Raw genomic sequence first — 140,322 nt, 5'->3', positions numbered from 1 at the left:
AGCAGAGCGAATCCTGGGGGCTGTGAGGCCTCACATGAAGGTCCAGAAGTCCCGGGCACCCACCACCGCCTGGGCATGGCGAGCCGGCCCCGTGAAGAGAGAAGCCTCCTGGTGGAACGTGGCCACTGTGAAGCTGCGGCCAGGGCCCCCCTGAGGATCCGGGGCCTTCGAGGCACAGCTGAAGCAGCAGAGGATGCAGGTGATGGCCACGGTGACCACAAACAGCACGGCCACCATGCCAATCACCGCCGTCTCCATGGCCCCGGTGGCAGCTGGCGCACTGAGCAACCGGGGTGCAGCTGGAAGCCTTAGCTCCCCATCCGAACCAGGGCTCCTGGTGGCTCTTCCAGCCGGGTGGGTCCCTGCGGTCTTCTAAGAAGATACTGGTGTGGGGTCCTGGGTCGTGCCCCCTCGAGACCGTAGGGCGCTCTGCATGACACTGCTCTGGCCTCTGTCACTGTTTCCTCAGCCTGTCCAGGCTTCTGAGAGCTGCGGTCAACTCCACTGGGCGTCTCTGGAAGAAACGCTGACCTGAAAGATGTGCGCTCAAGTCTCCCGAACTCGGAGGAGCTGGGAGGAGGGGGCAGAAGGCTGCTCACAGGGAGCCTTGCCAACCCGGCCCTCTGGCGACGCCTGCGGATTTGAGGAGAGTTTGTACACTCAGACAAAAGACAAAAAACTCCCCGTCCTGCGGATCCGGGATGAGCTTGGGCTCCTCCCCTGAGGAACCTTGGGCCAGTCCTTGAATCTGCTGCCTCCTGAGCCCCTGGCCTGTGCTGGGGGCAGGGACTCAGGGGGACAGAAGACAATGCCAACCCTGACACAGTGGGGGCATCTGTGAGTCCACAGGGGCCTGGGGCAGGGCGGTGGGGGAGGCCTGCTTCATGCGGCCTCCTTTCCCGCTTGGGGCCGGAGCGTGTGTTTAGATAAGGCCCGGACGGACGTGTGGCCTTTGTCCTACACAGGGAAGCCCTGGGCTGTGCCGGCCCCCAGCCCTCTGTGCCGCCCGCTCACGCCCCTGCTCACCCTCAGATGCTGTGAACACTTACCCTGGGCTTGTCTGGAACAACAGCTCTGACTGTATGTGGTTCCGTGGTCTCCTGACCTGGCAGCCACCCCGGGAGCCAGGTCACGGCATGCCCAACCCTGGTGCTGCCGCCTTGGTCCAGCCTGGGCCCAGGCTCCAAGATGTCTGAGTGGCTGAGAGCACTTCCCGAATGCCTTCCTCCCGTGGTGAGTGGGGGCCCAGGGCCTGCGCAGCTGCCTGTCGCCCTTGGTGACTGCGCTCACCCCACCACCCAAGCACACCCAGGCCATTCCAGCCCTGCCCCCCAGGTTCTCCACTTCCCTGGGTGGGGGCGAGCCAGGCCCAGGCCACTGAGTGGTCTGCCAGGCGGGGCTCCGTCCTGACACTCACTCGGTCACAGCCCTGTCACAGCCAGGACCTCCTGAGGCCACCACCACGTCTGAAAAGGAGACTGGGCTATTGGCCCCACCTGCCCAAAATCTGAGCAGTGGAGTAGTGAGAAACAAGAATTCGGGGTAGAGGACACAGCCAGGCATTCGCTCACATAATTGGTCCAGCAACTCTGTGAAGTGGTTTCGTCTCCCTTTACAGACTCAGGTGCTGGGAAGCAGCGGTTACAGCACACCTGTGGCCTGTGGCTACTTTGTAATGACAACAAGAGCACCAAATGGCCGAAGCGGGGCCTCCTGGCCTTCCCTCCTAGTTCAATGCTCTGTTAGGGGCAGAGTAGAACAGGGGGGACTAGCTACAATGATAAGAAATACGAATCATGCTCTGTTTACCATAATAGTTCTGTTCCGATTAGAGAAAGCACATTCCAACCTGGCTGAGAGCTGTTTGCCCTGGGACATGGGAGCTGGCACGGGAAGGCAGGCCATCCTCCTTTCCCGAGAACTTCGATCACTATGGAAAGATTTACAGCCTCCTGGCTGAAGCAACCTAGTCCCGGAGGCACCCGCTCTTGGCAGCCCCCAGCCCTCTTGCCTGTAACCATGAGACCTTGCCTGCTTCCCCAGGCCTGTAATTCTTACTTTCCCATGTAATCTTTGCCCTTCTGCCCAATATAAGCAGCTGGTTTATGGGGAAAGGTAGCAGATTTTTGTGGATGACCTGCTGCTCTCCCATCCTGCAATAAACACTCATATATGATTCAACCCTGTCTCTGCTTAATTGGTTCAAGTAGTGACAGGCAGCCCAGACCCTTTGATTGTCCGGTATATTTCCACAGAGCAGTCCCCTCGTTCTACAGTTTTACTGATCAGAGTATGGAGCCTCAGAGAGGGCTCAGGGCTAGCCCGCGGTCACACAGCCTGGGTCCTTTGCGATTTCTCCAAGGCCCCGGTAAACTTTCTTTAGTAGCAGCTAAAGCACTGCCTACACATAGAATGGGAGAGTGACTACTGGGAGTGGGATACCCTGTCAAATCCCCACTCTTCCCTTTTCTAAGATGATTGAACAAACCTGGGCTCAGGGCGCCTCCTCAGAGAGGGCAGAGGAGGCGCATGGAGCAAGCAGGGGCCATGCCTGGAAGCCGGACACCTGGAATTACTTGTATTAACTGGGACAACCAGAGAGAAGGAAATGTGAGGAGCCAATCTGGTGCTGGTGGTTTCAGGTCGAATTACCACGATCAACTAGTCAATTCAGGAGATAGAGGGTATCAGGCAGACCCGGTTTCAAGCTGGGTTATTTGTTCCTTTGACTTCTCACTTGCCTTTTCTTTGTGGGTGAATGGTGCTGGAGGCCAGCTGTGTAGGTGTGCATTGTTCAGCATTTTAAAAACTAGCCCAGCTGACGTGGATCAGTGATTGAGCGTCAACATAGGAACCAGGAGGCCATGGTTCAATTCCCGTTCAGAGCACATGCCTGGGTTGCAGGCTTGATCCCCAGTAGGGGGCATGCAGGAGGCAGCTGATCAATGATTCTCTCTCATCATTGATGTTTCTCTCTCTCTCTCCCCCTCCCTTCCTCTCTGAAATTAATAAAAATTAAAATAAAGTACAAGGGTTCAGGCCTCTTACCTTCGGCCTTGTATTGATTTCCTTTTCTGTTTCTGAGATTGGGGACCCTCCTTGGATTCACCTGTAAAACAGGCCTTCTGGTCCATCCTCATAATAGGCACTCAGTATTTGTGGCATAATGAGAGGGAGCCCAGTTATACAGTGAGGACTGCACAGTCTGCTTCGAGGGCTCTTAGCAGTCTTCATGGACCTCGCACGGGCAATCTGCACATGGGATGACCAATGTGGCATCTCAAGCCCAGGGCAAAACAACAACAAAAACCATCGACAAAAGTGGACCAAGTTCAGACACCTCCTGCAGGAGTGGGGCTTCTGCAGGTTCCGGAGTTTATCCCCCTGGAGATGGGCTGCAGGAGGTGGAGCCCAGGAGGCCAGCCAGGGCAGCCTCAACCTCCTCCCAGCTCAGTACCCTCGCTCCCAACCATCCTCGCCCCCAACCATCCTCAACAGTCTCTTTCCGTTTATCGGCATTATCAGGAGAGTTGAGAAGAGCAAGACAGCCATCAGCCTTTGCCCACAATTCAGAGATGTTTGTCCTAAGGGTACTGTCCACCCCTTCTCTTAGAGTTGTGTCTTTTGTAATCCTATGATATACAGCCCCTGCCCCCGAGCCCCAGATGCCAAAAGATGTCTATCACTTAGATACACATCCTCCAGCATCATCTTCATCGAATGACCAGAAAAAAGACCACCTTCCAAACATCCCACTTACATTAACAAGGGAAAAGGTGATGCAGGCATCCTGCCATAAAGAACTGCCGTGGGCTCTGCAGAGAGAGGAGGGGGAGATGGCCAGAGGGCTACAGGCTCCACCTGTTAAATGTTTCCTGCCTTTCAGACCCCACCCCCACCCCCAACACTAGGGAGATGGAGCGGGAGCCCCCTGGGAGGCCCCAGGAGCCCAAAGACCTAATCCCACAGGGCCCTGTGCTCTACTTGGTGTCCCTCAGGCCCCACTCCCAATCGTATTTACTTTTCCAGAGTCTCCAGGGGAGAATCCTTCCTGAGGATCTGCTGTGTGGGCCGGTTCTGTGCTGGGGGGCAGGGAGCCCTCAGAGATTTCTCAGCTCTGTGAGGGCAGGGCCCTTGAATCCTGCCGTAAATCTCTGGGGAGAGAGATAAAGTGTGGTCAGTGCTCCAAAAGGAATAATAATAATAATAATAATAATAAAGTTGGAAACCCATGGGAGGTCTTCTTCCTGGACAAAGACACAGAGAGGGTAAAGTGCAGGGTGTTTTGGGGGTTGAGACTGAAGCAGTGTGAATGGAACAAAAGAGCATGGGGATAGGCGCAAACCAGACCAGGGGCCTTGAATGGCCAACCAAGAGGCAGAGACTTCATCCCAAGGGCAGTGAGGAGTTTCAGCCATTCCCTCCCAGTCCCTCCGGCTGTCTCATGGAGTTGCTTCAGAAAGCCGCTGACCTGGACAGGGCCCCAGGCTGGGGGGATGAGCCAGGGTGGGCACTGGGGCGGGGGAGGGGAGGCGGATTGGAAGGACACTGCAGAGATAAAATCAACAACACAGGGAACACGGGGTCCACTTTCCCATCCCAGAAGTCTAGTGTGACTGTCCGTGTGAATTTGCCTCCCTCGCCCCCATGCCCCCAACCCAAGCACTCACAGAGAATCCACAGGGAAACAGAAAAGAAACAGGACGTTCTGCTCTGTTCTGTCCCCGTGAGTCAGCAGGCCCCTGACTTTCTGGCCTGCTCTCAGGCCCCTCCCCAGGCCCCCAGGCCTCTCCTCCCTCCACTTCCCACTCAGCTCACAGGCCCAGGCTGCAGGCCCGGAACAGGATTTCCTCCACCCCGTGGAATTCTGCCAGCTATTCCTGGGATGTTTGGGAACTCGCCTCCCAGCCGGCCTCCCGGCTTTGGCCGGAGTCTCTGTTATCTGTCCCACTTTAGGGAAGAGGAAACTGAGACCCCAGGAGGCAAGCACTCTCTAAGACCACCCAGCACCACATCTCCAGTTTAAAGAGCACCCCCCACCCCCCAACCCCATGGCCTCACACAGGCACCGGGAGGGCAGGCTGCTGGAGACTCAAGGTCTGGATAAGAAACCCTGACCCAGTTACCAAGGAAACACTGAATTCAATACGCCGGCGGAGAGGGGCTCTGCAGGTCCCAGAGCTCAGTCTGCCCTGAACATGGGCTGGAAAGAGCACAGTGGGTAGAACCCTGGCCCAGCCTGGGTGGCTCGACCCTCCTCTTTCTGAGGCCCCAGACTATATCACAGAGCCCCACCGGCACACAGAGAGCCCCCTCTGGTTGTTTTTTTTTTGGGGGGGGGTCTTGTTAATCCTCACCCAAGAATATTTTTCCTTGATTTTTAGAGAGAGTGGAAGGAGGGGAGAGACAGAGAGAGAGAAACATTGATGTGAGTGAGACACATTGATCGGTTGCCTCCTGCACAATCCCTGACCAAGGCCAGGGATCAAGCTGGCAGCAACTGAGGTACGTGCCCATGACCGGAATCGAACCTCCACCCTTCAGACAGTCCGAAGCTCTACCCACTAAGCAAACCAGCAAGGGTAAAAGCCCCCTTTGGACAGGGCTGCACCCAAGCCTTAAATCCTCCCTTAGAACTTGGGCCCCCTGCCTTTCTCACCTACTGTCCACCGGGCACTGCAGAGCCCACCCAGTTTCCCCCACTGCACAACCAGCCCTCAAACCCCAGCCAGAAGCCAACAACACCCCAGGCCCTCACTTCCCATCAGAGAGGGAGGTCCCAGGGCAATGCAGACTCAGGCCTGGCTGCTCCCTCCCCCCTCCCACTTGAGTTGTAATCAAGAGCCTCTTCACAAAGCTTCTTGGTGGTTTTAATTTTTATTTTTGTATTCAGACACCCGTGAATTAACTATGCAGCCTCCTACTGCCTTGTCCAAATGAAAGGGCATTGCCAGGGCCCCTCCCAGCTACCCCCACCCGCAAGCCAGAGGGGAGAATGTCCCAGGGGAGCACTTCAGAGAGAGCACAGCACATCTTCCACGCATCAGCGTGCACCGGGGCACTGCAGGTGCCCACTGGAAGTTACAGTCGCAAGGTGGCGTCCATCCCCCACAGATCACCCCTGCTCTCACCCTCCTCACCCTGCAGCATGAGCAGGGCCGCCCCAGGTGTTCCTCCATCCTGTCCTCTGCTCCACAGCTCACTGGGGCACCGTATGCAAATGAAGCCCAAACAGGACCGAGGTGCAGTCCCGTGTTCACACAGCGAGGTGCCCTCTGCACCGGAACATGGGGTCCACTCATTCTGGAGGCGGTAGGGCAGGCAGTGGCTGCCCTCCACGGGCATCAGCGGCGGCCTCGGTGGGTGTGGAGGTGGGTCTGGTGGGGGCGGTGGTGGTGCAGATGCTGGTGGTGCAGTCCCACATGGTGCATGTGAGGCCCATGGCCCGGATGGTGGGGATGGTGGGGATGGTGAAAGTGTCCCAGGCGGCCCCGGGCTGGGAAGAACCAAGGCCGGGTCTGCCGAACTCGGTTTCTCCTTACAGCTGGACGGTTCATCTCCACATCATGGTCCTGCTGTCCACCGTGCAGGCAGGTGGCCAGCACCAGCAGCAGCAGCAGAACGGCCAGAGCAGCGCCTGCGATCAAGCCCACGAGAGTCGTGCTCCCCAGGAGCCCGAGCATCTGGGAGCTGGAGAGTCCCCTCTGCTTAGTGGCTCCTGCTGCTTCCTCCCCGCCGGCGGCCTCTGCTCAGCCCTCACAGTCACTGGACTTTGTTGTCTCAGCTCCTGCAGGCTGGATAGCAGCCAGGGAATGTGGACACAGCCTCTTTGGGCTGGAGCTACAGGCCCAGGGCGAGGCCAGGCAACTGTTAACTCTGAGGGGAGGCTGGGTGAGGACGGCGGCAGAGGGCTGTGGAGGGAAGAGCCCTGAGCCTGCAGATAAGAAGGCTAGGCCCCCATCCCTGCTGCCTGGCCAAGTGCCCAGGCCTGCCCTTTCCCCTCCCTGGGCCTCAGCTCCTCCCTCTTTTAGAGACAATCAAGTACAGTGACTAAGAACATGGGTTCTGGAACCACACAACTCACTAGCTCTGTGACTGCACAAGTCACCTCCTCTCTCTCTGTGCCTCCGTTTCTTCATCTGTAAAATGGCTAATAAGAGTATCTTTCCTCTTGGGATTTTCTGAGGATTCAGGAGTTAAGATATATAAAGCACTTAAACCAGTTCCTAACACGTGTGCCATCAATATTATTGTGAAACCAGACAACAAATGCGTCAGGGTTTCCTGCCACTACTTGAGCCAATTAAGCAGAGACAGGGTTGAATCATACATGAGTGTTTATTCCAATAATGCCGCTGTTAACGTAAAAAAACCATTGAAACCTGTAAAGAATTTTTGTGAGTTTATTTGAGCCAAACTGTCGACATATGCCGGGAAGCAGAACCTCAACGAATTGAGATAGTGCTCCGGAGAATGGCAGGGTTACATCGTATTTATACATGAAATTCATTGGTGACACATTTAAGGAGGTGGGATTAAGCGAAGCAGGGAAACCTCTGTGATAGGATAAAAAGTAAAATGATGGACACATACTTAGGTGGGTGCAGGATCAATCAACATAATAATGAAGGAATTTGTAGTATCTGCCCTGGCGCCCAGAACATTTGGTTATGCCCCAGGGGTTCCAGAAAAAGGGAAGTTACAAGTTACCCAGACACTTCAAAGGAATGTTATCTTAGAGGCAAAAAGGCAAATGGGCTCAGTAAAGATCAAAGTTGATCTTGTCAGTGAAGAAACTGGTCTAGGACATAACTGCCCACCATAACTGCTTTTAGTCAAAGTTTAATTTCAGACCATCCTTTGTGGTTATTTTAGGTCTCTGAGTCTGCTAGGCTGCCACGCAGGCCTTCCCTGAGCTTGTCAGGTCAGCGTGTGGCCCCTTTCGTCCACACATCCCCCTTTCGGTCATAAATCAATCCAAAGGATGCATTGATGACCAACCTTTTGGTTGGATAATGGAGTCCCACGGTGCTAGGAAGGCTCATTCCTAGGATGTCTCAGTGTCAGCATGTCTTGCTGAACAGGTGGACCAATGGGGGTGGGGCAAGACCATAACCTTAGATGGCATTTAAGGTCGAATTATTATTATTAAAAAAAGGGCAGGTAAATGGGAGGCAGTCAGGTCCTATACGTCCTGGTTAAAAAGTATTCTGGATCATTTCTAATTTTTGAGCCATCATGATCTGAGCCTTTTTGCTGTCTGTCTTAAGTTTTGCTTTTCTGCATCTAGTATAACATTTACATACCATGAACACAAAAATCACAAAGGTATTGATTACATACCAGGGTTTGGAATGAGGAACCTGGTCCGCAAAAAAACAGTTTACAGAAGCAGAATTAAGCATGTTAATTATAGTTCTGGTCTCGGGGTCACTGAATTGACAGAGACACCTTATCCAGAGCCCTCGGGTCTTGAGACCACTGAGTTGCCAGGAATTTATTAAATTTAGAGTAATTGCGCTGCCCTGGCCTTGGGACCACTGAGTCAACTGGAATGCATTATCTGTGGTCACTAAAATGATCTAGGATAATTGCGCTGTCCTGTTTCCCAGGTACAGAAGAATGTGCTTTCCAAAACCAGTAAGATAACAATCAATGGGATAGTCATTCAATCCAATGGGATGATGTATACAATTCAGAAAATCAAAATAACTTTTCCACTGTTAAGCAAAGCAAATAGGTACCATACTTCATTCCCCACTGGTTTTATGTACATGAGTCAAATCATGGACTTATCTTTACTAGTTAGGGGATTATACTGCCCCCTAACTACAAGTAGTTAGGCCGAACTGATTTTTCTAAACTGCCAGTTTGGCACATTTTAATTTTCATTTACTCACCCCACTTATTTTAGGGGCATTCTCTATTCTGTTCCTGCTCTTCTGTCCCCTTGTGCATCTAGCCCCACTTGTCCCTGGACTTTCTCACTGGCTAGAAAAAAAATGTTCTTACAGTTACCAAGTGCCCTAGTGCCACGGTCCCCATTAGTACTGTCCTCACTGAAGTCCAGTTCCACTCTTGCGGACGTCGAGCCTCCTCCTGGCTCTCACGGGGGAGGCCGCTGGCTGCCGGGATCAAGGCCGTTTCCTGGTGCAGGAGCGGGGAGTGGTGTAGCCAGGTCCGGATGCGTCAGCGGGGCGACAGTGTATAGTCCTTTCCAGTTGGGGCGAGTCCTTGGGTAGTGAGCTTCTTTGTCCACACCGAGTCCCCAGGCCGGAGAGGATGTACAGAGTCCGAGGTGGCACTCGCAGGGCGTCTCGAACAAGCTTATGGGCGGCTTGTAATTTCCGTAAGAGATCACGTCCAAGAAAGGGGTACAGGCATTCTGGCAAATACAGGACTTCATGAACCACCTGGTGGCCGCCTAACTGACATCAGCGGGGGCGGCAGAACAGTCTGCAGCTGTGGTCCCGGTAGCTCCAATAATGGTGAGGGGAGCTACCTTCTGAGTAACTACCGAGTGCTCTGCTCCTGTATCAACCATAAAGTTCACAGTCTGGCCTCCGATTTTCATTTCAACCATCGGCTCATGGGGGCCCATTTGGAAAGAGCCCAGTCTGTCCTAGTCAGAGTCAGCTGTTGCCAGTCCGAGGCGGCTCTGGCCAATAGCGACTGGGTGGTTTGGATGGCTTTGCCAGCTTCTTCTGGCCTGCTCCTGCCCTGCCTGCCTCTTTACTCCTGCTGCTAAACCTTACTCTGTCCCTTCTTACACACGCAGAACCGGACCCAAGGCAGCAAGGTCTGAGCAATTTTAAAATTCCTTAACATACATTCTAAAAGAACTAATCAAAATAAGGCTTATTTTCTAACTTCATTTGTTCTTGGGTGTGGACGGCAAATGACACTAATCAGATTGACATAAATGATTTAACCTTTGTTTAGGGAGGCAAATGCAAATTATTTACTCCCAAGTGTCCTTGGTTTAAGGAAGATAGGATTTCTGCTCAGTTTCCCTATTTTACTTATCCCAGCTTACTGGCCTATCATGCATTCAACTTTCTTTTAACATTTCTCTTTTCCTTCTCATTACATGCAAAACCTTCATAAATTTCACACTTTCAAATTAGCCTTCAAACCTTCTTTCTATGTCCTTCAAAAATGCATAACCATGCCTCAGACCTTCTATTAAGTATTTCTCTTTACCTTCCTCCATCACACCTAAGCCATACTTTCCAGCTAGTTAGAACTCTTAGCCTTAATTTTTAGGTGACATGTAAATAGTTAACATTCCTCAGATTAGCAATACATTCATTTTTTTTTTAAGAGACACAAACAGAAATTTTACTAGCTAAATAATTTTAAACAAAGACACATACTTAAACAATACAGACAGATAACATTCCCCATTAAAAACTTTGAATCACCACAGCTAGCAATATCAGTTTGTGAGTATACAGGCCTTTTTTGACGTCATCTTGGGATAGCTGTCTGCCTTCGTGGTCAGCAACTTCTCATCCTTGAAAGACCTCTGCTGTTTCTCGTCCTTGAAAAGTCTTTGTTCTCCGCTGGTAAGGTCCTCTCCAGTGAGGTTGGAGAGAGTCTTTTATTTGGTGTCTTTTCCAACACACCAAATCTCCTGGTTGTAAGCCATGATCTTTGAAATCTTCGTCGCCTGGGAGTGCACTGTGAAATGAATCTGTTACCAATTTTGTTAGTTCCTATAATGCAGAATATCTGCTCTTTACTTTTCCTTATATTTGGGAAACAAAAGATTTAAAAGTCAACAATATTTTAAACAGTCATAAGAATAATTATCCTCAATTCATTTAGTCCCACAGTTACTTTTGTTTATCCCAATTATTTGCCAGTAGGTTTTGAATTCAGTTATTCCTTGAAGTTCTATAAATCTTCATCCAGTTCAAAGATATGACCTGCTTACAAACCTGCAATTTAGATTAAGTCAGAGTCCTTTTCATGGGTTTTTCTAAACATATAATATACCTTACAAATGCATCAGAATAAAGCTGTCCACGAATGACAAAATTTAAAAGTGGCATGGTCATAGATTTGATAAAAACTTTGCTTTTAACATTCCAAGACAACAATTTTGGTAAGTAATAATCTCTGTAAAATGACATAGAGAATATAAAATTTGTATACCTTTAGACTCCACTATAATTAATAAATAATATGTAGGATTTTAAAGTGAGGCACATGGCTTATTGCAAGCAGCGTATTCAGCATTGAAAATAATTCATAAACTCCCAATCTGTGAAAAGCAAACACCAGAGCATCACTGGCAGACTTCCCCACAGGGATCCTGACTCTTGGCTGTCCAGTCCCTGACGGACAGATGCTACCCTACCCCATTGAGAGCCTCCTGTCTGAACCTGGCTCTGAGTTCTTTCTGATGCAGATGCCTTAACAACCCAGTGACCATCCCTTACTCCTGACTAGAACTCAGGCGCATGGTCTCTCCCGATTGGCTAATTCAAAGGGATGGGTTGGCCTTGCTATTTCAAGATGGCAGCCCCCAGGGGAGGGGCAAGCCATGTGGCCATCATGGCGGCTGTCAAATCACGCAGCCCAAAGTGATGGCTGTCTGCACTGTTCTTTGCAATTAAATTTAAACTGGTTTTTGTATTAAGAATTTCAGTTGAGATCATAGAGTTAATCCTCTTTCTTTCTTTTTTTTTTTTCAGACCAATAAGCAGCATATTTTTAATTCCTAATTATTTCAGAGAAAGCAAAAATTATTTTCTCAAAAATTTCTACATTTCAGGCATCTAGCTACCACAACTACACATTTCTCCCAATTCAATCAGTAACATTTTTAAGAATAAACTTCAAAATTATAAGACACAATCAACCAACAGATTCAATTCTACCCTCTAAATTTCGTACGAGGCACACTCAGATCAATATTATGTATTATGTCACTTCAAAATACCTAGACATAAGTTTTTATCGTTTGATTCAGTAAACTTTAAGGTCTCAAGTTCCCAGCAGCTCTGGAAAACCATACCTGAGGCTGGCAAACAGGCCTGGCCCAGCCCTTGACTTTAAAACGACCATTTATCTCTGGGGAAAGTCAAGAAGCAAATTTGTAGCTACATAATTTCTTGAGATTCAAATCCAATTATTATTACTAAGGCATTTACTTTGGCAAATTTTTGTAACAGAGACAATTTTACTGAATTTTCTTTTGGAGGCTTGTTGCTAGAACAAGCCTGCATTTCTTCCCTGGGTAAAATTCGCCATTTTCTTTAGGAAATAATCAGTCTTGGGTTTTATTCTGTACATTGTGAAGAGAGTCCAGTTCAAAACTCTATCTAAATGTCCAAAAACAGGACAATTGCGCGCATTAGTTTTAAACCAGCTTTTCTCTTTACATGTGAACAGAAGTACCAGACGCATTTTAAATTTTGTAAAACTTTTCAAAGGAGACTTTAAATTAGAATACTTGGGGAGGAGGCATCTATATTGGATCGCCATGTGTTCCCTTCTCCCCTTCCCCACATCCCGCTTTGGGGAAGTTAAAGCAAATGACTCAAATGGCGTAATTTTCCCAAAGTCATGATTAATAGAAAGATATTTTAAATTTTTTCCTATTTCACTACAACAAAGACACAAAAACATCAACACTCTCATATAGGTGCACAGAACACACTAAAAGTTTACACCAGAGAATGTCCAGCATTAAAAATTACCAAAGCAGTGTCTTTTGTCCCTGGTTCAGGAACTTCCCCTTTCTAGAATTTCAGTATATTCCCAATGGACTATTCAAAAAACAAACAATGGGCTAAAGGAAAAACAAGGTGTACACATTAATTAACTTCAGAATAGTTCTGAGACAGTCTCTAAAATTTTATTAATTTCCATCTTATTAGAATAAATTTTTCCTGTGCTTTTCTCTAGAAGCTTCTAATTTCCAAATTAAGATATGCTTCCCATGTACTCATTCAGTTTAATTTCAGAGCCGGCATTTTCTAATTTCTGCATGCAAAATATTAACATAGGTACCCAAACAAACTGCATTTTAGCCATTTCTCAGTTAATATTTTAAAGTACTTGCAAGTAAAGGCTTCCTGTCAGGAGTATTAAATGAGGGCTGGTGTCTCGGGAGTTTCTGGCCTTGGAGGCACAATTTCCCATGTTAATTTTTTTACTATTATTGAATATCTGTAGTCTGAGCAAACTTTCTAGACATGTTATGAAGTGGGTCAAATGTGGCCTCAGTTTGTCTCCGGCTGTCTAAAACCACAGGAAAGGTTTAGGGCCCGGGCAGACCAAGCCTTAAGGTGGCCCCCTAGTAAAGCCATTTATACAGCGAAGGTTTTCTTTTTTTTGCTCAGACTCTCAGAAAGCCGTTTTAATTAAAAAAGCCGAAACCAAACCCAGCCTCCCATTTTTTCCTCCAATCCTGCCTTACCCTGAGTTCTGCTCTGAACCCTTAACCTGGGTCTTATCAACCCTGGTTCCACCTCGAGGATTTAAAACAGCTCAAATAAAGTCCGACCTTCGACCAAAGGAAGGGAAGGTTCTGGATCCAAGAGAAACTCACCCATGTTCACCCAATGGGCGGAGAACCGGCGGGCTCAATGGGCCCTTTGCTGGATCCTAGCACCGAGTCAAAGTCCAAGGGATGGTCCTGGGTGAGCTGCTTTGGAATCCTGCCGCGACTACGCCAATTAATGTTAACGTAAAAAAACCATTGACACCTGTAAAGAATTTTTGTGAGTTTATTTGAGCCAAACTGTCGACATATGCCGGGAAGCAGAACCTCAACGAATTGAGATAGTGCTCCGGAGAATGGCAGGGTTACATCCATATTTATACATGAAATTCATTGGTGACAGATTTAAGGAGGTGGGATTAAGCGAAGCAGGGAAACCTCTGTGATAGGATAAAAAGTAAAATGATGGACACATACTTAGGTGGGTGCAGGATCAATCAACATGATAATGAAGGAATTTGTAGTATCTGCCCTGGCGCCCAGAACATTTGGTTATGCCCCAGGGGTTCCAGAAAAAGGGAAGTTACAAGTTACCCAGACACTTCAAAGGAATGTTATCTTAGAAGCAAAAAGACAAATGGGCTCAGTAAGGATCAAAGTTGATCTTGTCAGTGAAGATACCGGCCTAGGACATAACTGCCCACCATAACTGCTTTTAGTCAAAGTTTAATTTCAGACCATCCTTTGTGGTTATTTTAGGTCTCTGAGTCTGCTAGGCTGCCATGCAGGCCTTCCCTGAGCTTGTCAGGTCAGCGTGTGGCCCCTTTCGTCCACAGAGAGACACATTGATTGGTTGCCTCCTGCACAATCCCTGACCAAGGCCAGGGATCAAGCAACTGAGGTACATGCCCATGACCGGAATCGAACCTCCACCCTTCAGACAGTCCGAAGCTCTACCCACTAAGCAAACCAGCAAGGGTAAAAGCCCCCTTTGGACAGGGCTGCACCCAAGCCTTAAATCCTCCCTTAGAACTTGGGCCCCCTGCCTTTCTCACCTACTGTCCACCGGGCACTGCAGAGCCCACCCAGTTTCCCCCACTGCACAACCAGCCCTCAAACCCCAGCCAGAAGCCAACAACACCCCAGGCCCTCACTTCCCATCAGAGAGGGAGGTCCCAGGGCAATGCAGACTCAGGCCTGGCTGCTCCCTCCCCCCTCCCACTTGAGTTGTAATCAAGAGCCTCTTCACAAAGCTTCTTGGTGGTTTTAATTTTTATTTTTGTATTCAGACACCCGTGAATTAACTGTGCAGCCTCCTACTGCCTTGTCCAAATGAAAGGGCATTGCCAGGGCCCCTCCCAGCTACCCCCACCCGCAAGCCAGAGGGGAGAATGTCAGAGGGGAGCACTTCAGAGAGAGCACAGCACATCTTCCACGCATCAGCGTGCACCGGGGCACTGCAGGTGCCCACTGGAAGTTACAGTTGCAAGGTGGCGTCCATCCCCCACAGATCACCCCTGCTCTCACCCTCCTCGCCCTGCAGCATGAGCAGGGCCGCCCCAGGTGTTCCTCCATCCTGTCCTCTGCTCCACAGCTCACTGGGGCACCGTATGCAAATGCAGCCCAAACAGGACCGAGGTGCAGTCCCGTGTTCACACAGCGAGGTGCCCTCTGCACCGGAACATGGGGTCCACTCATTCTGGAGGCGGTAGGGCAGGCAGTGGCTGCCCTCCACGGGCATCAGCGGCGGCCTAGGTGGGTGTGGAGGTGGGTCTGGTGGGGGCGGTGGTGGTGCAGATGCTGGTGGTGCAGTCCCGCATGGTGCATGTGAGGCCCATGGCCCGGATGGTGGGGATGGTGGGGATGGTGGGGATGGTGGGGATGGTGGGGATGGTGAAAGTGTCCCAGGCGGCCCCGGGCTGGGAAGAACCAAGGCCGGGTCTGCCGAACTCGGTTTCTCCTTACAGCTGGACGGTTCATCTCCACATCATGGTCCTGCTGTCCACCGTGCAGGCAGGTGGCCAGCACCAGCAGCAGCAGCAGAACGGCCAGAGCAGCGCCTGCGATCAAGCCCACGAGAGTCGTGCTCCCCAGGAGCCCGAGCATCTGGGAGCTGGAGAGTCCCCTCTGCTTAGTGGCTCCTGCTGCTTCCTCCCCGCCGGCGGCCTCTGCTCAGCCCTCACAGTCACTGGACTTTGTTGTCTCAGCTCCTGCAGGCTGGATAGCAGCCAGGGAATGTGGACACAGCCTCTTTGGGCTGGAGCTACAGGCCCAGGGCGAGGCCAGGCAACTGTTAACTCTGAGGGGAGGCTGGGTGAGGACGGCGGCAGAGGGCTGTGGAGGGAAGAGCCCTGAGCCTGCAGATAAGAAGGCTAGGCCCCCATCCCTGCTGCCTGGCCAAGTGCCCAGGCCTGCCCTTTCCCCTCCCTGGGCCTCAGCTCCTCCCTCTTTTAGAGACAATCAAGTACAGTGACTAAGAACATGGGTTCTGGAACCACACAACTCACTAGCTCTGTGACTGCACAAGTCACCTCCTCTCTCTCTGTGCCTCCGTTTCTTCATCTGTAAAATGGCTAATAAGAGTATCTTTCCTCTTGGGATTTTCTGAGGATTCAGGAGTTAAGATATATAAAGCACTTAAACCAGTTCCTAACACGTGTGCCATCAATATTATTGTGAAACCAGACAACAAATGCATCAGGGTTTCCTGCCACTACTTGAGCCAATTAAGCAGAGACAGGGTTGAATCATACATGAGTGTTTATTCCAATAATGCCGCCGATATGGGAGGGCAGCAGGTCATCCACAAAAATCTGCTTGAGCACCTCCTACCAGCTGGCTTAAGCAGGGACCAAGAAGAAAGGCTGCATGCAAGGGGAACAGAGGGGTGGCTATAGGGTCTGTGGTCCTGTGTCTCTTTCCAGGATCTTGAAGTTTCAATGGTGTTAAAACCCAGCTTGGCCAGTTCCTGGAACCTGAGAATGGTCAGCATTCCTGCGGCAAACTCCCAGAGGGGGTCAGGGGTCTAGGCACAGCGACCAAATCAAAGCGAGTCCTGTCCTCTGTCTGTTCTCAAAATGCATTTTCTTTTCTGAGCAATGAACTCATCCAGATGTCTCTTACCTTTTTACAGCTGTTTTTCTTCTAGCACAGTGGTTCTCAACCTTTTCTTCTAGCACATTAGAGTCACCCAGAGGCCCAGAAATCAGGATTTTAAAAAGATTCCCAGGTGATTCTAACGTGCAGCCAAGGTTGAGAACCACTGTACATCCTCCAGTTTTCCAGGGTCTGTAAGAAAACTTATCTATAGTTAGTAAGGTCAATAATCATTAAACAACTGTGGCCCTATTCTTATTGCGTGCCCTTCCCTCTACGACTCCCCCGCCCCCGCCATCAATATTATCATCTTATATCTATGAGATTAGTTTTATATGGAAAGTGTCTTGCTGCTGAATTGTATTATTCCTGGCCTATTATAATTTCTCCTTATGGATTTCTGGCTCTGAACCCTTTCAGGAAACAGGGGCGTTGGTCTCTTCTATAACTGCTTCTTGCTGATGCGGGGCGGAGTCCTGAATCCTCCCTGTCTGACAAAAGAAAGAGGGAGCCAAAAAGGGGAAAGTAGTTTTAACTGAAGCCAATAGTAAACGTCTATGTTTCATTGACTCAATAAGTCTAAACCATTTTGAGTCTTACTTTTAGGACACAGTGATGCAAATGGCTTCTACAGTGAGACCTATACTGTGTGAGCAAGGAATCAGGTAAATTTAGGCATACATTCTATGAAAACAGAAGCAAACAAAACACAAAGGTCAGTGCGTACAGTAAATCATACATCAGCAAGATTTCCAGATATAAGGCTTCCACTGAAATGAAATCATACCGTGACAATCTGATAGACTGTCTGTAGTTAGAACATTTCTGGTGATGTCATCAGGGCTGAGGCCTGTATGACATACACAGACACAGCCTTAAAAATAAAATTTTGAAGACAGTTAATTGTACTGGAACCTAATACCCACAATTGGACATCATGGTTTCAAATGAAGCACATTTTTTTCTCCCTAAGATTACCTTTTTTTCAGAGATTACATCAAGTCTAGTTTTTTGTTTGGCCTGACTATTTGCATAAACACAACAAGAGTAGCAATTGGATAGGGGTGAGAGAACCAAGATGGCGGCATAGGTTAACGCCGGAGTTTGCTGCTTTGAACAACTACTTCAAAAGTGAAACCAAAAAACGGAAGGGACATCACCCAGAACCACAGGAACGCTGGCTGAGTGGAAGTCCTACAACTAGGAGGAAAGAGAAACGCACACGGACACTCAGAGGAGGCGCAGTGCTGAAGTCAAATTCTGAGGTGCGGAGTGCGCGGAGCGGGCTGGCGGCGGAGGGCGAGGTTGTTGTTTTCAATCGGGAGGGAGTCGCAGACTCTGAGCTCCAGATCCGGGTGAGTCTTTAGGGACCCAGACTCAAACGGGAGAAGCGGGACTGTCTGGCTTTGGTCAGAGCGAGTGCAGCTTTCTCTCCGAGCTTTGCAGCGGGTGCTGGGACTCAGAGAGGCAGAGCCCCTGGGGACAGGACTGAGAGCTGCCATAACTGCTCTCTCCAGCCCACCCTGTTGATCCTGTGGGACCCGCCCCGCCCAAGCCCTGCACAGAGGCATTTGCCGGATAGCCTCAGGCAAAGGCTAGATTAGCACCTCCCTAGAGGACAGAAGTTCTCTCACTGCTGACACAGCTGATTCTCATAGCCACTTGGCCTGGAGGTCAAACCCTCCCTGGAATTAGCCACAACAATCAAGATTTAACTATAAGACTTCAAACAAAGACCACTAGGGGGTGCACCAAGGAAGCATAACAAAATGCGGAGACAAAGAAACAGGACAAAATTGTCAATGGAAGATATAGAGTTCAGAACCACACTTTTAAGGTCTCTCAAGAACTGTTTAGAAGCCGCCGATAAACTTAATGAGATCTACACGAAAACTAATAAGACCCTCGATCTTATATTGGGGAACCAACTAGAAATTAAGCATACACAGACTGAAATAACGAATATTATACAGACGCCCGACAGCAGACCAGAGGAGCGCAAGAATCAAGTCAATGATTTGAAATGCGAGGAAGCAAAAAACATCCAACTGGAAAAGCAAAATGAAAAAAGAATCCAAAAATGCGAGGATAGTGTAAGGAGCCTCTGGGACAGCTTCAAGCGTACCAACATCAGAATTATAGGGGTGCCAGAAGATGAGAGAGAGCAAGATATTGAAAACCTATTTGAAGAAATAATGACAGAAAACTTCCCCCACCTGGTGAAAGAAATGGACTTACAGGTCCAAGAAGCGCGGAGAACCCCAAACAAAAGGAATCCAAAGAGGACCACACCAAGACACATCATAATTAAAATGCCAAGAGCAAAAGATAAAGAGAGAATCTTAAAAACAGCAAGAGAAAGAAACTCGGTTACCTACAAGGGAATACCCATACGACTGTCAGCTGATTTCTCAACAGAAACTTTGCAGGCCAGAAGGGAGTGGCAAGAAATATTCAAAGTGATGAATACCAAGAACCTACAACCAAGATTACTTTATCCAGCAAAGCTATCATTCAGAATTGAAGGTCAGATAAAGAGCTTCACAGATAAGGAAAAGCTAAAGGAGTTCATCACCACCAAACCAGGATTATATGAAATGCTGAAAGGTTTCCTTTAAGAAGAGGAAGAGGAAGAAAAAGGTAAAGATACAAATTATGAACAACAAATATGCATCTATCAACAAGTGAATCTAAGAATCAAGTGAATAAATAATCTGATGAACAGAATGAACTGTTGATTATAATAGAATCAGGGACATAGAAAGGGAATGGACTGACTATTCTTGGGGGGGAACGGGGTGTGGGAGATGTGGGAAGAGACTGGACAAAAATCGTGCACCTATGGATGAGGACAGTGGGTGGGGAGTGAGGGCGGAGGGTGGGGCGGGAACTGGGAGGAGGGGAGTTATGGGGGGGGAAAAAAAGAGGAACAAATGTAATAATCTGAACAATAAAGATTTAATTAAAAAAAAAAGAGTAGCAATTGATCAAATTGATCACACAGGCTTCCTCGAATTTGCTTTGCTGGAATTTCATTCATTTATAAGGAATCTTAGATTGAGCTCTAGTGAGCTGTAGGCCCCTCAGGGCAGAGAAGCCAAAGCCACGGTTGCCTGGAATAACTGTATGTTTTGGTCGTGTCCTCAAGTCCTTGAGGACCCAAAGATGTCTTGAGGTTCCTCCTTGCCATCTTTCAGGAAAGCACTTACTTGGAAAGACTGCCATGAACCATGTGACCAAGGAACGTACCAGGCTATTTCTCCAAGGGCTTATCCCTTCAAAATCAATCTTCATTCCTCAAAACTTTCTGGTGACATCCAGAGTCCTGGAATGTCTCTCTCATACTGACATTCCAGTCAAAGTCTTGGTTAATAAAACCACACTTGGAAACTGGCTTTATGTCCTGTTATGAAGGAATTATATTCTTATTGGATTTATCTAAATAAATATGTTGCTAAGAGAACAATAATACTCACTCATTAAGAGTTTCCAAATCCCAGATGGATCAAGTAGGGAGAAAAATGTAAATGCCTCAATATTGGTTATGAAAGTATAATTTACCAAATTGCTTTAAGAAAAGAAACAAGTTTCCTTATGTCTAAAAAACAAAAAGATTAAAAATCAGCAATACTTTCAACAAAAATTACAAAAACTATAATTATTTTCAGTTCATTCAGTTCCATATTAAATTTTTGTTTCTACTGATTATTCTTGCCAGTACTTCTATAAATCCAGATACTCTATAGAGTTCTATTAATTTTCATCCAGTTAGAAGGGGATGATCTGAAAAATCTATTCTCAGAGTTATGTAATTTAAAATGTCAGAGTCCTTTCCATGGATCTCTCAGAGGATGTAACATTTTTGCAAATGCATTATAACAAAACAGTGACTGTCTCTAAATGACAAGAAGAAATTTAAAATGACACAGATTGTGTGTGTGTGTGTGTGTGTGTGTGTGTGTGTGTGTGTGTGCAGGCAGACTTGTTGTAAAGGATAAAGCTAGCCTTGTAAAAGGGGCTTAGAAACTCTTTTTACTATGCTCTGTACAGCCTGAGAATAATCTGTTTGCTGAAAGCTCAGTACAATTTCCCTTACATACTATCTTAAAATAGACTTTTCTTAGGGTAGATGATTGATTATTTTTTTGTACCTTCTATGGGTATCAGTCTATAAATGTCTTTTATATGTTCTTGAGTCAGCTTTGTAATTATATTTTACTACAAAAACATACCATTCCTTATTTACTTTAAAAAATTAAGTTAAATTAAATTAATAAAATAAAATGACACATTTATGGATTTTATTGTAATGTAATTGACATGGAACTCTGTCCTTTCTGCAAAACACAATATTCCAGAGTAACAATTAGAGTTACAAATGAAAGTATATCAGAATTTATAGACTCCTAGAGATTTTATGTAATCTCCAGAACATTTATTTTAACAATATGCACATATAAATAGAATATAGTTGTTATTTCTTTATTTGACAAAGCTTCCCATGTACCTTAGGCATAAAATTTCCTTCATAAGGAGAGAAAACAAATCTGTGAGGCATTCCACAACCTACTGAAATGACCTAAAGCCAATTCTAGGTCAAGAAAAAGTTTTTTAAAATTCAAACCCTGGGAAGGTTGTCAAACATATTTGATAAAAAAATTATATTATTATTATTATTATTATAAAACAGTATTAAATTATTTATTCATTCAAAGTGACAACAGAAGGGTATTAAACACAAACATAGGCTAGCAAAACTTCAATTCCCATGATTAAGAAGATGGCTTTTTAAAAAGTAAGCAAGTACCTGATTAATATAACATAGTATATAATCATTTCAATAATTTATAGAACTTTTGCTTTCTAAGCAAATACAGAAAAAAACTTTTTCCCTTTTAACAGACTGGAAAGGGACCAAAAGAGTTTCGTATTAGTTTACTTTAGATTCATTTATCTAATTAAATGTATTATTCAATTTACCTATATGTTTCTTTTTTCGTCTTCCCTCCATACAATTTCTTTTCAACTTGCACAGGTTCTCTGCAATTTTCCTAGTCCCTTTCAGTGTTCTTTTTCTTAGCTCATTCAGAAATAATCAACTTTAGAACCATCTAGTTTCAATTCTATATTACCAAAATCATATAATTTCTTTCCAATTTAATTAGAATTCTTAATTCTTAGAAACCTTGACCATTTGGTGACAAGTAAGTAATTAACATTCCTCTGATTAGCAATACATCCACATTTTAAAGAGATCTCTCTCTATATATATCTATATCTCTATATCTCTCTATCTCTATCTATCTATCTATCTATCTATCTATCTATCTATCTATCTATCTACATAAAAGCCAGCCTAAGCAACCATTAAGTCAGAATGACCAGAACGATAGGAACAACCAGTCGACCAGTCGCTGTGATGCACACTGAACACCAGGGGGCAGACGCTCAACACAGGAGCTTCCCCCTGGTGGTCAATGCACTCCCACAGTGGGAGCACCGCTCAGCCAGAAGCCGGGCTCACAGCTGGCAAGAGCAGCTGTGGCAGTAAGAGCCTCTCCCAATTCGGCGGCAGCACTACTGAGTGGTGGCAGCAGGCACAGCAGGCACAGCAGGCGCAGCAGGCTGGGATGAGCATGAGCAGCACAGTGCCTGGCCCCAGTTCTGGCTTCTCCCTGGCTGCCTGCCACTTGGCACACTGCTATATCCCTTGGGGGATGTCCGACTGCAGTTTAGGCCCAATTCCCCATGGGGTTCCAGATTGAGAGAGGGCACAGGCCAGACTGAAGGACACCCCCCTCCAGTGCACGAATTTTGTGCACCAAACCTCTAATATTTTAAATCAAATACAAGACATATTCATTAACAGATTCAAACCCATCCTCTAGAATAGATTCTCTATAGTAAGAAGCCAAAAGTAGGCAAACTCAGATTAATTAATATTTCACTATCCTGTTATTTCAGAATACCTAGATATTTAATAATTTTTACCATTAAACCCAGCAAATTCCAAAGTTTCAAGTTACCAAGGACTTTAGAAAACTATGTTTAGGTGTGTGTGTGTGTATATATATATATATTTATTACTGAAAAGCTTTATCCAAACCCCTTCATTATAGTTATATTTATTTATTATGTCTTAACAATTTTATGAGATTTTTAAAGCCAATTATTATTACCCAAGGCATTTTCTTGGCAGATTTTGTAACAGGAATAACATGATCTTGACCACTTTTAGGGGGCTGGAGAAAGAACAGGGGGGAGAAGTTTTATTTCCCATATTTTTCTTTCTGAATAGAATCCTTATGATGTAACAACATGAAATCTTGCATATAAGAAGAGATCTTATCCTATTTCAAAACAGAAATAAAAACAACCCCTAAAATAAATAAATGAGTACTTTCAAAAGGGGGTACTGGGACATTAGCCTTAGAATCTTATCTCACACTAACCCAGCACAGCAAATGACATTTGGGCTGAGTGGCACAAAGCCCAAACAGCAGAGACAGAGGACTCCCTGTGTTCATAAAACGGTGAAGAGCAAACTAAGTCCCCAAAAGATAAGAAAGCAAGCAAAGAACATCAGCAACCATACATTATTGACAGACAGACAACAACTCTCACTAGCTAAGTGTTCCAGGCGGCTTATGCCTTGAGAGGGAGAGAAGGCAGGATCCCGAGATTAAGAACTCTCAGCAGCTGCTGGGAAGTTCCTGCGATCCCTGCCAGGGGTTCAGCCTGCCCCATGCAGCTGGGGCCCCAACCAATGGGACATGCCCCCATCTTCAAAACAAATTAAACCGGACAACAATCAACAGAGACCCATGGACAATGTTTACAGGCACACACAGCCCACAGACAAGAGCTGTACACCATGCTGCTTATCTGTCCCGCCATAGAAACCTCAGAATACCTCGCATTTAAAAAACGAACAAACACGGAAACAGAGCAATGTCTCTCGTCCCAGATGGATCAGGCTAAGGCTCGGAGACTAGGCAAGGACCACTGGAGGTCTGCTACCCAGAGCTGACCAGGCTGGCCCACGTGAAAGGCGGTAAATGCCTCCCGTGCCATACACAGTAAATGCTTCCAGAGCCTTACGAAGAAGCCCAGACGAGAGGCAGCAAATGTGTATCAGACAAAAACACTTCATCCAACTTAAGTGACAGGGCTGAGAGAGGGACTCCATAGGAAAATTCCTGGCAGTGCTGCAAATAAAAAAAGTCCAGATTTCAGCCCCGAGAATCTCCAGTCAAGGCAGCAAGAGGGATCCCTGGTTCTCACCCCAGAGGAGTTCCCTGCCGGTGATCCCACCAGAGTCGCCGGAAAATAAAGCCGGACAACAAATGGGTCCAGGTTGCCTGTCACTATTTGAGCCAATAAGGCAGAGACAGGGTTGAATCATATATGAGTGTTTATTTTAATAATGCTAGCAGTACCGGACAGCAGCAGGTCATCCATGAAAAATCTGCTCTAATACCTCCTACTAGCTGGTTGATTATATAGGGACTAGAGGCCTGGTACATGGATTCGTGCACCAGTGGGGTCCCTCAGCCTAGCCTGCGCCCTCTCGCAATCCGGAACCCTCGGGGGATGTTGGACTGCAGGTTTCAGCCCGATCCCCACAGGCCTGTGGCAGTCCAACACCGCCTGCCGCTCCTGCCTGCCCCTCCCGCTCATCCCGGCCCTGCTACGCTTGCCGTGGGCGCAGTCAGTCCCAATTGGGAGAGGCTGGCGCCAATGCAGCGGGACTCACCAGCCGTTGGTCAGCTGAGCGGCGCTCACGTTGTGGGAGCACACTGACCACCAGGGGGCAGCTCCTACATTGAGCATCTGCCCCCTGGTGGTCAGTGCATGTCATAGTGACCGGTCATTCGGTTGTTCGGTTGTTTGGTCGCTTAGGCTTTTATATACTAGTATATAGACAAGAGGCCCAGTGCATGAATTCGTGCACCAGTGGGGTCCCTCAGCCTGGCTTGTGGGATCAGGCCGAAAACAGCTCTCTGACATCCCCTGAGGGGTCCCGGATTGCGAGAGGGCACAGGCCAGGCTGAGAGACCCCACTAGTGCACAATCGGGGCCAGAGAGGGACACGGGAGGTTGGCCAGCCAGGGAGGGACTGCAGGAGGGCTCCAGGGCGTGTCCAGCCCATCTTGATCAGTCCTGATCGCCGGAGTCCAGCAGCAAGCAAACCTACGGGTCGCAGAGTCTGTCCCCTGGTGGTCTGTGCACATCATAGCGAGCAGTTGAGCGGCCTTAGCATATCATTAGCCTATTACGCTTTGATTGGTTGAACAGCCGGCCAGGCAGCCGAACACTTAGCACGTTAGGCTTTTATTATATAGGATAAGGAAGATTACAGCTCTGTTTTCCTTCTTGCAGCACATCCTCCAGTTTTCAGGGTCTGTAAGAAAACCTCTTATCTGTAGCTAGTAAGCTGAGTAATCATTACACAACTGTGGTCCTATTCTTATTGTGTGCCCTTTCCCCCTACCAATTGCAGTGGCGTTTGAACTAGATGAGTTGGGAGACCTTGTCATGTGAGAGTCTGTGGCCCCCTGTCCTGCAGGCCAGAGTCCTCTGGGTCAGGTGATGTCAAATGGTCCCACACTTCAGGACCTCTGTGAGGCACAGCGGGCGGGTTCTCATCTTCAGGGAGGCTAACAACTGTCTCTAAGTCGTCCGTCCTACGGGTCTGGGAGCCAAGAGGATCTGGGTGTTGGCCCTTGACTGCAGGAGGCAGGAAAGAGTCTGCTGAGCTCAGAGAGGCCAGGCCCGAGGCCCAGCTTCCTGGTTTCCAGTTCAACAGTCTCGACCTGCCTTAAACGGCAGGATGCCGGTTCCCCATCTCAGCCCCCTACCCAGCAGCCCGGACGTGCTATTCCTGCTGGCAGAGAACTGACAGAGCAGGCAGGACCTGCGCAGCGGCAGACTCCTCTCCCCTCTTCGCCCCGCATCCCCTCCATCCATCCTAGATAAGCACCTGTCTATTTGACTCTCACACCTCAGGGCTGCGTGCCCACTATCTCCCTGGGCAGCCCTATGTGCGGTGAGCTCCTCCTCACACAGGGCCTCCCCAAAACTGCAGTTCTGTGCCTGCACCCCCAGATTACTGGTCCCCAGGGCCTTCCCTGCTGCGTTCCCTGCCCTTTCCTCTCTGCTCCTTCCTGGGAGTGCGCTCATCTCCCTGCCACCTGAGGAATGTGCCAGCAGCTGGCAAGGCTGACTTCATGTGGCCTTGGGCAAGCGCTTTCCCTGAGCCAGCCTGCCTCCTCCTCCGGAAAAGTGCTAAGGCAAGAGGTGACCCCGAGGGACCTTTCCTCTCTGACCCCCATGGGGGATGAGCTCTCGCAGGGAGGCCTCCAGCCCTTAGTGAAAACCTCCTCTGGAAGAAAATGCCAAACATTCCTTCAACCAAATTGGACTCAGGGGACAGCAGGTCTAATGAACCCTGGGACTGTCACCTCCCCAGCGGAAGCCACTTGAACTTTTAATGATGCCGAGTGACAACTTTCTCCTGCCGTTTCTGGGGTCCTGGGAGCCCAGCTGCTTTCCCTGGGGGCCTGTTAAGGAGGCAAGTCTGCTAGAAGGAGGGGGAGGAACTTTCTCCTTCTGAGCTTTTCCAAGAAGACTCCCACGCCACCGCCACCGCAGCCCTGGAGGGGCAGAGCCCTGCAGCCGGCAGACTTGCAGGACTTCGGTCAGCACAAAGGGCCTCTCAGAATCACCCAGACCCCGCCCTCAATGGGAGTTGGGGAAACTGAGGCCAGAGAAGGGAAGGGACGTATCTAAGGTCCCCAGCTTTGTGGGCCACCCTCTCTAGCAGGCAATCAAGACAGCACGACTCCTGGAGGGAGAGGGTATCCAGAGAGAGTCTGAGATCAGCTGGGGACCTTCCCAGAGATAAGAGGGAGGAGGATGTGTGGATGTGGATGACCTGAGGGAGCAGGGGTTAGGGGGAGCCCCCCACCCCCTCACACACATGTACACAGGACATTTATTTTCTCAGGTGCAGGTCACTCCCCACCTGGACAGAAGAGAGGACCCTAAGGGAACATGTTATTAGACGCTCTGGGCACTCCCGGAAAGGTGTTGAGACTTCAGAAGTGACTGAGACCTGCTTGGAGGCCTGGCTGGACACAGGGCTTGTAGGACTGATGGCTTTGAAGGAACCCGTGGCTGTGTCTAGGATCCCCTTCCTCAGGAAAGCTGCCCCGTGGTGCTGTCGCTGTTTCTCCGTAGGATGGGGTCTCCTGCATACTCCACAAGCAACCTTCCTAGCTGTTCAGGACCATGGTTCCAGACCACATGGCTGACGGGTCAGCCGTTTGGAGTTCACATCGCTTACCTTTACACCCATAGCTTTCCAGGGTCTGCAGATTATACGTGTTTTTGCGTGTGTGTGTGTGCACTTGTACACCAACATTGCTTGTGGGCAAACTCATGCATCATGAAATACGTGCACACACACTCATGCACGCATCACAAGTGCATGCAAGTTCCAAACAATCTCACAAACTTGTGCTGTACTAGCTGCAAGTGGTTCTGGTTGTCCAGGGTCAGCAGCCATTGTTTTCACTAATTGGTGGCACCACCTAGTGGTCACACCATGAATAAATCAGTTTCATATTCTGACCTGTCGAAAGTATAGTACCCTGATTTTTGTTAGTAGATCATAACTTAAACCCACGCAGTTAACTTCTCTCTGTTCCCAGTTCTGGTCCATAACTAGAATTTATGCAATATCTAGTGCAGATCAAGGAAGGTCAGCCCTGGGAGGTGATGGAGGACCAGCCTGCCTACGCCCTATGACAGATGGCCAGGACTAGGAATAAGAGTCAGATAGGCACAGGCAGGTAACAGGTTGAGTGGCTTGGGGACTGCACAAGTGTCTTCTCACTGAGCAGGTGGCCAAGGCTCAGACCATCTTTTTTTTTGCACAGAAAAGCAGGGACACTGGCCAGCAGGTTCCTAATCTGGGCTTTCATGTCAGTCGGAGAAGGGAGATGCTCCCCCAGCTAACCTTGGGCTGCCTCAGCAAATGCTAAAAAGCAAACTGCCCAGCACAGTGACAAACTTCTCTCCTCTTCTCAGGGCTCTCCGTCCCCAAGCATGGCCAACTGGATCTCCCGATCTAGAAAACTAAACCTAAACAACCGGGTTAGTGTGGGTTCTTTTTCTTTTCCTTTCTCCATTGCCTGGTGCCAACATGAGAGAAAATTACCTATGTAACCTTGTCTAGGACCATTTCAAATTCCAATCCCAAACACACATAAATCTAGGCCCCTCTGTAAAGTCAGCAAATAGAGAAAAATTACTAGCCATAGGAAAAATATGTAAGATATTCTATCCTTTTTACCAAGGTCACTAGAATCTAAAAATCCGAGAAATAGTCAATCCCCAAATTTATATTCTAAATAATATTCAATCATGAATTTTCATTCATACGTAAATTTGGGAAAATATACAAAACAGGAAATTTACTTCAGATTAAAAACCAAATCAGGAAAGACTGCTTTGAGAATCCTCCCCAGAACTCTGAAAAAAAATAATAAAGATATTGAGAAAGGGAGAGTGAGAGGAGATGCCCAGGAAAACAAACACAGTTGTGTCATAGTCATTCCAGAAGTAGAGAACAGAGCCCATGGAGAAGCAATCATCAAAGAAGTTTAGAAAACTTCCTGACCAAAGATTTAAGTCTTTAGATCAAAGGTGCACTGAGTACTAGGCAAACTGTTTGAAGAGGCCAGGCCAGACCCTCTGGGTATATCCAGGTGAAATTTTAACATAAAAAAAAATGTTACATGAAAAAACGTTTAGAGATCAACTAAAGGACTTGTATGCATGCATATAAGCATAACCAATGGACATAAGACACTGGGGGATAGGGGAGGCTAGGGGACTGTCTAGGGCGGGGGGATAAAATGGATACATATGTAATATCCTTTGTAATACTTTAAGCAATAAAAAAAAAAAAAACATGAAGAAAAAAAAAAAAAAAAAAGAAAAAACGTTTAGAAGAAAGTGCTTTACTTTATACATTTGAATTCATAATTGCCAAAACTTGGAAGCAACTATGATGTTCTTTGGTAGGTGAGTGAATAAATCACAAAATAAGGTGCCTTCAGACAACGGAATATTATTCAGCCCTGAAAAGAAATGAGCTGTCAAGCCATGAAAAGACATGGAGGAAACTTAAATGCACATTAGTAAGTGAAAGAAGCCCATCTGAGAAAGCTACAACTGTCTGAATCCAACTCTATGGTGTTCTGGGAAAGGCAAATCCATGGAGAAGATAAAAGGATCAGTGGTAGCCAAGAGCTATTTGGTTTTACTTTTTTCACCCACTTCTGTAATTAACTAGTGGCCTTGAAAGGAAATTAATTAGAAGATTCGTGCAGTAATTATGTTACTGCAAAAAATTACATGTCAGAATCTACAATAATAAAAGGGTAAATATGCTAATTAGATCAGATGTCCTTCCAGATGTCCTTCTGGACGAAGCTGGGGACAGGGGGAAGCTGCCCGGGTCCCGGGTGCCTGCCAGCAGCCAGAGGGAAGCCCGGGTCCCAGGTGCTGGAGGGAAGCCAGTGCCAGCAGCCGGGGGAAGGAAGGCCTACTCTTGCATGAATTTTCATGCATCAGGCCTGTAGTAGTATATATAATATAGTATTATAAAATTAAAATACAAAATATTTTAATATCATTATTTGCCCTTTCTCTATAATAGAAGTGCGTGAGTCAACATTTATTTTTAAATTGCCAGTGCACATTATACGTACCGGCCGGTCGGTCGAATGGTCAGTCACTTAGCCTTTTATATATATAGATTACAATAGATTTCTAAAACTATCAAACCACCCTCACATTTCTAGAATAATATTTACTTATTTATGGAGTTCTTATCTCTCACTAGTCTACTAAGAATATAAATGTTATGTATCTTTTAGAATTTTGAGATTTGTCTGCAGTGTTTTGTGCCATGGCTGCCAGGTTTGGTATCAGGGTTGTGCAAATTTTATAAAGTAAGTTGTACACATTTAAAATAAAGGTTTCTCTATTCTTTGAAACAGTTTAAGCAGCTCCTGTTAATAGTAAGATTATTTTCTTTATCTTTTAAAAATAGACTTTACTTTTTAGAGCAGTTTTAGAATCACAGAAAAATTGAATGGACAGTACAGAAATTTCCCATATACCTCCTGCCCGCCACACAAACAGCTTCCCCATTATCAATATCTGGCACCACGGTGGCACCTTTGTTACTATCAGTGAAACCTGCATTGACACATCATAGTCACCTGAAGTCCACAGTTTACATTCGGCTTGACTCTTGGTGGTATACATGCTAAGGGTTTGGACAAATATATAATGCCAAGTATCCACTATTATAGTGTCCTCCAGAATGGTTTCACTGCCCTAAAAATCCTCTGTGCTTTGCCTACTCATCTCTCCCTGTGTTTATTTTATTTTATTTTTTTAAAATATATTTTACTGATTTTTTTACAGAGAGGAAGGGAGAAAGATAGAGAGCCAGAAACATCGATGAGAGAAAAACATCGATCAGCCGCCTCCTGCACATCTCCCACTGGGGATGTGCCCGCAACCCAGGCACATGCCCTTGACTGGAATCGAACCTGGGACCCCTCAGTCTGCAGGCCGACGCTCTATCCACTGAGCCAAACTGGTTCCGGCTGTTTATTTTATTTTTAAATATATTTTTATTGGTTTCAGAGAGGGAGAGAGAGAGACAGAAACATCATGATGAGAGAGAATAATTGACTGTCTATCTCCTGCACTGACTGAGAATGGAGCCTGTAACCCGGGCATGTACCCTGACCAAGAGTCGAACTGTAACCTTCTGTTTCATAGGTTGACGCTCAACCACTGAGCCACACTGGCTGGGCCCTCCCTGTGTTTAGTGTTGAAACCTGGGGGAGAAATACACAGTCATTGCCCTCCATGCACTTTTACATAGAGCCGGAAATGATCATAATGTACCAGGTAGATTCTCGGACCTACGTGTTCACAAGGCCCCAGGAAATTGCGAAGGAAGGGGTCATTCGTAAGCAATAAGCTCCTCTCCCTTTCCTCCCCAACTTGATCTTTTAATGCTTGCTACAATACACTAACACTTATCTTACTTAAACCTCACAACAACTCCATCATTTTTACATTGCACGTGAAGCTTAGAGAGCTAGAGCACCTGACCCCAAAGCCTACCTGTAACCCACGCGACACTGTGCGAGACTGAGAGATGGAACTGAATGAGGCACAATGCCTCCCTTGGGAAGTTTGCCCTCCAGTGGGAGAGAGAAGCTTGTTTCTGAGAATCCACACTGAAGGGAAAGGACATGAGAGGGTAATGGAGAAAAAAGGAAGAGCCTTTCAAGGACTTTGGCCCTAAAATTTTTTAAATTCACGATTAGGTTTTTGTAGAAGAATATTCAAAGAGTTACTAGTTTCCTGAGTGGCTTTCCAAACTATCCTTTACAAAAAAAAAAAAAAAAAAAAGGCAATAATAGATTTTTTAAAAGATGGTTGAGTAGATGAACTGATAGATGAATCTATCAGGTAGCATGATAACACAAATCCTCAACAATTGCAGAAACTAGGTTTTACATATATGGCTATTCATGCTACAATTTTTTCAATCTTTCTATGTGTTTGAAAATTCTCACACACACACACACAAAGTTGGAGTGTGAAAAGTAGGCAACAGTTGGGGGTGGGGGAATAGGGTAATAGACGTTTCTAGTGCTGAGCCATGTGGTGGTCACTAGCCACATGGCTACTGAGCACAAGGAATGTGGCTAATCTGATTTGAGAGGTTCTGTATGTGTGATATAGACTTCAGATTTCAAAATCCTTCATACACAGAAGAATGTAAAATACCTCATTAATAATTTTCATCTTATTTGTATGCTGGAAATTACAATTTTTGATATATTGGGTTAAATAAAATACGTTCTTAAGATAAATTTCACCTGTTTCTTTTAACTTTTTTAATGTGGCTACCAGAAAATTTTAAAATAGATACTTGACTTGCCTTGTATTTCTACTGGACAGCGCCCTCTAGAGCATCCAGCAGCCACTGGTCCTGTTTCTTTGCTCACTCACACTTCCTGTGCTGGGAGAGGCAGAGGTGAATCAAACACAGTCACAGCCTCAAGGTCCTAGGGACAAGCCAAGTCAGAGTTGAAAAGATTGGATGATTTCAGCATGAATCTCTGTGACTTCCTTGCTTGTGAGTGTTCACCTGGTGCCTTTTGCATTAGATGTTTGAATTAGACCTTCCTAGATTACATTTGAACATATATGAGGGCATTTGAGGTTGTCAGGATGACTAGGGAGGCAGGGTCAGCATTGCGCAGTCAGAAACCAGGGATGATGAACATCCCACCATGAGCAAGATGAGCCCATGAGGAAACACCCCAAACACCGGAAGTGTACCTGTTGAAAATACCAGGAGTAGAACAACAACACACCCTCTGGATAAGCACTGCGAGGCCTGTTCTCCCACCCACATAGGGGCAGCACCATTATGTCTCTGGAGGCAAAAACGAGGAGCTTCCTGGGGTGTTGAGTCACATAATCTAATTCCTCAGAAACCTTAAAGGTGGGGACAGTAAGGGACACCCAAGGGCTTGGCCCCCAGCAGAAACCCTGTCTCATGATGAAGACTGTCTCTGGCAGTATTCAATTAGCTCAGCCTAACTGCCTACTGGGAGCCTGTCTCTAGAGCTCAGCATGCCAGCCTCTAACAGGAGGCCCTAAAGTGCCACAGGAACAGAAAATTTGGGGTGGTACCCAGTAAAAATGAGTCATCCTTCTGGTCTGCTTTCAGGGGCTAGAGCTATGGGAGGTGGGGAGTGTGGGTGGGTGTCCCACATAACTCTGGGTGAAAGACATGGAGGTACCACAGATTTCAGAAGGCCTTGGTTGAGGGACAGGTAAAGGAGTGAAGACTAAGAGGGAGGCAAAGGACTTGAATAAACATTTCTCAAAAAAAAGCATATGAATAGCCAATAAACACATGAAAACATGCTCAATATCACTAACCATTGGGGATTTGCATTTCATATCAAATGAGATGCCATTTCATACCCATTAGGATGGCTACTATAAAAACAAAACAGAAAATAACAAGTGTTAACACGAATGTGGAGAAAATGGAACCTTTGTGCAATGTTGGTAGGAATGTAAAATGGTACAGCTGCTGTGGAAGATAGTATGGAGCTTCCTCAAAAATTAAAAATAGAATTACCATGTGATATAGCCACTCCACTCGTGGATATATATCCCCCCAAAATTGAAGCAGAGTCTCAAAGAGGTATTTGTTTGTTCACCCATGTTCACAGCAGCATGAAATAGCTAAAACGTGGAAACAACGCAAGTGTTCATCTGTTGATAAATAAGCAAAAGATGGCATATACCTACAACAGAATTTTATTCAGTCTTTAAAAGGAAGGAAAATATACTACAACATGGATGAAACATTATGCTAAGTGAAATAAGCTAGTCACAGGAAGACAAATACTGTATGGTTCCACCTATATGAGGTACCTAGTATAGTCAGAATCATAAAGACAGAAATTGTAATGGTGGTTGCCAAGGGCTATGGGAAAGTATAGATTTTCAGTTTTACAAGATGAAAAGGGTTAAGAGAATGGATGACGGAGATGGTTGCACAATAATATGAAGGTATTTAATACTTCTGAACTATGCATTAATAATGTACAGTTAAGATGGTAAATTTTTTTTGGTTAGGGTTAGGGTTCAAAATGGTAAATTTTGTTATATGTAGATCACCACAATAAAATACATATTTATAGTAAAAAGAAAAGAAAGTAAATGGAGTAATATATAGTACTACATTCATAGAACTGGAAGACTTAGTATCAGTTACCCCTCAATTGATCTATAGCTCCAACACAATTCTTATGAAAATTCTTTTTTTCATAAGAATTGTGAAAGGTTTTCTTTTTTTATTTTTAGAACTTGTCAAGCTGATTCTAAAACATATATGAAACCATCAAGGCTCTCATGAAGGAAAATAACAAGGCAGCTTATCAGACATCAACAATTACTTGAAAGCTAATGAAATATTGCTGCAATGATAAACAAATAGACCATTATTAAGAACTCAAAAAAGACTCACACATATGGGGAAAACTGACTTATGATAGAGCTGGCATTGTAAATTGTTGGGGAAAGAATGGCATTTTGAACAAATCTACTAGGGAAATTAGTTAAGCATATAGAAAAAATATATTGGAAAAGTTTTTTTCTGACATGGTAACTTTTGAACTGAGATCTGAACAGTGTCAACATGTAAATATCTGGAGTTGGAGGTGGGAGGTGAAGGAGTTTCCAAGTAGAAGGAACAAAAAGCTCAGATAAGAATGAGTGTGGCTTGTTTGGGGAAGGAGAAGGACTACATGGTTAGAGGAAGAGAGCAGAGGGAGAGGAGAGTAAGCCAGGAGAGTGGAGGGGGATGGTCACCACCAACCAGGTGGCCTGGGATAGAAGATATTGGATGGGACCAGCTGGTCATGGTAAAGAGGAGAAGAGCAGGTAGACTCACTTGCTAGTGAAGTCGGTAAGGCTTGTCAATGGAGTGACTAGATTGGTGATGGAAAGAGAAATAAGTATAATTACTAAGATTTTAGCTTAAAAAGTACAGAGATGTGGGAAGACTAGAGGGTTGGAGGATTACCAATAGCTTTGTTTCTGCCAAGTTACCTTTCAGTGCCTAATAGATATCCCAGTGGATATAGGATGTGAAGTCTGAAGTCGATATGGTTTTGAACCTTCATAAGAAATTCATTTTTTCTCTCTGGGGAATTCAGGAATTTTCTTCAGTGGAGCTCTGAAATATGTTATGTTTAGGTGAGAAATTAGCATATGATAAAGACAGCATTTTCAAATTAGTGAGAAAAGAATTCCTTTACAATAAATTCTGTTGGGGCAAGTAAATTAACTTACCTACTTCATTCATTAAATAAATAAATGCAGATAAAATAAGTAAAAATTTAAAACAAAACCCTAAAAGTCTTAGAAGAAAATATAGAAAGGAAAATGTATTTAAAACCTTAGAGATATGAAGGAAGACATAGAAGAAAAAAATTTGACTACCCAAAATAATTAAACTTCTTTGTAAGAAAAGATGCCATAAGCCAACAAAAAAGATAAGTGACAAAATGTTTGCCACTATGTAATAGATAAAGGAATACTATAAAGAATATATAAAGACTCTTAGAAAAGAATATTTTTTCAAAATTAGAAAAATGGGTAAAAAAAGATGGAGAGACAATTTTAAAATGAAAATTTTAAATAGCAAAAATTGACATGAAATTTTGTTTAACATTCCTAGTCATCAGAGAAATGCAAAATAAAACAAGAAGATGTCTTTTTATCAATCATAATGCAAAATGTAAAAGGCTGATAACATCCAGCCCCAGTCAGGGTATGAATAAGTGGGTATTGTTGTATATTTAGTGAAGATTTTAATTGATAGCTTCCCTGAGAGCAAGTTGGTTGCATCTTCAAAAATGTCAATAAACATATTTTTTATCCAGTATTTCCTTAACAAGATATATATCCTAGAGAAATATAGGGTGGGGCAAAAGTATGTTTATAGTTTGTTCATATGGAAAACAATACCATCTATATATATAATCTATATATATAATCTATATATATAAAAGGCTAATATGCTAAGTGTCCAACCGTCCAACCGGTCACTATGACGCACACTGACCATCAGGGGGCAGATGCTCAATGCAGGAGCTGCCATGACACGCACTGGCCATTTATAGAGAAATGGCACTGTGGACCTGGCACCCACAAAGCAACACTCAGCTTCCCCCAAGTGGGACACAGGCCCCACCACCACCCTGGAGTGACACCCCACCAAGTCACAGATGATGTTGCCAAGACCCCATGGCACAAAATGTGGCCCACAGCCCAGCCTAGCCCGGAAACAGTGGCTGTGGGTGCCGGGTAATGGCGTCATGTAGCAACGCCCGGCTTCCTCTCCCTAGCGACTAGCCTCCTTGGAGTTTCTTCAGCCCAGGAACACAACTTGCTTTATAGCCAAGTGGAAACATTTTACACTTTAACCAAATGTCTGTGAAGCATTTTCCCATGCCTCATCTCATTTGATCCTCACAGAAGTCCTGGAGTAGGTAGATAGGAGACTCAGTGGAATCCTATTTTCTTTTCATTAGCTGGAAAATGGAGATTTAGAAAGCTTAGAAACGTAACCTGACTGAAAAGAAGTAAGAAATGGTGGACCTTGAAAATGACCTCAGGTTTTCTCACTGCGCAGAATATAGTCAAACACTGCTGCAGTTAAATCTTTTACCCTTTGCTCTCCCTGTGTGATCTACAAAAATAATCTGCTTCATGTTGATGAATCTGCTTCATGTTTACTGCTGTGTTGCTGACAATTACCTGAAAGAGAAGTTGGGGTGCTTCATTGGGCTGGAAAAAGTTTAGCTAAATCAGAAAGCAGGTCTAATTAAGCAAGTTTAATATATATATATATATATATATATATATATATATATATATATATATTGACTCATGCATGTGCAATACATATAAAGCTCTTGCTGGTGCCAATCACATGCGTGTGTTTTGATCTGTCATTGTCGATCGTGAATTTGGTTGACACTTCTATTATAGACAAAAGGCGAATAGTGATATTAAAATATTTCTTCTAATTAATTTTCTTTCAATGTGCATGAATTTGTGCACCAGAACACTAGTAATTAATATACTCATAACTGTAAACCTTCTTTTGCCCCACCCTATATAACATTTGTGAAATGAAAATGCATGACAATAGCCCAGAAGAAGGGAAATGGAGGTGCACTGTCAAAAGGTTTATACACTATAGGTGAAGTGATATAATATTAATTAATAATAGGAAGCAACAGCAAGACAGAAGATTTAAGCCCTACCATATCTATAATCATCTTAAAATGTAAACTATCTAAACATCCTATTAAAGGCATAGATTGGGAGAAACTAAGATGGCGGCATAGATAAACACCGGGAAATTGCCGCCTCCCACAACAATTGAAAAACAATGCAAAGGACAGAGCAGACATCATCCAGAACAACAGGAAGGCTGGCTGAGTGTAAATTCCACAACTAGAAGGAAAGAAAAGTACACTGAGAGCCAGAGGAGCTGCCGAGGTGGAGTGCAGAGGTACGGCAGCTCACGCGCGCGCGGAAAGGGGGTGGTACCTGAGGACGCGGCTGTCTTTTTGAATCACAAGCTCCCGACTGCTCTGAACTCTGGTTCTGGGAAGTCTCTGGGGAGAAGCTGCACTGTCGGGCAGCGGGCGAACTTGAGGGCGGCTTTCCCTCAGAGGTGCTTGCAGCAATTATCGGGTCACTGAGACGCTCGACTCCTTAGGGCTGGGCGGAGAATCAGCCATAGCTGCTTGCTACGCCCTTTGATTCCCTGAGACCCCGCCCCACCCAGGCTGCGGCAGAGGCTTTTGCATGTGAATGTACCTAACTGCAGCTGAGCCAGGCAGACCCGGAACTTCCAAGAGAAGGCCCAAGGCCCCGCAGCGGCTTGCATTGCTTCACAGCTGAGCCTCTTCGTGGCTCCTGCTGTGTGGCCTCAGGCAGAGGCTGAATTAGCACCTCCTTAGATCCAGGAGCCACTGTACCCAGTGGTCAGAGGGGGACCATCCAGATTGCAACTCCTCAGATCCATAAGGGACACACTCAGGGAGCAGACTCAGTGAGCACCAAAGCCCCACTGAAGCAAGTCTTGCCCCAGAAGGGTGTCTTCAGCACAGAAGTTCTCCCACTTCAGACACAGCTGATTCTCACAGCCAATTGGCCTGGAGGTCAATTCCTCCCAGTGCTCCTACAACAACCAAGGCACCAAGAGTGCACCAAGAGTGTCCACCTCAGGTAACTGGGGAGGCTGAGCCACTGGGCCCTACAGGACACCTGGCGCGCAGGGCCACTCTATCAACACAGGGAAGCAGCCAAAATGTGGAGACAAAGAAACAGGTCACAAATGGCAGAAATGGAGGAAAGCAAATGACTGGATATAGAGTTCAAGGCCACGTTTATAAGGTTTTTCAAGAATTTTATGGAAACCGCCAATAAATTTAATGAATCCCTCAATAAGTATAGTGAGACCATGGAGGACATGAAAAAGGACCAACTAGAAATTAAGCATACACTGACTGAAATAAAGAATAATTTACAGAGATCCAACAGCAGACAAGAGGATCCCAAGAATCAAGTCAAAGATTTGAAATACAAAGAAACAAAAAATACCCAACCGAAAAAGAAAAAAGAAAAGAGATTCCAAAAATATGAAGATAGTATAAGGAACCTCTGGGACAACTTCAAGCATACCAACATCAGAATTATAGGGGTACCAGAAGGAGAGAGAGGGCAAGATATTGAAAACCTTTTTGAAGAAATAATGACAGAAAACTTCCCCTACCTGGTGAAAGAAATGGACTTACAAGTCCAGGAAGCGCAGAGAACCCCAAACAAAAGGAATCCAAAGAGGACCACACCAAGACACATCATCATTAAAATGCCAAGAGCAAAAGATAAAGAGAGAATCTTAAAAGCAGCAAGAGAAAGACAGTCAGTTACCTACAAGGGAGTACCCATACGACTGTCAGCTGATTTCTCAACAGAAACCATGCAGGCCAGAAGAGAGTGGCAAGAAATATTCAAAGTGATGAATAGCAAGAACCTGCAACCAAGATTACTTTATCCAGCAAAGCTATCATTCAGAACTGAAGGTCAGATAAAGAGCTTCACAGATAAGAAAAAGCTAAAGGAGTTCATCACCACCAAACCAGCATTATATGAAATGCTGAAAGGTATTCTTTAAGAAGAGGAAGAAGAAAAAGGAACTCTTACCATTTGCCACAGCATGGATGGAACTGGAGAGCGGATAAATACCACAGGATCTCACTCATTTGTGGAATATAATGAACAACATAAACTGATGAACAAGGACTGATCCAGAGACAGAGAGGCATTGATTGGACTGTCAGGCCTTGGAGGGAAGGTAGGGGAGGGTAGGGGTAAGGGGGAGAGATCAACCAAAGGACTTTTATGCAAGCATATAGGCCTAACCAATGGACACGGACAACGGGGGGGGGTGAGGGTATGAGCGGGGGGGGGGGGGGGTTAGAGGGTAACGTGGGGACAAGGACACATATGTAATATCTTAATCAATAAAAAATATATTTTAAAAAAAGAAATAAAGGCATAGATTGTCAGATTTCATTTTTAAAGACCCAACTCTATATTAATAGTATATCAAATAGATGATAGAGGAAACAATACTAACAGGGATAAAGAGGGTCATTTGAAAATGATAAAAGGGTCAATTCATCAAGAGAACTTAGCAAACTTTTTCTTAAAAGTTTATGCATCTAATAACAGAGCATTAAAATACATGAAGCAACCTGGCTGGCGTGGCTCAGTGGTTGAGCATTGACCTATGATCCAGGAGGTAACGGTTCAACTCCCGGTCAGAGCATATGCGCCATTTGTGGGCTCGATCCCCAGTGTGGGGTGTGCAGGTGGCAATCTATCAATGATTCCCTCTAATCACTGATGTTTCTATCTCTCTCTCCTCCCTTCCTCTCTGAAATCAATTTTTTAAAAATACATGAAGCATTTGGGTGGTGGGAATATGGTGCAAATATATTTTTACTGATTTCAGAGAGGAATGTGCCCTGACCGGGAATCGAACCATGACCTCCTGGTTCATAGGTCGACGCTCAACCACTGAGCCACACCAGCTGGGCATGATACACAACTTTTTCAAATGCACGGAGAATATTTATCATGCAGCAGGACAGCCCACCAGTATTTCTCACCCCCTCCAACTCTGACTTGCAGAGGCTAAATGTATGGTCAGTATGGCTGAGAGAGTGGGGGCTCCTTTCCTCCTCCCAACCCCCTCTCGTAGAGTGAGGCTCTGCCCCAGGTGCAGCATCCAGAGAACATTTGGGTCCCGATCTCACTTACCCTGCTTGTAAAGCATTGGGAGAGGCAAGTTGAATAAACAATGAAATAAAAATCCATCAACAGTAACAAAACCCAAAATAAAATGACCCTATTTGATTAAAAGGCCTGTAGCTTGCAGAAGCATGGACCCTGAGAACTAGAAGGAACCTCAGGAGGAACTGTATAGATGACCGTTTTGAGAGCAGGGAGGAGGGGCCAGGTGGAGGTGAGAGGCATCCAGTCATCCACTGGCCTGAGCAGGCCCGCTTTGCACGGATGGAGGGATATATGATTCAAGGGTGGACAAAGCAGTGAACCCAGGACCACGCTGTCTCACTAGGTGATGCTGAGCTAACTCCTTCACCTCTCTAGGGAGGCTCTCCTGTCCGTACAACGGGGATTGGTCAAGAATCTACAGGACTTTTTTGCTCTGATCGTCTAAATGTTGTCTCTCTTCTTCCAGTTCCCTCCTCTATTACTCTTCTTCCAGATTTTGCATTTTCTTAAGACCCCTATGACAGTTGAGCCAAGACCTCTAACTCTCCTGGAAAGCAACTCTATCATTTGTTCACTCACTCATTCATTCAGTTTTAAATTTACTCACTGAATTGCTTATGCATTCATTTAACTATATTCTTTAAAATATATATATATATGTATAAAATTGATTTTTACAGAGAGGAAGGAAGAGGGATAGACAGTTAGAAACATCAATGAGAGAGAAACATCGATCAGCTGCCTCCTGCACACCCCCCTACTGGGGATGTGCCCGCAACCAAGGTACATGCCCTTGACCGGAATCAAACCCGGCACCCTTCAGTACACAGGCTGATGCTCCATCCACTGAGCCAAACTGGTTAGGGCACTTATGCATTCATTTAATTATTCATCTATCGTTCATTTATTCATCCCATAAATGTTCCTGGGCCAGCACTGTCTAGGGACTGACCTGCGAGGGTGGATCCCTGGCCCTGAGCCACTTCCTCCAACTTTTTCACACTAATTAAGGTTTCTAAATAGACTCTGCATAATTAGGTCTTTGGGACATCATCCCTGAAGCACCCCAAAGTTTCTAAGCTGGGCACATTTCCCCTCTCCCTCTACATTGCCTTGGGGATTGTGCAGTCCCTTGGCGCACAGGGAGCTTTGAAAGGCGCCTCTTTCATTTTGCCTGCTCCCCGGGAGGCTGTCATCCAGGATGGAGCGGGTAGCTGTCCAGGTCAGGGAGTCCCTGGCTGCCCACAGCAAACTATTGGGACCCCATTCAGTCTCAAGCCTAACAGAATTTCCTAATCCTGCCAAACCTGACACACTTCAGAGAACCCCACTGAAGTCTCCGCACTTTGTCTAATTCCACCAAATTCTAAAAGTTCCACTTAGTTTTATTAAGTTGCAAACTCTTCACTGAATTCTACGGAAGTCTAGGCACAGTTCCTGTTTGGAAAGCTGGGTCAGCATGAAACCCCGTGTCCTCCCACCAGGGTTTGGGCCTGTTGTTTGACCTGCGTTTCTCCAGCTCCAGCCACAGAAGGTCCCTGGTCTCACACCCTCTGAAACATCGCTCAAGGAGGCCGCGATATGCATCTGGAAGAGCCTGAAGGTAAGTGAAAAAATGGGGATGTGGGGCAGGGGCAGGGTCTAGGCTGGGAGACAGGATCCCAGTGAGTCACTGGAGCCGTGGCTTCCCCCTCGAACCCACTGTGTGACGTTGGGCAAGCCCCTTGCCCTCTCTGGGCCTCCGTTTCCCCACGGATAACAAGGGGCTGGCCTTGCTGGTCTGTAAGAGCCCTCCCGGTTCCGAGGTGTCACCCAGGCTAGGAACAGCTCATATTTGGCAGCCCGCTCGTTCCCAATTTGTCTTAGCCCCAGGAAGTCACAAGCCAGGAAGAAGTGGGCTGTGGCCAGGCTGGGAGCTTCAAGTTGGCCTTCAGAACCTGGGTGAGAAGAGGCCGGTGGCATCCCTGTGGGCTGGCAGGGACAGGCAACAGGCAGAAGTTAGGGAGAAAGGTGAGCGCCATCTAGAGGTGCAGACGCAGGGCTGTGGGCACAGAGGAGAGAGGCTCAGGGTGGCCGGGAGAGGATAAAGAAAGGCTCCCGGGGAGGTGGCATTTGAACCGATTTTTGTAGCCAGGAGAGAAGTGAAGGCAGGATGGCCACTGTGGGCTCTGCAGACAAAGCCCCCTGCCCTGCTTTGGGAACCAGAGCTCCTCAGTCACACCCTTCTGATCCTCTTCCCAAAGACCCCACCCCAGCGAGGGCAGGTCGAGAGGGAGGCACGGGTCCTCAGCACGCACGGGAAGGCAGGACAAGGCACTCAGCTGGTTTTCTGACTTTGTCCCTGCTCTGAGGTTCCTTTGTCCTCCGGGTTCATCCCAGGCAGAGTTTGCTCCCCACCCTCAGGGCTGTTCCTTCTCTAGTGACATTTCCATGGCCGAGCTGGTCTCCACAAACCCCCTCCCAGGGAGAAGCAGTCCTGCCAGGCCTCTGGCACCCTGGCCACAGGTCCAAGGGTCTGTTCCGTGTGTGTGTGTGTGTGTGTGTGTGTGTGTGTGTAAGAGAGAGCAAGAGTGAATGCCTCTACATATGTACATACTCTCATGGGAATGACTGTTCATGTACACACATGAGCGCATGTGTGCATGTAAACGCCTAGGCACATATGTGTGTACCTGGGTGTCAAACAGGTGTTTGTGCACACACATGTAAGTGGGTGCATATGTAATGACCCTATGTGAGTGTTTTCCAGCAGGTAGCCAATGGCTGCCGAGGTTTGCTAATATTTAGGGGATGAACTATAGTACGCGGAGCCATATAAAGAGGAGGCTGTGGCCTGACCTAGACACAGCGGCTGCAGGAAAGCACACCACCGCCGCTGTGCCTCCCCCCAGCCCTGGCACTGTGCCTGCCACTACTGACACTGCTACATGGGGTGCGTCTCCAGGAACCCGGCCTCAGAGTCCCCAGCTGAGTCTTGGAGGAAGCGCAAAGCTCATCCTCCCCTGAGCCCACAAGGTCTCTATACACAATCAGGCTGAGGCCAGACCTTCCACCTGAAGCCCAGAGCTAGGTCCGAGCTCTCCTTACTGCGTAAGTGGCCCTTTATCCCCTGAAATAGGGCCCAGAGCTCTGGACCCTGCGTAAAAATATGTCTGCGAGGGTAATGGGCTTCCTGTCACTGGAGGCATGCAAACAGGAGCAGGATGAGGCGAGGCGTGGAGATTGGAGAAGCTTTCTACCTGGGAATGGTTTGGATTAAGTGACCTGGGGGCACTGTGTCCTCAGTTGTTCCCCTAATGCCTAGCATGATGTCTGTACGTAGTAGGAACTCCATCACTTCTTGATTCCAGAAAGAATTAACACAGGACTAAAAGCAGCCAATCGTCTCATGCAAGGGAATCGCTGACAGGAACTGGTGCTTAATCCAGACCCAGGCTTGGGCAGTATGTCCCGTGGGTTTACTGGCACCATGCCAAGTACCTGACACTAAGGAAAGACAGAATCATGCTCCACAGCTAGGGAGAATATTGCAGGGGAACATCAGGGAAGGGGCTCCATCCAGTGCAACAAAAGGAACCACCACCATCTGGGGCTTGACAGAAGCAAACATGCGCCCTGAGCATGGCGTAGCTGTCACAGTGCTGCCAGGGACCCACTCTGTGACCTCTCAGGGTGCTTTCCATGCTGATGCCCTAGAATTCATGACGTCCAAGCACCTCGGGCTCAGGCCCAGAGAAAATAGGTTTGGGCTGAGCTAAAAGGTCCATCAGATTTTAGCTCAAAAGGCCATGATAAAAGCAGATTCTGAAGGTCAATCGACACACAGTAGCTGATGAAGCAGGTCCTGTGAGGGGGCGGGGGGGAGCAGGTGGACGAGCCCACTGAGCTCAGAGGCCAGCAGCCCCTCCAGTGCAAGGCACAACATATGCTTCATGCATGGAGACGAGAACGGACCTAAAGAGACAAGTGAGATTTCTGCAGGCTGAGGGATAGAGGAGGACATTCCAGTACTGGGAACAGTGCGAAGCAGCAGCTCAGAGGCTTCCTCAAATCAGAAGGCCCCTCAGAGACAAGCTAGCCGATTGGTTCTCAGAGTGTGGTACCTTGTCCAACAGCGGCAGCAGCACCCAGATCTGCTGAGTCAGAAACTCTGGGGAAGGCGCCGGCAATGTGTTTAACAAACTTGCCGGGTGATTCTGGGGCATGTGAGGCTCTCTGGTCCAGCCCATTGAATATCTATCTATAGTAGGTTGATGGATGCTCTGTAAAAGGAAGATCCATGGTCAAATAAGTTTAGGCATTACCTATTCTACACTGCTTTTGGAAAGTCACAAATCACACTGGCATAGCAAAGGCTCTGAGAAGTCCTGTAGTAGAGCTCTATTTATTTGTGGTTAATCCAATGTTGTCTCAATTCGATTTTTCAGTTTGCCTACTAACATTGCCATTCACACTCAGTGAAATGCTGATTGATTTAAATCATTTTTCCCATCGATAAATTGCAGCCTAGAGGTACAGGGATTGCCCCCAGTCACAGAGAGAGTGTGTGTCAGAGCAATGTGCCTCATCCCAAAAGAGGCTCTGTGGGCTCCCCACCCTCCTACACCCTCTTTCCCTCCACTGCAGCTGTGGAGCTGGTCAATAGGACAGAGGTCTCTGAGTTCGTTCTGAAAGGATTCTCTGGCTTCCCATCCCTGGAGCGCCTGCTCTTCCCTCTGTGCTTGGCCATGTACCTGGTGACTCTGCTGGGGAACACGGCCATCGTAGCGCTGAGTGTGCTGGACGTCCACCTGCACACACCCATGTACTTTTTCCTGGGCAACCTCTCCACCCTGGACATCTGCTACACGTCCACCTTCGTGCCCCTGATGCTGGTCCACCTCCTGTCGGCCCAGAAGACCATCTCCTTTATTGGCTGCGCCATCCAGATGTGTCTGAGCCTATCCACAGGCTCCACAGAGTGTCTGCTGCTGGCCATCATGGCCTACGATCGCTACCTGGCCATTTGCCGGCCACTCAGGTACCCGGTGCTCATGAGCCAGCGGCTCTGCTTGTTGCTGGCAGGAGCCGCCTGGGTCCTCTGTCTCTTCAAATCAGTGACTGAGACCGTCATCGCCATGAGGCTGCCCTTCTGTGGCCACCGCGTGGTCAGTCACTTCACCTGTGAGATCCTGGCCGTGCTGAAGCTGGCATGTGGTGACACGTCAATCAGCGAGGCCCTCCTGCTGGTGGGCGCCATTCTGCTGCTGCCCGTGCCCCTGGCCTTCATCTGCCTGTCCTACGCGCTGATCCTGGCCACCGTCCTGAGGGTGCCCTCGGCTGCCGGGCGCCGCAAAGCCTTCTCCACCTGCTCGGCGCACCTGGCCGTGACGCTGCTTTTCTATGGCACTGTCATCTCCATGTACATGAAGCCCAAGAGCAAGGAGGCCCGCGCCTCTGACGAGGTCTTCACAGTCCTCTACGCCGTGGTCACGCCCATGCTGAACCCTGTCATCTACAGCCTGAGGAACAAGGAGGTGAACGAGGCCGCCAGGAGGGTGTGGGGCAGGAGACGGTCCTCCAAGTGAGGGAGGGCCTGCAGGTCGTAGGCGAGGCCTCATGTGCCGAAAGTGAGGATGGTGAGGGGCACGGGGCTGTGTTTCTGGACTCTTCATCCCAGAAAGGCAGCACCAACACCCACCGATGTGCAGAGAATAGCTCACAGTTGCCCTCTCTGCTCCTTCCCCGGTATTGCCCTGGGCCAGCCCCGCATGTTTGCCAGCCTCCTGGATGGCCTCCAGCTTCCAGTTTTTATTTTTTTTAAATATTATTTTATTGATTTCAGAGAAGAAGGAGAGATAGAAACATCAATGATGAGAGAGAATCACCGATCGGCTGCCTCTTGCATGCTCCACACTGGGGATTGAACCCACAACCCGGGCATGTGCCCCGACTGGGAATAGAACCATGACCTCCTAGCTCATAGGTCAACGCTCAACCAGTGAGCCACGCCGGCCGGGCCACATCCCAGTCTTACTCCTCCTTCCAATCTCTCCTCACAGGGGCAGCCAGGAGATCTTTTGAAAAAGCACATGTGATCATGTCACTCTCCTGGCTGAAACCCCTAAAGGGCTCCCCACTGCTCTCAGGATGAAGTGCTACCTCTTCAGTGGGCATCCGAGGTCCTGACCAACCCCGCAGCCGTCGCCCACATTCTCACTCCTGACAGCCACACACACCAGCCAAGTGGGGCCTCGGTAACACCCTGCACTGCCCAGCTCGCTGCTCTTCTTGGTTCTTCCCACAAAGCAGCCCCGGCCCAGCACACAACTCCACGTGTAAAAAGAGTGCCTAACCCTCAAAGCCCAGCACAAATGCCACCTCCTCCTGGAAGCCACCCCACTTTGCTCCTCCTGCTCTATTTTCAGTATTACTGTCAGAGCAGGGAGTGTCGAATTCCACTCTTTTCCAAAGTTCAGCCCTGCCGTACCCAGGCCCCTCATAGGTTTCCTCAATAAACAAATGATAGTGTCAATGTAGGGATAATAATGGCAGAGCCTGGGGTTCTTCCTAAATCTGAGCAGAGCTAGATGGAGTGCACAGATGACAGGCAAGACCGAGAGCCCCTGGGAGATGACAGTAGAGGCAGTGAGAGGCCTCAAGTCCAAGATTTCCAGACCTGCCCAGCTGCCAGGACAACAGTCACCTGGAGCAGCCCAGGGCCTGGATTCCCCCATCTCCCCTTAGTAGCAGCAGCTGCCAGTACCTCCCTGTGCAGCATCCAGGCCTCACCTGGCTTTGGGGAGGCTTGCTCTACTGCTCTTCGTCCCATCCCCCTGACATCTGCCATAGCCGACTCTTCCCGGTGCTCAGCCTCTTCCCAGCTTTCCTTGCTGAGAGCTCAGTGAACACAGAAGTGGGCCCAGACTCTCATAGCATCCCCATTCCCTGCCTGCTCTGGCCTCAGAGGCACCATCTGTATGACGGGACAGCTGGTCTTGGCCTCCAAGCAGGTAAGCACAGGCCTTGCTTGAGTCCTCGTTCCCCTCCGTCCCTCTTTCTGCTTCTGTTGGTCAGAACAGAGGCACTGGGGAGAGAAGCACCCCGCTCCCTGCACCCCAACCCTCTCAACCAAGCCAGAGTGAAGGCTGCCAGCCAAGACGTTCTGCGGGGCCTTCGGTGCCACTATAGGAGTTCGGCCTTCGTCCTGTGGGCATTGGGGGTTTTTAATCACATTTACAGTTAGAAAGGCCACTGATATACAATTCTCCACCCATGAAACTGGCAACGAATTTTTTAAATGTCTATTGTTAATTAAGGTGCGTTGAAGTAGGTAATGTCATATACTGCTGGTGGGAATGGGAATAAACTGATATGAATTTCCTGCAGAGTAAATTGGAGTATGAATCAAGAGACTTAAAAACTTCCAGACCCTTTGACCAACACCTCTACTTCTAGGAATAAGTCTAAGAAGATAATTACAGGCACAAAGAATTATATACAAGAATATTAATCATGGGATTGTTTATAGTAACAAAAAACTGTAAGAATCTCAATGTCCAACCATAGGAGAATGTTTAAATAAATCCTGGCGGAGTCCAAACCTATATAATTTTATTAATCAATGTCACCCAAATTAATTCAATAAAATTTTTAAAAAATAACTTCAAAAGAATAAAACTAAGTGGTCACAATCTTCACCTGTATTCTTGGTAAAAATTCCAAAAGCCAAATCATAGTGTAATGGAAAATTTTGCATCAGCTGCTGCTTTACTTAAAACTGTTTTTTAGGCCAAAACCGGTTTGGCTCAGTGGATAGAGCGTCGGCCTGCGGACTGAAAGGTCCCAGGTTCAATTCTGGTCAAGGGCATGTACCTGGGTTGCGGGCATATCCCCAGTAGGAGATGTGCAGGAGGCAGCTGATCGATGTTTCTCTCTCATCGATGTTTCTAACTCTCTATCTCTCTCCCTTCCTCTCTGTAAAAAATCAATAAAATATATTTTAAAAAAAAACAAAAACTGTTTTTTAGCCCCTAAACTGTGTCAACTTATTTTGTATTGTGGGAAGGAAACAGAAAAGGAAATAGAAGGGATTGAGAAGGGAAAGGGGAGAGAAACCCGTAGACCTCATGCTCCTGGCTAAATCCCAGACTTAATGGTCCCTCACAAGTGCTTGGGATCTCATACCCCATACAGCAATTTGCTGTTCTTACACTTCCATGAATCCAGGTCCTTACAACAATCCTGGAAGATGACAGCCATTTCACAGACCAGTATGCCCAGGTCCAGGCCAGGGGAGCCATGGTCCCCAAGCCTCAGACCCAAAAGGGCAGGACTGCAATGAGACCCAGTCTTCAGATTCTCTGTCCAGTGTCACTCTTGTGCCCGCTCCAACCCCCTCCCAGGGACAGCACACGGAGCCTGGGGTCTCTGAAGGCCCACAGCTGCCAAACCTGCAGTCTTGTGTAGTTGCAGGGTTTGAACTTTAAATTGGGCAGGGACTGCGAAGTCCCTGAAGGCAGGGAGCAGGCAAGTTGTCTATGTGGCAGGTAACAGGAGGCTGGTCCTCATGGGCACGGCCCTGGCCCATCCCTGCACAAGTGTGTCTGCTGGTAATGAACTCGGCACATCCCAGCTCTGCTCTCGGGCCAGCTCACCTGGCAGCCCACTCCAGTTACCTGCATGCACTAATGCCACTGGGCCAACAGGGAGGAGGTAAGAAGAATCCGTAACATGCTGACTCCTCTCAGTAAATCTTTTTTAAACATGTAAAAATCAGAATATCTGCTTGGGAAAGAGGACATAATACCAAGAATATCAGCTACCACTTATTGATTCCTTACCATGCGTCAGGCTCTGAGCTGACAGCTTCGCATGCATCATCTCACTGGATCCTCACAATAACCTCACAAGGAAATACTGTTCTTATCTCTGCATTACAGGTAAGGAAGGTAGGGCTGAGGGAACTGTTAGCCAGTGGGACCTGGGATTTGGGTCCTGGTCAGTCTGACTCCAAACCCCATGCTCACCTGCTCTGCTATACAGCAAGGAGGCAGTGATGCAGGAATCTGAGATCCCGCGTGTCAGGGAAACTGAAAACCAAGCTTTCATCTTGCTGAGTCATTCACCTTTCTTATAAAATAATTTTTGAAGCTAAAGTAAGTATGAAATTTATCAGCTAATGAAATTGATACTGACCTTGAAAAATAACCCTGGGTCTGTTAGACTTCATGATTGGGAAGTTGATGGAAGGATGTGAGGAAATGTTTGGAGGTTACAGAATACCAGAGACTGCCTAAGTGAATGGCTCCATTTCACCAAGGGAGAAATCTGACCAAGGTCATAGAACAGAACCAGAAGAAAGGCAAGAATCAACCCAGTTCCCTCACTCCCAGTCCCAGTTCATGGCATCACCCTGTCTCTCAGGGGATGAATATGGTGAGTGGAATTAGACAACTATCTCAGAGACACTCCTATCTCTCTGTGAACCTGATTTTCCAGGGCATGACAGAGTGAGGCACTGGCTGATAGATGCAGTGTTTTTCTGTGTATTATGTAAGTCATCATACCCAAACACTCAGGTATATTTCCAGTTCTCCTCTTCCAGAGCCTGTGGTAGGATTACACAGGGCCAGTGGATTGTGGGTGGATGTGAAACACACCTCTACTGGGTCAGAGCATTTAACTGCTGGTATGAGATGCTCTAGTGCAGTGGTTCTCAACCTTCCTAATGCCACAACCCTTCAATACAGTTCCTCATGTTGTGATGACCCCCAATCTCATTGTTACAAATTGAACATAATTAAAGCATAGTGATTAATCACAAAAACAATATGTAATTATATATGTGTTTTCCGATGGTCTTAGGTGGCCCCTGTAAAAGGGTCATTCGACCCCCAAAGGGGTCGCGACTCACAGGTTGAGAACCGCTGCTCTAGTGTTTTCTTCGCAAGCCATACCAACTGGTGATGCTTCTGATAGTGGAGCCTCCATCAGCCAGGTCTCTGAGGAAGACGACATGGAACAGAGCCCCCTGGAAACCTACAATGGGGGTGTAGCATGAGAAATTCCCTTAATATCACCCTTATTCAGGATGGAGGAATAAGGAAACCAGCGCAGGCTCTGGGGAAAGAGGGGGTCATGACAGACACTGACCTAAAGGTTGAACATTTCCACTCTACAGGGTGTGTAAGCCTGATTTCTGGTCATCACTCCCAGAGGTGTCGAGCCCAACAGGTACTTATGGCTGAAGACAAATCCTTTGATCTGCAGCCTCAGTAACAACTTGCTAGTGCTGGGCAGCTCCCTGCACCTTTACATGCATGTTTCCTCTGAGCTACACAGCATCCCCATTTCTCAAAAGGAAACGGAGTCTCAGAGAGGTCAAGTGACTTGATCACTATCACACAGCCAGTCAGTGCTGACGCTGGATGCAAAACTAAGTTTTTTGAATCTTGATTATCTGTTCAGTGACTGCTCTTGGCAGTACTCGCTGTAGGAAGTGCTGAGAGGAAGGAGACAGAGTCCTGCTCACGAGTGCAGTAGAGGAGACAGTACAGAGCACACGATGAGCACAGAGGGATGGCGAAGGGCTAAAAGCATCAGAAGAGAGCAGGTGACTGCCGGGAGCAGGCGGGAGAAGAAAGGAGCGATTAAGCTGGGCTCTGAGGAATGAGCGGGAATGCCCCCACTGGGGAAGGGAGGGAGGGCATGCCTACAAAAGGAAAATTCTTGGGCAAAGCGCTGGGAAAAAACAAAGTCTGCTAAGTAGAGGCTGAGCCCCTTTGTGCCTACACACAGATGCGGTTAAGGAGGGAGAATGGGGGGCAAACCCATCCCTGAAGGACAGGCAGGGCTCCAATGCTGTCCCAGGACACTGGCCTTACAGTCAATCCCAGAGGGAAGGGGCTGGAGGTGATTATATCTTCTGAATGAAAGTCACACTCAGCTTCTATTTCTCCTTTAGACCAGAGGTCACCTGGGCCATACGGCAGCTTTGCTGTTTAACAAGACTGCCTCGGGGACATTTCCGCTTCCTCCTGTGAATACCTGACACTGGCATTTCCCAAGGAGGCGGTGAGTCCTGCCAGGACAGCAGTGAAAGCGCCTGGGCGAAGACTGCAGCCTCTGCCCTGTATAAACTAGTCAGTGACTGACCATTCGGCGAGATGAGAGCCGGGTCTTCCCTCCTGTGTGGCGTCCGTGCCAGTCCCATCTATCCTAAAAAGCAATATGGAGATCAAGGAGGAGCTACTTGGATTAAATCCTGTGGCCAGTGGCTCTACTGGGATATGCTGTTCTTTCAAAAATCAGCAGAGGGTCTATGATTCCTTAAGGAGTGATGACCAGAAACCAGGCTACACACCCTGTGAGTGGAAATGGTCAACCCTTAAGGGCCAAAAGGAACACTCGGTGAGCACCATCCAGCACCCGCCTGCCTTACAGAGCTCATCTCCCCTCGTCCAGGGAAGAGGGAGCCCTCGTGACAGGTGTGGCATCTTTCTGTCCACTTATTTTCTTACTGCTATGGCCCCAGACTTAAACAATACCTAGCACAGAGTAGCATTCAAAAATATTCACCAATGAATGAATCTGAAACGATGTGCATGACTCAGCCATACGAAGTCATGACCTAGAGCAGAGGTTCTTAACCTGTGGGTCGCCACCCCTTTGGGGGTCGAACGACCCTTTCACAGGGGTCGCCTAAATACATCCTGCATATCAGATATTTACATTACGATTCATAACAGTAGCAACATTACAGTTATGAAGTAGCAACGAAAATAATTTTATGGTTGGGGGTCACCACAACATGAGGAACTGTATTAAAGGGTCACGGCATTAGGAAGGTTGAGAACCACTGACCTAGAGTTTCCTGTTAACAGCCAAGAACTCTAAATTCTAGCGGAGCTTATCAAACATGAATCCTACTCCACTGTCTCCGAGCCCACCCTGGGGGGAACCACAAAAGAGCTGAAGGGACCAGAATGTATCTCATCTCCTCTGAGTTGAGTCAGAATTGCAGAGCCGAGAAGGCCAGATTGTAGACCTTCAGTCTAAGTCTCTCAGTATACAGATGGTGAAACTAAATTCTAGAGGTGGGGCTGACCTGCCCCAGGGCACGTATTCCGGATGCCTGGCTCCCAGGCCAGCCAGAGCTTTTCCCAACACCTGTGTGGCCCAGACTTGAAAGGAGGGAAAATGAGATGGCTGGGGCCAACGAGACAGCCGTGACAGAGTATGTCCTGCTGGGCCTACACGGCCACCATAACATAGAGATGGTCCTGTTTGTGCTCTGCCTGGGCATCTACTCTCTGAATGTGCTGGGGAATGCCCTGCTCATTGGGCTGAACATGCTGGACCCCCGCCTGCACAGCCCCATGTACTTCTTTCTCAGCAACCTCTCTCTCTTGGACATCTGTGGCACATCCTCCTTCGTGCCTTTCATGCTGGTCAACTTCCTGGAAGCCCAAAGGACCATCTCCTTCCCTGGCTGTGCCCTGCAGATGTACCTGACCCTGGCACTGGGCTCCACGGAGTGCGTGCTCTTGGCCGTGATGGCATATGACCGTTATGTGGCTATCTGCCAGCCGCTTAGGTACCCAGAACTCATGAGTGGGCAGACGTGCGTGCGGATGGCAGCGCTGAGCTGGGGAACGGGCTTTGCCAACTCATTGCTGCAGTCCATTGTCACCTGGAGCCTCCCGTTCTGTGGCCACCATGTCATTAACCACTTCTTCTGTGAGATCTTGGCAGTGCTGAAACTGGCCTGTGGGGACATCTCTCTCAATGCACTGCTTTTAATGGTGGCCACAGCTGTCCTGTCACTGGCCCCGCTCCTGCTCATCTGCATGTCCTACATTTTCATCCTTAATGCCATCCTTAGGGTGCCCTCTGCTGCAGGCCGGGGCAAAGCCTTCTCCACCTGCTCTGCCCACCTCACAGTGGTAGTGGTTTTCTATGGGACTATCTCCTTCATGTACTTTAAGCCCAAGGCCAAGGACCCTGACTTGGATAAGATTATTGCATTGTTCTATGGGGTCGTGACGCCCTCACTGAACCCCATCATTTACAGCCTGAGAAATGCAGAGGTAAAAGCTGCTGCCATAGCTCTGCTGGGGGGGAATCTGTTCTGCAGGAAACTGTCCCGCTTCTCCTGTTCTCAACCTCTATTCGGCAGGAGAGTCTAGGTTATAATATGGTGATAACTTCAAAATTTCAGTGGCTCAGGACCACAAAGAGTTATTTCTCGCTCATGCTACAGGCCCATTAGAGGTTGGCTGGGGAGGGGTCTGTTCTATCATCATCTTCACCCCTCTGGGACTCAGAGTAATAGAGCAACTACTGGGACATTGCTGGTCACCATGACAATAGGAAAAGAGAAAATGACAAGGCCTGCACTGACTCTTCAAGCTTCCACTCAGAAGTAGCATGCTACTTCCACTTCCATTTTAAGTGGCTTCAAGGTGTGTCTGGGTAGCCAGGGTCTGTCTTTGCATGTGGCACAGAAGTGGTAGAGAGCCTCAGGACTAAAAGGGGTTACACAGATAGGACCAGAAATCTGCTCCGGCATGACCTACCTGCTCTGCTGACTGACGGCCGGCTGGAATGGTGTAAATCTCAGGGGGTAGGTGCCTATAGACTGAGGTGACCAGAAAGAACATGCTCCCAACATCTTTGCACCACATAAACCCTTGGGACGCAGCTGTGACTCTTGTGGAAAGAGAAGAAATTCCAAATTGACAAAATATGATCCTTCTGGCACTCAGGCAAAATGGGGCTCAAAACAGAAGTTACATTCTTGTGACAATTCCCTCCCATCTGAGCTTTGTACCCGCTAGTCCAATTTTCTGGGACCTCGGCTTCCTCCCTTGTTGAGTGTGGGTACCACAATCAACACACACACACAAAGACTCACTCATTCACACACAGACTCACCCACTCACAACTCCCTTTTCCCAGCTGTGCAGCCTGACACGATAGGACTGAAGCCTCAGACAGTAGCTCCAGCAGTTCATTCAGCTGGGCTCCCATCACCCATGCTGACCTCTTCAGGGTCCCTCTTTCCCTCCCCTCCCCACACATTTGGCCCCAGAAAAAAAGGCAGCACAGAACCAGCAAATACTTCATTGGAGACACACCAGACTCCACCTGCATCAACTCAAGATACCAGCCCTAGTCCCAGTCCCATCTGTCCTGCATGTCCCCTCCCAGCACAGCCCAGCACAGATGCTGCTTCTGGGAAGGAGGCCTGAGGCCAGAGTTGCTGAGCTGCTGGAAGAACTGGCGACTCCGTTTCCCCAAAATGGACTCCACTTCCTCAGGAATGATGCCATGCCCTGGGAGGGCTTCGCCTCCCCAGGAAGGAATCCATGTCCTCAGGAGGGCTCCGTGTCCCTGGGAGGGGCTCCACGCCCTAGGAGGGACTGCTGGTCCTTAGGGGCTCTGAGGCCCTGCACAGGCTACAGCCCTGAAAGACTCAATGGATGCAGGATGGCTCCAATCTTCAGGAAGTGTGCCAGGTCCCTGGAAGAGTTCCACGTCAAGGAAGACACCAAGTCCTCAAGAAACACAACTTGTCTCTCATCCCTGGGAAAGCTCCGCACGCACTGCCTGGAAAAACCCAGGAAGGGCTCTTTGTGCCCTGGGAAGGGTTCATGTTCCAAGGGCCAGACTCAAAGCCCCTCTCAGCTGGTACAGATACTGCTGACAGGGGCCCCTCCTGGGCCCACAAGGCCCAGCTCCTCCTGCTCATTGATGCACAGCTGGTAGCCGCAGCCCCGGGCCCGAGCTCCAGATGGAACCCGGTGGTCAGTCTTGGCACGAGGGGGCAGCAAGAAGCCCACACTGCCAGCGATGAGCATATGCCAAATGCTGTGAATGTAGAAGTAGTTGTCTCGTGTCTCCACAAAAGCATAGAGCAGGATGGCACTGCCTGCAATAAGGCTGCCAGGGCACAGGTAGAAAAGCCAGCGGCGCCACGTGGGTGGATAGCAGTGCCGACGGCGGACGCTGCGTACTGTCTGGAGGAGGCAGAGAAGTGGGGCTCAGGAATGGGAGGCCCTGGAACCCAAGCCAGAGCCGGTCACTCTCAGGCTTCCCCTGAGCCATGGTTGTGACAGGAAGGTACCTGAGACTAGGATGGGCACCATGAGCACAATAGTGATGGTGAAAGGGTCTTAGCCCGCCTTAAATTGGGGACCAGGTACCCAGGGCCCTGAACCCAGTCCTGCTAGGATGCCCCACCCACAGCTCTCCCCACCCTTACCCAGGCTGTAGCCAAGATCCCCAGGGCGAAGAGACTGGGTCCAAGCAGGTTCCAGAGTCCATGCCGGTCAAGCTGCAGAGCCATGGACAGCAGCATAGCCCCCAGCAAATACAGCACCTGGAGAAACAGGACTCTAGAGGCTGGGCCAGGATGGAGAGAGGCACTTGGCAATGTCCTCAGGGAGAGGCTGGGAATGAGTTTCAAGTCGACTTTAGCTATGATTGTCCCCCAGGGCCCATTCTGGACTGACCTGCTTGACCACAGGTTGTAAACGAGCCATGGCAATGACAGTGACCCACACGGACATTAAGGAGCCCAGGAAATCACAAAACTGTAGCACATCGTAGTCCATGATGCAGAAAACCACAATGCCTGGCTGGTCGCAGGCATGATAGAACTGGAGAAAGAAATGACAGGCGTTGAGAGAACTGGGGGAGAGGTCCAGGTCTACAAAACAGAAGAAAGAGGCCACAAGGGTGGTGATGTGCTGCTGCTGGAGAAGCAGAGGTCAGAAGTCAGATTTGGGAAATGCCCCACTCCCCACTCCTGAGAAAAATAGGGCAGGGAGGCCCGTTCTGCCTCATAAGCTGTATGTTAACTGGCATCCCTGACCTTCAACCTCGCCTTCCTAATCTTCCCGCTTCTGGAATGTGCTGTGGAGAACATCAGGCCAGGGAGGTCCAGGTCTTTCAAGCTGAGGCCAATCCTTGCCCATTTCCTCAAGCTTGTTGTGGGTCTCATCTACAATCCTCATCCTACCCAAGCTCTGGGGCTAGCCAGGGGTGGGCAAACTTTTTGACTCGAGGGCCACAATGGGTTCTTAAACTGGACCAGAGGGCCGGAACAAAAGCATGGATGGAGTGTTTGTGTGAACTAATATAAATTCAAAGTAAACATCATTACATAAAAGGGTACGGTCTTTTTTTTTTTTTTTAGTTTTATTCATTTCAAACGGGCTGGATCCGGCCCACGGGCCGTAGTTTGCCCACAGCTGGGCTAGACTCTAGCCAACCCAGACCCCGAGCCTCCCTAGCATGTCCCAGTCTCGCCTGATAGCTCAGACTCTGAGTTTGGCTCACTAACTGGCCCTCTTCATTACCTCCTACCCAATGCCATGGTGGACGCAGTAAGAAAAAAGGCAGTCCCTACAGCCAGGGAGAAGAGCATGGTCTTCACACCATGGGAAACAATACGGGGATGAGACAGCGTCCAGCTCTCCTACACTGTGGGAACACAGTAAAGAGTAGGGTACTGAGGAGATTCAGACAGGGGTGCAGGGAACACGTGGTACTGTATCAGGCTATTCCGACACCTCAATTAAAGAGTCACGGTCTACCATCAGCCCCTGGGTCTGTGGTCCCCATCCCTGTGCCTCTCTGGACCATGCTATCATAGCCTCTGACATCCTATGTTCCCTTAATGTGAAAAGGTTACCCAGGAGTTACCTGAGTTCTCTTTGTCCTGGAACTTTTGCTGTCACTTTTCTCTGACCTTCTTACAAAATTTATGTGATTTGAGTATTTATTAAAGCCAAACACTAAGAACATGTATGGTTGTAAGAATATCTTTGGTACAAAGATATGGGAACACATATCCCTCTGAGGATTTCTGTCATTTGCCTTATAAGCCCACCCAAAGAAAAGATACTGGACAGAGCTCTGAGGAAACAGCGTCAGACCGAGAACAAACACCGAGGCAGTATGCTCACTCCTCCCATCTCCTGACATAATCCTTGCTCCACCAGGAAGAATAGGTTGTGATAGTGATGGAAGCAGGGTTAAGAAAACGAAGATGCTATATTTGAAGAGAAAGGTTTTGACCTATGATCAAAAGCAACCGCTGGAGCTGAGCTTAAAGCATGCCAGCAGATTTTAGGGGATCAAAAACGTTTAAGATCTCTGTGAATCAGTCCTCTGGAAGCCATGGCTTTTGAGGGCATCTCTTGAAAGGAGAAACAAGTTGGTATAGTTTCCAGGGTTGGACTGAACACCAGGATGAACTGAAGCTGGGGCGTGAAGGTTAAGTGCTATGGCATCTAAAGGTGGCTTTTGAAGTGTCTTGCTCATTGACTAAAGGGACCCTAAAGGCACTACTTTCAGCCCAGGCCAGTTTCTTCATCATTCTACTAAAAAGCAATCCGAAGTCACAAGGGCTGTGAATCTCAAAGAGCAGTAGTCTTACAGGCCTTGGTGAGGCAGGTCTCCAGGCCCTCCAGGGTATGGCCTTGGGCGTGGGAAGAGGGCAGGGACATCCAGTCCACAGCTGAGAAAAGAGAGAGCTGAGCAACATCACAAGTTGTTCCTTCACTGGCAGGAACAGGGTCTCTTGAACTTCTGGGAAGAATGAAAACGGGAGAACCTAGTCTCCTGTTTGAATGAGTTAGAGTTGAGAACAAGAAGGTGGGGACGAGGTCAGGAAGAATAATTTAGGAGGGGAAAGCATTACATCCCAAAGTCTTATATATTTTACATATTTACATTTTACATTTGTAACTCCTGAAGAACAAACCTAATGTCTGTTCCTATGTTCCAGATAAGAATTTATTGCACTCCTCCTAAGTGTAGACTGTCCTGGATTTGAAGACAGAGAACACTGTCATCTGCTATCCTGGTACTTGACCTGCAACATGACCAATGGGTCCTTAAATGAAGACTGCTTAGGAACAGAATAAATCTAAACCAAGTAAAGAATGGGAGAAGAGGAGCAACAGAGAACCTACTTGGGAAGGTGGAAGATTAGTAGCTAGCTCTACATTTTGGCCCAGGTGGAAACGAACAGGAGTTATAGCAGGACTTTAGGTAATACCTCAGAGCCAGTATATTTTTCTTGATCTTTTACTATTGTCTTATTTCAGAAAGTAGAAGCTCTGTATGTGATGCCAGGCACTTTAGGCTCCCTGTGTTTGATCTGCCACTATATCCAGGAAATGAGGAGTCATCCGGAACTGAATATGCTAGAGACAATGCCCAGGATGCTTATGCAAAATGCAGAACACATACGCTCTCCCCCTCATGCTCCAGGCTCTTGATATACTTAGGTACTCTTACTAATTGTGAAGCACATTAGATCAGCTTGCAGCCAAGAGTGGGCTGGTGGAACAGCTGTTGCTGGAGGATTTGGTGAGCAACAGTATAAGGGCATCTGGCAATAAAAGAAGAGAAACAGTATCTAATATAAAAATAGAATGAGGCACTGTCAGAGCAGGTCTAAAAAGGGGGGCAGTAAAGCAAAACCGGAATGTGCTCTCCACACGGCATGGATCAGGCTGCTCTTCCTTATCTGTGGAGGAACGTCCAAGGAGGGACCTATGTATGACAGGACCCTCAGTGTCAGGACTTCTCCCCCCTTTCTCCTAAGTGATAAGTAGGATTTTTAAAAATATTGTTTTATTGATATCAGAGAGGAAGGGAGAGAGCAAAAGACATAGAAACATCAATGATGACAGAGAATCATTGATCGGCTGCCTCCTGCAAGCCCACCACTGGGAATTGAGCCTGCAACCCAGATATATGCCCTGACCAGGAATCAAACCGTGACCTCCTGGTTCATAAGTCAACGCTCATCCCCTGAGTCATGCTGGCCAGGCAGTATATATTATTTTTTTTAATTTGGACCTATGTCTGATCTATAATGTTGAACAAAAGAGATGCACTTATTGGTTATTGTGATATCTTTTTTTAAAAAATATATTTTATTGATTTTTTACAGAGAGGAAGGGAGAGAGATAGAGAGTTAGAAACATCGATGAGAGAGAAACATCAATCAGCTGCCTCCTGCACATCTCCTACTGGGGATGTGCCCACAACCCAGGTACATGCCTTTGACTGGAATCGAACCCGGGACCCTTCAGTCCGCAGGCCAACGCTGTACCCACCGAGCCAAACCGATTTCGGCTATTGTGATATCTTTGTTGCCAAGACATGAGGAGAGTCTGAGTCCATCTAAGATTTTTTTTGTAGCGCTCATAGGCAGGCACTGTATGCCACAAGACACCAAGAGCCCAGAGATGAGATGAAAAGGTCCCTAGATGCAGAACTTGGTGGAGGGGAGAGAGTCTACATGGAGGTTAAGTCACATTAGCAGACTCACTCCTCTACCTTTCCTTAAAATATCTGTGATGCACGCTTGTAATATGAATGTTTATGATTATGACAGAATGGTAAGGCACAGAGAAGAGACTGTGGAGATTCTATAATGGGAGAAGATGGGTTTAAAACTAAATTAATCTTCATCAAAATATGCTCCTTTGGGCTGGAATTTTATATGACATTGGCATTTCCCATGAGGCCTCAGAACATAGTTGAATCAGTAAAGTTTCTTAGGATTCTAATAGCCAGAGGTTTCTATCAATTACCCAATTATAGATCCCCCTTCCTTCCTAAAGTTCCCATGATAATTCAAGGATGCCATGGCTACTAAATGGGGAGATACCTTTTCAGACCATAAAAAAGAATGTTCTGAGGTTGTGGAAATCCCCAGTGTGATGCAGAATACGAACACTGTGTTGCTAGGCCTCACATCATGAAAGAACGTGATGAAACGGATGACTTTCCATGTAGAAACACAGGTGAAAGTGCAGGTCTCCTGCCCCATGCAGACCTCTCCCGGGGAAGGCACAATCTCACACTGCAGAGCAGACTTACGGGGCGAGCCAGCGTGTTGAGGTTAAGGTCCCTGGCCCTCAGGATGGGCAGGCAGGGCGTGAGACAACTAGAGACCCAGAAAGTCTGCAGTGGCTGGCAGTTGGTTATTTTAAGTTGCCAGCAGGATGTGCATTGACCCCAATGTGCCTTACAGAAATGACCGTATTCTATGCATGCCCTGAGATGAAAAGGAGGGAAGCGCTGCTATAGAAGACAGTGAATTGGAGACATCCTCATATTATAAAGGTACAGACATCCCAAACCAGTGGAGAACACGGGGGAAAATGCAGAACCTCACCCACCGCATGGATAAGGACTCGGTGAAGACATTTCCGCCATCACATACCGTGGAGAAGAACATGGTGAAGGTGTAGACAGCAGCTTCCAGAACATACCGGCTCCGAATGGCCAGGACCACGGGTGGCAAAAACATGAGGTTGCTCAGGCAGAGCAGGAGTGTGGACAGCAGCTGGAACCCGTAGGTGAGTGCATCCGCGCTGTCGGTGCAGCCCCAGCCCCGCCACCCTGCGGGCGGGCGGGAAGGCACAGGGTGGGGACAGGAGGCAGTCGTGAGGTCAGCGGACCCTTCTGCTGGGGGCCTCTAGCTAAGCCCTGTGCCACTGCCCCGGGAGGGTGGTCTCACCCCAGCACCGCCCTCCCGTCCTCTGCACACCCAGCCTCAGTGCCGGTGGCCGCCCCTCCCGTCGCAGGCTCCCGGCCGCCCCAGCGCTCACCGGCCTTGCACTCGCAGGCCGCGTACAGGTAGTTGTGCGTGCGCAGCAGCTTGCACTGGCCGTAGGGCCCGCAGTCGTCCACACAGGGGGACAGGAAGGTGCGCAGCCGCACCTCGGCAGTGGCGTTCCGGCACCGCACAAACCTGTGCACACACTGGGGTCACGGGGGCTCGGCGCCACCTCCCGCCCCGCCCCGCCCCGCCCCGCCCCGCCGCCGGCCACTCACCGAGGCCCCGCCCCGCACAGGGAGCGGAGGGTCAGGAACCACGTCCCGGTCTGTGGGAACGGGATTCGCAGCCTGGCCACTCTGGACGTGGCGCTGACTGAGAGGAGGAAGCCAGCAAGGGACTCTGGGGGCAGAGGGGTCGGGGGCCAGGAGAGAAAGCTAAAACATCCTCACTCACCTGCGCCGGCCCGCTTCCCCGAGACCCTGGCCCATCCTTCCTCCACGCCACCCCCCACCCCATGCCCGCCCCCTGCTCGGGACTACCAGCCTTCTCTCCCTCCCCGCTTCCTCATCCTCACCTTTGGAACAAGTCACTGCTGCATCCCCCAGGCTCAAAGGCACCTCGTGAGTCAGGCATCCAAACACGGTCACATTTTCCTGGCGCAGGGAGCTCTGGGGAGGGCGGAGTAAAGATGAAGCTGGCCCACCTACCAGGTCCTACCACCACCGCCACCCCAGACTCCAAACTCCTCCAGGGACCTCACATTCCTGCAGGTGCTCAACACCAAAGCCAATCCCTCCTCCCTTTTTAGAACACAGAACCTTGGCAGACACCAAATCCCCCACATCAGAGATGCCTCAAAGACTGGTGAAAAGGCAAGGCCCAATTCTGAATCCTTTGGGCAGAATTTTTAAACTGTTCGGGCTAAAGAGAAGACCCCCTTTTTTCAATCTTATCTAGCTTGTTGCGGGGAAGGGAAGAGGTGCTGTTGCTGGATATAGAAACTAGTTGTGAGCAAAGGTAACTGAAAGGTCTTCAATCATCTTCACCTCTTCACCGGAGTCTGAGGGCAGGAGGCATGTAAAGAAATGAACTCTTCCTCCGGTGAAATGATCAGGTACTCAGGGTGGTAACAGAATGCCTGAGGGATTAAATGTAGCAGCCTGGCTGGGATTTAAAGAAACCAGATATCCATAGGAGTAAATGTAAAGGGTTGTCTAAAGGAATAAAGGTAGCAGATTGCCATAAGCTCACCTCCAGAAGGATTTGAGGCAGCTTATTAAATAACATATAAGATAAAATAAATGCATGAGGGCCAAAACCGGTTTGGCTCAGTGGATAGAGCGTCGGCCTGCGGACTGAAGGGTCCCAGGTTCGATTCCGGTCAGGGGCATGTGCCTGGGTTGCGGGCACATCCCCAGTGGGAGATGTGCAGGAGGCAGCTGATCGATGTTTCTCGCTCATCGATGTTTCTGACTCTCTATCCCTCTCCCTTTCTCTCTGTAAAAAATCAATAAAAAATATATATATTTTTTAAAACATATTTTATTGATTTTTTATGGGAGGAAGGGAGAGGGATAGTTAGAAACATCGATGAGAGAGAAACATCGATCAGCTGCCTCCTGCACACCTCCTACTGGGGATGTGCCAGCAACCAAGGTATGTGCCCTTGACTGGAATCGAACCTGGAACCCTTGAGTCCGCAGGCTGACGCTCTATCCACTGAGCCAAACCGGTTAGGGCCAATAAAATATATTTTAAAAAATAAAAATAAAGAAATGCATGAGGGAAATTGAAAACTCAGGATAGAACAATAAAATTTGCTCCTAAATGTGGGCCATATATTTGATGCTGACTTCCAAGCAACCAAAGCAAAGAAGGAAACATGATGAGCGATCAGATTTGTAAGTCCATCAGATAAAGGTTAATCAGAGGCACGGAAGCACAGCATCCAGAAGTTCTCAGGTAAGCCCTCATCAAAGAAGCATGTGTGCTGTTATGCATCCTGTCCTCTACTGACTGAATTTCATACAACTTGCTCACAACTTTCCTCCATGCAAGCTCTGGGCAATATGCCCAAGTATTGTTCAATAAAAGTCTTTCTCGGGGGGCAGGAAGCCAAAGATATAAATGTTCTCTAAGTATACAGTTCTCTGGTCCAAATGACCAGTTCTTGATCCAAGGGGGGAAAAGACAAAATACTTGGAAAGATCAGAGTAGATGTGCCAAGATTCCTTTCAGAATAAATACAACAGCTATCTGAGGTGTGTAGCAAGGGCCATAGCATGCAGATAGGTAGAATGTAAGCAGATAGATGCCCCTTAGAGTAAATGGACAAGAACGCAGAGAGGGACCGGGTAAGGGGCTGCCCAGGACTGGGCCTCTACTCTCAGGATACTGAGGGAGAACAAGCATGGGGGCGGCTGGCCTCGGATACGGGCTCTACAGCATCAAGGTCAAACCAAGACTTCACTGTCATTGCCCAAGGCATGGCAATAGCAAACACAACGTACAGTGTTTAGCCAGAACAGAGTCAAACAGAATTTGGGTATAAAAATAAGGAGCATCTTCAAGTTGAAGAATCAGCTTTGTCCTGACCAGCAGGAGCACTTGAAAGTTCTGAGCCATGTACCATAAAAGACCGCATCGAGCCACAGACCAGATCTCAGGTCGGTGCATAGGAAAATGGCCCCTGCCCCAGAGCTGGGGGATAGTAGAATTAAAAGGATCCCTGGCTGAGGGATCCTACTGGATCAATGCTAACCGAAGAGAGTTGCTAACGGCCTGACACAGGACTCTGCCCTCAGCCCAGTCTTACCCAATGCTGAAAATAATGACTAAGAGGTACAGAAGGCTGGCTTTTCAAGTATGTGAATTACCATAGTGGAGAAAGCCCAAGACCCAAACCAGTGTCTTTAGGCAATGCCTCAAAGATGAACATAAATTCTTCCATTGGGGTTAAAAAGTTCACTACAAAAATATGAGCTGCGAATTGGCAGCAGGTCACATGAACCAGGCGCAGGGCACAAAATATGTATGCCCCTTGGTTACAATTAGGTACATAAGAAGTTAATATGGAGAGGGACTGGGAAGATAGACACCAAAGACTAAGTCAGTGGGCTGTTCAGCTACAAAACTGGGGAAATCTGGACCATTCTGAATTGCCCATTCGCAGTAGAGTCAATACCCAGGGCATGTTTGTTGACCAGAATTGGGCTGACATGGTCTCTAATCTTAAAGTTGGGTGAAAGCGACCTGCATAGTCTTCCACACCTGTCACTCTCTTTTTCAAGTTCCCCCACAGGGGCAACCTCCCCCTCTCCACAAAGTACCGCATTGAGATGGAGCTCCAGGCTAAGGACACCTCCACTGTCCAGCACCGGCAGCAGCCTCAGGCCAAACACAGCAGGGCGCTCAGGGGGGAGGGCCACGCTGGGGCCAAAGAAGATGTAGAAGTGGACGGAGAAGGTGTCCAGCTCATTGCGCAGAGTCGGGCGCACTGGCCAGCAGTGCTCAGGTGGAGATGTGGCCCCAGGCCCTTCCACAGGGGCACCAAGGGATGGTGGCTCTAGGGGCAATGGTTGGTTGCCCAGTGACTGGGGCATGTTCATGGCAGCTCCAGGGGCCAGGGCCCGAGACAGGTTGGGCTTCGGGCACTCTGTGGAGTAAAGGAGATCAGAGCTGAGGCCTGCCACCCTCACAGCCCTTCCGCCCCACAAACCAGATCTGAGCCAGACAGGATTTAGCAAAGGGTGGGAGGGGTGAGAACTAGAATCAAATGTCCCTTGGGAGTATGGGGCATCCAGGGTCACAGGATAGGGCCCCGGGATTTCCTACTGGTCACAGCTAATAGAATGTCATGTTGGAGGGAATCGAGGTCATCTCTCCCTCCCCAAGGACATGTTGAAACAGATGACTGCCCTCTCACTGACTTGCATGGGCTTTTGCAAGGCCAGTGTCCCAGAGGTCCTAGCTGTCCCTGCCTACTCAGGAAACTGAAAGAGAGATTAAATTAAGGAGAGTAATCAGGTCCCTTAGTGGGCCCCAAGTGGTGGGAAAATGATCTGAACGCTTTCCGATGACTTCAAGCTCCAAGTGGAAGGGCTTCAGGGAGTGTGAAGGAGCCTGGGTGGGGTCAGGGAGATTGTAGGGACACGGCAGAGGGGCAATGGTCACGGCCACCATGCATGCCTCTTCCCAGTCACCGATGTCAACACAAGCTGGGTGGCTGGGGCAGATGTGGGCTTCTGACCTTGCAACCGCACACACAGCTGGAAGCGGATGGTCCTGCCAGAGCCCCGGGACGGTGTCTCCACACGCACGTAGACCCAGCGCCCCCAAGGGGGCAGCGCTAGCTCCAGCTGGCATACCGAGGCACCTCCACATGCCACAGAGCTTGAGTTGTGCAGGGGTGGGGCCTTGGGACGTAGGCGAAGTGTCAGGGGGCAGGCGGATGCCCCTCGGCCCCCCACACACACCAACTGTGCTGAAACCCTGTAAGTGAAGCTGGGCACAAAGACCCTGGGCAGAGGAGAGTTTGGGGTAAGCAAGGTGGGAGGGACCCCAGAATGAGGGAAACACTAGGAAGAAGGGGGCGAGGAGGAGTTAGGGACACGAGAATGGGAGGCCTTTTCAGGGCCTCCTCTCTGTGCTGGGGGAGAGGAGGCAGGAGTCCAACCCACCCTGGGGGCTCTGGGTGGCCCAGCAGTCCAGGGTGGCCAGAGGGACAGCAGGAACAGGCAGATGGGCTTAGAGGCCAAGAAAACCCTGTTCCCTATTTGAGGTCAGGGAGGGAAGAAGGAAAGGGCTAGGTTTGGGGGGTGGGGACTCAACTTACTTGTATAGGGCTGAGCGATTGTGGGGGGAGAGGGTTTGCTCTGAGGGACGGCCAGGCACCAGCACAGCAACGTCCAGTAAACGCCGGACAATCAGCTGCGGCTGAAGGAGGTACTGACACTCATCCTGGAGACCCTAAGACAAAAGCAGGGGTGGTAGGAGGGGAGAGACAGCAAGGGTGCTGCTAAAGCAAGGTGAACAGAAATGGCCACTGGGAGGGAGGGGGAGGGAGACACCTCCTCTGGCCTCTTGCTCCCAGGGCAGTGACTGAGGTCTAAGTTCTGGGTCCTTCCTGCTGGATTAGCTCTGTCCCTCCTGGATCTGCAGGATCTGCTGCGATCCTCAGCCTTGGCTGAAGTTTGGGATTCAAAACCAGGCCCTTCTGACAATCAGGCCCAGCCTGCTCCGCCTGCAATCTAGCCCCTCCTCCTGAGCATTCCTGAACAGCCCCTCAAGGCCATTTCAAACCCCCCCCCCAACCCCTCACCAAACCCTCAGGACCTTACAACACTGGCTCTGGGGCATTTAAAGCTGCATAACGGCCTCCGATCCAAACCTCCTCCCTCCCCGACAATGTGAGTCTAATTTCCTCCATTCCCCACCTGCCCTTCCCACCTACCTGTCCATGCTCTGCTCTAATACCCCCAGGGAAGGGCCACTCTACCTCCCAGGCAACCTCCAGACTATACGCATCTTGAGAAGAGAAACCTGGTCTTATTTTTGTTCCCCCAGACACAGAGCCTACTATAAAGTGTACGCCTCACAGATGAGTTTGCTGGAATCAATGAAGAAATGAATCAACACAGCTGAGGGCAGCTCTGACGTTTACGAAGCCAAAGCCTGCCTTCTGTCTCCCCTCCCGCTGCTCTGTCTCAAGGGGCCACGGGTACATCTGCTCCTTCTGCTCAGGCTGGAGCACAGCCACATCTCCCTGCTCCTCTGGATCAGACCCCTAGCCCTTCTCAGTTGACACCACCCCTAACCCACACAGCTTCAGCGGACAGTCCCATTGACTCCAGTTCCTTCTCTGCAGCGTTTGCAGCATCTTAGCCCTGCAAGTGGCGCAGTTCAGGGGACGAGGGGCCTCCTGATTAGGGTTCTCTGATCTTCTGAGATTAGAGGACCTTGTGCGGCCCAATAAACTAGAGGCCACTGTTCACTTATGTGTTTATTCTGACCGAGACATAGCTCTAAACCTGTTCTGCGAAAGTTCCAGGCTCTGACATGCCACTGAGTTCCACGCCATGGGACTAGCCAGCCAAGGCACAGAGTTCCAGGAAAGCTGGAAGGCGGCCTTGAAGGATGCAAGGCCAGAAAGTCCCATCACCCTCTGCCTGGAATTTCCCTGTGATTTTTGCATCACTGCAACCCCAATGCCTAGCACACCACCTGGCAAACACTAGATGCTAAAAAGAATATCTGCTGAGTTAAAGAGTGGATATCAAAAAGATCAAAAAGAGTATACCTAAAAAAAAACAAAGAAAGAAAGGAGTGTACCTTCAGAGAACTCCTAAACCGCTCATTTCTCAGGGACCGCAATCTCTGATATCATCTTTGATATCAAACCCTAAGGACCAGAACTACTAACACAAGTCATTTCATCAACCCCACGTCCCACAACAGGAATCACCCACAGCCATCTTGTGGTGAATGATCCCACGGGCGGGCGCCCATGTTCGGGAGGGGGCCCGTTTCCTTCTTGGACAGTTCGGGGAAAGAAAAACTCCATATATTGCTTGCTAGTGGTTAACCGAAGGATCAGTGGGCATACCTCAGTGGCTAAGATGTGCTCCTCCCTGTGTAAGGCGCACATCCAATAGCCCTCCTTATTGTAGAGAGGCGCACTCAGTGGAGACCAGGGAAGGTGCAGAGATTCAGCGACCTTCACCCTGTGATGGGGCTAATGAAAGGGCACCAGAATGGAAGTCCTCAAGACCAGCCAAGGCAAAAGCCAAGTGAGAGTCCAAACTGAGTCAACATCAGAGGTCATGGAAGGAACAGGGTCAAAGCCTGGAAACTTGAGAAACCAAGAGGGGCAAAGTGAGAAGTGGTGTGGGAAACAGTCTGAAAGAAGCAGGAACAGAACGCCCTAGATTGATTCTGTGACTGTCCTAGTATGGCTGGGCCGGGTTTCTTTAGAAAGGCCTAAGCGGGGTGGCCAGTCCCAGGCTCTGGATGAGGCTTGCAGACTGAAGATGCCCCCAAACCACCTGGCCTTCTTCGTGAGAATATCCCAGTACCCACTACATGTCAGTCCCTCACCCACCGTTGGTCAGCAGTAATCAACATGTACATAAATGAGTGTTGGACAGACTACAGGGGACAAGAGTGGAAGCAGGGAAACCACTTCAAAGGTTACTGTGGTGGCCCAGGAGAAAGCTGAGGGCAGGTGTGCTAAGAGTGGAAATAGAAGTAGATGCATAAAGGACATGCTTTTAGAAATAGAGTCAATGAGACTTTTCTTTATGAATTGATTGTAGAGAAGTGAGGGGGGAAGAAGAATCAAGTATGACATCTAAATTTGGAGCTTGAGCAATCAGTGAATGGCAGTGCCATTTACTGAGAAGACGAAAGAAAGAAAAGACTTGGACTGGGAGAAGTGAAATGGGAACTGGAGAGATTTTTGCTTTTGGCTTTGTTTTAATTTGTACAGGCTAATTTGAGACATTTCTTAGATATCTAATCGAAGATGTCAAGTAAGCAGGTGGATATAAAGTCTGAGATTCAAAGAAATTAGGACTCACTGAATACCCTTGGAAGGCATTAACTTATAGGTTATAAGTTATAACTTATAAGTGGTACTTAAAACTATTGTGCTGGAGATACCTCATAAGAGAATAGATAAATAAGGAAGGAGTTGTCCCAGGACCAAGCACTGAAGCCCCACAATATGTTTGATCAAGCAGAGAAGACACCAGGAAAGGGAGGCAGAGAAGGAGTGGGCAGTGGGCAGGAGGAAAACCAGGAGAGTTCTGTAAAGGCCAAGAGAAGGGTCCTTCAAGAAGGGAAGAGTGACATAAGGAACTCATTAACAGCTAGTTACTAGTTAACTCTGGAGAGGGGAAGTGGGAACTGTAAGGGAGGCAAGGGAAAAGGAAGACTTACTTTTCACTGCCTTTTGTACCTTTCGAATGTTGTACCAGGTGCATTTATTACCTATTCAAAACACAAACAAAATAATTGAGGAGGAGGAAGAGCATAATGAGCGCTGTTAGCAGATTTTAACCTCTTCAGTTGAGATACTGAGCCATGTTTCATCCTAGTTGATGGATTCAACCAAATCCTTTTTTCTGTACAATCTGCTTATTTGGTTTCCTTATCGTGGTTTTCATTATTTTACCTGCTGTCAGTTACTTTCAAATCTTAGACTGGGGAGAGGAAGCATTCAAGGAGAATGTGCCCCAGATATTTTGGAGAACTTGCCCATAATGAGCCATTTGGGTGCCAGATGTTACCCACAGTTCAAAGGCCAGCCCTTTAGGGTAGACTGGCAGCTGGACATCACAGGATGAACACATGTTCCGAGACAGGAAAGGCAAGGAGATGGAGGGCATGGGTCAAGATGGAAGACGCTGATAGAAAGAAGAGAGGAAAGGAGAAGTGAGATCAGTTTTGGACAATATGAGTTTGAGAAGATGGCAGAAGGGCAACAAAAATTTGCCACACCCCCACGATGTGCCAGGCTCTGTGCTGGGTGCTGGGAATACAGTGGTGAATAACACAGACATATTGGCTAGCAGAAGTGTGGGACCAGAGCTCAGGACAGTGGCCTGGACCAGATAATTCACTTCCCTTTAACAACTTCCTAAGGTTTTCTATCACTCTCAGGATAAAGTTCAAACTTCTAGATCAGGGGTGGGCAAACTTTTTGACTCAAGGGCCACAATGGGTTCTTAAACTGGACCGGAGGGCCGGAACAAAAGCATGGATGGAGTGTTTGTGTGAACTAATATAAATTCAAAGTAAACATCATTACATAAAAGGGTATGGTCTTTTTTTTCAATAGTTTTATTTCTTTCAAACGGGCCGGATCCGGCCCGCAGGCCGTAGTTTGCCCACGGCTGTTCTAGATCCTTCATGATCTGGCCTCTGCTCGCCCCTCCCACTCCCTTACCCATCCCAACAACCATCCCACACTGAACCACTACAGTTCTCAAGCTTTAGCCCATGCTACACCTACCCTGCAATGCCTTTCCTTGCCTTCTCAACTTCAGGCCTCACCTTCTAACAGTTTCCTAAGACCACCTCTACAAGCTGAGTTAGCCATCTCTCCTTTGTCCTCTCAAAACACCTCTTATATCTCACTACCATACGTCTTATTTATGTGTGTCCCTAGCACTCAACCCAAGGCCTGGGACAAAGCAGGTACTCAAGGACTAAGGTCTACAGGAAGGTCTGAGCTTACCCCCAAAACTAAGGAGGGCCCTAGAAACAGTCCTACCTTCTATTGCTAGGACTTTTCAGTCCCCACCCAAGGATATCCCTGAACCCACAATACTTCCTGTGTTGGCCAAGCCTCACAGGAAGTCAAAACCTGGAATAAGGAAAAAGCAATGTGAGAAGATGGAGCCCTGGAGAAATGTTCTGGATAATCTACCCACAGGCTAAAATCTAGGGAATTAACCAAAAAACTTAAAGAATCCTTAGAAGCCCATTGAAGATTCCTAAAGGTGGTCAAATTCTCAGAGGGACTACAAAGATGATCCTTTCTTCCCCATCCTCACCCCTTGAACCTCTAGAACAGGCCTAACTGAAGAGCTACATCTCTCATGGTGTCCAGGTCTGCTGACACTCATGGGCAAGGTGTAACTGTGCCCTCTTCTCTCTAGTCTCACCACACTGCAGGGAGCTCTGCTGCTAGGGCTCCAGCTTGCAGTACCAAGTCCCCCACGCCCCTCTTGCTATATCTAGTTGCAAATGGGTATGTCAACCAAGCCTGGTTCTGACCTCTCCTAACTAGGCTTCAGCTCCCATAATATCAACCCAGGCCTAGGTCCCTATTTGCTCCTGACCACCCAGAAAAGTTTTTGGATAACCAGAGCAGAGCTTCAGAAAGATTTTCCCTGCCAGTCCTCACAGAGAGAGTCCAGGATCAGAGTTAGGACCAGGAACTGGCTCTTTGGAATTTGACCAAAGACCTAAGACAGTCCTCCAAACAGAATAACCCTTAGTTCTGACAGGAGTCAAGACCTACCTAGAACCCAGAGCCATTTCCAGGTGAGCGCCAACATGCTTTCATCTAGAGGGCTCCCAAACTTTGACAGCAAGTTCTCTTGTGATCCCTCTCAGGAAAAACAGCCTATCACCAAGGCCTCCAGACATTCCGTCAGCCCTAGTTCCCATTCTGAAAACAGCAGTACCAGTACACATGTCCCTGTGGCATTCTCAGCTCATTCAACTACAGTAGGAGGAAGAGAGGTGAGTCTACCACAGCCACAGAGCTCCTCCCGGCAAGGAACTCAGCCTGGAGAGAGATCTCCAGATCAAATCTTCACCTGATTGGGAATTTATGTCCCTCTCAATTCTCAATGGCCAAACCCTGATAGCATTCATGTTCTTTAGCATCCTGTTCTCTAAGTCCTCTCTCTGCTCATGCTCAGTCCTTACCACACACACTTGGCCATCCCACTCTTGACAATGACCAGCTTATCACACCCTTGCTTCCCGCCGACAGGAGTAAGAAAACTATAGATCCTATTACTACAAGGAGAAAGTCTGCCCAACACCCGGGAGTGGCAGAAAACCTTTGTGGCATTTCCTTCCCCTCCAAACCGGCTGGGAAAAGCATTCTGACCTTTGAACATACACTTCAGATGTTAACCACCTCTGCTCTATGAAATCAGTACAGATATCTGGAGGAAAGGTAGGCAACAGTCTGGATGGACACCAGCTGCCCAAAGCCTCCTTTTAACAGGAAGGTCCTCCCTGCCCCAGAGTGTTCCTGCATGGTCTTCCCGAGGGTGTAGGGAGCTGAAATCATGATAGGAGAGGAATGCATTCTCCCAGATGGACTGACTGGGCTGTAGCCTACAGGAGTCGGCGGGGCTATCTTGGGTTTGCGCAGCAGCATTTGACTTGTCCCTAGTGGCTTCTGATCACCTCGATTAACCCTTGTAGCTTCCAACAGGAAGGGACACTACTCTGCAGTGCCGGGGCCTCTGGATGACTGCAGACTCTGAACTTGCCTTTCAGCTTACATGGACCCACCATGTCCCCCTAAGGTTCCCAAATTGCCTCATATAGGTCTTGACCCACCAAGTGACCTGCTAGCCTCTAACTAGAGTCCATCCCAGCCACCCTCATGCAGTTTCCCATCCTGGTACAAGGCTTGTGTCCCAGGTAACCATGAGGGGAATTCAGCAGAGATGGAGAAGTAGCTCTGACCTCTCCTGCCCTAGACAACATCAACCCACCTTGACAGAGATGTGGCCGTGGGCCTGGGGAAGGTGGGCAGCCAAGAACCAGTCCCCAGGTAAGGGGCTGCTGACGTTAAAGATGCCTGACGTGCGGTTGGGCAGGGTCCAGCTGAGGGTCAGTGAGAAAACCCCAGGCACGGCCGTGTCCCCTGGGAAGTGTGTGTGCAGAGGATTGATGACAGGGGGTGCCCCAGACCGGAAATACCTGGGGACCAGAATGAGGAGAGGAAGAAAGCAGGCAATGAGGCGGGAGATGAGAAATGGGGAAAAGAAAGGAGAACAGTCACTCATCACCAGCAAATAAGTAGATTCCCTATACCAGTGATGGCGAACCTATGACACGCGTGTCAGAGGTGACACGCGAACTCATTTTTTTTGGTTGATTTTTCTTTGTTAAATGGCATTTAAATATATAAAATAAATATCAAAAATATAAATCTTTGTTCTACTATGGTTGCAAATACCAAAAAATTTCTATATGTGACACGGCACCAGAGTTAAGTTAGGGTTTTTCAAAATGCTGACACGCCGAGCTCAAAAGGTTCGCCATCAGTGCCCTATACTGACACATACAACAAAGTGGATCCAGGTAGGGGTCGGCACAGAGGGGTAAAAGGTCGGCTCAGGCACTCACACAGTCACACTTTGGTCTCGAAGTAATCATGAAACAGAGGTCTTGGCCCTCACTCAGTCATACTGCAACCTCAACCAGGGTCAGGGGTCAGGGGCCAGGGGTCAGTTTAGATACTTTCGTTTGGAAAGCGGTCTGGGGTTAGAAGTGAGGGTCAGGAGGTCAACTCAGACACTCACACAGTCACACTTTGGTCTGGGCAGTGGTCCCCAAAGGATCCCCCCTGCTCCTTGAAGATGATGAGGTTCCAAACAGCCAGGAATGTGTCCTCAGGAACATGGAAGTGGAAGAGTTCGGTGCTGGCAAAGGAGCGGAAAGGACTCAGCTTGCGGGGTGAGCAGGTGGAGTAATCGGTCAGGAAGAGGCCTCCTGGGGAGCAGGCGAGAAAGAAAGGGGCAGGTAGGATAGAGGGCATTTCCGTTAAGCAGCAGGCACACCAGTCTTCCTCACCAATAGCACCAACTCAACAAATGCTCTTCTGAGACGGGAACTGGGTCTCATGCTGCCCTAACCATCATCTGCTTTAATCCTTACAATGACCTTGAAAAAATGACCTGTTTTTATAGATAAGGGAACTGAGGCTTAAACCTAGATCTGTATAAATCCAAAACCAGGGCCCTTTATATGACCCCACAGCTCCCCTCACTTAGGAGTCATTGTTCTGCTGTTACCAAGCCTAACAAAACAGAGGTGTGGACGGTGAGCATGCGCATGTATGTGTTGGCACGGGCTCTTCGGCCACTGAGCTAGCTAGAGCTCCACCTGTGGGGCTTGGGAGTCAGCATGAAACTGTGTAACTTCCTTGTTTATTTCCTTCCCCCTTCTGTTCCCCTGTGTCAGGGGCAGTAAAAACCCTCAGAAGCTTCACAAGAGCTGTCTGTACACTGGCTCAGGGCAGGAGGGGGAAGGGGAAAGTGCGGTGAGTCTGCAAGGGGCCTGCTTGGGTGGCAGAGGCAAGGACAGGAGCTGGCAGGCCACCACAAAGCTGCTGGGAGGGAAGGAAAGGGAGTCACCAGGCCCTCGAGGGCTCATAATGAGCAGCCAGAGGGGCTTCCCAGAGGGAGCCCCAGGGAGGCAGTCAGCTGGCGACCTTGTGGAATCTCAAACCTCTTGGGAATATTCATATGCAGGGCAGGAGGAGGGGGAGGGTTGTCTCTAAATGAAATGCTAAGATACCTGATCATGGCTGTTAGGAGTGAAGCCAAGGTGAATAGGAAAGTCTGGTGTCAGCAGCTAGGACTGCTGTAACAGTGAAAATAACCCAGTAGCTCAGCTGGATAGCAGAGTCCCAAATGGCAGGCAAAGTTCTGGGGACTCTGACGGCCCCAGAGAAGGCCAGAAGATGCCTCCAATGCAGGTGAGACAGTTAGGAAACCACAGCTTCAGGGGTCGGGGCAGTTTTCAGCCAAATAGTAAATACCCACAGGGCTTACCTAGTCTGACAATCTCCCTCTCTGGAAATGGGAGATTTAACTCCAAAAATGAGGTCTTTGAAATAACAGAGAAAGAGGCATCTGGGAAAAAGGAGGTGGCTGAAGGATGCACCCTGGTTAAGGTTGACCCCACTGAGCTGCAGCAACTTCAAGAGTGACCCTGCAGAGAAGTGGAGGCCACTGGCCCTAGATTGGCCTGTGCTCATCTTTAAAGGCCATGGATACACCCAAGGACTAGTCTGTCCAGTTCAGACCGCTTGGTTAGCCTCTACTGTCAGCAAGGAAGACGTGCCACCTTGCAAGCTGAGCACTGCCCAGGAACCAGAGGCTCACAGAGCAGCACTGAGAGAGCAGTGGCAACGTATCTAAGAGGGACGAAGGGAAATGAACCAACTATGGGGAAGATAGGTTTCCTAGGAGTCCTGGCTATGACAACCGGAAGGCAGAAAGCCAAGAACTGATAGCCTAATCTCCTGTCACAAGAAAGCGGAGCTCTGGAGCACCCTCTGCTGGGGGCAGGGAGGCTTCTCCTCCCCAAGGCTGGTACCAGGAGGGGTCGTCACATGAGCCATTGCTATTCTTAGGAAGAAATCTTGGCCAGGCCCCAGAGCAGACCCTCAGAGAGCTGCTCATGAAAAACAGCTAATGGTCTTCGGGAAACAATGGACAAATGAGCACACGAACCACACGAGCATGGCACGGCCCCATTCACTCCAAGCTTTGGTTTGGGGTTTCTTTCACCTGGGCCTACAGAGCTGTGTGCCACAGGAAGCACGAGGAAGGCCCCAGGCAAGCCCAGACAATCTGTCCTGGACGCCCCAGTACTTCCAAATGGAGCTCTGGTGATTATCCTCCACCACCTGACACACACACACACACACACACACACACACACACACCTGCAGACACACAGAGGCTGAGGCTGGCCCTGCTAATGACAGCACTGGGTAGGAAAAAAAAGGCCACTTTCTGGAATGGCAAGGCCTGTCTGGGTTATGCAAATGCAGTCAGAGCTCAAGGACCAGGAGACCCAGGTGATACCTCCCATTCCTGAAATGAGACCGAAGCCAACAATAAGCATGTATTGAGACCGATTGTGCCGCTATGGTCCTGTGACACTGGCAGCCCCTCCTCAAGCAAAGTGTACACGCCCCAGGACCTAGGTCACAGAGCACTCCTGCAGGGCCGGCCACCGTTACCCAGGCAGCAACTATTCACAGCACTAAGGCACCCCTGCCTGCAGTCGGGCCATGCAGCACTCTTTTCCAACTTCATTACAATTCTCCCCAAACCACTTAAACCTGCTTCTGGACAATCGTGGTTTAAACCACATCTCTCCACTTTCTACTGCTCTGGGGCTGTCAGCCAGCCTCCTCCCCAAGTCAGCTCTTGCTTGCCCAGTGAGCTCATGAACAAAGAAGCCATGATGACAAAAATGGGAGCTATGAATTGGGCTCAAGAGTAGGGACTCCCCCTCACCCAAACTGAAAAACTGACCTGGCTACCGCCCTCCTTCAAGGAGTCAGGCTGGGGGCAGATGGATTCCTTGTATGTTATGAGAGGCATCCGAACAGGGAACAATCCACTGGGAAGCTAACACTTCAGTGCTCTGTCTACAGGAGCAGGTAGAGCTGAAGAGAACATGCGTGGGCCACAACACGCACCCTCCCCTGACACAATAATGTAACATACTCAGAAGACACACAGGCTCACCTGCACCCCATACAACATACATGTGCCTGCACTCACCAACACACAGTCATGTACACACACTGCATATGCCCAGCATTCCCACCGATCCCTCAGGTATACACTCAGACCTGTAAGTTCCAGACACCAGTGAGCTTGGGGCAGTGGCCTTTGGATGCATTGATCTCCTCAAGTCTGTACACTGAACCAGGTCACCAGAACTCACTGAAACCCAGCCCCCATCCCCAGCTACTTTGTTAGTTATTAGTGCCAAAGATTCCCCCGGGCACATTTCCATCCTTTCTAGAATGCCAACCGCCAGAGGTAGCTGAGGTTTGGGGCATGAAGACCATAGCCATCTCCTTAGGATGGGACTGTCGTTATGGCACAACTCCTCTGACCAGGACCCCTCTCCTCCTCTCACATTTCACCTGTTAAGAAGTTAGACCTCTCCCTCTCTTATCCAAATCACTTTCTTGCTGGATGGTAGCCCTAGGCTGACAACTGGCAAAGGAGGAAGAGTTTGTGATGAAGCCTCCTTGTGGGAAGACAGGGGGAAGGACAGGCTGTGCTTTGAGCCTTTCCCGACTTGGGTTTGGCACATATTGCAGTGAAAAAAAACTAGTGTGGGGTAGTAATTAGTAAACTTTTTCCTAGCCCCAATACTGCCATTTACAAGCCGTACGACCTTGAGCAAATTGCTCCCCTGTTGAGCCTCAGTTTCCCTATCTGTAAAATGGCCTCCGAGTTTCAACCCTGCTCTAAAAGTGTCAGGAATTGCCCAACTGGGTTGGCTCGGTGGATAGAGCATCGGCCTGTGGACCAAAGGGTCCTGGGTTCAATTTCAGCCAAGGGGGCACATACCTTGGTTGCAGGCTCCTCCCCAGCCTGGGCCCTGGTCGGGGCGTGTGCAGGAGGCAACCAATTCATGTGTTTCTCTCACATTGTTGTTTCTCTCTGACTTTCCCTCCCTCTTCCACTCTCTCCGAAAGATCAATGGGAAAATATCCTCAGGTGAGGATTAATAAAAACAAACAAAAAAGTATCAGGAATTATTCCTAGACAAATCAAGCTTATTGGGAACGAAACTCATTACAAGAAGAAAACTCGTTATAATGGCAACTAACCCATGTCCATCTGTTTGCTACATGTTATTTTCAAAACTGCTTTTTTAACCCTGCTTTCATGCCTACTATCTCAAGAGTTTAGGCTAACCCTTCCCAACAGCGGACTAGAGGCTGTCTGGTGTGGGAATATGTCTCTCCCATCAAAGTTTATGAGCAGGAGCAAGACTCCGTTGGAAAAGCAAGTGTCAAAATGGGGTCAGAACGAACACGGGGAAAGGAAACCTTGACGTGTCTGTCCTAGGACCTGCTGAGCCTCAAGTCCACAGTAGCTACCTCTCTTCTGACCCTCCCAACTCCTCTCAGATGGGAAGAACTCTCTCCTCCCGGATTCCCCCCACTTCTTCCCCCAGGATCTAGTTACCAAGGCCCCACCTCTCCCGAATCCCCCAGCCCACCCTCCCTGCCAGAACCCCGTCCCTGCCTCAGGCCTCGCTGCTTCTGCACTCACCAGCCCCCGGGCCAAGGACAGAAAACAGCAACAGCAGCAACAGGGCTGGAGGCAGCTGGAGCCCAGACCTGAGCCGAGGCTGGGAGAGGGGCAGGGTGTGAGAGAGAGGGGTGGGTGGTGGGAGAGACTCGGGTAAACGCAGAGAAGAGGGCAAAGGCTGAGACAATGGGCTGGGCTGGGCTGGGCACCGGGGCTTGAACAGGGGCAGGGGTTGGGGTAGAAGAGACTGTGATGGGGACTGGAGTGAGGGCAGCGTCTGGGCCCTGGGCTTAAGCAAACCCTGGGGATGGGACTGGGACAGGGGTGGGGCGGGGATCTGTGACAGGAGGTGGAACCAGGGCAGAGGCGGGGGTGGGGGCCCGGCCAGGGTCTGAGGCTGGAGGGGGGGCCTGGGTGGGGACCTCGATCTGGGCATTCGCTGGTGTCCACGCCGGGACTGGGACCTATTTGGGAAGCAGGCCGAGGGCGGGGCCGGGGGCCTGGGTCTGGGCCGGGGTGCTGGGACGAGGGGCCGGGACAAGGGCTGGGCCATGGCCCGGGGCGGGGGCGGGGCCGGACGGGCCAGCGCGGGCGCTCGCAGAGCTGACCCGCGGCTCCGCTCCCCACCCCCGGGGGTGGCCTCGGTGTCCTCGCGGGCCCGGGGCCGGGGCCGGGCCGGGCCGGCTGAGGCCGAGCCGGGGACTAGGGCAGGAGTTCCGGCCTGGGCGACTCGGGGAGGCGCGGAGCCGGCGATCACCAGGCCCCGCGGCGGCCTCGGCCTGACGTCGCTGGCGCTCCGCCCCTCGGCCGGGGCGATTGGTCCCCGCTGGGCCCGAGGACAGGCTCCGCCTCGCCGTTTCCCACCCGCACCGAGCCGGCGTCCCCGTCAGAGGCTCGCAGACCGCGCTGGCCGCCCGCAGGCGTCTCATAGGGACCCTGCAGAGACCCTCGCAGACCCAGACGCGCACGGATGTCCCCGCAGACACCCGCAAAGCCTACCCGAGCCTCTCAAAGGGACCCCGCCACCCCCTCCAGGCGCGATGCAGCTCTCGCAGGGGACCTCGCCCACCGCGGTGACCAGGCTGCCTTTGACGCTGACTATGAGGCGTCCCAGTTGCCCTGGTGACGGATCCCTTCTCCTCCGGCCTGGGTTCCAGAGGCTTCAATCAAGTCTCCCCACCCGCCCTGGTTCCCCTCATTCCTCCCCCTCCCACCCTTCCCCAGACCTGGCTAGAGCTCCTCCGGGAATTTCTGCGGGTGTTCAAGTCTCCGGTCAGCCCACAGCGCCCTGCAGCCGGGTTTCATCCACAACCAAGAGCCTGCCCTCTCTCGGGGCTAACACTTCCCACGCCCAGCTTCAGGCAAGATCCTGACCCAAGGACTTGCAAAAGCCAAGCCAAAGCCCAAAAGTAGGTAGTCTCCAGGGTCCACCTCTAAACCCTCGTCCCATTTCCTTCCTAACACCTCTGTCGCTTCCCACCTCAGTGCAACCCGCTCCCATTCTCATTCTCTTTTCATCCTTGCCTTCCTCCCCTTCTTTTTCCCCTCTCTCTTCCCATCCCCTGGTTCTCCACCCTGCCCCTGTCCAGTCATCTTACTTCCCACCGTGCTATCTTTCCCCTATTTCCTGTCCCAAACTTCCCCTTTGGAAAGATTCTGATGGATTTAAGTGATATATTTAGTATTTCGGGAGCATGGGGAGGTAGGGTGGAGGGGGAAGGGGGAGGGGACAAGTGCAGGAAAAATTAAGGCTGGAATCGTTAGGCACTGTTGCAAATGACAGGCCTTGAATATCAGGGCCAAGAAATTTGGACTTAATCCTTAGACTGAGTCAATGAATATTTTTTAAAATATATTTTTATTGACTTTAGAGAGGAAGGTAGAGGGAGAGAGAGAGATTCTCTCTCAATGATGAGAGAGAATCATTGTTTGGCTGCCTCCTGCATGCCCTCCACTGGGGATCAAACCCGCAACCCAGGCATGTGCCCTAATCAGGAATCGAATCTTAACTTCTTGGTTCATAGGTTGATGCTCAACCACTGAATCACATGGGCCAGTCAATGAGTATTTTTAAGCAAGGAAATGCCATTGTTAGGTTTGTATTTTAGAAAGATCACGATTGGGTCATTAAAGAGTACTCACTTCTTTTGGATATACTCCCAAGAGAAATTCGGCGTACCCTGCTCTTCACAGCATCCTGAGCTCACCCCAGCACAATACCAGTTCATTTGTACTGTCATTTTGGTTCACCTGTCTCCTTCCCAGATTCTTTCAATTGAGTCCAGTGGGGAGCACAGTGTCTCAGTAAAAGTGTAAGGTTAGACCCTTTATCTATATAAGCCTAAGCTACTGGCCAACCGGCTGATAGCTATGACATGCACTGACCACGAGGGGGCAGACGCTCAGTACAGGAGCTGCTGAGCAGCAGCAACTTTGCAGAGTTGCACTCTGGGATCCCCTGGGGAATGTCGGGCTGCCAGTTTCAGCCCGATCCCCACTGGGCAGGCCAAGGGACCCCACTGGTGCACGAATCCGAATCCGTGCACCAGGCCTCTAGTCTATATATATAAAAGTCTAAGCGACCATTACGACCAAACGACTGGTTGACTAGTCGCTATGATGCACACTGACCACCAGGGGGCAGACACTCAATGCAGGAGCTGCCCCCTGGTGGTCAGTGGGCCACTCAGCCAGAAGCTGGGTTCACTGCTGGTAAGCACAGCTGCAGCAGCAGGTGCACCCTGGATGAGCACAAGCGGCGCAGTGCTTGGTGCACTGCTACATCCTTTGGGGGATGTCCGGCTGCCGGTTTAGGCCTGATCCCCCTGGCCTGCAGGGACCGGGCCTAAACTGGCAATTGGACATCCCTCGAGGGGTCCCAGATTGAGAGAGGGTGCAGGCCAGGCTGAGGGCCCCTCCACCCCCGTGCATGACTCCATGCACGGGGCATCTAATAAAAGTATAAGTTACCTAAATCAATGATAGAATGGGTGAGTGGATTAGTATGTTGGGAAAGGCAACAGAGGGACAAAGTCATCGCTAAGGTCCCAGAGGAATACCTGGCATAATCCAGGTAGAAAATGATGAGAACTTGAATAAAATTGGAGGGAGAAGAGAGAGTGGATTTGAGATATATTTCGATTTTAGAAGATAGGAAATACAGTCCCTGGTGCCTATTTGAAGATACGGGCTGAGGAAAAGGAAAACAGCTAAGATAATTCCCAGGGTCAAGTGTTATCGTTTTTTAATCCTAACCCAAGGATATGTTTTTATTGTTATTTGTTTTTGTTTTTGAGGATATGTTTTTATTCATTTTAGAGAGAGATGAACGGAGAGAGAAACATCAATGTGAGAGAAACATCTATCAGATGCCTCCTGTATGAACCCCAAGTGGGGATCAAACTCGCAACAAAGTCCATTTTGATGCCCTATGGGACAATAATTTAGCGATGTCCATCAGGCAGTTGAGGTCTGAGCTGGAATTATGGATTTAGGGATTATAAGCATACAGCTGGCAGTATTGAAGCCTTGAACACGAATGACATCATCTAGGGAAGGTAGTCCATAGATGAAACTAGACTGTGGTCAGAGCCCTGCCTTCGTGACATCCTCCTGCACTCTTGGGAGCAAACCCCCCACTTTGGCTTGGGATTCCTAGTCTCTGGAATTGCACGGCCTGATCTCCATGGTCCTAAGGTATGCTGAGGACCCTGTTCTTGGACTGGCCAAGTTGCTATGTTCAGGTTCCCTCCTGAGGCATGGTCCTCTGCTACCATCTACTGATAGGATTCTGACTGCTTTAGTCTTTCATTCTGTAAGTACCAGTTCCCTCCAAACCCATACATGGAGTCTAGGCACATGTGTGAACCTCCTGGTAGCATACCTTAACACAAAGCTCATCTTGCTTCTCCCTTATATCTCAAGTGCACTAAGATATATCCTAATTCCATACCTGATTTGTAGACCCTCCAATCCCAATCTAAAGCCTGTACCATATTCTACCACTAGATGGAAGCAGAAGAGCCTCATACCACCATGGATGCAGAGGAGCACCCTTCTTCAAAGGACCCCTCTGCTGAGGACTCACAGCAGCCCCCTATCCCTGACACCCCCTTGGAGCCTTCCATCTCTGAGACTCCTTTAGAGTCCCCCACCTCTGAATCTCAGATGATGCCACCCACTTCCCATACTGAGTTAGAGACCTCCACCTCTGAGAACCCCTTGGAGCCTTCCGTCTCTGAGACTCCTTTAGAGTCCCCCACCTCTGAATCTCAGGTGATGCCACCCACTTCCCAGACCCCTTTAGAGACCTACACCTCTGAAACCCTTTTGGAGCCTTCCATCTCCAAGGCCTCTTTAGAACACTCTATCTCTAAGGTCCCAGAGGACCTTACTTTATATAACTCATCACCAGACCATGTCTCTGATGCTCTGAAGAAAGGCCTCTCCTCTGAGATCTCATGGCCAGGAAGTTCCACACAAATCCATGAATCTGAGATCCTTCCAGAGTATTCCCTTTTAGGCCCTTCAGCCAAGGTCCACCTGGACACATTTGCAGAGGAAAGGAAAGAGGAAGGAGAGGACAAGGAGGGGGAGGATGCCACTGTCAGCACCACTCACACAGCTCAGCCTGGACGTCATCTGGGCAAGAAGAAGGAGAAGAAAGGAGTTAGCTGTAATTGCTCCCACCCTTTTCCCCATTCTCATCACTGTCTTTCACCTGCCCCAGGAGGAGATTGGGTTACTCTTTGACCTGACCCCGTCTCTTCGTTTTGGGGCCCCCTCACTTCTCCTTGATTACACACCCCCTCTCTTCCCAGGTGATACAGCCAGTCCAGTGGTCCTTGCGAAGCAGGCAGAGCTGGTGGAAGTGCCTGAGGCAATGCAAAGAGAAAAGTTTGGTGCTCATGTGAACAACCCTTACCAATGGGAGAAGAATGCAGCCCTGAAGGCCACCCAGACAGGTGAGCCCAGGCAGCCTCTCAGAGGCTTGTGACAGGATAATCCTCCAGCCCATCAGTTTCTGGGAACTTGCCCATTCAGTGGAGAGCTGCACCTTGTGGACATGGCAATGCCACCTGCCTGAAATCTGGGAGGGAAGCAGGCAGGTGGGCCACGGTGGATAGTATAGTTGCAGATGAAAAGAGTGAATACTCCTATAAAGCCCAGGTAGGGACAGGTGACTGAGCTAAAGTTGTTAAAAACAGAAGGGTCACAGGCTAGCCCCAGATCTAGGGCTCAGATGGCCTGCACCAAACAGACCCTAAGGAAGAGGACCTGGACAGTCTCCACGTGACTTGTTGCTTTTACATGGCAAAAGACCTGGGTCCCCTTGTTGGAACTCTACTAAAAAGCAGTCACCCCTGAACATGAGACCCATGATCACTTGACTACCCAAGAGCTGTGAGTCTCCACCAAAGAGCAGGAGTCACATCTTCTAACCCTGTTGGTTCCAAGTCTCAGCCCAGAATTAGTACTCTTGACAGATCTGTTAGTGGCATGCTGTGCTTATCTATGTCTATATATGAAGGGTGTGCAGATGTACTCTGTAAACGCATGCCATCCTGTGTGTGAACATGTGTACCAATGTTACTGAGTTTTATATCTACAGGGGTTACCTTTAGTAAGAGGGTCACCCTGACCTGCTATGAGGATTTTGGTGTTTCTAGACTGAATTCAACATGTCACTGCATTTATTTTGGTTTTTCATACTTCCTCTTTATGATGGGAGTAGAGTTATGTCAAAACTAGATGGGCCTAAGACAACTAGGTAATTCTATGTCCTATCCCTCTTCCATGTAACTTACTTTCCTCAGTCCCTATGCAGGGACCTCCCACCTCCACTTCCGGAAAAGAAAGTCATAGTGATGTCATTTGTTTCTCAGTCTTCCTTCAGTCATTGAACAGCTTTGTTTGCTTATTTTAGCATGCTATGTCACTTTCATTCTTTTTGCAAATGCAGGGTCTGTTCAGTACCCTCATTCTCCTTAGAACCTCCTGTCTACTCCCCACTCTTCAAGGCCACTGTACTTCTTGAGATTGGACTTCATTTTCTTGTTTAAACAGGAATCTCTCTACTAAAATTTGGGGGTCATGCAATCCTGAACAAAGATATTTGGGGTTCTCTTCTAATACTGGGGATCTTCTGTCCCTCGAGAGTCAATACATGTGCTCTGTAAAGAAATATCAAGTGTAAGCTTTTCTCTTATTCATTCAACATTTATCGAGCATCAGCAATGTACAAGGCTCGTTGCTAGTTGTGGAGGTGGTGGTATGGGTGGGGTTTCCAAGCAAAGAACCCTCAAATAATTTACACTTTAATGGCAGACACCAATAAGTAAAAGACAATAACAATTCATTCTAATAATTGGTATAATTTAGCTCAGCCCAGAGTGCTGCATGAACAGAGAAAAGGGGCAGGCACCCAATTGTGGGAGTCTGGGGATTAAGCCTTGGAAGGGATGACTTCTCAGCTGAAATCTGTAAGATGAGTAGCAAAAGGCAGCCAGGTAAAAAGTGAGGTATGCTGAGCCATGACAGCGCCAGGCACCAGCAGGAAACTGTAAAAAATGCCGTATGCCTGCTGCATAGCATGTTGGGCAGAGTAGCCCCATTCAACTCTGGAAGGGCAGAATTGTGCAGGTATTTCTGTACCAAACTCAAGAGCTGGGATTAGGAGAAACCAAGATGGTGGCATAGGTAAATACCGGAGATCGCTGCCTCGCACAACCACTTCAAAAATACAACTAAAAGATGGAACGGACATCACCCAGAACCACAGGAAGGCTGGCTGAGTGGAAATTCCACAACTAGAAGGAAAGAGAAAAGCATACTGAGACTCAGAGGAGGCGCAGTGCGGAAGTGAAATACTAAGGTGCGGAGGTGCACGCAGAGTGAGCTGGCGGCTGAGGGCGCAGTTGTCTGTTTCAATCGGGAGGAAGTCTCAGGCTCTGAGCTCCAGTTCCGGGCCAGTCTCTAGGGACCCAGACTCAAACGGGAGAAGCGGGACTGTCTGGCATCGGTCGGAACTCGAGGGCAGCTTTCTCTCCAAGGTTTGCAGCGGTTCCTGGGACACTGAGAGGCAGAGACTCTGGGGACGGGACTGAGAGCAGCCATAACTGCTCCCTCCACCCGCCCTGTTGATCCCCTGGGACCTGCCCCGCCCAAGCCCTGCACAGAGGCATTTGCCGGATAGCCTCAGGCAAAGGCTAGATTAGCACCTCCCTAAAGGACAGAAGTTCTCCCACTGCAGACACAGCTGATTCTCACAGCCAGTTGGCCTGGAGGTCAAATCCCTCCCAGTGTTACTACAACAATCAAGGCTTAGCTACAACAAGACTGTGCACAAAGACCACAAGGGGGTGCACCAAGAGTGTCTACCTCAGGTAATTGGGACACTTAGCACAGAAAGCCACTCTATCGACACAGCGAAGCATAAAAAAATGCCGAGACAAAGAAACAGGACACAAATGACAGAACTGGAGGAAAGCAGGCTGCTGGATATAGAGTTCAAAACCACACTTTTGAGGTCTTTCAAGAGTCTTCTAGAGTCTGCCGATAAACTTAATGAGATGTACAAGAAATCTAATGAGACCCTCGATGTTGTGATAAAGAACCAACTAGAATTTAAGCATACACTGACTGAAATAAAGAATATTAAACAGACTCCCAACAGCAGACCAGAGGAGCGCAAGAATCAAGTCAAAGATTTGAAAAGCGAAGAAGCAAAAAACACCCAACCGGAAAAGCAAAATGAAAAAGGAATCCGAAAATACGAAGATAGTGTAAGGAGCCTCTGGGACAACTTCAAGCGTACCAACATCAGAATTATAGGGGTGCCAGAAGATGAGAGAGACCAAGATATTGAAAACCTATTTGAAGAAATAATGACAGAAAACTTCCCCTACCTGGTGAAAGAAATAGACTTACAAGTCCAGGAAGCGCAGAGAACCCCAAACAAAAGGAACCCAAAGAGGACCACACCAAGACACATCATAATTAAAATGCCAAGAGCAAAAGACAAAGAGAGAATCTTAAAAGCAGCAAAAGAAAGAAACTCAGTTACCTACAAGGGAATACCCATATGACTGTCAGCTGATTTCTCAACAGAAACTTTGCAGGCCAGAAGGGAATGGCAAGAAATATTCAAAGTGATGAATACCAAGAACCTACAACCAAGATTACTTTTTCCAGCAAAGCTATCATTCAGAATTGAAGGTCAGATAAAGAGCTTCACAGATAAGGAAAAGCTAAAGGAGTTCATCACCACCAAACCAGTATTATATGAAATGCTGAAAGTTATCTTTTAAGAAGAGGAAGAAGAAGAAAAAGGTAAAGATACAAATTATGAACAACAAACATGCATCTATCAACAAGTGAATCTAAGAATCAAGTGAATAAATAATCTGATGAACAGAATGAACCGGTGATTATAATAGAATCAGGGACAGAGAAAGGGAATGGACTGATTATTCTTGGCGGGGGAAAGGGGTGTGGGAGATGCGGGAAGAGACTGGACAAAAATCGTGCACCTATGGATGAGGACAGTGGGTGGGGAGTGAGGACGGAGGGTGGGGTGGGAACTGGGAGGAGGGGAGTTATGGGGGGGAAAAAGAGGAACAAATGTAATAATCTGAACAATAAAGATTTAATAAAAAAGAAAAAAGAGCTGGGATTACATCCTGAGGGCAACCTAAAGTCACCAAAAGACTTTAAATGGAACAATAACGAACAGATTTGTGTTTTTGTAAGATCACTCTGGCAGTAGGATAGACTAGAGAAAGGTTAGAGCTGGAGACAGGAAGACTGCATTGTGGGGCATTGCTAATAATCCAAATAAGAAATGAATGGGTAGAAGTAAAAAGTAGACAAACTCAAGAAATGCTAAGAAGGTAAAACTAACCTTTGGATCATTGGATGTGTAGGATAAGAGAAAGGAACATGCCTGGAATAACATCTAGGTAATTGGCTTAAATAACTGATTGGATAATGGCGTCATTAACTGAATGCCTAAGACAAGAGTAGATGCTTGCTAAGTATGTGTTGGATGAACAGAAGACAAAGGGCGAGGGCCAGGTTTGGAAGGAATAATTATAACACATTTAAAGTGCTTGTGGAACATGCTGGTGAAAGAGTCTAGTAGCTAGCTGGCTCTATGGATCTGAAGCTCAGGGGAGAGAGCTGGGTTGAAGACATCTTTCATATAAAAACAGCTGTATCTTGCATGAAGACATTCTAAGCACAAAGAGATGTTATCATGCAAATGTGATTACGTGATCATGGAATTAACTGTGTTGTACAGAATCAAAATGGCATCCCAGATAATGTTTCCTCCCCCTGCCAGTCCTTGTCCACTCATAACAGACAGAGGATTTGGAATCAGGGCAGAGAGTAGGGGGCACCATTCTGGAATACTCAGCTAGATGTCAATGGTCCCACTTAAAGGGCACTGACCACTGTAATAGACTCTGAGGTGTGGTTTGCCAGTCTCCCTGTTCAAACTTCAATCTTCATCTGAAAGCTGGACACTGATTCCTACATCAGTGCTTGGACCTGACTCTCCCAGGCTCTCAGGCCAGGCCTTGATCTCTGGGCACTGACCCCTGTTCATTTCCACATCTCACCTGCTCATTCAGTGTATCCTGCTACTCTGGATGAAGTTCAGAATTCCTCTAGTAGAATCCTGGTCCCTACCCACCCCTATTGTGACTCTCTCTATACTCTGCCCTTTCAACCAAGACTCCCTGGTGTATTGGGGCACTGGCACTACAGGCCGGCAGCATAAAGACAGAAGCAGCAAAGCCAAAAGCCACATCTGGACAGGCTTTTGACCTTGAGAGATCATGGGTAATACAAGAAAACCTAGTCTGACCATTAGGCACAGAATTGTGGATTATGGCCCTGGCCAGAGTCAAAGACCAGAGGACACTAATTCTTTCTCATCCACCTTACAGAGCTTCATGATTATTCCTGGCATACTGAAGGAATTTGTTCATTCATTTAGTTAGTCAAACAATCTGTGTTCTCCAAGCACCTATTCTGTATCATGCCCTGTACTAGGACTAGATATAGATAAAAGATAGACCCTTCCTTGGAGGACCTCACAGTCTAACAGGAATACTAGTGATCAGTTCATTACAATGCATTGTACTGTGATAAGAGTAGCACAGGGAGCCATGGAAGGCAAGAGAGGCGGGCCTAGAAAAGGGGAAGTCAGGGACACTTTTTGGTGGAGGCGACACTTCATTGCAGCCTTTAAATCGGAATAAGAGTGCTACAGCTGAAGGTCCCACTCCATGGGGACTCATACAGGATTCTTGGCTAGAAGTTGGGGTACTCTCAGGTCTCATGGAGGACGAGTGGCAGGTGCTCTCTGGTTCTCCTCCCACATTTACACAGCACCACCAGCCTTGTCTTACAGTGAGATTGAGACATTTTCAGATCCCGCTACTAAAACCAGGCTCTAAAGGGTTGTGGCATCTTCCTGGTGCCTGAGCTCAGGGATACTTCTTAGCCTCTCTTTCCTTTCCATGCCCCCTTTATTTAGCCTCAAAAGCCTCTATTTTTTGGTCTTCACTACTCATAACTTCTGGCCTACCTCTTTCTCCTGACCTTCGGAGAGCCCTCGGAAGCCCTTCTCAAGTTCATAAAGGGCACTAGTTAATAATACCGGGAACACAGAAGGGAAGCATGAAGGTACCAACCTGAGGGAAGCCCTCCTTTTGACTCCAGGCCTGCTCAACCTCCTCCTCCTCTTCATGTCCCTTCAACAACCATGCTCCTTAGTAGCCAATCCCTACCATCTACTCTACACCTGGCCAATCATCTTATCTTTCCCTCACCTTAGAAACTTCAAGGAAGCCAAAGTTGGGCTCTAATATAGGGAGGGGAGGAGATGAGAATCCCAACAGTCACAGAGAACTCATTGAGATTCATATTCCTCTTCAAAAAAAAAACAACTCATTTATAATCTTCCTGCTCAGAAACTAAAGACTGAGTTCAGTCATCTCTGACAGGCTGACAGAGATGGAGTGGATCCTGGGGTGGGAAGGGAACTGAAACACATGGGTGATAAGAAAACCTTGAAGAGAAAAATCTAAATGAGTAGTATGAGGACTCCTAGGTAGGGATAAATATACCTGGGGGGGAGAGGTGAGGCATACCCCCAGGGGATAGGTGAGAACCCCTGGGGGAGCTTAGGCCATTCTTCCTTCATACTCATCCTTTTACTCAATGCCACCATTCTCAGGTCTCTACATTGGCTGGCGTTGCCCCCACTATCTATGGGACTGTTTCCGAATTGGAGATGAATCCAAGTGCTTTTGTGGACACTTGTTGAGAGAGCACCGGATCACATCAGGTAGGGAGAACTGAGTTATCCCTCCCAGCCCTTGCAGATGAGGAGGGATAGCTAGACTGTCATGTGTTGGACCACATGAGAGAAAGTGTGTGTGTTGGCATGGGAGCGGGCGTTGGCATGGAAAGGCCAGGGCAATCAGGCGCTGGTCTAATCCTACCACCCATCCCCATTCCCATAGACATATCCGTGCCTTGCAATGTGAATCAGTGCCGCTGCCTCATGTTCTGCTTTATACCATCAAGCCCAGAGGAGGTGGGTGAGTTCTGGCTCAAGAGGCGGGCCACCTTTGACCCCAAGGCCTGGAGAGCCCAATGTCGCTGCAAACACAGCCATGAAGACCATGCAGCTACCGGGTGCCATCCCTGCAGGGTCAAAGGTACCTTCTAAAACAAAGGGAGTGCAGAGGTGGGCATGGGTGGGGCTAGGATGCATATAGTCTGGGAATAAGTGTATGGGAGTTGGCAGGAGAGACAGGTTTGTGGTTGGTGAGAAAGAGATAAAAATGTAGTCAGCCCAGGGGGGAGCCCCATTTCCCTATGTTTTTCTTGGCTGTCCCTTGCCCTAGGCTGTTGCTGCTACTGCTTTGAGTCAAATTTCCTCTGTGCAGCCTGTGACCGGCGTTGGGAGGAACACGAGACTTTCTTTGAGACTGAGGAGACCCGGCGACGAGGAGGGAGGCCTCGCGGTGAGGGGGTTACCTGGAACAGGGATCCATTCCAGGGTCTGTAGTCAGAAAGCCAGGCAGAAAGGCTCTCCCATCCTCAACCATCCCATCCAACACTACCTCACCCTATTAACCCCTGTACCCCATACCTGCATTGGTTTCCACCCCCAGGAGCAGACTATGTGCCTTTTGCAGAGATTCCTACCCTCCGAGAAACCATCATCAGCAACTCTGACTTCAAGGTCCTACAGAAGCAGGGGCCCTCTGGCCATCCCAGCTCTCACCCTAGTCCCCCTGGGCTCCCTGACTCACCCAGTCCCCATACCTGACCCTTTCACCTCTGCTCTTCCCTCCTCCAGGGACAGACACTGTCAACAGCTGGCACAGGCCTGTGTGAGCTTGGTCCAAATCAGCAATAAAAGAGAAGACACTGGACTCTGACCTGGCTCTGTCTGGGGCAGCTATAGCCCCACCCAGAGATAGATATTCTAAGACCTCAGAGTCAGTACCTATTGGGGGAGAAAGAGAGAGAGGCTAGATCCAGCCATCTGCCTTCACCACACCCACATTTAACCTGCTAGTCCTGGCATCAGAAGGAGAGAGTGGCTTCAAAGAAGCCAAGGAGGGAGGGGGTTTTAAGAAGGATGGAGTAAGCCGTGATGTTAGATGCACTTTGATCTCCAGTAAGATAAAGGCTAAAAAGTGTCCAATGGCTTTTGCAATGAGAAGGTCTTTGGGGACTTCAGAGAGCAGATGCAAACAGCCATCAGCCCCTCACCCAGGCTGGCCAGGCACCCCAGAGGGACCCCCACCCTGATCCAGGACACCCTTCGGGGCAAACCAGCCGGCCCTCACCCATGCACCAGGCCTCTATCCTATATAATAAAAGGGTAATATGCAAACTGACCCTGACAGCAGAACAACTGGGAATGACTGGTCACTATGACACACACTGACCACCAGGGGGCAGACGCTCAATGCAGGAGCTGCCCCCTAGTAGTCAGTGCGCTCCCACAGGGGAGCTCTGCTCAGCCACAAGCCAGGCTGCCAGCTGCCAGTACAGTGGTGGTGGTGGGAGCCTCTCCCGCCTCCTCAGCAGCACTAAAGATGTCCAACTGCAGCTTAGGTCTGCTCCCTGCTGGCAAGTGGACATCTCCCGAGGGCTTCCGGGCTGCCAGAGGGCTGTCTGACTGCCAGCTTGGGCCCGATCCCCCATGGAGCGGGTCTAAGCCAGCAGGTGGACATCCTCCGAGGGGTCCCAGACTGCAAGAGGGCATAGGCCGGGCTGAGCCCCCCCCCCCAGTGCACAAATTTTTGTGCACTGGGCCTCTAGTTATACTATAAAAAGAAATTAGAGAAAACACCAAATGTTATTCATTCTACAAATTATGTGTCAGGCTATGTGCTAAAACATACATATACACAAACTAAAAATACAGTGGTGACTTTTATCCTATGTGTTAAACATCAGACTAAAACTTACCTGGTATATTTACCTTAGTATATTCGCATTTTGTGATCCCCATGTTTCTTATGTCAATAATATATATTGCAGCAGAACGAAATATACTTCAGACCTAGCCATGACACATTTCCCTTGTCCTTCTAACTCTACTCCCTAAAAACACCAGGCACAGAGCTGACCCTATCACCCGCCTTTTCTAATTAGGAAAGAACATTTGCTTATTAATCTTGTGGTCAAAATAGGACACACACACCCAGCTCCTCCCGTTAAAAAGAAAAATGCAAAAACCATCCTTAAAACTGTAGAATCTTCAATCTTGGGGTAAATGCTAACAAGAACATTAAGGAAGAATTGCCCTTAGATCAGCGATTTTCAACCGGTGTGCCACAAATTTTTTTTTTATTGTTTTTTTTTTGCCACAAGAATTTTTAAACCATGCAATAGCTGCCCATTTAGTCAGGGGTACTGACCTCTTTTTCCATTGCCAAATTAAAAAAGGACAACTGCCAGCATAACAACAGCTGTGCCGTGGGAATGGATCAAAATTATACCTCCTCTTTTGGGTCAGGTCGCTAAAAAATGTATTCTCGGTGTGCCGCAGGACTTTAGTGATTAGTGTGTGCGCCGGGAGACGGAAAGGGCTGAAAATCGCTGGTACACAACCTTCCGGCTGGGTGGGCAGTGCCAGGCGCAGCCCTCTCCTCCCAGCGCAGCCGCGGAGCCCAACCCGGAGGCGAGGCCCCGCCCCCGGAGCGCGCCACCCGCCGGCGGCCACACTGCGGCGGGGAAGCCCCACCTCTCGGGCTCTTTTTCCTTCCAATGGAGGGAGAAACCAGTTAGGAGATCCAATGGGAAAGGGACGGTCCCGCTGAGAGAAGACGAAGCCAATGGAGTGAGTTGCAAAGGCGCCCAGGGGAGGAAGATCCCGCCACTCCTCAGCTACGGGGCGACGTGCTCGGAGCCGGCGGGACCAATCGCCGCCGCCGCTCGCTCCCAGGCGCCCCGCCCCGGCGGCCGGTCGGCCCGGGGACTGACCTGAGTGACGGGGGCCCGAGGGCGAGAGGAAGATGGCGCCGGCCGTGCTCCTGGCCGCCGGGCTGCGCGTGGCGCGCAGGGCTGTGGCGGTCGCGGGGCCGCGGGGGCCGCAGGTGAGAAGCGGCTGTGGGGACCAGGAGGGGGCTCTGCGCGCCTGACGGCCACCAGGGCCGGGGACCGCGTTCCCCCCCGGCTCCCCAGACGCGCACAGCCCAGCGGCCTCGCGGGGACGGAGCGCAGCGTGCAAGTTCCATGGCTGTGCGGTGAGATCGGCCCGGTAGTCGCGGCATCGTCCTCCCCGAAACCTCGACGCGGGAGAAGCGAGCTGGCGATGACCTGCACCCTGCACAGCCCCGGGCGCCGGGGCCGGGGCCAGGGCCGGAGCCGGGGCCGGGGCCGGGCTGTGCAGTGGCTGCTGCCTCCTAAACCCGCCTGAAGCCCAGCTACCCCACGCCTGCTCCGGGCAGCCCCCTCGTGCCCCCTGCGGGAAGGGAGCTGCCGGTCTCCCTGCAGCCTGTCTGCTGCCCTGCAGGCTCCTGGCCTTCTGCTGAGTCCCAGTGTTAGGCTCTGTCTTCCCCACTTGGCCAGAGCGCCTGGAGGGGTCAGATTCATCCAGTCCTCCCCGCCCCCGCCACCCCCCCCCCCACACACACACACCCGCAGTGTGACAGCACCGACTTGAGAAGCCTTTCTGAGTTGGTGGGAAACTGGGACTTGCCTTCCCTCAATCCCCGGGGGCCGAGTTCACGGAACTGAACTCTTCCACTGATTCAGGGCCTGGAGTTAAAATTCACTGTCAAAGGGCACATGTGACACCTAGACGCCCTTGTGTCAAAAGGCAAATGTATTAAAATCTGAATAAAACAGGTCACATGGCATAAGATCAGACAGTAAGTAATGGAAATAAGTGGCAGCGTAAACAAGGTGAGAGTATATGGAAAGAACTCCAAGGAGTGTTAAAAGATGATGTAAACCGCTCCCTGTTATTTTACATTTGAAGCCAAGAGAAGGGACTTTTTTAAGGCAAATCACTAGTAAATAGGAACTAAGGGAACTAAGTCTCCAGGTTCTCATTCTGGATCTTTCCCCTGAACAGTGCTAAATTTCCTAGACATTTTAGAAGCAGAAATCACTGGGACTGCTGCTGAGTCCCATTACGGTACTGCCTGTTATCTAACTCTGGCCCTACTCTGCTGCTGATGGTCTGCAACTGAAGAACTGTTCCTTGGTATGGGAACCACTAATAGGTTCTTAGAAGGGTGACGTTCGTGACCAGCTTCTGTCAGCCCCAACTCTCTCCCTCGGTTTTGACCCACCTTCAGGTCCGAGGAGCTGCAGGTGTGAATGATGGAAACGAAGTGACCAAGGCCCAGCAGGCAGCTCCTAGGGGAACAGCCCCAACCATCTTCTCTAAGATCCTGGATCGAAGCCTTCCAGCTGACGTTCTGTATGAGGACCAGCAGGTGGGGTGCCCTTAGGACCCATCCCATAGGGATTTCATAGATACCATCCAGCCTGTGGCAGTAACACGGTGCCCTCTGGCCTGTCACTGCTCCCAGTGTCTCGTGTTCCGTGATGTGGCTCCTCAGGCTCCTGTGCACTTCCTGGTCATTCCCAAGAAGCCCATTCCTCGGATTAGCCAGGCTGAAGAAGAAGACCAGCAGGTGGGAAGAATAGGACAGGGTTTGGCTGGGGGACGCCCTGGATTCAGCTAGAGGTTTTGCTCCTTGTCAATAAAGCCACCTGTCTCCCTCCCCTTTCCCTGTAGCTTCTAGGACACCTTCTCCTTGTGGCCAAGAAGACAGCAAAGACTGAGGGGCTGGGAGATGGATACCGACTTGGTGAGTGGCTTAGCCATGGAGCCCCTTCACCGATGAATGTTCATACCTACTTCTCAATATGATCTTCATTCTTTGACCTTTCCCATGGTCCTGACTCACTAACCCCAAGCTCCCTTTCAGTGATCAACGATGGGAAGCTGGGAGCACAATCTGTGTATCACCTGCACATTCACGTACTTGGGGGCCGACAGCTCCAGTGGCCTCCAGGTTGAACCTACCAACTGACCAAGGACCCTGTGCCTGGATGATTGGATGGGGGAGAAGGAAAGGGACCCTGTGATCTAATAAACTTGCTCTCCCTCAATTTTGCATCTCTGTCTTAAATATATAAATTTTGCCACAAAGAGGAAGGAAAAGGTTATGATCGTCTTTGACTATGGTCTGAGTAAGAGACATGAAGGAGGCCCTTCCTGTATTTAAAGAAGCATTTGTCTATAGATCTGTGAGTCATGACTAGTGGCCCACCTGAGTCAAGCTTCCAGACAAGTAGCAGTAGGAATAAGCCTGAATGAGTAAGAAGAGACTAAGCCCAGCTGGCGTGACTCTATGAACCAGGAGGTCCCGGTTCAATTCCTGGTCAGGGCATATGTCCGGGTTGCAGGCACAATCCCAGTATGGGGCATGCAGGAGGCAGCCGATCAATGATTCTCTTTCATCATTGATGTTTCTATCTCGCTTTCCCTCTCCCTCTCTGAAATCAATTTTTTTTTAAAAAGAGACTGAATGTGAGATGTGTTCTATCATGGCCTTTATCCAGCTGCCAATCCAAATTATAAGAGGATCTGGGAGGAGGATGGTCAGTGTGAGGGCCTTTTACTGGGGGTGAAGTAATCACATCCCAAAAAAGCTGTTACCCTTTGACTAATCCCCGAGTCTCACCATTCTGCCTTTAAGCTGTTGTCTGGTGTATTTTCATTCTTAAATGTTTGAAAAGGCTACCCCCACTTTTGAGAATGAGCTACGGGGAAGCTGCTGTTATCCCCTACATAATAGCCCTGTGCCTGTCTCTAGCACAACCACCTTAGAAAGCTTAAAAGAATCATGCTTCGGTATGGAGGGAGAGGCCTTAGATCAGCGGAACCTTAAAAGCCGGGGATGAGAGGGAATGGAGTCCAAACGGAAAGAAAACTTCCCGCCCCGACCAGATTTAAGACTTCCGCCCCGCAGGGAACTTGCCCCCCCCACCCCCCTCTTCAACCCGGCACTTCCGCCCAACTGTAGTTCTGCGCAGGCTCCTGGAATTATTTGCTGTCTCTATGGCAACCGGGGTAGCTGGTGTCTGAAGATGACGACCTTTGAGTCTACGGAGGGATCAGGATCGAGGTCGCGGTGAGAGCCGCAGCTCTGGCTGCAGGCATTAGGGGACGAGGAAAGTCAGCGGACTTCCTTCCTCTGCCGAGCTTTTGACGCATCCGCTTTCTTTCAGATCTTTACCCGTACTGCCCAGCTCCGAAGGGGATGTCACTCCCAGGTCGGCCCTGGTAGCCGCAAGGGCAGCAGCGTCAGCAGCTGCTGCAGCCACTGCAGCCGTCTCCACTGCTAAAGCAGCTGTATTATCTGCAAAGACCCCAGGGCCCTATTCTGACCGAAGCCTCTCGGACCCCTCCTCTGATAGTGCTGCTGGGAAGCCCTGCACTGGACCCAGTTTTACCCACAAGATAGGCCATGGGAGACTTGGCTTTAAGACTGATGTTTCCTATATTGCTCGGCATCCCTGTTCTACAAATTACCTTAACACTAGCCCTAGAGCCGTTCCTGGCTCTAGCCCTGGCCCCGCTCCTGGCTCTAGCCCTGGCCCCGCTCCTGGCTCTAGCCCTGGCCCCGCTCCTGGCTCTAGCCCTGGCCCCGTTTCTAGCTCCAGATCTGGCCCCGTTCCTGGCTCCAGATCTGGCCCTGGCCCTGGCCGTGGCTATGGTTCTAGTAAAGGCACTCGTCTGGATTCTCGCCTTGGTTGTGCCTCTGGGCTTGCTCCAGGCAATGACCCTGAGCTCAGCCCCAACGCTCTTACAAGCTTCAGACATCCTGGGGCAAACCTGGTCCCTAATTATGCCTCCGGGAATCACTACCAATACTGCGAGCCTCAGAAACAACCCTGGACATTTTTGCCAGTTTCAGAACCTGTTGCCCAAAGGGGGCTATGGAAGACCCCTGAGGTTGAAGTGAAGTGTGAGGTTCTCGGTAAAACATTGCCACGGGGCCACTGCCTTCTCTACAACTGGGAGGAAGAGGTATTAAGGTTTTGACCTACTCCCTTTTCTTAAAGGGAGTTGCCTGGGGAAGATAGTAGTGTATGATGAGAGTGGGTAACAGAGGATAACATGATCACTCAACTTGGGGCCCACAGAGAGCCACCAACCATCTGGATCAAGTCCCAAGCGTGCAGGATGGCTCTGAGAGTTTCTATTTCCGACATGGACACCAGGGACTGCTAACCCTGCAGCTCCAATCACCCATGCCCCTCAGCACCACCCAGAAAGACGCATACCAGACCCCACGAAACCGCTGTCAGCCAATTCGAGGTGTGGAGCATGAGGGACTGGGTCAGAATGAGTCCACTAGTCAGAGAAAAAAGAGGAATTTCTGGTGGGACTATAGATTGTCCAATGGGTATAAGGGCAGCCCCCCACAATTTTCCTTCCTTTTCTCAACTTTGTTTATTCTGCGCCTGCTTCCTAACCAGACTTGTCAGCTCTGTCCACTCCCTGCCCCCACCCCCACTCCCACAGGAAAACGGGAAGCTATGCTGGAGATACTGCTGTGCCACCAGATCTGGTGAGAGTCTGGATGAAGGGGGAAGGGGAGGGGGAGGACAAAAACCAGGAAGAACGGCTTTTATGCCCCCATAACTGTATAGTAAAGAGGTGCAGGCAGAGCAAGAACTGACAAGGAAGCAATTTGAGGTTGAATCTGTGACACACCATGACTACAAAAAGGAGCTGGTGCAGGCAGGGGCTCCTGCCCCAACAAAGGTAAGAACCCATTCCACCCACATGTAAAGCTGAGCTTTGGGGGGCTGTGGGGGAGCAGCAGACCCAGAGGTTTAGAAAGGGAGCTTCAGGCCAAGAGTTATTCAGTATTTTTCCCTCACAGTCTCATGACTACTGCAAGGAGCAACCTGAGACCTTCTGGATACAGAGGGCACCACAGCTGCCGGTGTGTGAGGGTGACTGGATGTCGGGAGTGGGGAAGAAGGAAGGGAAGAGGTTGTTCTGTTCTGGCTTAGCAGAGAGTAGGCTCTGTCCTTCTTCTGGCATTCCTATAGGGTGTCAGTAACATCAAGACACTGGACACGCCATTCCGGAAGAACTGCAGCTTCTCAACACCAGTGCCTCTGTCCCTGGAACAGCCTTTTCCTGATGGACCTGAGAATTATTCCTACCAATTGGGACAAATCTCTTCTCTTGGCTGTCAGGGAAGAGGGCAGGGTGGTGAGGGGGGTAGAACCGTCTAAGGGTTGAGGAGGGAAGTGAGATGTGGAATATGGAATCTATTTCTGTCTGTACTGGAAAGGAGAGTAAGTGAATTCTGTTTATACTTGGTGAAGGGGCTTTACATAAAGGATTCTTTCTCATCCTGAGTCAGTGATTCCCTGAGTTTCCATGTTCATACCCATAACATTTCCTTGGAACTGCCCTTAACCCCGACTATGACATCATTATTTTTTGTTTGTTTTATATTTGACCAAAATATTCTGGTTTAGATACAGATATATACAGAAGGTAGGGAAGAAGGGGACCAGGCCAAAGAGGAGCAGGTATATGTACAAGGCTGAGCTTCAAAGGTCAAGAACTTCCATATAAGATAGGATTTTTGTGCACGCTGGTTTCCATCCCATATGACAATGTCCATGTCTGGTGTATGGAGAGATGATAGCCACTGCCTACCCAGGTACCAGTAGCAGGAGACTGACTTGAAAAGAATTGGGGTTTACAGAAGTCCAGCGGGTCCTTTCCGCTCTCCTAGGAGCCAGTAAGTTCGCATCTTTCCTTTTCCCTGGGAGTAGGGGAGTGGATATAATTCAGATTCTTCTATGTTATTCCCTTTATCTCCCTCTCTTCCCCCATGATCCCCATAGTCACTTTCATCCTCCCTTTCCAACCCTCTCCCCATGGCCTGCCGTCACCTTCATCTCCACATCCCCCCGAAGCTCTAGCTGGAAGCATCCTAGCTCATCCAGTGCATCCTTCGTAGTAGAGGAGACATGGATCTTCAGGGCTGGGGTGGGATGGGGAATGGTGGAAAGAAGAAGAAAAGAAAAGGCAACAGAAGAATTGGTGGTGTCAGAGAAAGCTTTACCCAACCACCACCCCTCAGGAGGCGCTCGGTCTTCCCAGTGCCCATGCACCAGAACCTAAATATGTCCAAGGATGGGGCAGTCAGGAGCTGTGGTCTCAGATTGAGAGATTTGGAGGAACTCTGAAAAGAAGAAAAAGGGGACACAGACTGAGACTGAAGCTGAGAGTGAGGGCTAATGTCTCACCTTGACCATTAGACTCCATTCGGGAAGCAGTGTTCACCGTGTCTCCAAAAAGACAATAGCGGGGCATCTTCAGGCCAACGACCCCAGCACAGACGGGCCCTATGAGAAGACACAGGTTGAGAGAGCCTGGGAAAGGTGGATACTAGGGCTGGAGTGAGCGTTAACCTTACCCGTGTGGACCCCTATCCGTAGCCTCAGCTGGTCATGGGGTCGGTGGCGAATGCGGAAGGAAGAAACTGCATCCAGTAATGCTAGGGCCATACGAGCAATTTCCGGGGCATGGCGTTGACCATTTCGGCCCGGGAGACCAGATACCACCATGTAGGCATCTCCAATCGTCTCCACCTGATTGAGAGGGGGATTAAAATGTCACTTGTACCTGTATCAGTTCCCAGGGAGGAGTGCAAGGAGATAAGCTGAACACCACTTGTCTCCTGACAGCCTTTGGAAGGTCAGAACATAGACTAGAAAAATAAGTGTTATGGTCCTGAGAATACAGGGGCAGGAAGGGGAATCTTTAAACCCTCCTGCTCCTCTCCAGTACCTGTGAATACTCAGTAAATGTTTGCTAAATTAATGGGCACCCTGTTTGCAACAGGACATGGGCAAACAGGTTCTGCTGTCAGGAAATGGGAAGCAAGAAAATAGGACAGAAGCTAGAAGAGGTCAAGCAGGCCCAATGAAATGGGCCTCAGACAGTCTAAACCAGCCGTGGGCAAACTACGGCCCGCGGGCCGGATCCGGCCCATTTGAAATGAATAAAACTAAAAAAAAAAAAGACCGTACCCTTTTATGTAATGATGTTTACTTTGAATTTATATTAGTTCACACAAACACTCCATCCATGCTTTTGTTCCGGCCCTCCGGTCCAGTTTAAGAACCCATTGTGGCCCTCGAGCCAAAAAGTTTGCCCACCCCTGGTCTAAACTGTCAAAAGTAAGAAGGCAGGGGCTTGGTTTTGTCTATTGTACTGTAGCTGTGTAAGAGAATGTCCCTGTCTTTAGGAACTAAACATTGAACAGTTTAGGATAAAGGAGAGCTATGTCTGAAACTTACTCTTAAATGCTTCAAAAAACAATTATATAGATTTTTAAAATAAAACAAATGGGGGGAAATATAAGAAATAGGTGAATCAGCCCTAGCTGGTTTGGCTCAGTGGATATGGCATCAGCCTGCGGACTGAAGGGTCTGGGGTTCAATTCCGGTCAAGGGCACGAGCCAGGATTTCAGGCTCGAACCCCAGTAGGGGGCCTGCAGGAGGCAGCCGATCAATGATTCTCTCATCATTGATGTTTCTATCCCGCGCTCTCCTTTCCTCTCTGAAATCAATAAAAATATATTTTAAAAATTGGTGAACCTTAGTAAAGGGCTATGGGAGGTCTGTATTACAATTATAACAGAGATGGCAGAGTAAATCCAAAGGGACAGGAAGGGATATTAGCCACACAATGTTACGCACTTTCCACAAGAATAGCTATTCCCATATTACACATACGACATCTGAGGCACAGGGAGCTCCTGTTACCTGCCCAAGGCCACACAATTAGCCACAAAGCCAATATGCAAATCCAATCTTTTAAGGTTCCGCTAATCACTATTGTGCTTACGCCCAAGCACAATAAAGCCCACCCTGTGCCAACTCAATGACTTCAACAAAAGGCTTTTACAACATAGCTTGTCCCTCACCCCAATTAATCATTCTGTACCCACATCCTGTATGATTCTTCCATGTCTGGAGGGGATGGAGAGAAGAGAAAAGATGGATAGGCTGTATTCATACCCTCAGGAAAATGGAGCAGATAGGGGCTAAATCTTGTGATGGTTCCCATTAGGGAAGCCTAAGGATTCACAAGAAATTCAACTGGAAGGTACAGTGAGAGTGCCAGAGCCTCATTGGTCTACAAAGGGCATTCTGGCTCTAGGATACTGGAGAGTCAGGAGGGAAAATGACCACAGAACAAGTAAGGTGTATGGGGTTCAGGGAGACTGGGTTTTAAAGTGGTCTAAGTGAAAGGGTAGCCTCAAGCTCTCACCTTGTAGACATCGAAGTTGTCAATTATGGCATCAAAGCAGGTATACAGGTCGTTAAGAAGTGTCACCACCTAATGAATGGATGGGAAAGTTGAAGCCCTGAGACTTGTGTCTAACCTTCTAAGCACTCTTAACCCAAAAGCCACATGGCAACTCCAGAACAAACCAATCTTTCAAGGATCCCTATGTCCCAGTGAAGCTCCCCCAGGTCGCTATCCCACCCCCTGGTCTCACCCATGGCTCTTACCTGCATGGGGGTGCTCTCTGCTGACAAAGCTGTGAAGCCAACGATGTCGCTGAAGTAGATGGTAACACTGTCAAAGGCCTCGGCCTGTACAGTCTCTCCCCGTTTTAACTGCTCTGCCACTGAACTAGAAAGCAAGGGTGCAGTCTGAGCCAAGCTCAGAAAGAGGAGGAGACAGAGAGAAAGGAAAGGAGTGTATGGCTGGATCAGAAATGAGTTCTAACATGAAAGCTGAGCCTGGTGGAGGAGAAGGAAGGTGGCTGGGAAGACGGCACAGTCTAGCGCAAGCAAGGTAAGCTGTAGAGGCGATGGGGGGAATGGAATGGGCTCCCTGGGGATGGTGGCTAAATGTCTCAAGTTGGGATTGTTCTACATACACTTGCTGGAGCAAAGGCATGGTAGACCAATGTCCTAAGAAGGCAGCACAGCTCATTTGGAGACAGGATGAAAACAGTCTCTAGCCACAAAGGCTCACTGTGGCCAGATGTAACAAAGCAGTTGGGAGGTGAGTTCTCAGGAGATTGATGAGGCAGAATCCAACAGAGCAGAATATCAAAGGAAAAGTCAGGAAGGGGGACAAAAGTCTCACTGGGGTAGAATTTGGTAGAGCAGAGCCTCAGCCTTGCGTTTCTCCTCCAGATAGGCCTGCGTGCGTTCCTCCACCAGCTTCTCCAAGTTGTTGGCATACTGCTCCATGCGCAACAGCAGATTGTCCAGTATGCTGGTGCCACCCTCCCTGGGGGAGGAGGCCAGAATATGGTACCTGCTCCAAGATTCTCAAGACTCCCAGTACTTTTCTACCCAACCCACCCTCTTGGACCCGACCAGCCCCACCTCATCCACTAAGCCTGATGAGGAGCCCTGCCCCTCGGTGCCCTCTCACTTGTTAAAGCGGCGAATGAAGCACTTAATCTGTCCAAAGTCTGGCCTCTCAGCTGGGTCCTGGGCCCAACATCGCTCCATCAGCAAAACTAGTTCCTCATTCAGTTGGGTCCGGTCAATGCTAGGCCTAAAATATGGCCGCTGACCATTTCTGACCTTCTGAACAATCTCTGAAGGAGATAAAGGGGTTGGATGAAGAACAGGGCCCCCCAGGTGGGGGTGGGGATGGGGGTAGTAGATTGACTCTCACCTTTGGGGCTAAGGTCCAGACTCTCCAAGTAGAAAGGACCACTGCGAAGTGCTATCTCCTGTAATATGATCCCAAAGCTATAGACATCAGCCTTCTGCATGCCTGTGGTTGGCAAGGGGTTCCCACTGAGTAGCTCTGGGGCAGTCCACAGCTTCTCTGAAAAGAGGGAATAGGCTGGTCCTCAAAAAAGGTATTCCCAAGACCACCTGGGTTCATCCCCATAATGCTCCCCATATTACTGTCACTCCATCTCCCTCTCCCACCTTCCCTAGGTGGAAATGACCAGGGCTAGAGGAGCCATATAAAAGTGGGTTTGAGGAGTTGTGGGGGGAGGTCTCACTGGCATAGAGGGCATGGCTGTCATCAGGTTCAGCAGTTGATCGGAAGCTGGCCAGGCCATAGTCTGTGATTTTGAGCACAAAACGACTATCCACCACACAGTTGGAGGACTTGAGACTCCCATGGAATGCAATAATGCTGTTATGGAGAAAGGCCATGCCCTGCAGGATACAGATCAAGTCATGAGATTGGATTGTTTCTGACTTAGGATGCCCCCTCTCCATGAGACAGGCATTAGCCAGCTATCTAAAGATCTTAGGGCCATAAAAACAGTAAGCTAGTTGTGGAAGGCTTTCTGTACAGTTTCTACCCAAGGAGACAGGCAGAATGGGATAACCATCTCCTCCTTGTGCCATGTGCAGGCTGTTGGTACCCAGGCACAAGGGAGAGAAGAAATGCTTATGAGGAGGGGCAAGGGGAACCGTCAGTTATTAGCCTGGAAAGGGCAGTCGGGCTTCTGCGTAGTGAAGGGAGCAGAACTATGAGAGTGAACTCCAAGAATGATATGACACCCATGGTGGCCTCCAGTGCATGGCCACTACTTAGGAAGGCATGGCTTGAGGCCCAAGCAAGTATCAAGAGTACTTAGATGTATCAAGGAAGATTAATGAGTTGTAAACCTTAGTGTATACCCATGTGTAGGTAGGCAAGTGGATGGAGGAGGAAATTGACCCACCAGAGGGGATGCTAGGCCAGAGAGAAAGTGTAGAAAATAGTAAATTAGAAAAACTTGGAAAAAAATAAAAATCTGGAAATGGACAAAAGTAGGAGACGACTGCCAAGCCAGTGCAGAAGCCTGAAACTTCTGGCCTCATAGGGCTGATAAAATAACCTTGTGAGAATTAAGCAGAAAAATCAAAGCTGGCCCGGCCAGTGTGACTCAGTGGTTGAGCATTAACTCATGAACCAGGAGGTCATGGTTCAATTCCAGGTCAGGGCACATGCCCAAGTTGTGGGCTTTATCCCCAGTAGGGGGCATGCAGGAGGCAGCCAATCAATGATTCTCTCTCATTATTGATGCTTCTATCTCTCTCTCCCTCGCCGAAATTTAAAATATATATATATATATATATATATATATATATATATATATATATATACACATTTATATTTTTTAGCAAAGCTGGCTTCAAGTGTGGTACAAATGATCCACTAGGCTAGCTTACTGACTATGACACTTGTTTCTAAACATCTGTCCAACCCGTGCAAGATTCAAATTTATACCATTAAAAATCCACGGACTTCTGGGTCACCTAAAATTAGCTAAAACGTAATATATTAGAAGATACCAAAGGTTTACTATAATTTTCCTTGGTTTCTTTTAGTTTTACTAGTAAATGTTCTTTTTCACATTTCAGTTTTTCTGAATAAAAGAACAGATATGCCAAATATTGGTCAGAGAATAAATTGTGGGGGAAAAACAAGCGATAAATATTTCTGGAGACCCCATTCATCTTTTCCCTGCTGAGAGATTTTAATATGAGCTCTTGGAGGGTTAAAAAATAAAATAAAAAAGATGGACAGAGATTTGAGATATCTAGGGAAGAAAGACAAAAATTCTCTACAAGTACAGGACTGTCTGTGGCAGATAAAACTCATTCCCCCAATTAAAAATCCCAGACCCTTTGTTTACCCATGATTACTCAACAATAGAAATAGGGGAAATGGAGAGAGGACTAGAAGGAGAAATCATAAACAAACATAGAAAAATGGAGGCATTTTAAAGTGGATGAACTCTTAATGAGGCGTAGGGAAGACTCACCTTAACAAGGTCATTAATGAGTGAATAACGAAACATCCAGTCCAAGTTGATGCTGTCATTTTCCAGAATATCCTGGCAAGTGACATGAAATGGATTATGCGACTACCCTCGTCCCACTAGCTATCAGCTGCCCAGAGTCAATGTAACATTGAGCCTGTCTCCTCCACCTCTGTGACCTCCACCTATCCCTCACCTGTAAACTCCCACGAGTACAATACTCAGTGACGATGCAAATGTTGGGAGGGTCTATGCAAGCACCAATGAAGCGAGTGAGGTGGTTGAACTGAACATCTCTCATCTAGGAAAAAAAGGGGGGGAAGGAAAAGAGAATTGAGAGAGCTAAAAATTAGATACAGAAATCTACCCCTATACGAGAGGGCCTTTCTCTCAATTGTACTTATAACTCAAAGTCATTTATAAATGAACCCACTGCCCTCCTAACCAATTTCACTCTTCACAGTCCTCCCCTTTCTCTTCCCTGTCCCTGTTTACCCCTTGCCCTTTACGTACATGTTTGAGTTCAAACAGAACCTGCCGGGTCAGCTCAATGCGCTTCTTATTCACATGTTTGATGGCAACAACATTTCCCTGATGGTGGGAGTGAAGGGGGGAAAGGAAAAATTAATATCAGAAGGCATTTCCGGGTGCTAGGAATACTGGAGAACTCTGGGAAGATCTAGGAGCTCAGCTGAACATTATGAGGGGCAGAGGTTCATGGGAAGAGGTGACAGATGGGAATGAAACAGGATGAAATGGTGGGGACCAGAACAAGCGGATGACTGTTCACCTTGAAGTGACCGGTGTTGGCAAAGATCTGGTATTTCCCATGGGCTGTCATAAGCGAGCCGTAACTGGATCCCCGCTGGGGCCAAGGGCAACATGGAGGCGGAAGGATGAAAGGAACATTAGATGATGGTGGTGGTGCAGGGGCTATCATTACAGGCCAATGTGCTGGGAAAGGTCCAGGGTAAGAAAGGACAGGAACTCAAAGGAAAGCGGAGGTACAGCTGAGACAAGGGCTCACCAGTGACAGTGTGAGGCGACTGCCTGCACCTTTGTGATATCGCTCTGAATTGCCAAACTGCAGCTCTTCCCAGCGAATGCGCCACAACATGCTAGCAAGCTCCTTCTCCAGCATCAGTTTTCTGTAAGGACTGCACACCTCAGTTGACTGGCAAGCCCGATCCTACCATCCCATAAACCAACGGTGGGGTTGCAGGGCTTCCCTGCAGCTCCTGAAGCTGCTATTGTTACACCCGAGACACAGGACTGACATATCTGACACACGCCGTGGGCTCATTTAGAAACACCAAGGCCAAAGGTAAAAGTTTTTTCTGAAAATGGCAGCATCCATGGAAAATTCGCCTTGGCCCTTATAAGACCCCACTCAAAATCTAGGTAGCATACCCCGTGTCGGACCAAAAGGGGGAAAACAACACCCAGGCTAAAAGACAACAAAAGAAAAAGGCTAGAGAGGAGGACATTAGGTCCAAGAGACGACCTCCAAATTAAGAGGCCTGCCCCCAGCCCATGGGATAGGGCAGTGATGGCGAACCTTTGGAGCTCGGCGTGTCAGCATTTTGAAAAACCCTAACTTAACTCTGGGGCCGTGTCATATATAGAAATTTTTTGATATTTGCAACCATAGTAAAACAAAGATTTATATTTTTGATTTATTTTATATACTTAAATGCCATTTAACAAAGAAAAATCAACCAAAAAAATGAGTTCGCGTGTCACCTCTGACACGTGTGCCATACATTCGCCATCACTGGTATAGGGACTACCTGGCCTCAGCCAGAATGCTGGATGGCAATGGGAGGTGGGAGGCGGGAGGTCAGTGGAAAAGCCCAGAACTCACCGGAAGATGAGAAAGCTGGAAACACCAAATATGATGAAGGTGATCCCTGTGCCCAGCGCCACAATTGCCAGAGTTGAAAATGGAGCTAAAGGGGAGAGGGGACCCTGAGGAAGACTGCGTGTGGGGCTGTAAGCATGGGGAGGGTGATGCTCAGGTGCAGGGAGGAGACAGATTTCTTGAGGGGAAGAGTGAGGAGGGGTGTAGAAGTAGAGGTAACAGTAGAGCTAAGGTGGGGCGTCAGTGAGGGCAGGGGGGACGGGAAGGAAGGGAGGAAGGAGTGCTCCCAGTCCCCGCACACACCCACTTTTATCACAGGATGGGTCGTCCAAGTCAAAGGCACAGGGGGGATTGTCCAAGGGCGGCGCCCCTTTCACCCAGGGGATAGGCCGTCCCGTCCACCAAATCTGCTTCTCAGCTCCTGCGTAGTGGGCTGCAGGCTGTGAGGAGAGAGAGGACTGGGCCCACGGGCCTGCTCCCACCAGCCTCCTCCCCAGAGCACCCTGCTCTTTGGCTGCTCTCCCCCAATCTCCTACCCACCCAGATGCAGCTCCAGCAGAGGAAACAGTCCCTGCCTCTGGTTCCTCTGATTCTGCCCCATTGAACCCATTGAAAGCTGGACTCGCAGAGCCCACACTCTCCTTCTTGCCTCCTCCTCCATTACCTGAAAGTCCCCAGAATCCAGGTCTCCCATGGCCCACAGGACAAAATCGGTCTCCCGGTCATTGTTCTTGTCCATAACAACCAGTCCAGTTACACCTGAGATAGAAAAGCATAGCCCTTACTTTGAGATCTACCTTAGGGCCCTCGCTTATCTCCACAGTTCCTCCAATTTCCGCACAGTCTGTCCCTGACCCTGCTTTTATTTTTATTTTTTAAAATATATTTTTATTGATTTTTTACAGAGAGGAAAGCAGAGGGATAGAGAGTTAGAAACATCAATGAGAGAGAAACATTGATCAGCTGCCTCCTGCACACCCCCTACTGGGGATATGTCTGGAACCAAGGTACATGCCCTTGACTGGAATTGAACCCGGGACCCTTCAGTCCACAGGCCGACGCTCTATCCACTGAGCTAAACCGGTCAGGGCCCTAACCTCACTTTCAATAAGTGTCCACTTCTGCCATGTTTCTGACCCCTATTAACTCTCCTCCCTGCCTAATATCTGTATTTTCTTCTACCCACTCCACTTCTGAGCCTGATAGCAGCCCTCTGGCCTCCATCTGACCCTCTTTATTACCGTGGTATCTTCGTCCCTGCATTTTTTCCACAATTCGAAGTCCATCTTCCCGGGTGCCTCCTTCCTGTATTGTCTCCTTCAGGACTTCGGCATATAGCAGGATCCCATCGTAGAAGCAGCCGGCGATGAGGTTCATCTGGGGGTGGAAACTCCAGCAGTGCTCTCCAGTATCCTGCCAGGCCCCAGCCCCACCCCCTTTCCCATCGCTGGGGTCTCCTTCTACCTCTTCTCTCTTCTGGTTTGCTTTCTTCCCTCCTCTCATTCCTAAGATTCACCCCTACCTCACTGGATGCTAGAGCAGAAGGAAAATCCTGGACGGAAGTGGACAGCCCCCAACGTAGGGCTGGCTCCACGGCCACTGCTTAATGCTGAGTCAGGAAGGAGAGCTTCCCTCAAAGCCTGGCCTGATCCTCAGGAAAGAGATCTACTCACCAGGGAGGGGGCCAGCTCCACACCAAAGTCTTCCCGGGCTCTTATCAGAAGGCGATTCTGGAATTCCTGATACTCAGGATTTGGGGGTTCTCGGTATGTGATGACCAATACCATCTGTCCCAACAGCACATGGGGAAGAGTGAACAGGATGTCCAAGATGGATTTTAGGGTAAGAGGGGAAGCAGGAGAGGACACTTGGTGAAATACACATGATATAAAATATACGCGGGTGAGTCTGAAGGCTGAGAGGATGCTAAACTCTATGTTGTGTGCGTGTGTGTGAGGGGGTACGTGTAGCGTGTGTTTAATACATCTGCGGAGAGGGCTGGCGCACCTCCATGAAAAGTAGACAGGATGGTTCTGGGACAGTGGAGCCTGGTCTTCCATCCCCGGAGCCCAGCCCCTCATCTTCCCGAAGCCCCTACACCACCTAGGCCTCCTTACAGAGCTGCCACAGCACTCACAGCATCTCTGTCCCAATCTTTCTGGGTACCTGGTCATGCTCAAGGGCCTCACTGGGCAACAGCTCCTCTCTGAGCGGTTAATTACTGTTAATAGTATCAGTAAAATGTTTACATTTCTATTTGGGACATTTAAACACAGTGCCTCCACCCTGTGAATCAGAGAGATTTCAGGTCCTATGACAACTGGGGGAAATACTTTGAGACAGTGATTCCATCTGTGAAAAGCCGTAAGCCCATTCATTCAACGTGTGTGGAACACCTACCATAGGCAGCACGGTCCTGCATACTGGCACAATCCTACACGTCACTAGGTAATAGACATGCGTCACAGAGGAAACACACAGTCACACACCTACACACATTTCATAGATAAGTTAACAACACATTTGTTCTCAGCCACGCACACATCTCACTGGCCACAAGTCAGGGTGTCCCTGTCTCTCACTGGGGTGTCTGCCTCACTCCCGCTGGCCTCACACATTTCCCTTCTCTTAGCTGATGAACACACTGGCTTCCACCTCCACCCCAGTCCTGCACAGTCATTGAGACTGACCTCTGCCTTGGACGGGAAACTGGCTCTGCAACCTCAGGGAAAGACCTCAGATCTATATATATTGTGAAATGTGACACTGGGGAATGACAGGTTTAAATCTAGTCATTTCTATCAGTTTTGTTTGCTCTTGCCACAGAAAGCCCATATAGAGATACCAGACATGTCACATATGATCTATTTTATATCAATGTATCCCAGGTAGAAAATAATGAAGCCAGTTTCTAATGTACATTCATTATAGCCTGGAGTTTGCTTTGTGAGGTAATATTCTTATTCTTACTGGAGCATTCAGATGCTTGATCACACACTTCTAATGCCCTCCTGCTCTTGGGCAAAATTAAAAAGGAGAGAGGGACTGAGGATGGGGTTGGAAGGGTTCGTTGAGTAACATCTGTTCCAAGAATAAAAGAAACATAGGAGGGTGGGATATTGTTGGCAAACAATGAAAAAGTCAGTAAAAGGGCTGGAAAAGATCAGGTTTAACACAATTTATGTTTCCATATAAAGGCTAATGATAGGTTTTTCATGTTTTTAAACAGTAAACCTAGAGAGGTTTGTTTGTTTACTAGACTAGCAGTTCTCAAACTTCTTGGTCTCATGACCCCTTTACACTGCTAAAAATTATTGAGGACCCCAAAGAACTTTTGTTTATTTGGACTATATCTATCATATTTACAATGTTAGAAATTAAAACTGACAAGTTTTTTAAACACAAGCACACTTCCCATAGCAGCCAGAGGATGACATCATCACACGTCACGTAGCCTCTGGAAAACTCCACTGGACAATCATGGAAGGAGGGTGACAGAGGCAAATAACATCTTAGTATAATTTTTAAAATAGTTTTGACCTCATCGTTGCCTAAAAGGATTTCAGGGGCCCCCAGGATCCCAAGACCACACTTTAAAAACTGCTACACAAGACTGTTTTGCTGGGGTTACTAGCTAGTAAGAAATGGAAGGAAGGAAGGAAGGAAGGAAGGAAGGAAGGAAGGAAGGAAGGAAGGAAGGAAGGAAGGAAGGAAGGAAGGAAGGAGAGAGAGAGAGAGAGAGAGAGAGAGAGAGAGAGAGAGAGAGAGAGAGAGAGAAAGAAAGAAAGAAAGAAAGAAAGAAAGAAAGAAAGAAAGAAAGAAAGAAAGAAAGAAAGAAAGAAAGAAAGAAAGGAAGAACCTTCAAAGAGTTTCTGTGCTTGTGCGGGAATCAAAAAGAAGTGAAGGTAAGTACTTATGTCCTATTTCACAATGGATCCCAGGTGAAAAAAACCCACACAAAACAAGCAAAGGCCCCCCGCCCCCCCCCCCCACACACACACACAGACATGCACAAAAAAAGGGTTTAGCAGTGGGTGGAAGCCAGGAGTGCGCCCAGGAAGAGTGCAAGGGCAGCAGACGCTGCCTCTGCCTGAGGGGCCACCCACACTGCGACCTGCTCCAGCAGCCGCAGGAAGCCCTGTTCACTGTGACTTAAAAAGACAAAGAATGGTCTCCCCAAGAGGTTCACCTTCCACACAGCCCTTGGTTTAGTGCTTATTCCATTCTAGCTGCATGTGTCCCCACCTAGGTCGTGGCCTCTGCCTGGCTTCAAATGCTCAGTCAGGGGCTCTGGGTCCTCAGAGCCTAGTCATTTGCTTATTAAGTTCCACTGCATCTGCTTATCTTCCCTGGTTGATCATCCTGGTTTACAGCACCTGCCAGCTCTATTCCTGTCTAGACGAATCCCTAGCCCTCTCTCTGCTGTCCCCAACATACACCTTAATTCAGTTCAACAAATATGTACTCAGCACATGGAATACAATGATGAACATGATCCCTGCCCTCAAGCAGCTCTCCATGAGCTGGGACCTTTCCTTGAACATGAGACCCTCCTGGGAAAGCTTTGAGCATCTGTAGCAAGGCCTCCTCGCCTCTGCTGCCACCTGTTTCAGACTGGCTTGGTTTGGGACCCGAGTGGGCCAGGTATCTCTGGAGTAGGGTGCTCTGCTCTTTAATCCTTGGCTGGACCTGACCACCCAACTTCCCTCACCCTTCCCCTGCTTCAGCTTTGGAAAAGGACGAGAGTAGCTTTGCCAGAGGACACCCTTTCATCCCCTTATCCCCACCCCACCCCAAACCTTGGTTTTCCCATCAGCATATTCCCAACTGCCTGTTTCCCCTTCTGTTGTATTGTAAGAAAACTCTCCCTCTGTCTTTCTGTCTGAATAATGCCTACAATGAATAGGAAGACTGGGAATTAATTTATAGAACTGTTAGCTAACAATATCCCTCCTTCCCCTACCCTAAGTGCTGGGGCCCCTTGGCTGATAGAAATTCTCATGCAAGAAACAGAGGTGTTCCTTCCACAGAAAAAATACATCCCAAAGGCTATGGGATCCTCCCATCCAGGAAGGTCCTAGGGACCTTCCTCGACCAAACTGGCTAAATACAATCCCCTTGTTATTTTTCTTCTTTATACCGGTCTATTGTCTTTTTAAAAAATTTACTAACATATCACCATTTATGTTTGTATTTGTTTGCTTAATGTCTGTCTATTCTACTAAATGTAAGCACCAAAAAGGCAGGGACTTCATCTGTTATGTTCTCCACTGTATATCAATACCTAGCACAGTGACTGGGACATAACAGGTGTTCAATAAACACTAAGAGAATAAGTCAGCCTTCAAATGAATTAAACACTGAGTGAATAGTATATAAACTCCACAGTAGACAGAGTTAAGTACAAGAGTAGGAAACTCATTCTAACCCGGGGATTCAGGGATTGTTTCCAAGAAGAGAAAATAATCGGTCTGAGCCTTGAAAAATCTGCGAGCATTATCCAGATGAACAAAGGTGAGAAGGCTGTTTTGGGCAAAAGTTATGACATAAAACCTGTCCTGCCACTGCCTGTTCAGGTGTGACAGTCACAAAGTCATACTCAGGCATGCAAACAGATAATCTCATTCAAAGTCAGATGCACGTTAGTCAGTCACAATCACATGTACAAATCTTACTCATGAAATCTTACTCCTTGGAGAAGATGGCCATCTAAGTCCAACCCTCATAAACGTCTACTTAGCGTCAAAGAATCTCCAAGCTAAAAGGACCTTAAGGTTATACCATACACCATCCCAAATCCTTTTTGGGAAAAGGAGGGATATGGATAAATAAATAATAAATACTTACATACAAAAGTCAGTGAAATATTGGTGAGCAGATCAGGGAACAATTCATGGGTAGGATCTTGAGAGGCAGAGATTTTGGGGGAAGGAAGAGTATTCAGACAAAATAATCAAAGAGCACAAAGGTGGGGGCAGAGAGGCCCAGGGGTCAGGGGCTGGAGTACTTGGCATGAAGGGCAGTAGGAGGTAAGACTGAAAAAGTAGGTTGAGGACAGACTGTAGAAGGTCTTAAATAAAATGAGTTGGGACTTAATTCTGTAGGAAATAAGACATTGAAAGTTTTGATAAGAGGAGTGAAATGAACAGAGTCATGTCAATTCTCCCTACAAACTGTTTCTCAAATCCATTTGTTTCCATGCCTGCTATCATCACCCTATTTCAAAGTCATATCACCTCACTCCATTCTAACCTTTCACGGGTGGCCTCACTGCCTCTAGCCTCCTCTTCTTCCAATCCAACCCGAATTCTGTTGTTATATTTCTCTTTAAGAAAAAATCTCAAGGATCCACAGTCAAGTCCAAGTGCCTACATATTAGCTCAGAGCTCTCCTTACATACATAAATCAGTGAAACACTATTTCCTGTACCTATGTCAGGTGAACCCTTCTTTCTTGTTAGGTCAGTATCTTCTTGATCCCCTAAACATGCCCATTCCAATCTTTTTCTCTTTGCTCAGGCTGCCTGGATCCTCGCTCACATGCTGCCTAGGACTATGACATCTATCTTTAAAGTCACAACAGCCAAAACCGGTTTGGCTCAGTGGATAGAGTGTCAGCTTGCGGACTGAAAGGTCCCAGGTTTGATTCCGGTCAAGGGCATGTACCTGGGTTGCGGGCACATCCCCAGTAGGAGATGTGCAGGAGGCAGCTGATCGATGTTTCTAACTATCTCTCTCCCTTCCTCTTTGTAAAAAATCAATAAAATATATTTTAATAAATAAATAAATAAATAAATAAATAAAGTCACAACAGTCTCACTTCCTTTATAAAAGCCATCCCTAACCCCAGCCACATTGACGCTCCCTCCTCTGAACCACTGAAGTTCTTAGTGCTGTTCCAGGATACACAATCATATCTTTTCTAGCACTTGTACCTAATTGTATCACATCACGCCTTGCCCCTCCAAAAAGGGTGCATGCCCTCCTACCAGCTGGGACCAGACCTTTTCCTGAACTTTTCTCCCCCACACTACGGTCTACTCCTGGCGCTTAGGAAAGTCAGTGTTCTGGGATCCTGGGAGGTAGCCTTGGCAGACGCACTGAAAAGGACTCACCAAGGTGAGGGAGTAGTAAAGAATGATACTAGACTAGAAAAGCCTCTGTTCCTTTCACTCCTGCAGCTCACAATCCCTGCCCTGTTCCTGGGCTCCTGTGGGGTCTTGAGAGAGACAGAGAATCTCCAAAGAAGCTCCATTTCCCCCACCTCTTTCAAGTTTGGCTTAAATGATACCTGAAAGGCCTCTCTGAGGGCCTGGGCCTGTTCCCATGTGCGATTGTCCTGCCAAGGCCGGCCTGCACGGAGACTCTCCCCAAAGACATCCAGGTAAAAGAAGACATAATCCCCATTGGTCAGGTTCTCCCTCTGGGCCTGAAGCAGGATCTCATGCAGCATCTCCAGAGGGCCGCAGATGTACACAACTGGGAGCAGGTATACAACAGGGGGCACCCTGAGAACGCATCCAGGTCCCCAGGCAGCCCCCTCTCTGAAACCATCCGCACTGCCATCATTGGTAAGGAAGAGTGTGCCCTAAGCTATCAACCACCCAACAGATGCTCCCCACCCTTCCCCTGGGAGTCTATGTCATAAGTACCCCGGGGCTGTGTGGACCATCTGGCTGAGGTCAGAGCCTGACCCAGCCCCAGAGGAAGGGAGCTATCAGCCTGAAGCCCCTCCTCTTCCCAGACCCCTGCCTGCTGCTCCCCACCCAGCCCTCCTCACTCCCCCACTGCCCTGCCTTTCCCAGGGCTCAAAGGCCCTGGCTGCTCAGAATTTCTCAGTTTGAGCTTTACATGTCTTGCCCAACCCCATCTGTTGAACCCCGAAGCCCAGTGATAAAGTCATCCATGTTTCAGTGATTTATCATAGACCCACACTAGAAGGGGTCTTGGGATCCCAGTCTCTGCTCACAGATAGTCATCCATTTTGAAGTGGCCACCAACTCATTCACTACTCTAGGGCACTCTCATTGCTCCCCAAATTCAATTTCTCCCAACCCCACCTTGTCCCCTGACACAAGCTTCACCCCTCATACTATCTTCTTCCTTGTTTACATCTGCCTATGACGTCAGCAAGCTCCCATCATGTCATGCCCTAGCCCTCACACAGGTGTTCTGTCCACATGCTTCTGGACCCCAACCACCACAAACAGCTCCTCCACGCCTGTCTCCATCTGAGCCTGCCCATGAAGACCGCAGATGAGCCCCAAGAATACAGTGACCCTCCTCCCTGACCCTCCGAGAGCCGCGGCCACACTCACTGCGCCCGTTGGACCGGATGAAGTGGGTGGCCTGCTCGGGACCCCCAGGCTCACGGGCGTACACGTGGTGCTGCACGCTGAGGTTGTTGCCCTGCAGGGCCTCGAAGACGCCCTCCACGGTGAAGTAGTGAGGCCGGTCGTCCGTGCGAGCGTCCAGATACAGCAGGGCCGCGCGGGTCGTCCAGTTGAAGTGCCCGTGTAGCGTCACCACGAACTCACCCAGCTTGGGCGCGGAGGGGCCGGTGCGCACCAGGGTCCGGTAATGCTCACTCTTGGCCGCAAAACCAGAGGCCACAGCCCCCGCCGTCAGCAAGGGAAGGCGCCAGTGGGAGGCAAAGCGGGCCACAGAGGCGGCGGGGTACACGCACCCGGGGCCCAGCAGAAGGTCGGGGTCATGGTACAGCTTGAGGTCCACAGCGCGCAGGGGTGCCAGGTACTCGGAGCAGGCGCCGTCTAGTTCGGAGCTGACAAACCGCAAGTCCACGGGCAGTGCCCGGCCTAGCGCTTCCACGGCTAGTGCCACCGCCGGACCCACCCGGGGCCAGGCCCAGGCATAGCTCAGGTTGTGTTCTGGCAGCACCACCGCCAGCGTCAGGTTCCGAGCCAAGGGAGGACGCACCCCACCTGCCAGGGCTGCCACCACTAGCAGGAGTGATGGCAGTGCCATGGGGAGGAAGCAGCAGCCCCGCCGGCCCCAGAACCGGGGGCCACCCTGGCCTACCCTGCAGGCCCGAGCACCACCCAGCCTGGAACCGGGGACGACGGCCAGGCCAGGGGAGAGGAGAGGGCGAGCCAGGCAGGCAGGGAGCACAGTGGTGGGGGGAGAGGGGGGATGGAGGGCCCCGGGGTGGGTGAGGGCTGAGGACTAGGAGCGGGGTGGCGGGAGGAGGGAGGGGCCGAGGGGCTGCCACTGGGCTGGGGGCCGTGGGGTGAAGTCGGCTTCTGGATCCAAAGTTAAGAAGGAAAAGGGCATCCGAGGCTGCGATGGGGTGGGGGCCGGGGGGGAGGCCGGTCCAAAGGAAAGGCCTGGGGGGCCGTCGCAGCTGGAGGGGTTAGGAGGGCAGAGAGCGGCGCGAAGGTGGACCACGGGGTAAGGTGGGAGGGCGCCCGCCCCGCGGAAGGACGGGGACATGGGCAGGCGGGCAGCGAAGCAAGGCCCGGCCGGAGGGCGGAGAAAGGCAGGGGCAGCTCTCCCAGGGAAGGCTGCTCCGGAGCTCCAGCTCGGACTAACGGGCCCAGGGCGCTGGTCCCATCCGGAGCTGCGGCGGCCCCGCCCGTGTCCCCACTCCGCTCCGCTCCGCCGGGCCGGCTGCAGGCGCTGCCGGCGCTTCCTCCCGCCCCCCGCCTGGGCCCCGGCGCCGCTCGTCCAGGTCAGGTCGCCGCGGCCCGGCCCGTCTCCGCTCGCTGCGGCGGCGGCGGCGGCGGCCGAGTGTGACTCCCCGGGCAGGCCGCCCGCCCCCGCCCCCGCCCCGCAGGCCCTCCTCCTCCCCTCCCGGCCCCACCCTCCGGGGCCTGCCGGCTCCCAGCCTCCACCCCCCAACGGGGCCGCCTGGGGTCCTCCCAGCTCTCAAACCCACCGGGACAACTCGGGGGCTCCGCACGGGGCCTCTCGGGCCGGCGAGGTTTCCGGGTGTCCCTGCACCTAAGGGCCTGCCCCTGTGGCCCCCGGGCTCTCTCTGCCTCCCACTCTCCTATCAGCCCTCAGGATCCCTCTCGGGGTAGGTCCCCTCTTAACTCGGCTGAGTCCCTCAAATACGCCAGCCTCCAGGAGGCAGTCAGGAACCCCCAAATATTTGGGATCTTCGCTAGTCCTCCACCTAGTCACCCACCCTTCTCATTCCAGGAACCTCTCTCCTCCAGTGAGACATGCCTGCGTGCCGGAAGGCGGCCCCTCCAGGACCAAGAGGCGCCCAGGATCGATTTTTCCTGAGCCCTTACAATGCCCATGAGTCTCCTTCCTTAGGACTCCACGCTCCCATCTCCTTCTCTCCCCACCCCCTGGTGCCCTCCCATGTCCCCCGAGGCCCACCACAGCCCGCGGGGCTTCCACCAGACCATCTGCTGCAGGGCAGGAGCTCAGAACAGACTCTTGTCTCTGTTGTCTCCCCACACAGCACAGGCCAGCACCCCCTAAAAGCTCAGGGGCTGACTAAGCAGAACATTCCCCCAACAACAGACGTCCACTCTATCCCCCTTGGGTTCCACCCCACTCCCAAGCTTCCAACCTACAAGGCGCACCCCAGGTACCCCGGATCCGGAGTGCGGATCTGATTCTGAGGAACAGCTTGTGAGGGATGATACCATGATTGCTGGGAGGGACAGCGAGGGGACCTTGGGGAGCTTTTCTCAGTTGTCATAAAGAACACGCACATAAACCCATTCTCCTCCCCCAGCCAAGAGCCACAGATCGTCTTCCCCGTCAAGCCACTTCAGAAGTCACAGAGCCAAGCGGAGAGCTTCTGTGCGGTAGGAGGGAGGGTGGGCGGTGGGGGTGCAGGGAGAGAGGAGGGCGCATAGTTTCTCTGAGATGAAGGCGACATCTAGTGGTTTGGGGGGAAATTTAATGCTATTTTATTCTTAGGGACGGTATTTCTTTATGGAACACTGACTGCCTTGCACAGTGGCAGGGGTGAATAAAAAAAACAGCTGGGTGATACAGTCCTTACCGTTGAGGAGCATATAATTGGATCCATGAGGCTCCAAGACCAAAGGCAAGCCCTCCTTCAAATGTCTCTTGCCCCAAACCCAGTAGAAATGGAAGACAGCTTGTTTTTTAACAAGGAGGAATGGTAACTGGAGTTCCAGCTTCCAACACTGGTAGTGAAAAGGAATTTTGTTTTATCTGAGCAAGGAAAAGAAGGATATAATAGTCAAAAGGGTGACAGGAAAAGAGACGGCTCTAACTTTAGACCAAGCTAACCAAATAATACTTTTCAAGCAACTACATGCAGCTTAATGAGAGAAGCAAGTCCCAAATGACACAATCTCTGCCAGAATCACAGAATGCCAGGACTAGAAGGAATCTTATAAATATGTTGTGCAACCCCCTCCTTTAAAGAGGATTGAAACTAAGTCCCAGAGGGGAAGTCACATAGCTTCCTCCCTCAACCTGATGGTTTTTGATGGCAGAGGGGAGACTAAAATCAGGCTTGCTGGTCTCTCTGGTGGCGTTCTGTACAGATATTCTGCTGACTCATGGAACTCACTATATGAAGCCATGCTTACAGGGCAATGGCCACCAAAGACCCAGATAAGTCTGTCTGGAACACTACTGTTGCCCAGACTCCCAAATAAGTTCAAGTGTGTGATATGTCTCTTCAAGCATCTTTCCCCCTCCCTCTTCCTTCCACTGGCCACTAATACTAGAAAGTGAGAAGAGGCAAGTACTTTTCCATTGATTTTTAAGGAAAGTAGAAGAGAGAGGGAAAGACAGAGAGAAACATAGATGTGAGAGAAACACATTGATTGATTGCCTCCTGCATGAGCCCTGATCAGGACCCAGGCTAGGGAGGAGCCTGCAACCAATGTATGTGCCCTTGACCAGAATGGAAACCAGGACCCTTCGGTCCACAGGCCAACACTCCATCCACTAGACTAAACTGGTTAGGGCAGCAGTGAAAGGTTTTTGTTTTGTTTTTCATTTGGGGATGGAGGGTTGAAAACGTTAGATAAATGAAAACTTTGGTTACCTATATATTCCAATGCCTGGGAAATCTAAAGATCCTGCTGGCCTGAGCCAGATAGGATCCAACTTTCTCTCTGTGAGGTTGATAATGCCTCCGTCGCAGACACTGTCTATAGTTCCTTCTGGGACAGGACCAGCCCAAACACCTCATATCTGATCCAAAACGAAGCTGTGGAGCATCGGATCAGCTCGCTGAAAGCTGCTGCCGTGGTTTCCAAGCTGCCCTGTCCCTTAGTGGAAAGAAATCCTGACCTCGGTCACACTCAGGACCCTTGCTGGGTCCTGGAACCACCATGGGATTTAGACTCATGCTGATCTCATGACAAGCCTTGATGCTGCAACCTGCCTCCCAGTTCAGCACTCAGCAGCTTTATGACTTACCTGATTCTGCAGCTAACTCTGGACCCTCAGGTTTGCTCTGCACCAGACCGTGCCTCCAGGCCTGTAAGACTCCAGAGAAATAAAACACCTTCCAGTCTTCTCTCTGCCTGGCTAACCTGACTTGCAGAACAAGGTTTTGATTATATGCCGTTCTCTCCTGCACACAAGACAGACAGGTCCAAGAGAACCTGCCAACAGAGGCAGGAGAACAGTCATGGAAAATGAGATAAAAGGAGGCAGAAAAGATGCATTTCAGATGCAGCATTTCAATAAGGGAGAGGAGGAAGCAGTGTAAAAAGAGAAACATAACCCTGGCCAGTTTTGCTCAGTGGATAGAGCGTCAGCCTGTGGATTGAAGGGTCCCGGGTTCGATTCTGATCAAGAGCACATGCCCAGGTTGCGTGCTGGATCCCCACTAGGGGGCATGCAGGAGGCAGCAGATCCATGGTTCTCTCTCATCATTGATGTTTCTATCTCTGTCTTCCTCTCCCTTCCTCTCAGAAACCAGTAAGAATTTTTTTTAAAAAAAAAAAGAGAGAGAGACATAGCGAAATGTGTTGAAAACAAAGAAAGACTTTATTAAAATTCTGCATTATTTCTTTTAACCCCAGCAAGGGAGAGAGAGAATCCTGAAAACAGGTAAAACCCCCATTATTGCTCATGTGGCCACACTCCTCCCCTGCCCTACTTCCCTCTCTTTATATAGTAGCACACAGTCCGGTTCTAGACCTTAGGTCCTTTTTAAAAATATATATATGTGTTTTTATTGATTTCAGAGAGGAAGGAGGGGGGGGAGAGAGAGAGAGAGAGAGAGAGAGAGAGAGAGAGAGAGAGAGAGAGAGAGAGAGAAACATCAATGATAAGAATCATCGATCGGCTGCCTCCTGCACGCCCCACACTGGGGATGGAGCCCACAACCTGGCTATGTGCCCTGACCAGGAATCGAACCGGGACCTCCTGGTTCATAGGTCAGTGCCCAACCACTGAGCAACACCGGCTGGGCTTAGGTCCAGTTCGCCTTCCATATCCTTAAAGAGCTGCTGTTATTGTTTAAAAGGTCAAGGGGTTTTACTTTGCCCTCACACAATGCTTTCTTTTAGAGTTAAAAAGTTTTTAAATTTAAAATCTTTTCAAATCAGATCTCAGCTTCTAACTTACCTGTCTAGATATGTAGTCTAAAAGTTGAACTGGGCCTCACTGCAGTGGCTCAGTGGTTGAGCATCGACTTATGAACCAGGAAGTCACTGGTTTGATTCTCAGTCAGGGCACATGCCGGGGGTTGTGGGCTCAAGGCAGCCGATCAATGATATCATTGATGTTTATATCTCTCTCTCTCCCTCTCCCTTCCTCTATGAAATCAATAAAAATATATTTTAAAATAAAATAAATAAAAGTTGAACTGGTAATGTACTCTAAGGGGCCAAAAATACATTTTGTGAAAAGATAGTCTAGAAGAGTGGTTTTTCTATGGAAAACCTTCATGGAGAGCCAGTGATCCCTAAGAAAGAATTTCAGAATTGTCAGGAGAATTTATCTTCAAGATGATTCAAGCTCCAAGTGCGCCCATTTTCACCTGTCTGCTCCATCCACACTTGGACCTGCACCTCTGTAAGTGTCCAGGAAGGTGCCAGTGGCATCCATGGCTCTTCCACACTTGGCCTGTTTTCCCAGGTACATATACTGCTTCCTTCTGTTCCTATTACCACCCTTCACCATGATGGCCAACCCCAGTAATTACTCACCACCCCTGAGGACCATCTGATAGCATAATGTCTCAGATATAATATTCTTTGTCCTATTTTTTTCTCCACTCCACTTAAAATTCTGCTTGCTGTCTTCACAAAATCTTTCACTGAGAAAAGTGGCATGTGTTCCCTCACCGTTTAAGCCCTCAATTTACAAATATCTCACACAAAAAGAAACAAAGGAAGCATGATCACAGCAGCTTGTAGGGAATTGAAAAGTACTCATCACTATTTCATTCTGCTCTGCTTAGAATTTTCTAGAGAAGACAGAGACTGGAAGAGGAGGCAGAGAAATCTGAAGCAAGATTTGACACAACTGTACTCTTCTGCATGGCTGCAATATGTCAGTACAACCAAAAGAGTAGTTAGCTGTGGCGATGTAGGGTTGGTTGGCAGACAGTTAAGAGGCTCCTAGAGAAATCTAATCATGAAATGCTAAGTGCCTGGTCTGGGATGATGAATTAATAATAAAGAGAGAGAAACAAATGTGAGATACTTTGAAGGAAGAAACAACAAGGCTTGGTGGCAGCCTGATCTACTGGATAAAGAGGAAAGATTACTCTAAGGCAGGGGTCACAGAGGCAAAGGCCAGGCAGAAAATGTAAATGCAAGAGGCAGCTGGATGAAGATTCGCAAACCAGGAAGCCCCTGCTCCATCTAAAGTGGATGCCACCACTCTAGAGCTGCCATTTTTTAAAAATATATGTTTTTATTGAGTTTAGGGAGAGGGAGAGAAACATTGATGAGAGAGAAACATCCATCAGCTGCCTCCTGCATGTCCCCTACCAGGGATCAAGGCTGCAACCCAGGCATGTGCCCTGACTGGGAATCGAACCATGACCTTCTGATTCATAGGTCAATGCTCAACCACTGAGCCACACCAGCTGGGCCAGGACTGCCATTTCTTACAGTTTTCCTTTCTACTGTCTCAACGGCCTGTGACAACTCTCTGGGCCTCCAGTCTCACTTCCCTCCAATTCATCCTCCACAATGTGTTCAGATGCCAAAGTGACTTTTTGAAACAAAAACTTAATTATGTCACTTTGCTGCTTAGAATCCTTAAATGGTTCCCCATGAAAGCTGTGTTTTTCAAACTATTATTTTTAGCAACAAAACCCTTCCTTCAAATAAAAGCTTAAGCACAAAACAGAAAAGAAGCCCAGCTGCTGTAGATGAAGTAGCAGTGCAGGACCCAAAACCTGGGGCCCCCTGCCCTTAGCACCATCAGAACCCCCGAACCTCTGGGTGGTACCCCTCAAACAGGGGGCGCACAGAAAGATTTTCCAAGGGGTATGTATGTTCAGGTGGTTTCAAGGGAGTGCATTTTCAGATCCTCATCTTCCACATGGACTCTTCCCTAAAACTGATCTGCCCAAGAATGGCCTGTGTTCACACAGTCCTCCCACTTTGCAAAATAAAGGCATATCCCTTGCCTAGGCCAAATCTTGTGATGACGAACTGTCCTAGGGTGTGAAAACTGCAGGGACACCAAGCAAAGGGGTATGTAAATGAAGACCTTGGTCTAGGGAAACTTAAAGATGAATCAAGGTATTTTAAACCGATAGGGCTTCCTGTCTTTTCCCACCATGTACATTCTTCTGTTCAGGGTAACACTTGGCATTGGAAATGGGCTGTTAGCCCATGCTGGGATTCTCGATTCTCATAGCCACTTGGCCTGGAGGTCAAACCCTCCCTGGAATTAGCTACAACAATCAAGATTTATCTATAAGACTGCGAACAAAGACCACTAGGGGGTGCACCAAGGAAGCATAACAAAATGCGGAGACAAAGAAACAGGACAAAATTGTCAATGGAAGAAATAGAGTTCAGAACCACACTTTTAAGGTCTCTCAAGAACTGTTTAGAAGCTGCCGATAAACTTAATGAGATCTACACGAAAACTAATAAGACCCTCGATCTTATATTGGGGAACCAACTAGAAATTAAGCACACACGGACTGAAATAACGAATATTATACAGACGCCCGACAGCAGACCAGAGGAGCGCAAGAATCAAGTCAATGATTTGAAATGCGAGGAAGCAAAAAACATCCAACCGGAAAAGCAAAATGAAAAAAGAATCCAAAAATGCGAGGATAGTGTAAGGAGCCTCTGGGACAGCTTCAAGCGTACCAACATCAGAATTAAAGGGGTGCCAGAAGATGAGAGAGAGCAAGATATTGAAAACCTATTTGAAGAAATAATGACAGAAAACTTCCCCCACCTGGTGAAAGAAATGGACTTACAGGTCCAAGAAGCACGGAGAACCCCAAACAAAAGGAATCCAAAGAGGACCACACCAAGACACATCATAATTAAAATGCCAAGAGCAAAAGATAAAGAGAGAATCTTAAAAACAGCAAGAGAAAGAAACTCAGTTACCTACAAGGGAATACCCATACGACTGTCAGCTGATTTCTCAACAGAAACTTTGCAGGCCAGAAGGGAGTGGCAAGAAATATTCAAAGTGATGAATACCAAGAACCTACAACCAAGATTACTTTATCCAGCAAAGCTATCATTCAGAATTGAAGGTCAGATAAAGAGCTTCACAGATAAGGAAAAGCTAAAGGAGTTCATCACCACCAAACCAGGATTATATGAAATGCTGAAAGGTATCCTTTAAGAAGAGGAAGAGGAAGAAAAAGGTAAAGATACAAATTATGAACAACAAATATGCATCTATCAACAAGTGAATCTAAGAATCAAGTGAATAAATAATCTGATGAACAGAATGAACTGGTGATTATAATAGAATCAGGGACATAGAAAGGGAATGGACTGACTATTCTTGGGGGGGAAAGGGGTGTGGGAGATGTGGGAAGAGACTGGACAAAAATCGTGCACCTATGGATGAGGACAGTGGGTGGGGAGTGAGGGCGGAGGGTGGGGCGGGAACTGGGAGGAGGGGAGTTATGGGGGGGGGGGAAGGAACAAATGTAATAATCTGAACAATAAAGATTTAATTTAAAAAAAAAAAAAAACGGCAGGAAATGGGCTGTTAGCCCATGCTGGGATTCTCTATAATCAGCACAGCCCGAGGAGACTACATTAATGACATGCTTTCTTTTTAAAAGTAGCTGGAGTAAACATAAATAAATAAAAGTAACTGGAGCACATGAAAATAGTTGAATTGTACTGTATGTAAATTATACTTCAGTGACCTGACTTAAAACAAATGAAAAACTGTAATTGGAAAGTTGTGCAGGCCATCAAAAAATTCAAATACACTGAATAATAGCCATGGATAAAAAAATTAAGTGACCACCTGGCCAGCGTGACTCATTGGTTGAGTGTTGACCTATGAACCAGCAGGTCACAATTTGACTCCCGGTCAGGGTACATGCCTGGGGTTGTGGGCTCAGTCCCCAGTGGGGAGCATGCGGGGAGACAGCCAATCAATGATTCTCTCCCGTGTTTGATGTTTCTGTCTCTCTCCTCTCCCTTCCTCTCTGAAATCAATAAAAAAAATATTTTTAAAAATAAGTAACTTATTTGGTGTGCTTTATTCAATAAGATTTTATTCTACTTTAACAAATTATCATGAAATATTTATTATAACAGTCAATCCTCAGCTTATTTCAACTTATAAAGTGATTAATATTTTCTATCTCCCATTAACAATTCATAAATTTAAATTTGTGATAATAAATGTAAGATTTCAACTTAAAACTGTGTGAGAGGGTTATTATTACTTTAGGGAGCTCATGAGCAAAAAAGTTTTGAGCTCTGTGGCTCGAAATAATGTTTTGAAAATCAATGGCTACATAGTGTCTTGATCCTGTCAGACCTACGTCTCCCTTCTTCTAATAAATATTTAAAATAAGAGCACCTTTATTGATCTAAAATGAAATTCATAGATAACAACCTATCTATACACATAGTTTCAAAACACCAAAAGTGTCCTTCCTAGCTGTGATATAAAAGAGGAATAAGGACAATAATAATAATAGGTATTTCAATACATGAATGGTTGGACATGACTATTACAGAAGACTTGGGGAAGCACTCAGATGCATGTACCTAACTATAAGAAATGAGTCAGTTAGGATTTAAGAGAAGTAAGATCAGAGGCCATTACATTACAAACATGCTAGATTAAACACTGGTGTTAGGATAACTAATAACAGACCAATCTATCTGTATGTAACAATAACACCCTACACAAAGTTTGGAACATTCAAAAATTAGGCAGAACTCAGGATCTCTAAATCATATGAAATTCAGGACATTTATTTGACATCCCAAATGTACGGCCAGGGTTGAAGTACGAAGAGTAACAAGATAACATTTCTTTTCTTGTGGAATACATGACCTAGTGGGCTTGGTAGAAAAATAAACACCTACTTTAAAACAATATATTCTTAATTATGTGGAACTGTTCTCACATTGCACATTGCAGAGTCCAGTATTTGTGGTCCCCAACTACCAAAATGCCCGTAAAATCCACCTCCCATCACTATAGAAATCAAAAACGCCCCACAAATGTCTAAAATGCCCCTCCAGGGGCAGTACCGCTGCTGTTAAGAACCGCTGGCCTCCTGGATAGAGAATAAGCATGTTAGCCCATTAGGATCTGGCTCTGGCCTTCTCTCCAGCCTTCTCTGCTGCTATGTCTGCCTTCTAAACATAAAGAACTATTCTTAGTTCCCTAAGTGAGCCACATTAGTTCATCAGCCTGAAATGTCTTATCTTCCCTTGACTTCTGACTAACTATTCTTCTTTGAAGCCTTCCACCCCACTTTTTATAACTCTTAATACCTTATTTTAAATTTTTAAAATATATTCTTATTGATTTCAGAGAGGAAGGGAGAGGGAGAAAGAGACAGAAACATCAATGATGAGAGATAATCACTGATCGGCTGCCTCCTGCATGCCCCCTATTGGGGATCGAGCCCGCAACCCGGACATGTGCCCTTGTCCAGAATCAAACCTGGGACCTTCAGTCCACAAGCTGAAGCTCTATCCCCTGAGCCAAACCAACTAGGGCAATACATTGTTTTTAAAGCAGATAGTTACTTTCTACCTACCCCACTAAATTGTGTATTCCATAAAAGAAAGAACTGTCATATTTAATCTTTGTACCTCAGAGTCAAATAAATGTTTTCTCAATGAATAAACAAGAGCACAGATGAATGGATTCACTTTACAAAAAAAAGAGGGGCGGGGGAATATTTCCTCTGAGACTGAAGAGAAATATGGGACAATGGATTCAAGGATGGATTTAGTGATAAATTTAGCTTATCTCTTGAGCACTGAACTCAGTGAGATGTAAACATAAGCTCCTCTCCTACTAGTCTTCTTCATCTAATGATAAATGTCTCCTTCCCACTCATCACAACAGCATGAACAGATTCCACACCTCTCTGCTCCCTTTTGGTTACGTGAAAACTCACTCCAACCCAATTGGTTTAAACTCCAATCTCAGGTTCATGGTAGAAGTCATCTCCTCCCCTCTTCCAGCCCAAGCCCGAGCCATGGCTTAAGGAACCTGAAGTGAGGAGGAGTATATGATCCCTTCTATGACGTCTCCTCTTCCTCTTCTAATTCTCTAGAAGGTGCTCTGGCGGGGTTCTAGCTCTTCTGGGGTTGGGCAGCAGGAAGGAAACAGAGAGGAAAGAGATAATAGTCTCGTCAGTCAACAGAGTAGTTACACAACCCACTGCTGGTTGTAGATGACAGGCCATTCCAGCCTGTTTCCAGGCAGATGTCAAAATGCCAGATCTCTTACAGAGCACTGTGTATGTTCTTTAGGAAGTTCCACGAGGCCTCTAATGTAGACAAACAACCCTGCTCCAAGTCATCTCCTTTAAACCCTCTATCTTCTGTCCAGCAGGCAGCCTGTTAGATGGGCTACCAGAAAGATGCTCAAGTCCAGCTCTCTTTCCCAGGGTCCCTTTGACCACAAGAAACTCATGCGTCTTTGCTAAGCCAAGCTATTCCACCATCACCACTGCCCAGTCCTTCCACCTCTCTTTAATTTCCTTTCCTCTTCTCAGATCGATGCAGAGCCTACCAAGTCTACTGTCCAAACATAGTCTAACCAGGGAATGAGAGATCAGTCTCTCTTTCATGTATATGCTCTCTGATACCCTCTTGCTTGGTTTGGGGCGAGAGAGGGGAAAGTACTCCCTACTAGGCTCATGACTCCCTCCCTTGAGTCATCTTATATCTTGTTGATGGGAAGAACACTATCCTTCAGAGTCTAGAGCAGGGGTGGGCAAACTTTTTGACTCGAGGGCCACAATGGGTTCTTAAACTGGACTGGAGGGCCGGAACAAAAGCATGGATGGAGTGTTTGTGTGAACTAACATAAATTCAAAGGAAACATCATTACATAAAAGGGTACGGTCTTTTTCTTTTTTTTTAGTTTTATTCATTTCAAATGGGCCGGATCCGGCCCGCGGACCGTAGTTTGCCCACGGCTGGTCTAGAGGGTTACTCCCAAAATGGTATCTTTAAAAAACTCTAAACTCCCCCTTGTGATGCTGCCTCCTATCAGTCTGAGAGTCACACAGAAAATCAACCTCACTAGTGAGCATTCTAGTGTTTATTTTGTGCCTATGCCAACAATGTGCCATGAGTGTTGCATCTAGTATCTTATTTAACCTGCCTAACAGCCCTCTAAGACAGGTTCTATTATAGTCCCCATTTCGTAAAGACACAAACCTAGAGACGTTAACCACTACCCAAAGCTACTAGTTAGTAAGTGACGGAACAGAAATGTGACCACTTCAGAGTCACATCTACATTCAATTAAAAACAGTAGCCCCCAGCCCTTGCTGGTTTGGCTCAGTGGATAGAGCGTCGGCCCTAGGATCAAAGGGTCCCAGATCTGATTCCGATCAAAAGCATGTACCTTGGTTGCAGGCTCCTCCCCAGCCCAGCCCTGGTGAGGGCTCGTACAGGCAATCGAACTGTTTCTCTCACGTTGATGTTTCTCTCTGTCTTTCCTCTCTCTTCCACTCTCCCTAAAAATCAATGGAAAAAAATCCTCGGGTGAGAATTAAAAAACAAACTGTAGCATCCAGATTGATCCTTCACTTCATTAAGCCAATTTAGAATAATTTTTAGTTCTTTTGATAAAATTTATCTTCAAAGAATCACTATTTACCACATACACACACACATATATGTATATACATATATATAATTTTAAGTGGCTATAAAATTTAAATGAAGAACTATTTTTTCATCTATAAAAATTGTTTTAGCAATAATACCTAATGCTAGCAAGTGTGTGGGAAAATGGTATTCTCGTACACTGCTAGTAAGGTATGATCTGGTACAACGTTAGAAAGCAGCTTGGCAATCTCCATTAAAAGCTTTTAAAATATTTTTAGCATTAACCCATCAATTCCACTTCAAGAATTTAGCTAAAGAAAATCATAGACTTAGCCTTGACCAGTGTGGCTAAGTGGATAGAGAATCAGTCAAGGGCATGTACCTGGGTTGCAGGTTCAATCCCCACACCCCCATCAGGGCGTATGCATCTCTCATAATGATGTTAAAAAGAAAAAGCATAGCTTTCACCTCAAAGATACTCAACAGTCTTGTCTTTAATAATAAAAAGTTAGGAAATATCTAAATTTCTAATTATAGGGCATTGTATAATTAAACTAGAGGCCCGATGCACGAAATTCATGCAAGAGTAGGCCTTCCTTCCCCCAGCTGCCGGCACTGGCTTCCCTCTGGCACCCAGGACCCGAGCTTCCCTCTAGCACCCGGCACCTGGGACCCAGGCTTCCTTCTGGCACCCGGCACCCGAGACCCGGGCTTCCCTATGGCCACTGGCAGGCACCTGGGACCCAGGCTTCCCTCACAGCCCCGGCTTTGTCCTGAAGGTCGTCTGGAAGGATGTCCGGTCTCATTAGCATATTACACTTTTATTATAGATTATATTATCCTTATACATTAAAATCCAAGCAGCCCATTTATCATTATTTCAGAGATATATGATATCAAAGATTGTTCACCATACATCATTAAGTGAAAATAGGTTGACAGATGTATGGAATGAACCCAGTTTCATTAAAAATACACACACACACACATACACACACACATGAAACCTGGAATGGCATAAATCAAAATATTGAGAACGGCTGTCTTTGGGGATAGTATGAGTTAGAATTTTATATTTAATTGTATTTTCAATGATTGTGTATTACTTTTATAATAAGAAAAATATGAGGGTGTTTTCTCTTTTAAATGGTATCACGGGGATGAAAGGATACCAAAATATTTTTTATGTTATTGAACTAGGTCTGTAGTTTCTATTTAACAAATATACCAATAAAAATTAATGTAGCTTTTATATATAAATTACCAGTATATTTGTTTACAAAGATATATTACTTAAAACATTTTATACCTCTTTTATACAGCCCTACCACAGTTAGTATGCAGCTCAATAAATACTTGAATTAAATAGCCTAGTGTAAAATTTTTATAAACCATCAGGAAGAACACAGTGAAGTTCCCAGTTTATAGGTCATAGTAAGTCCCTCCATTATACCTCAATCACATTTGACACTGTGGACCATCACCTTCTTCTTAAAGCTCTTCCCATGGCTCCTGCCACAGCTCATTATCCCAGTCATTCTTCCATCTCACTGTCCAGTGCTCTCTCACTCCAGCAAGACCCTCTTCCTCCTCTGAGCTGTAGGCTTCCCACCCCCATGCCGAAGTTTCAGCTTTCTGCATTCTCCTTTCCATACTCACTTCCTTGGTGAGTTTATCCACAGTCATGACATCACCTGCCACCTCAATGGAGATAATTTCAGGGGCATGACCTTACTTCATTGGGTGTGGGCATGTGCGCCGTCATTGCTACATATATAAGGTATTTTGATGTTGCCCAACAGCAATGATAGGATTTTACAGTACAGCTCACAACGGGAACAACTGCTTGGAGCATCTGAGGAAGAGCTGTGGGCATCAATGGCAATGAACTCCCTCCCCTCCCCACAAAATAAACCAAATAAAAATACATAAATAAATAGTGAGCAAAGCACGTGTCTAAAGTGGTCAGGTTAATGGTGTCATACCTTGTTTGGGGATGCAAGAAACTAAATGAAATAATTCGCCAATAGAAGATTCTTAAAAAGGTCCTAGATTCCACATTTACAAAGCTCACTTATATGAATAAAGTACATATTTTCTTCTAAATATGTTTTTTATTGATTTTTTAGAGAGAGAAGATTTTTAGGGATATAGCAATAGAAACATCGACGAAAGACAAACATCATTAATCAATTGCCTCCTGCATGACCCCCACTGGGGATCGAGCCAGAAACCTGGACATGTGCCCTGACCGGGAACCGAACTGTAACCTCTTGGTTCCTAGGTCGACGCTCAACAACTAAACCACACCAGTCAGGCAACAAAGTACATATTTTTATTAGTCACATATTTTTTACTTTTCTGGTGGTCAGTCCTTGTCAGCAAATCACATTACTCTGTGGACTCACCTTCAAGACTAATCTGCCTCCCTCCCCTTCCAGTCAGATTTCTGCCCTTAAGCTTCTCCGATGTAGGAATTGCAAGACGCCACTGGGCTTGCAAATTCATTCTTTACACTCAGGGTATGTTAGTCAGAGGTCCTGAAATAAGATCAGGGCAACAGGCATCCCTTGCATCCAGTACCCAGAACATAAAGGTCACAGATTTTGGGAATAGGAAGACAGCAATTTTGGGCTAATTTCTGACTAATTCTGGCAAGGAGAAAAGCGTATGGTAGAAAGTTCCAGATGAGGAGAAATAAACGGTAGGTGCTGACAGCCCCGGCTGGTGTGACTCAGCTCATTGGAGCATTGTCCCATTCGTCAAAAGGCGGCGCGTTCCACTCTTGGTCAGGGCACATACCAAGTTGCTGGCACATGTGGGGGGCAACTGATCGATGTCTCTCTCACATCAATGTTTCTTTCTCTCAAAATTTAATAAAGAAGATTTTTTTTAAAGGTGGGCGCTGACAGAAATAGCAGACCACAAGAATCTGTCCTCACAGGCTTGACAGGGTCAGGTATCATGGAAGGGCTTCAACCACATGGTTCTTCCTTGGCAACGGGTGTGGCCGGTGCTGGGACACTTGGTGCTGAGGCAGGTACACATGAGTAAGCAGCCCCCTGCAGCTGCATGCACTGAGCTACCTGCTCAGCTAGGCCACATGCCTCTGGCATCTATCCTCACTTACCTCAGATGGGAACAGGGACACAGGCCTGCATCATTCCTGCCTTACCTCATCAAAGATGGTATGAGTTAACTGGTACACGCTATTCACCTAAAGGTCTACTACATCTTCACAGCTGGGATCCCACACCTTTCAGAAGTCCTCAGATCAGTTTAACATAGTCTGACCTGATCATTTAGACAGTCTTTAAGGCACTGCTCAGACTCTCTTGAATAAAAATTGCTTGGTCTCTCAGATAGCCGCCTCTCCCCTGCTTCTCTGCCTGAGATGGATCTGGATGTACGAGGGGAAGGGGACTCTGCAGCAGCAGGAAAGAGGTGAACTTGAACAAGTGGTCCTCCGGCCTCCTATACCCAGGGCAATGTTTCTTCGCCCTGTTTGCTGCTTACACTGCTGGCGATCATGGCCCAACTCTGTAGCTGGTATAACTCTAGGATCCCCGAGTGGTGCCCTGTGGCAGAATCCATTGTACTGTCTTCCCCTGCATTCTTTTCCTGAGTCTGGTTGTAATGCCTATCACAGCCTTCCGATGTCTGTGTACTGAGCACATATGCAACAGAAACTGTTCCTGTAGTCTCTGCACCAAGGGCTTCCCCGTTGCACATGAAAATGCCCCACATCTTGACTTCCAGGGTCAGACGTTTTCAAGAAGTTTCACTGATGCCTCTTTCAAAATATCTCTCCATTTAAAATCTACATTCCCTCCCCCCCACCCCCCCAATATCTAGTTCCAGGCTTACCAGTCTGTGCCCACGCTCAGCAAGAATGAGTGCATGATCGATTAATAATGTCTGCTCTGGATGGATGATAGGGGAGCCACACCATGAAGAATCGTTAATTTCTTCTTCCTCAAATCCATCAATCCAAATTAATCTGCCCTCTTTACTTGTACATACCAAAATCCTCTCAGAATTAGTTCAAGCTTTATTTCTTCTATGAAAGTCACCTGGGCTATAGTGGCTTTACCCTGCTTTGAATTAACATCATTTACCTAGTTACTTAATATTAATACTGGTTTATAAATATTGATAGCAAATAGCACTTATTACTGACACTTGAAGTGGCTTGAAGAAAGGTGGTATCATTAACACAGAGCATGACTTGTTTTAAAGAAAATGTGAATGATTAGCTATAGAGATACCTGGTGCTCTGGCCACCAGAAGAGGTCTAGCAGTTCTCTGAAGATACTATCAGTGAACTCTTTTGGCAAAAAAGAAAAGAAAAAAAAGATACCAAAAATGGGACTGAGCCCTAACCGGTTTGGCTCAGTGGATAGAGTTTCGGCCTGCGGACTGAAGGGTCCCAGGTTCGATTCCAGGCAAGGGCATGTATCTTGATTGCGGGCACAACCCCAGTGGGGGGTGTGCAGGAGGCAGCTGATCGATGTTTCTCTCTCATCGATGTTTATAACTCTCTATCCCTCTCCCTTCCTCTCTGTAAAAAATCAATAAAATATATATATTTTTAAAAATGGGACTGAAACAAAAAACAAAGTGTTTTTGCTTAATTAAAGAAGAGAGTATTGCCCTAGCCAGTTTGGTTCAATGGACAGAGTGACAGCCTGCGGACCAAAGGGTCCTGGGTTCGATTCCAAGGGCATATACCTTGGTTGCAGGCTCTCCTTCCACCTCCCCGCCTGAGCCCTCAGGGCTCGTGCAGGAGGCAACCAATCGATGTTCTTCTCTCACATTGATATATCTCTGTCTTTCCCTCTCTTCGACTCTCCCTTAAAAAAGCAAATATGAGATATTGTGGAAATAAGCATCAGTGGAAAAATATCCTCAGGTGAGGATTAACATAAACAAACAAATAAAAAAATAAACAAATAAACAAAAAAAAACTTTATCTTTTAATTTGAAGAAAAAAAAAAGGAAAGAAAGATTATTTTTAAAAAAAGAGAAGAGCCCAGCTGGTGTGGCTTTGTGGTTGAGCGTCGAACTATGAACTAGGAGGTGGGGGCACATGCCTGGGTTGCAGGCTCAATCCGCAGTCAGGTGTGTGCAGGAGGCAGCCGATCAATGATTCTCTCTCATTATTGATGTTTCTATCTTTCTCTCCCTCTTCCTTCTTCTCTGAAATTAATGGAAAGTATTTTTTTTTTTTAAAGAAGAGAGCATTAAGTCTGGTCACTACTCCTCAATAGTAACAGAAACATGAGCTCACTTACTATGATTTTCCACCCTGTTCTATGATGCCACTCCCCATATTGCACTGTAGCTGATTATATGTAGCCTGAGTCCCTTTTCTCAACAAATCAGTGACCCTTTGTGGAAAAAGGTTCTTCCTGCTCTATCATACAGGAAGATAAAGTAGTTTGCCAAGGAACTGAAATTCTTCCTTCAATTGAGGAATCACAATAACATTTTCTTGACTTTGCCAATCATACAATTGGATGTTCACTAAAACACAACCACTCCCGCCCTAACGGGTTTGGCTCAGTGGATAGAGCGTCGGCCTGCAGACTGAAGGGTCCCAGGTTCGATTCCAGTCAAAGGCATGTACGTTGGTTGCAGGCACATACCCAGTGGGGAGTGTGCAGGAGGCAGCTGATCGATGTTTCTAACTCTCTATCCCTATCCCTTCCTCTCTGTAAAAAATCAATAAAATATATTTTTTTAAAAAAAAACAACAAAAAAAACCTCACAACCACTCCCATTAAAATGTAAACTCCATGGAGAAAGGTCATTGTCTAGTGTTTTCATCACTGTATTGCCAGCGCCTGATCCAGTAGGTGACTGATATATATTTTACTAGTGAATCGTTAATACTTAACAAATAGTAGATGAAGACAATACACAGAAAAAGCTAATGTTTATATCCTACCATGTCTGTTTTGAGAGAGGTAATCTTCATTTCAGATTCGTCTTTTCCTATTGCACCTGTTGTGCTGTGAGGAGAAAGTTAAGAAAATGATCAAAATGAATCATAAACACAAAAAGACTGAAATATAAAAGCTAAAATTTCTAGATATAGAAGAAAACATAGGAGAAAAACTTTGTCACTTTGGTGTAAGCAAAGATTTCTTATGTAGGGCACAAAAAAGCAATAGCCATACAAGAAAGAAGGAAAAAATTAGATTTCACAAAAATTTAAAATTTATGCTCTTCAAAAGACTCCATAAAGAAAATAAAAAGGCAATATAAAATAAGCCATGATGAGACTGAAATATTCATTTTTTTAAAAATCATTAAAAATAAAAAGCCTAGCCACAGACTGGGAAGAAATATTTTTTAAAATATATTTTTTATTCCTCCCCATCCCCTTTCCTTTCTCAATCCACCTCATCAAAGTTCAGGTCTGCTATCAATTTGGTGTGTTTTCTTCCAATTTCTATAAACCTCATTTTTGTGTGTTTTTTTAATGTATGTATGTGTACTTCAAATAGGATTATATAAAACATTGTCATGCAACTTCTTTTTTTTTTTTTTAAATATATTTTATTGATTTTTTACAGAGAGGAAGGGAGAGAGATAGAGAGTTAGAGACATCGATGAGAGAGAAACATCGATCAGCTGCCTCCTGCACATCCCCCACTGGGGATATGCCCGCAGCCCAGGTACATGCCCTTGACCGGAATTGAACCCGGGACCCTTCAGTCCGCAGGCCGATGCTCTATCCACTGAGCCAAACCGGTTTCGGCGCAACTTCTTTTTATGAGATCTGTTTTTTTTCTAGTCTTCTATTTCTTTTGTATCTTCTCATTATCCCTAATTAAAACTGTACACATAAAAATTGTGCCAAAGTTGGAGTCTAGAGGTAGGGTGGGGCTCAATTAATCTCACTATTATATGGCCTATTAATTACCCATCATAGGATGGACTTGGGCTCAGCTTGGCTGAACAACGAAGATCCTAAAGAATGCTAACAATGTGTCTGGCTGAAAAGTTTCTTTCAGCAATATGGAGAAGGTTCTTAAGCAGAGAAATCTCATGGTGAAGACCATGTTTCATGAAGAATAACATGGCAACAGTGTATATGATATAGACCAGAAGAAGGAGAGATTGGATAACAGGGAGACTAGCTCAGTGACGAACAGGAAATAGTAAAGCTGAAGAAATAAAATTCCTGACTATAGTTGTGGCCAGTGAAATGGAGAGAAACTTTTACTGAATTATAAGAAGGTAGACTAGTAGAGGGGGAAAAAACACACAAGTGACTGGAATTAGAAGAGCTAGATTTGAATTCCAACTGTGAAATTTATTAGCTATGTGACCTTTTGGCAAGGCACTTCTCTGCTCCATATCTCAGTATGCCTGTCAATAAAATGAAGAACTTGGAATACTGGGGCCTCTAAGAGTATTTTTCAGAACTCTTTCTTTTTTCTGGAAAAAAATTTTAAAGGCAAGATTGTTCTCACAGAAGCATGGCTAACAGGCTAATAGCGCCAGCTATCCTTAATTTCACCTCTCAGCCACCCTTGAGGCATTCTTGAAGAATCGCCAGAGGACTAGAGAACAACATTTGATAAATCTCTAAAGACTCTACTATCGGTTCTAATATTCAATGACTCAAGGGGTAAAATTAGAAAGAGAGGTACCCAGGAAAACAGTAATAACTTTAATAGCTGCCACAAAAATCATATAATAGAAAGGGTGAACTGACGTCCAATAAATTTGCCTGCTTCCCTTTATAGGCCAAACTCAAATTAATGTCCAAAATCTCATCCAAACCTTGTGCAATGATAATCTAACCTCCATATAAACAATTCAGTCACAAGTAATTCATTGCCTAATGTCAGCTCATTCCAATTTGAGGTCCTCTAACTACTTAAATGTTCTTCCTTATGAAGCCAAATTCTGTGCCCCATCACTGTTATCTGAAATAAAGGTCTGTATTCCACCTCTGGAACCAAACCAAACCATCTAACCCTTCCACAGGACGTCTTTCAGCTGTTTGAAAAGAGCTATCAAGTCTGCCTTATCACCCTTGCTTCTCTCTCGCTCTGACCTGCCATGCATGGTCCACGGAGGTGGCCTACGCTGGTTTTGGATCAATTCAACAGTTTCTAAGCCTCTAAATGCACGTAGATTTTCATTTACTTGTGGGTTTAACCAGTTAACTGCCACATTATTTTGAATTAAATTAAAAAAAGCTCTGCTGCTTGTGTCTATAGACGTTTATGATGTACAAATGTTTAAATACTTAATCAAAACAGATAATCTTCCTTTAAATGTCGTTTTGTAATGAAATGTAAATAGAACCCAAATTCATAATACGTTGACTATTCTTTTCTTGCTAAACATACACTGCTCCCAGTGTATCATAAGTAGATTGCTAAATCTTTGACCCAAAGCCAATTGTAAAAACATCTAGCCAGGAATGCAAAGAGATCCAAGACTCAAGGTCCAATGAAGCAACTGTGACTCTACAGCTCATAATCTTATCAACTTTCAGGGGAATCTAATTCTCACTAGTACAAAACTCAATTATCACCAAGGTAACATGGACTATCAATGTGAAAAAGCTTCATTCACCTTTCTTCATCCCATTCATCCCATATTCCACTACCAGGTCTGCAAAATCAGGGTCTGTGACTTGGGCCTGGGTATCTGCTATACTGGGTAGTTGGAGAATGGGGAGTAGGACGTATGACTGAGTCCCTTCGGTGAAAGCAAGCGGGCATGGCCACAGTCTGATTCCTTGTGGGAGGGCTGCGCCTTTACGGTTTCCTGTGCTCCAGTTGTCCGGGTAACCTGAGGCCTCCCTATTTGTGTTGGCATCATGAGGCCAAGAGCGGAAGCAAAGCTGGAGCAACCAGGAAGACCTGCAGGAAAAAAATGTGGGTAATGCAGCAGTTATACCACAGGAAGGTCAAGCCCAGGGCATAAGAATTACCTGTTTGGGAAGGGGTGGGGGGTAGTGTCTTGTAAAAATTTTATTTCCAGATTCCACTTCCAGAATTTCTGATTCAGTAGGCCTTGGATGAGATTGGGAACCTGCAATTTTAAGAGGCTCCCTCCTACCAAGTAAGACAAAGACCACACTTTTAAAAATCTAGGCTAAGCAAACAAATCACAAATTGGGAAGAAAAAGTATAACCATCCATCAACTTCAGAAAGGTGATATTCTAGAACAGCAGTTCCCAACAGGAGGAGAGGGTGGGAAAATGCTGCCCTCCAGGGCACATCTGGCACTGCCTGGAGGTATTCTGGGTTGTCACAATGGAGAGGGTACCTCTGATGTCTAGTGGGTAGAGGCTGGGGTGCTGCTAAACATCCCACAGTGCACAGGACAGTCTCCCCGCCCCAACAGAATGTCCAGCCCACAGGAGCGCCATGGTGGAGAGGATATTCTGCCCCTCAACCCCATCTCCCCCAACCCACAGAGATCAATGCTGCATGCAGTTTTATGTCACAGGACAGAGACTTAGGGGAGAGCCCCTGAAAAAATGAGAACCCAAAAATGATCATTTAAAAATAGTGAACGTTATTACAAATATGGACAAGGAGGAGAGGAGAAGAACAGACAATACTGGGAGGGATGCGTGGACAACAATGGTGAGCAGGGAAGGGAGTCAGGGACGAAGGGCACTGGGGACAGCAGTGGGAAATGAATGCTGCTCCCCCAGTGGAGGCAGCCTATGCAATGTAGAAGGCTCGTGAAGAGGTGATAAGCTCATTAAAAATAATATATAAGCAAAATAATTTTTAAAGGCAAATGGATAAAGGAACTGTGAAGAAGTAGCTTTAGGATCTGTTAAGCATAGATCTGGAGTGAAAAGATGTTAGAGAAACTTCTGCAAAAAGAATGCTGAAGACAGTTCAGCAATGACAAGAAAAGAAAATGAGAGGACTTTTAGAAGGAGATCAAGAGCTATGTGAGAAAGGAAAAGAAGTTACTTATGACCTTCTAGCCACAATCACCCCCAAGAAAGACGAGTCCAGAAGTTCCCTGGATTTACTGAGCAGAGATCATAAAAGGGAAGAGGAGCTGGAGACACACCTAAGAGCTCTCCTCGAAAGGGAAGAGGGCAGGCGTGGTGCTCACAGAGAATGGAGGAGTAAGGTTCAAAGAGAGGAAAGTCGTTTGTGAGAGAAAAGAGAAGAGAGGGATTTGGCAGTCATTACGGAGAGGAACTTCAGGGGCTCTTTCCCTTAGGGAAAGAGAGAGACTGAATAAGGAATTTTTAAAGTTTTGCTTTGAGTTATGGAAGATGACAGGAAACCTTCATCTTTTACCCCTCCTAAGAAAGCTTCAATAAAAACTGACACTATGGGTGGGGGGGGGGAGATGTGGGAAGAGACTGGACAAAAATAGTGCACCTATGGATGAGGACAGTGGGTAGGGAGTGAGGGCGGAGGGCGGGGTGGGAACTGGGAAGAAGGGAGTTATGGGGGGGAAAAAGAGAACAAATGTAATAATCTGAACAATAAAGATTTAATTAAAAAAAAAAACTGCCGAAACCCGTTTGGCTCAGTGGATGGAGCGTTGGCCTGCGGACTGAAAGGTCCCGGGTTTGATTCCGGTCGAGGGCATGTACCTGGGTTGTGGACACTTTCCCAGTGGGGGATGTGCAGGAGGCAGCTGATCGATGTTTCTCTCCCATCGATGTTTCTAGCTCTCTATCTTTCTCTCTTCCTCTCTGTAAAAAATCAATAAAATATATTAAAAAAAAAAAAAAACCTGACACTATCAATATAAGCCTAACCAATGGACACAGACAACAGAAGGGTGGGGGCATGAGTGTGTGTGTGTGGGGGGGGGGGGTAATGGGGAGATAAGGACACATATGTAATAGTTTAATCAATAAAAAAATAAAAAAACGGACACTAGCAGGACTCTAGAGGTTAGGTTTGTGTGTGTTTTCTAGGTTGTGCCAACATGTTAGACTGGCCTCCAAACAGAAGAGCCCAGTTTCGCGTGTTTTCCTGTGTTTGAGGTGACCATAAGATTTTTTTGGAACAGCCAAAAGATAGCCAGTGATGAAGTACGAAGTTCCAGAGTTTTTAGAGCTCACTAACACAAGAGTCACTCACCTCATCTGGCTATTTAAACTTAAATAACTAAAATTAAGTAAAATTAGAATTCTGTTTCGTAGTCACATCACGCTAGCCACATTTCCAAGGGGCTGGTGGCTAATCATTAGACAGGACAGGCAGGGAACATTTGCATCAGTGCAGAAAATTCTACTGGGCATGCCGAAGGGGAAAAATACAGACAAAAAACAAACCCCTTTCAAATCTTTAAAGAGCTGCCACACTGAAAAGAAAAATTTCTTCCATACTGTTTCAAAAAGCAAAACTAAGGGAAAATATGAGATAACTAAAGCTAGATAGTAGAACTGGCAGCCCCCACTGCAGGAGGAAGTAACGTATTCCTTTCGGTAGAGACAATCAAGCAAAACCTACTCGCTCACCTTCCAGCGATGAGAACTAGATGCATTCTGCCTATTTAGTTTGAGTCTATAATTTTACGAAAAGAGCAATTTATAAATGAGATAAAAGTGAGAGTCTCATAAATGGAATTTTAAAAGTCACTACACTGCAATAAGCAGATTGTGGAGCAGGCAGGAAAAATAAAAGCAAATAGGGAATTCAGTTAAATTAGAGGGCGGTTAATTATGAGTGCAAGCAGAAAAAGAAAAATTTGGTGAGAATGGTTCCAGAGGTGGGTTCAATATGGGTTATTAATAGAAACTTAACTATAGTTGAAATCCAAACTACAACCATAGCATCTTTTATATTCTCAGCCAGAGAGAACACTGGGCTGTTTGGGTATAGCAATTGTATGTTCTTGAAACTCTGGCCCCTCCCTCCCACCCAGCTACCATTCATCACAGCCTTACAAGTCTCTCTCAGCTCCTGAAACACAGCCTCTTTCATGAAGTCTCTTCATCTTCACAGGAATGACCCTCCTCTCAGCCTTCTCCAGTCTGAATACAGAATGCCCAACGGTGCTGTCTCTTAAACTTCTATTCTAGCTATAAATTTACCCATCCTCATCTCTCACCCTAAAATATATTTGGTCTGATTATAATGTAATATACTAAACACATATTCATTTTTTATTTATTTTTTTAAATCAAGTCTCTGGAGATTGGCCCAGACGCCACCATTTTTTAAAAAATTGATTTGACAGGCAGAGCTGCCTCAAATAGATTGTCAAACTGCAGCGGGAAGGCCGGGGAGGGTTGGGGGGCAGGAGGGAGGGGGGTAAGAGATCAACCGAAGGACTTGTATGCATGCATATAAGCATAACCAATGGACATAAGACACTGGGGGGTAGGGGAGGCCAGGGGATTGTCAAGGGAGGGGAAAAAAGAAAAAGGACACATATGTAATACCCTTTGTAATACTTTAAGCAATAAAAAATAAAATTGATTTGAGAGAGAGGGGGAGAGGGAGAGAGAGAAATACTGATCAGCTACCTTTTGCAGGACCCCCACTGGGGATCATGCCCAGACCACGAATCATACCGGTGACCTCTTGGTGTACAGGATGACGCCCAACCAAGCCACACCAACCAGGGCCATGTTCATATACTTATATTGACTTATGGTTCTATTTTCTGTGCATTTTAGTCTGTGTGTGTACATGAGAACATTTATTCACACACCTGAAAACCTCTATGACTGGCAAGCATTTAGGGATCTGACACTAAGATTAGGAAGTTCATTAAACAGTGCCCTGCCCAACATCAGGCTTCAGTCGATTTTACAATAATGGCCATGCGTCTGGATGCAGAATGCGGGAGAAAGAGACTGAGGTAGATGCGAATTTGAACACTTTTTTTCTTACAGGAAAAATAAGGAAACATAAGCATTTTTGCTATATCTAGAAGGCTGTTTAATCACAAAGGGAAGGCCGAAGCCTTGGTGAAAGCAAGCATGACAGAATTTACAAACAATCCAGAATAAGAAAAAGGTGATAGAAGAGCAAAGAAGATAGAAGTGGATCATGCAGAATAAATAGAGCATTACCTTTTAAAAATCTGAAGTCTTCCCAAAGAGAAAGGAGAGGAAAAGAGATTTCAACAAGAGAGTGTTAAAGATGGAAAAGAGCCAGAAAGGGCTGTGAGCTTAAAAAAAAAAATTCACTGAAGAAGCGGTGGTGTATGTTGGCAAAGAGAAGTGTAGAATTGAGGGGAGGGAGAATTTATAGTAGAGGAAGTTGGTGTGAAGTTTTCCTTTAAAGATGCCCAGCAGAGCAAAGAAGGAATGAAGGCAAAGGCCACTGGGAATAAGGTAGGGCTGGAGCTGAAACAGCACAGGAGAAAGCAACTGGGCTCAAAGTGGGTGTGTGTGTTTTTTTAATTAACTGACCCAGATTTTCTTGTTTGGGGCCAAAGGCAACTGTAGGGTTTAAGAATCTTAAAAATAAATTATAAAGATCCTAATCCTTATAATTGCCACTGGCCCAAGGTAACATAAATTATAAAGACCATAACAGAATTAGAATGAGTTTCTGAGACAAATACCAAATACCATTTTAGAGTTGGTTTTAGAAGAGAAATTGGACTTTATTGCTATGCTGTAGAAATACTGTCATGAATAAGACTGCTTTAGGTCCTAGCTGGTTTGGCTCAGTGGATAGTGTGGCCTGGGGACTGAGGGGTCCTGGGTTCGATTCCGGTCAAGGGCACATGCCTGGTTGTAGTCTCGATCCCCAGTAGAGGGCATGTAGGAGGCAGCTGATCAATGATTCTCATCATTGATGTTTCTATCTCTCTCCCCCGTCCCTTCCTATCTGAAATCAATAAAAATACTTTTTTAAAATAAAAACAAACAAACTGCTTTAGCTTTCTCTCTTTATCAGCCACAGGGAAAATATAGAAACTTTGTAGCTACATACAAAGACACAGAAGATAGTATGTAACCTAACATATATGGTAAAACAGAGTTACTTGTCTTTGTACTTTGTAGCCCAATGCCTCCATCCCAAGAAATGTTTTACTTGGTTCAGGATACATAGGGCAAGTTAAAGGACTGAACAGAAAAAAATTAAGGTTAAAAATAAAGACCATAGCCCTAACTGGTTTGGCTCTGTGGATAGAGCGTCGGCCTGCGGACTGAAGGGTCCCAGGTTTGATTCCGGTCAAGGGCATGTACGTTGATTGCGGGCACATACCCAGTGGGGAGTGTGCAGGAGGCAGCT

The 140,322-nt window shown here is 47.9% G+C and overlaps 9 protein-coding genes across 30 annotated transcripts in view; 5 read left to right on the top strand and 4 right to left on the bottom strand.

The window, feature by feature from the left end:
* The window catches only part of SPAAR (small regulatory polypeptide of amino acid response), a 5,753-nt gene extending 973 nt beyond the window's left edge, over positions 1–4,780 (bottom strand). The window contains exons 1-6 of one of the 5 annotated variants that reach the window (XM_059657326.1): positions 4,346–4,588; positions 4,022–4,154; positions 3,761–3,815; positions 3,049–3,252; positions 1,050–2,585; positions 1–633 (exon numbers count right to left, since the gene is read on the bottom strand). The exon at positions 1–633 is cut by the window's left edge and continues 973 nt beyond it. In XM_059657326.1, the coding sequence (XP_059513309.1) occupies positions 31–258 (228 nt within the window). In that variant the 5' untranslated portion in view covers positions 259–633; positions 1,050–2,585; positions 3,049–3,252; ... (1 more) ...; positions 4,022–4,154; positions 4,346–4,588 and the 3' untranslated portion in view covers positions 1–30. Of the gene's footprint in view, positions 634–1,049; positions 2,586–3,048; positions 3,253–3,760; positions 3,816–4,021; positions 4,155–4,345; positions 4,645–4,670 lie in introns of those variants that run through there. The other 4 variants (XR_009447658.1, XR_009447659.1, XR_009447660.1 and 1 more) reach the window with 4 other exon arrangements.
* Positions 4,781–14,700: 9,920 nt separating this feature from the next.
* HRCT1 (histidine rich carboxyl terminus 1) lies at positions 14,701–15,827 on the bottom strand. The gene has a single exon (XM_059657324.1). It carries the CDS (start codon positions 15,560–15,562, stop codon positions 15,197–15,199), a length of 366 nt encoding a protein of 121 aa, XP_059513307.1. The 5' UTR covers positions 15,563–15,827; the 3' UTR covers positions 14,701–15,196.
* Positions 15,828–44,055: 28,228 nt separating this feature from the next.
* On the top strand, positions 44,056–45,354 carry LOC132211701 (olfactory receptor 13J1; the record flags this gene model as incomplete). The annotated part of the gene is made up of 1 exon (XM_059656210.1): positions 44,056–45,354. A coding segment is annotated over one exon (1,080 nt), but the record flags the coding sequence as incomplete, so codon positions are not given.
* Positions 45,355–51,036: 5,682 nt separating this feature from the next.
* LOC132212125 (olfactory receptor 13C7-like) lies at positions 51,037–53,071 on the top strand. The gene has a single exon (XM_059657302.1). It carries the CDS (start codon positions 51,754–51,756, stop codon positions 52,735–52,737), a length of 984 nt encoding a protein of 327 aa, XP_059513285.1. The 5' UTR covers positions 51,037–51,753; the 3' UTR covers positions 52,738–53,071.
* A 587-nt stretch (positions 53,072–53,658) lies between these two features.
* On the bottom strand, positions 53,659–77,466 carry TMEM8B (transmembrane protein 8B). 11 transcript variants are annotated; one of them, XM_059657299.1, is made up of 14 exons: positions 77,308–77,459; positions 76,721–76,788; positions 72,203–72,392; positions 71,390–71,597; positions 64,978–65,111; positions 64,393–64,661; positions 63,473–63,798; positions 60,718–60,811; positions 60,419–60,542; positions 60,193–60,335; positions 59,805–59,983; positions 55,066–55,212; positions 54,816–54,932; positions 53,659–54,566 (listed from the first exon to the last, which is right to left on the bottom strand). In XM_059657299.1, the coding sequence occupies exons 7-14, from the start codon at positions 63,749–63,751 to the stop codon at positions 54,090–54,092; spliced, it is 1,560 nt and encodes a 519-aa protein (XP_059513282.1). In that variant the 5' UTR covers positions 63,752–63,798; positions 64,393–64,661; positions 64,978–65,111; positions 71,390–71,597; positions 72,203–72,392; positions 76,721–76,788; positions 77,308–77,459; the 3' UTR covers positions 53,659–54,089. The 11 variants fall into 11 exon arrangements, 10 of the variants coding, with proteins under 10 accessions (XP_059513282.1, XP_059513274.1, XP_059513276.1 ...); XM_059657291.1 differs by having other exon boundaries at positions 76,721–77,464; XM_059657292.1 differs by having other exon boundaries at positions 54,096–54,570; positions 76,721–77,464.
* A 3,231-nt stretch (positions 77,467–80,697) lies between these two features.
* Positions 80,698–89,157, top strand: FAM221B (family with sequence similarity 221 member B). The gene is made up of 6 exons (XM_059656209.1): positions 80,698–81,344; positions 81,520–81,663; positions 87,948–88,058; positions 88,237–88,434; positions 88,624–88,743; positions 89,082–89,157. The coding sequence occupies exons 1-6, from the start codon at positions 80,708–80,710 to the stop codon at positions 89,117–89,119; spliced, it is 1,248 nt and encodes a 415-aa protein (XP_059512192.1). The 5' UTR covers positions 80,698–80,707; the 3' UTR covers positions 89,120–89,157.
* A 1,941-nt stretch (positions 89,158–91,098) lies between these two features.
* Positions 91,099–93,367, top strand: HINT2 (histidine triad nucleotide binding protein 2). 2 transcript variants are annotated; one of them, XM_059657290.1, is made up of 5 exons: positions 91,099–91,335; positions 92,545–92,685; positions 92,782–92,886; positions 92,991–93,063; positions 93,173–93,367. In XM_059657290.1, exons 1-5 carry the CDS (start codon positions 91,255–91,257, stop codon positions 93,184–93,186), a joined length of 414 nt encoding a protein of 137 aa, XP_059513273.1. In that variant the 5' UTR covers positions 91,099–91,254; the 3' UTR covers positions 93,187–93,367. The 2 variants fall into 2 exon arrangements, with proteins under 2 accessions (XP_059513273.1, XP_059513272.1); XM_059657289.1 differs by having other exon boundaries at positions 91,101–91,335; positions 93,184–93,367.
* Positions 93,368–94,275: 908 nt separating this feature from the next.
* On the top strand, positions 94,276–96,634 carry SPAG8 (sperm associated antigen 8). Of its 4 annotated transcripts, XM_059657316.1 has the most exons (7): positions 94,276–94,392; positions 94,490–95,291; positions 95,408–95,582; positions 95,790–95,835; positions 95,918–96,032; positions 96,154–96,216; positions 96,326–96,634. In XM_059657316.1, the coding sequence occupies exons 1-7, from the start codon at positions 94,349–94,351 to the stop codon at positions 96,512–96,514; spliced, it is 1,434 nt and encodes a 477-aa protein (XP_059513299.1). In that variant the 5' UTR covers positions 94,276–94,348; the 3' UTR covers positions 96,515–96,634. The 4 variants fall into 4 exon arrangements, 2 of the variants coding, with proteins under 2 accessions (XP_059513299.1, XP_059513298.1); XM_059657315.1 differs by having other exon boundaries at positions 95,408–95,835; XR_009447656.1 differs by having other exon boundaries at positions 95,744–96,216; positions 96,326–96,411.
* An 84-nt stretch (positions 96,635–96,718) lies between these two features.
* On the bottom strand, positions 96,719–114,673 carry NPR2 (natriuretic peptide receptor 2). Of its 4 annotated transcripts, none has more exons than XM_059657306.1 (22): positions 113,227–114,673; positions 112,200–112,387; positions 106,583–106,696; positions 106,151–106,286; positions 105,574–105,668; positions 105,217–105,349; positions 104,913–104,997; positions 104,076–104,205; positions 103,839–103,913; positions 103,562–103,639; positions 103,245–103,349; positions 103,052–103,123; positions 101,291–101,450; positions 100,951–101,106; positions 100,702–100,870; positions 100,408–100,554; positions 99,822–99,945; positions 99,577–99,645; positions 97,714–97,888; positions 97,544–97,642; positions 97,187–97,278; positions 96,719–97,056 (listed from the first exon to the last, which is right to left on the bottom strand). In XM_059657306.1, the coding sequence occupies exons 1-22, from the start codon at positions 113,891–113,893 to the stop codon at positions 96,991–96,993; spliced, it is 3,135 nt and encodes a 1,044-aa protein (XP_059513289.1). In that variant the 5' UTR covers positions 113,894–114,673; the 3' UTR covers positions 96,719–96,990. The 4 variants fall into 4 exon arrangements, with proteins under 4 accessions (XP_059513289.1, XP_059513290.1, XP_059513291.1 ...); XM_059657307.1 differs by having other exon boundaries at positions 104,076–104,196; XM_059657308.1 differs by lacking the exon at positions 103,839–103,913.
* Between the last annotated feature and the right edge of the window lie 25,649 nt (positions 114,674–140,322).

This window comes from Myotis daubentonii, chromosome 11 (assembly GCF_963259705.1).
Source record: "Myotis daubentonii chromosome 11, mMyoDau2.1, whole genome shotgun sequence".
Classification (NCBI taxonomy): Eukaryota; Metazoa; Chordata; class Mammalia; order Chiroptera; family Vespertilionidae; genus Myotis; species Myotis daubentonii.
This window is presented reverse-complemented; position numbering and strand designations above follow the sequence as displayed.

Coding starts and splice junctions, on each gene's coding strand:
- FAM221B (XM_059656209.1), top strand. CDS start 80,708: ATGGAAGCAGAAGAGCCTCATACCACCATGGATGCAGAGGAGCACCCT. Junction 81,345..81,519: donor TCAGCCTGGACGTCATCTGG/GCAAGAAGAAGG, acceptor CTCTCTTCCCAG/GTGATACAGCCAGTCCAGTG. Junction 81,664..87,947: donor CCTGAAGGCCACCCAGACAG/GTGAGCCCAGGC, acceptor CACCATTCTCAG/GTCTCTACATTGGCTGGCGT.
- LOC132212125 (XM_059657302.1), top strand. CDS start 51,754: ATGGCTGGGGCCAACGAGACAGCCGTGACAGAGTATGTCCTGCTGGGC.
- NPR2 (XM_059657306.1), bottom strand. CDS start 113,893: ATGGCACTGCCATCACTCCTGCTAGTGGTGGCAGCCCTGGCAGGTGGG. Junction 101,107..101,290: donor CAGCCATGCCCTCTATGCCA/GTGAGACCTCCC, acceptor CCCTCTTTTCAG/AGAAGCTGTGGACTGCCCCA. Junction 100,555..100,701: donor TTCATTCGCCGCTTTAACAA/GTGAGAGGGCAC, acceptor CTCCTCCCCCAG/GGAGGGTGGCACCAGCATAC.
- HINT2 (XM_059657289.1), top strand. CDS start 91,255: ATGGCGCCGGCCGTGCTCCTGGCCGCCGGGCTGCGCGTGGCGCGCAGG. Junction 91,336..92,544: donor CGGGGCCGCGGGGGCCGCAG/GTGAGAAGCGGC, acceptor ACCCACCTTCAG/GTCCGAGGAGCTGCAGGTGT. Junction 92,686..92,781: donor TTCTGTATGAGGACCAGCAG/GTGGGGTGCCCT, acceptor CACTGCTCCCAG/TGTCTCGTGTTCCGTGATGT.
- HRCT1 (XM_059657324.1), bottom strand. CDS start 15,562: ATGCTCGGGCTCCTGGGGAGCACGACTCTCGTGGGCTTGATCGCAGGC.
- SPAG8 (XM_059657315.1), top strand. CDS start 94,349: ATGACGACCTTTGAGTCTACGGAGGGATCAGGATCGAGGTCGCG. Junction 95,292..95,407: donor TCTACAACTGGGAGGAAGAG/GTATTAAGGTTT, acceptor TGGGGCCCACAG/AGAGCCACCAACCATCTGGA. Junction 96,033..96,153: donor GGGCTCCTGCCCCAACAAAG/GTAAGAACCCAT, acceptor TTTCCCTCACAG/TCTCATGACTACTGCAAGGA.
- TMEM8B (XM_059657291.1), bottom strand. CDS start 77,252: ATGGCCCAGCCCTTGTCCCGGCCCCTCGTCCCAGCACCCCGGCCCAGA. Junction 60,812..63,472: donor TGGAGCTCCATCTCAATGCG/GTACTTTGTGGA, acceptor CGCCCTCCCCAG/AGCTCCCTGCGCCAGGAAAA. Junction 54,567..54,815: donor GGATCTTGGCTACAGCCTGG/GTAAGGGTGGGG, acceptor TCCTCCAGACAG/TACGCAGCGTCCGCCGTCGG.